The following is a 121896-nucleotide window of genomic DNA, read 5'->3' as shown; positions in this document are numbered from 1 at the left end:
AGGTTAACATTGGGTTCCCCTCGCACCAGCAGCAGGAGTGTCAGGGCACTCCAAGCAGAGCTGGGCATCAGGGATGGGGTGAGGCAGAAACCCATTAATCTGGTTTGTGGCTGTCTGGATGGTGAACTGCTCTTGGCTGGGCTAGACAAGTATCGAAGCCTAAACTCCATGCATTGCCGCAGCTGTTTCCCTTCCGATGCCTTTGGGAATCTGGAGAGGAAATTCCCAGCAATAAAACCCACTGAGGGCTTCCGAGGGGAAAATCGCAATCAAAACCAAATCTGCAGTGCACATTAGCCTCCAGTCCCTCCTCCACTCTCCAGTGTCCATCCCTCCCTGTTCTAGCCCCTCCTGCTGCAACCCTGCTAGAGAAAGGCAGGAAGGAGGAAGTCTTGTTGTTGACTGGTTGGCAGACCGCAAGTGGAAATATTCTGAGTGCAGCAGCCATGGCCTCAGGAAATAACCTGGTGGAGAAGCTCCAAGACGAAGTGTCCTGCTCCATCTGCCTGGAGTATCTGAGGGACCCTGTGACCATTGACTGTGGGCACAACTTCTGCTGTGTGTGCATCACCGACTATTGCGAGAGGTGGGAGGGCTCCACAACTGAGGTGTTCTTCTGCCCTCAGTGCAGAGCAGGGTTCCTGCAGACCACGTTCAGGCCCAACAAGCAGCTGGCGAACATTGTGGAGGGCATCGAGCAGCTGGCACTTCAGCCAGACAAGGAGCCCAAGGAGAAGCTGTGCGAGAAGCATGGCAAGAAGCTGCGCCTCTTCTGTGAGGATGACGGGGAGGCCATTTGCCTTGTGTGCGACAAGTCCCGGGTGCACCGCTCCCACACTGTGATCCCCATCGAGGAGGCTGCCCAGGACTACAAGGTAGGAGCAGTGACAAGCATCCAACTAGCCAGAGCCATGAGAGGGGTTAGGGCTGCCAGGCAAAGCCCGAGGGATGTGCTCCACCCCCATTCCCAGCCTTCAGAGTTCTGGGCTCTTTTGTGAGAATGGGCTGTGGCTCATGCCTGGGGTTTTAGACAGGGAAGGTGCCTGTCGCTGACCCATGCCCTGGGCCCTGGTTGGGTGGTCCCACCTGTAGCCATGGAGAAATTCTCCATCCTCCAGAGCCTATGAACAGAGCTCTCTCAGCTAGAAAGGGCATCCAAGGAGCGGCTGTGCGGGGCTCTCTCCCCAACACAGCTTACCAGGCTGCGACCCCACCTGCTTGAGCAGGTTGGGCACCCAGACCAAGAGCGTGTGAACAAACTGATGGAGGACATGGTTCTACGCTGCTACTGGCCCTGGAGCTCACCACTTCTGCCACAGAGCTGGGCACTGGCTGTCTGCCCCCTTACCACTGCCTTGTGAAGCCAGACTCTGGCCTCCCTATCACTGCTGCCCCCTGGAGGATAGCCCCATCTGGCCGCCCCCCACCACTGATCACCGGAGACAAGCCTCGCTTATCTCCCCCCTCACTGCTGCCCCGCTCCAGTGATGCTGGAACAATTTGTATAGTGAGTCATTGAGCCAAACTGTAAACCCTGCATATGATGGGAGCCACTTTAAGCCGGGGGTGCTGCCGCAACTAGCACCCGCAGTTCCAGCACCCATGACCCCCTCCCTGGAGACGGGCCTCATCTGGCCTCCCCTTCACCACTGCTACCTGGAGGTGAGTCCTGTTTGGCCTCTCCCTCACTGCTGCCCCCTGGCAGGGAGCCCCATCTACCTGACCCTTCACTGCTGCCCCCAGCCTGGAGCCGAGCTCTGGCTGGCCACTCCCTCACTGCTGCCTCCTTAGGTGGAGCTGGGCCCTACCTGGCTGCTCCCTACCCAGAGCTGGGCCCCAGCTGGCTGCCCCCTCACCGCTGCCCCCTCGAGCTGATCCTGAGCCCTTGTATTGGAATGGAGAACTGCCGAGAAGAGGGGGGCGGGACCCCTGCCCAGTCACCTCTGACAGCCCTGAGGTGCTGATCTCTCTGCTTCTTCCCCTGACTAGTTCAATGGTCGCTATAGGAGTGAAGGTTCCTTTCAGGGACCCATGCCCTTGCCCAGTGCTCCACAGCTCAAGGACCCCAGGGTGAGCGGTTCTCTGCAGCCATTGGAGCCCCATTTCAGAAACCATCCTTGAGCCCTCCAGTGGAATGGGTTACCTAGGGAGGTGGTGGAATCTCCAAGGCCTGGCTTGACAAAGCCCTGGCTGGGATGATTTAGTTGGGAATTGGTCCTGCTTAGAGCAGGGGGTTGGACTAGATGATCTCCTGAGGTCTCTTCCAACCCTAATCTTCTATGATTCTATAATTCTAAGTGGGTACTGGGAGGATTCAGCCCTGTTTTCTCCCCACAGATGAAACTGCAGGAAGCTCTGGATCTTTTGAGACAAGTGACGGGGGAGGTTGCAAAGCTCCAGGCCCAAGAGGGGAAGAAAACCGCCCAGTGGAAGGCAGGTGTCGTGAGTGTGATCCCACCACAGCCTCCCTTGTGCCATGGCACTGTGGGCCCCAAGCAATAGCATGGGGGTCTGGCACATTTGCTGAGGGGGGACATTCACACTGAGGACCTGATTGTTTACTCACATTGGTTTTACATCAATTTAACTCCAGTGGCTCTTGATTTTTCCTAGTATAACTGAGATCAGAATCAGGCCCTGAGACTATGATGGAGCATCCTGGTGGGGCACGAATGGAAAATTCCCTACACAGGGGACTAAGACATAAGTATGGCAGAGGGGAGGGCCCCATTGCTGCACTGTTCCCAAGAGAAGAACATACAGCAGAATGGCATCGTAGTCACAGTCCTCAGCCTCTGCTGCCAGCCTGAGGCCAGCTTAGCTCAATCACAACAGTTTATCATAATGCACCCCTGTGGCAAGGTGCTAGGGCTGCTTGGACCATGTGTGTCCCCTCACGCCCTCTGCTCTATTTATAGCTGGAGCCTCCCACATTTCACAAATGAATCTGTTTCCCAAGTATACTGATTGAGTCATTTTCAAACTATCCTGCCAGGGCAGTTGTGCAAGCTCCGCTCATTGCACAATCTGAGGGACCAGGAAGTGCTGTGTTGCCACAGAGTCTGATCAGCTCTTGTACTGGGCTTGCTCCCAGCTCTGCTCTGTCCGAGGGGGGGCTGGGCCCAGCTTCATCGTGCATGGCTCTGCCTGATTCCCTGCCATGGCTTGGTGCTGGGGAGGGCAATGCTCCCCTCCCCCTTCCCGAAGCAGCTACGCCACTGCCATGCCCCGTCTACACTTCAAGAGTCCACATCTCTGTGCTCAGGGGTGGGGGGATGGTGTCAGGGAGGAAATGGGCACCCACAATGCCGACCTGACTCTGCCAGGGCCCATTGAGAGTGACAGACAGGCACAAGATCCTCAAAGGAGCAGCAATCCCAGCTCCTGCATATCAATGGAAGAGGGAGAGGGCTTGTTGGTTGAGGATTTCTTCCCAGCCCTGCCAGGCAGGAGGGGAGAGTGGTGACTGAACCCCCTGGAGTCCACACTGCCTCCTGCCAACAGTAAAAAGCATTTTGGTGACACAGCCCTGCCCCTCACTCCCAGCCTCAGTCCCATGAGGGTTAATGCAGCCCATGGCCCTGACTGCGTGGGGGAGAAAGGGACTGGGCTCCTGGGGAGAGGGGAGCCCCTGAGCCCTGAGGCATTCCTGGCCGTTAGCATGGCATGGAACCAAAGTACTGCTGCACCAGGCCAGCCAGACAGGCTTAGCCAGAGCCACCAGAGCTGGGAGGGGCTTTGTAGAGCACATGGCAGAGTGCAGTGGGGACTGCATGGCTCAGGGCCTGCTGATGGGATGTGGAGTCTTTCACCCCTTTCCAGGTCCAATCCAGCAGTGACTGAAAGCTGTTGCTGGCTGATGATCTATTTAGGGACTCATGGACTGAGTTTGGGGGGTTCTCAGTCCGCTTGCCAACAGACAACTTTCCACAACACAAAAATACCCACCTCTGCAAGGGACATCCATTGGCATCTTGTTGGCAAACACAGAAGGGAGGGTAGATCTCAGCCCTTCAGTCCCACCCACAGGTTGCTTAATATGTGTGTGTGTGTGTGTGTGTGTGTGTGTCGGAGGTGGGGGGACATGCATTGCCCCAGTCCATGCAGAGTGGACCTTGCCTCTGGCTGGTTCGTCAGGCTGCGGAGCTGGTGGCTGTGCAATCAGTGTGCGCCGTTATCCTTCGGCTGCCATTCTCTCCTGCCCTGCTGTGGGGCTGAGGTGGCACGCCAGTGCAGATGAGCCCAGAGGAGTCTGTGTGCCCAGAGCTGGAGCTTCAGGAACTGTGTGCCGAGCAGGAGCCATTCCTGCCCCCTGCCTGTGTAGCCACACCCGCTGGAGCTGACCAAACAGCCATTTTCTGTGGGAAAACCTCTAGCACAAAGAATTTCCACCAGCCCCACTAATAGCTCAAGAATAGGGGGTGGCGCTAAGGGGCATGATGGCAGGGACAAGTGGGGATGACAGAATGAATGGGGGGGCACCCTAGGGGCAAGGGAGGACAATAGCAGGGACAAAGGGGCAGTTTGTTACAATGTGCTAGGAGCATAATATTATAGCATGAACGAGGGGTGACCAAACTTACGGGCCCTCCGAGCCACGTACGACAACCTTCGGAAGTTCAAGTGCTGGGGCCCGGGCTTGGGGCTTCAGCCCCACAGAAGGTGCCTGCTGGGGCTTGGGGCTTTAGCCCCACTCCTGCTGAAGCCCTGAGACCCCCCACTCCATGCTGGGCAGAAACCTCTACCCCACCACCCTGCTACAAGGCAGAGGTCCCAAGCTCCCCCCTGAAGTCTGGTAGGTGGAGAATGGAGGGGGGATATGGGGGTCTCTGTGAGCCACACTTTAACATTAAAAGAGCCGCATGTGGCTCATGAACCACAGTTCGGCCACCTCTGGCATAAAAGATCCCACAGGGCCCAACCCTTCTCCTTTAAATCCCCAGAAAATGGGCCATGGTTCCCAACCCACAACCCTTAGATGCCCAGCAAATGGCCTGTGGGGCCCAGTGCACAGCCATTAGACCCCCAGCAAATGGCCTGTGTCCAACCCACCACCTCTAGATCCCCAGGAAACATTCTGTGAGGCCCAACCCACCTCCTCTAGATCCCGCCAGTAAACAGCCCACCAGCCTACTACCTACTACCCCGTAACTCTCAGCAAACTGCCCTGTGTCATATTTGGCCTTATCCCATTGAGGTTCCTCCTCCCTCTCCCGTGGTTTCTGCCCCTGCAGGACAAGGTGAGGGCGCAGAGAGAGGTCATTGTAGCCCAGTTTGCCAAGCGCCGTCGGGCTCTAGAAGAGGAAGAGCAGCTCCTCGTGTGCAGGCTGGAGGAGGAGGAGGAGGAGACCCTGCAGAAGCTTCAGGAGAACGCGGCGTTCCTGGTAGAGCAGAGCTCCAGCCTGGCCCAGCTGATAACGGAGATTGAGCAGAAATGCCAGCAGCCAGCCGCTGACCTGCTCAAGGTGAGAGCCCCTCTCACGATGTGACAGGTTTTCCCCAGGTGCCACATGGAACTGGGATACCACTGAGCCAGCCTGTCCCACTAACCTGGGTTCCCCTTACTCTATGCTGCTGTGACAGGCTCTCAAGCCCCCTTCCAGCACACACACAGGTAGGGACACCCCAGCTGCAGCTATATTCACCCAGATGCTGAGATCAGCTCTGCATGGGAAGGCTCAGCTAAGGAATTGCCCAGCACTCAAGTGTACACTGCCCCTGGAGTGTAGACTCAAAATTGTGTCATATTGTGCTGCACAGAGAACTGTCCAGCGTCAGCTCACTGAAATCCACTCTTTCCCTCACTGTGGAGGAAGAGATGCACAGCTTTTTCCTCCTCACCCCAGTTATGAATTCCACAGACTGGTTTTAGAGAAAAGTGATTCTAAGGGATAGCAAACAGATCAAAGCAGATTACCTAGCAAATGAAACAAAGACACAAGCTAAGCTTAATATACTAAAGACACTGGTTTTAACTAGCAAATTCTCACCCTGAAGGTTGTTTTGGGCAGATTGCAAAGGTTCTTGAAGGCAAATTGCTCTTGCTTGCAGCTTAAAACTCCGGGTATTTCTTTCACAGGCCAGACACCCTTGAGCCTGGGTTCAGTCCTTTCTTCCCCAGGACAAGTTTAGGTGTTTACAGCAATCATCTTGGGTGGGGAGATGAACCTCGATTATCTCACTCCCCTGCCTTAAATAGGATTTATATATGGTAGAAATCTTTTGTCTTTTAGTGTGATTCCCACCTCCCTCAGTGGAAAAATACTGGTATCCTATCATGGATGACTTGAATACATGATCCTGCAGTATCAAAGCAGCCATGAATCAGAGGCGGTTTGTCGCAGCCCAGGAAAGCTTCTCAGGAAGGTGGGATATTAGCATCTTCAAAGACCAATTGTTCTCCTTAATTGTCCACTGACTTGTTCCAGCTAGCCAGCCAGATTGATTGCATTCTGTCTGGTTGGCGTTCACCAGGTGCAAACTCTTTTGTAGTGTAGATGTATAGTCAATATTCCCAACTTTAGATACAAAAATGATACATGCATACAAATAGGATAATCATATTCAGTAAATCATAACCTTTCCAGTGATACTTTACATGCCCTGTCTTGCATAAAATACATTATGATTATGACACAATCATATCATAATATTACTATGAAAAATATGGGAAGCAGTGTCACACACAGATCCACAGGATCAGTGCTATGGCCCCAGCATTGGAACAGTCTCTAGGAGGAACCCCTTCAGTGGTAGACTCCCTAAGGGTCTTAATCTTCCTCCAGCACAAACCACACAGCTTCACCGCCTCCTTAGAATGGACCTCGGGCCTGCAACACTCCTGCTTCACACCATGAGCTCCGTTCAGCGAGTCCAACTGAGACAGACCCTGATGGAGACTTGTGCGCTCGTTAGGGCCTAATGCATCTCACACCATTAGCAGTGGCACTCGGACAGCATTGTCAAAGTGGGACGGTTTATTCATTAACTGGAACACAGCCCAGGAAGTCTTTAGGGTAGCCTAGAGAAGTGAAGGGTAAACATGGTCCATTCTGGTTAACCCAGAGCCCAGCCACGCTGTAGTGAATCCCTTGGTTCATGTTCTGTCTATCCCACATCTGACCGCCTTCATCCGACTCCAGATGAGAGCACTGACTCCTTCCAGCAACCAGCTCTTATCCCCCATCCCATACCCTTCCAGTCCTTTGGTCTCATGCTGGGGGGTTGTTGTTCAGCTTCCCTACGGGCGACCATGGGGAAGTCCATATCCCTCTGGGTCATTGGCTGCCAAGTGTCAATGTTCTGGTGTCCGGATTTGCCCTTGTCTTCTCAGATGCTCCACTGAATTGGGGATTAAGGCCCAGCCATCCACACCTCTGTCTCCTAGCCTGCCCTGAGAACAAGCCATCCTTTCCCACCCACTAGGTAACAAATTAACACATAGTGGAAACTGAGGCACACAAAGGCTTCATAAAAATAGTAGGGCTGTCGATTAATCACAGTTAACTCATGCAATTAACTCAAAAAAATTAATTATGATTAATTGCAGTTTTAACCATACTGTTAAACAATAGAATACCAATTGAAATTTATTAAATATTAGTGGATGTTTTTCTACATTTTCAAATATATTGATTTCAATTACAATACAGAATACAAAGTGTACAGTGCTCATTGTATATTATCATTTTTACTACAAATATTTGCACTGTAAAAATGATAAATAAAAGAAATAGTTTTCAGTTCAGCTCATACAAGTACTGAAGTGCAATCTCAATCATGAAAGTGCAGTTTACAAATATAGATTTTTTCTGTTACATAACTGCACTCAAAAACAAAACAATGTGATATGTTAGAGACTACAAGTCCGCTGAGTGCTACTTCATGTTCAGCCAATTGCTAAGACAAACAAGTTTGTTTATGTTTACCGGAGATAATAGACTAGAAGAATCTGCTCAGAGAAGCACCTCAGAGACAGTTATTTGATTTGGGACAGAAAGTCCTGATTTCCTTGTCTCTCCTCCTCACATGGAGCTCGGGGGGTGCTCCCACACTCCCTCAGAAACCTTCCCCCTGCCATGGACCTGGGAGCAGCCCTGTTATCACACCCACACAGGCCTGAGGGACAGCCCCATCCCCCCTGCTCCCCCATCCACCCTCAGGCATCTCCCCCTCCCTGCCATGGACCGGGGGGGCTGCTCCCACACCCACTCTCAGGCACGCCCCATGGAGACCCCCCAGGCAAAGCCCCCCACAGCCTGGGGCACTTGGCTGCCCCAGCTGCAGGGCAGGACAGCAGGGGTGCCCAAGGCTGGCCCCTGCCTGAGCCAGGGCAGCCGAGTGCCCCAGGCTGTGGGGGGCCTTGACCCCTGCGAGGCAGCTCCCCGCCGGGCCGGGCATCAGGTGCTCCCGGCTGCCCCTTGCTTCCAGCGCTCGCTGCCCGGGCGGGTCCCCCCAGCCCCGCCACTCCCTCACTCACTCATAATGCTTCCCACTTCTTAATTACATCACCTGACAGTGAGAACGAGCATTTGCATGGCACTTTTGTAGCTGGCATTACAAAGTATTTACATGCCAGATGTACTAAACACTCATATGCGCCTTCATGCTTCAGCCACCATTCCAGAAGATATGATTCTATGCTAATTAAAAACAATCTATGCTCATTAAAAAAATAATGCATTAATTAAATTTGTGACTGAACTCCTCGGGGGAGAAGGGGGAGAATTGTATGTCCCCTGCTCTGTTTTACCTGCATTCTGCCATATACTTCATGTTATAGCAGTCTTGGATGATGACCCAGAATATGTTGTTCGTTTTAAGAACACTTTCACTGCAGATTTGACAAAATGCAAAGAAAGTACCAAATGTGAGATTACTAAATATAGCTATAGCACCTGACCCGAGGTTTAAAAATCTGAAGTGCCTTCCAAAATCTATGAGCAATAAGATAGGAGCATACTTTCAGAAGTCTTAAAAGAGCAACACTCCGATGCAGAAACTACAAAACCCAAGCCATCAAATAAGAAAATCAATCTTCTGCTGGTGGCATCTGACTCAGATGATGAAAATGAACAAGCATCAGTCTGCACTGCTTTGGATCTTTATCAAGCAGAACCTGTCATCAGCATGGATGCATGTCCTCTGGAATGGTGGTTGAAGCGTGAACGGACATATGAATCTTTACGTGCATCTGGCACGTAAATATCTTGCGACACTGGCTACAACAGTGCCATGCGAATGCTGCTTCTCACTTTCAGGTGACATTGTAAACAAGAAGCAGGCAGCATTATCTCCTGCAAATGTAAACAAACTTGTTTCTCTGAGAGATTGACTGAACAAGAAGTAGGACTGAGTGGACTTGTAGGCTCTAAAGTTTTACATTGTTTTATTTTTGAACGCAGTTTTTTTGTACATAGTTCTGTATTTGTAAGTTCATCTTTCATGATAAAAGGGATTACACTACAGTACTTGTATTAAGTGAAAGGAAAATACTATTTCTTTTGTTTTTTACACTGCAAATATTTGTAATAAAAATAAATATAAAGTGAGTGCTGTGCACTTGTATTCTGTGTTGTAACTGAAATCAATATATTTGAAAATGTAGGAAACACCCACAAATATTTAAATAAATGGTATTCTCTTATTGTTTAATAATGTGCTTAATCATGATTAATTTTTTTAATTGCTTGAAGGCCCCAAAAATATTATTAAAAATTCCCACTTTATCATACCCGCCACCTATTCTTGACTGGGTTCTGCAGTGAGCGAGTGAGAGGGGAGAATGAGAGAGTGACTAAAAAGAGACAGAGAAGAGAAAACCATTGCTGATACTGAGGGAGGAGTGGGCAACTTGCCCTCCAGTACCAGTTGCCAAACTCCCCTACCCCTCTGCTAGGGTCCTCCTGCCCCACTTCCCTTCTTCCCAGCCTGGAAACCTCTCACTGGGAGGAGGTTTGTGTGACGAACTGGGAATGTTCTTAATGTTTTCTCTGAATACTGTGTTGGTGCCTCAGTGTCCCCATGGCAGTTCTTAAGTATCTGGCAGAGCAAGGGCCAGTGCACCTAAATGACTGACACTCTGTCTCCTAGTAACTGATGGCCTGGGCCCCTCCTCTGCAAAGGTGCCAACTGAAGGTGTTGGAGACAAAGAGATCAGGTGACCTCCTGGCCCGGGAAAGGGGCTGAGCAGAGAGGAGGGGCTGGAAGGGGTTGTTAGTCTGGAGCTGGCTGAGGGCAGACGTTGGGGTCTGGCTCACTGACCCCCAGAATGGACCCGGCCGAGGGGTCCAGTTCTCTGTACCTACAAGCTCCATTTTAGACCCTGTTCCTGTCATCGAATAAACCTCTGTTTTACTGGCTGGCTGAGAGTCATGTCTGACTGCGAAGTGGGGGTGCAGGACCCGGTGGCTTCCCCAGGACCCCACTGAGGCGGGCTCGCTGTGGGATGCACACGGAGGGGCAGAGGATGCTGAATGCTCCAAGGAGAGACCCAGGAGGTGAAGACATGTGAGCTTCTTGCCCTGAACAAGTCTGCTCCAAGGGAGAGGAGGCTCCCCAAAGTCCTGACTGGCTTGGTGGGGAGCAGTTCCAGAGCATCGCCCGGGGACTCCGTGACAACTAGTGGCAGCGGCGGGATGTACTGCACCCCGTGAATGGCGCTGCTTGCAGTAAGTGACTGGGGAGCAGTAAAACAAAGGAGGGATAATGAGGACCAGGCATGCTGAAGGCTCAGAGAGGGACGGTTTCAGGGGGTGGTTAACCTCTGGGAGTGTGTGACCAGCGAGAAGGACTGTTGGAGTAACGGGGTCCCCTTGAGGACTGCAGCGAGCAGTCTCAGGGGCGGAGGAGCTTGCCGGGTCGAGCGAAGGATTTTTGCAGTAGCAGGGTTCCCCTGGGGATGGCAGGAGCAGTCCCAGGGGCGGAGGAGTCTGCAGCTTGACCCTGGCAAAAAGGTGGTGATCACGAGAAGGGCTGGCACACCAGGGATTCTTCCTGGAAACCATGGGGGAGCCAATAGCACACAGGCCTGTGAGTCCAGAGCCACTTGGGAACGGTGAAGTGATGGCCTATCACCATCTCCTTGAGAAGGACATTATGATCCTGTGCACAAAGAGAGGGTTACGCGTGGGGAAATTCACCAAGGCACAGTTAGTCGTGCAGTTGGAGGAGGAGGACTGCTCTGAGGAGCAGATTCCTGACCCAGATGGGGCTACAAGAGGATCTGGGAGCAGCTGGAGCATCAGCCAGGCATCCCCGGGAGTCTGGTCCCCAATCAGACGAGGGTCTTCACGATCGGGTTCCACATCAGGAGATTGGAGAAGGATGGGATGGGAGCAGAGCCCGAGAGAGCGAGAGGACCGTGAGAGAGAGCAAGAGCCCGAGGAAAAGCTGCAGGAGAAGCAGCAGCAGCGTGGACTGCTGATGGTGGAGCAGAGAGACATAGGGGGCTGCCCAGGGGTCAGTGGGGAAACATGCCTGCAGGGACGAGACCCTGGGACAGAGAGAACTGTGGTGGTGCAGCCCCAGATGCTGAGGGACTGTGGGATCTGAGTGAAGTTCCCTGGGGTGAAGCCCCTCGCCTTGCCTATGGCCCAGATCCCTGTGCAGACCCACGAGGGGTCGGGCTGGCTGGTAGTTGGGGTTCTCCAGGATATCGGCTCGGAGGCCGTGTTGGGGGGTGACTGTCTCCCCTTGGGACAGGATCCAGGCCCCGTTCCTGTAACGGCTGAGGGTTTGAATTCAAATCCAGGGAACCAATTGGCTAGGATGGAAATGGTCAGTGAAAATGCAAATGACCTGGCTGGCAGGGGGGAGGGGCTGCTGGGCTCAGGATACCTGCCTACCTGTAACCAACCCCCTGGGGCTGAGTGGGAGGGAGAGATGCTCCCCGCCCCCCTGCACACCGGAGAGGGGGCTCAAGCTGGCTCTGATGCTGTGACCAGAGCAGAGAGCTCGCTGCCTGACCCCACTGGGACAGCAAGGGCAGCACTGAGCACGGGGGGAGCTGAGACCCCAGCTGAGTGGGGGGACACCCAGGCAGGGCAGGTCAGCTGCCAAACAGGTTTGCCTGGTCCAGACATGCTGCTGGAAAGTGATTACACAGCAGGGAGGGAGCTACCAGGGACAGGGCTCAGGGGGGCTGTGACCCCAGGCCCAGCCAGCGAGAAGGAACAGGTTCCACTCCCTGCCCCAGCTGCTGAATCCCAGACCGAGCTGCAGAAGGATCCCTCCTTGGAGAAGCTGAGGGAACTTGCTGGCCACAGCGCTGCAAATCCCCTTGGGGAAGGCTGCAGGGACAGAGTCCTGCAGGAGGAGGGATTCCTGTACCGGGAATGGGCTCCCCAAGGGGAAGTAGAACTGGGGGGAATTGGAAGGCAGCTGGTGGTGCCCCAGGAATCCACAGGGTTCTTCCCATTTGAGCTGCTGGATGGGAGGAGAGTGAGGGAACCCCTGGACCTGAAGGGGGAGGATTGGATGGAGAAGGGGGAAGACCCCCTGGGGGATCTCTTCCCTGAGGTGGGAGACAATCTCCCCATCAGGTGTTCCCCGTTCAGAGTCCCTGGGAAAGCAGCCCAGAACCTGGAGAGAGAGGTCAGGGACATGCTGGCTTTAGATGGGATCCAGCCGTTTTACAGCCCATGGGCCTCACCCGTGGGGCTGATCCCCAAGGGAGACAGGATGATCTGGTTTTATGGGGGCTATCAGAAGCTTAAAGACATCACAGTGTCCAATGCCGACCCCATGCCTACGCCTGGGGAGATTCTAGACAAGCGGAGGGCGATGGAGAACTTGGCCCTGGCAGACACAGATAACATGTGCATCTTTAGCCAGACCTGGGAGGAACAGGTGTCCCAGGTGAAGAGGGGGCTGGGCTGCCTCAAGGAGGTGGGACTGACGGTAAAAGCTGGAAAGTGTAAGGTGGGGACGGCAGAGGTGTTGTGTCTGGGCCACAAAGTGGGAAGTGGCTGCCCAAGCCCAGAGCTGGCAAAGGCCAAGATGGGGGCTCTTAACCAAGAGAGCCCGAATCACAGACCAGAGGGCTGGGAAAAGACCCAATCCCAGCTTGAACCCCAGGGGTATTGGGGTGGCAAAGGGTGTGGGCTGCATAAACCTTCCCACATGCGGCCTGCAAGTGCCATCAAGCACACCCGACCTAAGGGAGGGCGTGAGACTGGACTGTCCTGGTGTAACTCAGACCAAGGAATGGGAGAGATGCTGGGGCATCCATGGGAAAGTTGGTGGGTTCGAACTTCCCCAGGTCACTGGCTGGAGTGATCTCGCTCAGTTCGGTCTCGAAGGGGGGGAGAGATGTGACGAACTGGGAATGTTGTTAATGTTTTCTCTGAATACTGTGTTGGTGCCTCAGTGTCCCCATGGCAGTTCTTAAGTATCTGGCAGAGCAAGGGCCAGTGCACCTAAATGCCTGGCACTCTGTCTCCTAGCAACTGATGGCCTGGGCCCCTCCTTTGCAAAGGTGCCAGCTGAAGGTGTTGGAGACAAAGAGATCAGGTGACCTCCTGGCCCGGGAAAGGGGCTGAGCAGAGAGGAGGGGCTGGAAGGGGTTGTTAGTCTGGAGCTGGCTGAGGGCAGACGTTGGGGTCTGGCTCACTGACCCCCAGAATGGACCCGGCCGAGGGGTCCAGTTCTCTGTACCTACAAGCTCTGTTTTAGACCCTGTTCCTGTCATCGAATAAACCTCTGTTTTACTGGCTGGCTAAGAGTCACGTCTGACTGCGAAGTGGGGGTGCAGGACCCGGTGGCTCCCCTAGGACCCCACTGAGGCGGGCTCGCTGTGGGAAGCACACGGAGGGGCAGAGGATGCTGAATGCTCCAAGGAGAGACCCAGGAGGTGAAGCCGTGTGAGCTTCTTGCCCTGAACAAGTCTGCTCCAAGGGAGAGGAGGCTCCCCAGAGTCCTGCCTGGCTTTGTGTGGAGCAGTTCCAGAGCATCGCCCGGTGACTCCGTGACAGTTTGCAACAGGGAAGGGGAGCAGCCACTGGAGCAGCCTCCCGAGGCCCTTTGGGGTCACAGTGAGGAGTCTCTGACCTGGGTGATGCTGGAGCTCAGCCTGGATGGTCAGAATGGTCCCTCCTGGCCGTGACCTCTGTGGGTCTTTGAACTTTTTATTTTCAGTAGCACCCTCTGTCTCATGGACCGTTTTCAGCTACTTCAAGGCAGGCACCTGCCAGTCCCAAGGGACCTTCCTGCTTGCTTGGCATCGGAGTGACTCTGTGAGGCCATTGGCTGGGAGGGTCAGGAACACTTTGTGTTCCAGCGATACCATTGCAAATCCTGAGACTCCCGAGAGTCTTTCTGCGCTCGCTGCAGACCCCCCACCACCTCTTGATCAAATCCGGCTTCAGAAAGGCGTGACCTCCTGAAGCCACAGCAAGGCACACTGCTGTGCAAGTATCAGAGGGGTAGCTGTGTTAGTCTGGATCTGTAAAAGCAGCTCCCAGCCCTGTCTTGCAGGGCACTGCAGCAAAGAGTCCTGTGCCACCTTATAGACTAACAGACCTTTTGAAGCATGAGCTTTCGTGGGTGAATATCCACTTCGTCGGATGCAGGTCATGCTCCAAAACCTCTGTTAGTCTATAAGGTCCCCTGTGCAAGACAGGGCTGGGAGCTGGGTTGCTGAAGTCTGTGCGTCATGCTGCAGTTAACAGCCCTGTCTCTCTGTGGCACTTATGTGGCTGCCATGGTGTCAGAGCCTCCCCATCTTTAATGCATTTATCCTCACACACCCTGGGACTAGGCAGTGCTGTTATCCCCATTGTACAGAGACTGAGGGCCAGAGAGACTCAGTGACTCACCCAAGGAGCGCATGGCCTAGCCAGAAACTGAACCTCAATTTCCTGAGCCCAAGGCTGGTACCATAGAATGATAGAATCATAGACTATCAGGGTTGGAAGGGACCTCAGGAGGTCATCTAGTCCAACCCCCTGCTCAAAGCAGGACCAACCCCAACTAAATCACCCCAGCCAGGGCTTTGTCAAGCCTGACCTTAAAAACCTCTAAGGAAGGAGATTCCACCACTCATAAACTCATAGACTCTAGGACTGGAAGGGACCTCGAGAGGTCATTGAGTCCAGTCCCCTGCCCTCATGGCAGGACCAAATACTGTCTAGACCACCCCTGATAGACATTTATCTAACCTACTCTTAAATATCTCCAGAGATGGAGATTCCACAACTTCCCTAGGCAATCTATTCCAGTGTTTAACTACCCTGACAGTTAGGAACTTTTTCCTAATGTCCAACCTGAATCTCCCTTGCTGCAGTTTAAGCCCATTGCTTCTTGTTCTATCATTGGAGGCTAAGGTGAACAAGTTTTCTCCCTCCTCCTGATGACACCCTTTTAGATACCTGAAAACTGCTATCATGTCCCCTCTCAGTCTTCTCTTTTCCAAACTCTTTTCCACCTCCATAGGTAACCCATTCCAGTGCTTCACCACTCTCTGAGTGAAATTTTTTTTCCTGATATCCAACCTAAACCTCCCCCACTGCAACTTGAGACCATTGCTCCCTGTTCTATCATCGGGTACCACTGAGAACAGTCTAGATCCATCTCTTGGGAACCCCCTTTCAGATAGTTGAAAGCAGCTATCAAATCCCCCCTCATTCTTCTCTTCTGCAGACTAAACAATCCCAGTTCCCTCAGTCTCTCCTCATAAGTCATGTGCTCCAGCCCCCTAATCATTTTTGTTGCCCTCTGCAGGACTCTTTCCAATTTTTCCAGATTCCTCTTCTAGTGTGGGCCCAAAACTGGACACAGTACTCCAGATGAGGTCTCACCAATGTGGAATAGAAGGAAATGATCACATCATTCGATCTGCTGCCAATGTCCCTACTTATACAGCCCAAAATGCCATTAGCCTTCTTGGCAACAAGGGCACGCTGCTGACTCATATCCAGCTTCTCCTCCACTGTAACCCCTAGGTCCTTTTCTGCAGAACTGCTGCTTAACCACTCGGTCTCTAGTCTGTAACAGTGAATGGGATTCTTCCGTCCTAAGCACAGAACTCTGCGCTTGTCCTTGTTGAACCTCATCAGATTTATTTTGGCCCAATCCTCTAATTTGTCTAGGTCCCTCTGTATCCTATCCCTACCCTCTAGGGTATCTACCACTCCTCCTAGTTTAGTGTCACCCTGACCACTCACCATCCATCCCCCGGTGGCTGATTTCTACCAGGTACGTTTCCAAGCATCTTTGCAAGAGAAGAAGAAACTGAATGTTTTAAAAAATGAAAGTTGAGCTTTCCAGGCCCAGATCCTCCAAGGTATTTAAGGCATGGAAATCAGTGGGAGTTAGGCACCTAAATACCATGGAGGATCTGGGTCCCAGGCCCTGTACATTAGGGAAGAGCACTTGGGCTTCCTGGGGCTGCAAAGGCTGGAAGAGAGAGAGAGATGAATTTGGAGGAGGCAGGATGCTGGACTGGCTGGGCAAAGATCTGACTTGGCATGAAAAATCCTCACTAAGAGGCAGACCTTTAATTGCTTTTGTGTTTTCTCTCCCCTTTAGGATGTGAAAAGCACCTTGATCAGGTAGGAGGCACATTTCAGTTCCCCATTGTGTTCCCGTTAGAGGTCCCTATGGCTGTCTGCTGTATACTAAACAGATAATGTCTTCTCCTTAGGAGCCACAGTGTGAAGCTTCAGGAGCCAGAGGCTGTTCACACAGAGCTACAGGATTCCTATGAGGTCCCCAGGTTGAGGGAAACACTGCAGAAATACAGAGGTAAAGGAGGGGAGATAAAAAGGGGGCAACCAGGAGCTGGGCATGGCACAGTCTGTGGGAAGGGAATGCAGGGGAGCTCATGGGGCTGTGTGATTTGGGGCTCATGGATCTCTGGGTCAAAGGCATGAGTCCCCAAAACAAAATGCTGAGGTGCAGGTTTATTCAGTGTGTTGATGAAAGGGGCATGGGCCCTGCGGAGGAAATACAGGACCAGAGAAGAACCACAAGTGCCAAGCACACAAATGTGTGTGAGAGAGAGAGCGCATGTGCGCTTGTGGGTGTGACTGCATACGTGAGTGTGTGTGTGTGTGTGTGTGTGTTAGACAAATGTGTAGCTCATCAGCTCTGGTTGCAGGCCCTGTGTGTATCTCCTAGATCTGCCTGCAGTTTTATGCTTGAACAAAGTCCCAAAATCAGAGCAAAATCACCATAGTTTGCCTAGATCCAGGGCCAATCTGGGTTCCCCTACCTACCTCAGCCAGGGATTTTTAGAGAAGAAGCTCCTAAACCCAGGACACATAGAGCTGATTAGCCCCTATCAGAGCCACACTCAGCCACACAGCGATGTTCAGGAGGCGTGACAGTGTCCTCTGTACAGCAGCAGAGGTCCCAGATGCAGACCCCTCACTGCCCAACACAGCCCTCCTGCCCACAAATCAATCCACCTGTGCTGTGTAGATGCCTGGCTGGTGGGTTGTGCTCACATGCTCAGAGTCACAATTTGGCGATTTGGGATTGAGAAGGAATCAGATCAAACTGGCAGGGACCTAATGGGTGGGGCGGGAGGAGTGTTCACCTTCCTCTGCAGCAGGGAGCAGGGATCACCTCCTGGGATCATCTGGGCAGATCCTACCTAATCAATTTCCCAGCAGGGGCCTTGGGCATTGGCAGAACCTCAATCTCTCCTCTTCTCTGCCTGTGGCCCACAACAACGGAGTCTCCTGGGGACTGGAATGCTTTGATCTGATTGAAGTCATTGGGCTCAACAGGGTGTCGGGGTGTCCAGGTGAAAGGGGGGTCAGGGTGGAAGGACTGTCTAGCCTGTGCTATACAGGAGTCAGACTAGATAATCCAATGTCCCGTTAAATTCTATGAAATTATGAAACTACACACCAGCCCTGCTTCTGACTCTGCACTGGCCTCATCCAGCATCTCGCCAAGCCCAGACCAGCTGTATGTTAGCAGACATGTTCCTTCCAAACCAGAAGTGGGAAACATGACAGGCTGTGAGGTCAAGGCAGTCACAGGGAACCACTGAAAGCTCAGCAGGGCTGGACAATCCTCAGGGCTTCGGGAAGAGTGGAAGGAGCAAACCTTCCCTTATTAGGGAAAATGAGGGCCAGTGAAACATGCCCAGGGCTACAGGATATAAACGCCAACTCAGGAAAGGTAAGGACACCGTGAGGCAGGGCCTGAACCTGCGCAGAGAAGAGCCCTGCTCCAAGAACACAGCCTGCCTGCTTTTGAGTCATGGGCACTAATCCACTTTCTGCTTAATAAAGAAATTCCAACTTTTCAGTGGCTGGGGCTGAATCCCAAAGAGTTGGGCTGAAGGACTGTGAGTTGCAGGCCGGTGGAGATGCTGAAGGGCTGCAAGCCCTGGGCCTGGTGCAGACGCTGCAGGGCTGCGAGCCCCAGGCCCAGCCTAGAGGCTGAAGGCCTGCAAGCCCCGAGCCTGTCACACAGGTTGAAGGGCTGTGAGCCCCAGGCCTGGCACAGACACTGCAGGTCTGTGATCCTTGGGCCTGTCACAGCCAGACAGCCTGGGCCCATTCCTGTGTATCATCTGGGGGTAGAGTGAGGAGAGGAGGTGCCACCTCAGTTTGGAAGGGAATTTGTTATTCAGAAGCATCTACTCAAGACGAAGCAGTCATTGGATTAAGGGTTGTTGGCTTGAGCTCCTCAGCCTCAACTCTCTCTTCCTTTCTCCATCATTCCCAGCGCTACTGGCTCCAGCTTTGTCTCAGAATCATATACCAACAGTTAGGTTAAAAAAGTGAGCACAGACCAAATCCCTGGTTTTTAGGACACTGATAATCAACTAGGTCCTTAAAAGAAGAATTTTATTTTTAAAAAATGTAAAAGAATCACACCTGCAAAATCAGGATGGAAGATAACTTTACAGGGTAAATAAAAAGATTTAAAACCAAGAGAATTCCCCTCTGATTCTGCTTCCCAGTACAAAACAGGAATAAAATTACCTCTTAGCATAGGGAAAATTCACAAGCTAAAACAAAAGATAATCTAATACATTTTTTGCTGTTACTTACAATTTTTGTAATCTTAGATGCTTATTTCAGGTAGAGTTTTAGGAGGTGTTTTTTTCCTGACCTGTTCCCTCTCTGTCTGAGAGAGAACAACAAAGAGATCACAAACAAAACCTTCCCCTACAGATTTGAAAGTATCTTTTCCCCTTATTGGTCCTTGCCAACCAGGTTATTTGAGCTTCTTAACCCCTTACAGGTAAAGGAGGGATTTTATGCTACCCTTAGCTGTATGTTTATGACAGGGGCCAAGAACGAATCCTTGCAGAAACCCACTAGAAACATAGCTGCTTGATGAATCCCCATTTACAATTAAATTTTGAGATTTATCAGTTGACCAGTTTTTAATCCTTTAATGTGGGCCATGTTCAGTTTACATTGTTCTAGTTTTTAATCAAAATGTTGTGCGTTACCAAGTCAAATGCTTTACAGGAGTCCAAGTCATTTACCTTTGTCAACCCAATGTATCATTTCATCAAAGATATCAAATCATGGTGATTTCGTTTTAACTTTGTCAGCCACTGAGGATAGCTGAGGCTTTGAGTTAGAACAGAGGACAGCTCTGTTCACTAGGGTGGGAACAGATCGTGTTTCCTGGCCCCAGAAGATTTCAGTTGTACCAAAGGGAGCGGCATGACCCTTTCCGCACATGGCTAGTGGAGAGCTATGTTTATAACCATCCAATGACATTCTTTACCTTCTGCCAAAGGAACAGGCCCAGCTGTTGGGAGGAAAGGGGGTGATTTCTACACACGTTGAACTGAGTGCCTGCCAATCACAGGCAGTGCCTTGTGTGCTTTCTCAGAAGAATATTCAAGATGACAGTGGTTAGGAAACACCTTGGAAATTAGGACTCCTGGGTTCTATGCCCAGCTCTGGGCAGGGAGTGAGGTCTAGTGGGTATGGGGGGGCTGTGACAGGGCCCCCGAGGGGGGCAAGTGGAGCAATTTGCCCCAGGCCCCCACAAGAGTTTTTCAGGGCCCCTGGAGTGGGGTCCTTCACTTGCTCTGGGGACCCTGGAAAGCTCTCGTGGGGCCTGCGCCCCCGGAGCATCTTCCATGGCAATTTGGTGGCAGGGGGTCCTTACGCCCCGGGACCCACCACCAAAGTGCTGGGTCTTTGGCAGCAATTTGGCAGTGGGCCCCCCCACACACCGAACACCCCAGGCCCCCTGAATCCTCTGGGCAGCCCTGGGCTGTGAATCTGCACTCCTGGGTTCTATCCCCAGCTCTGGACAGGGAGTGAGGTTTAGTGGGTATGGGGGGTGGGGGCTGTGAATCTGCACTCCTGGGTTCTATCCCCAGCTCTGGACAGGGAGTGAGGTTTAGTGGGTATGGGGGGTGGGGGCTGTGAATCTGCACTCCTGGGTTCTATCCCTGGCTCTGGGCAGGGAGTGAGTATGAATAGGGGGGCTGGGGGGTGGAAGTCAGCGCTCCTGAGTTCTATTCCTGGATCTGTGAGGGAGGGTTGTCTACGGCTTATATCAGGAGATGGAAAGTCAGGCCTCCTCCTGCCTTAGCTGCCAACTCCCTGTGTGACTGAGGGCAATTCTCCCCCTCTCTGTGCCTCAGTCATACGGGGATAATGACACCAACCCAGCCCCTGGGGGTTGGGCTGGATTCATTCCAGTCTATAAAGCACCTCTGAGGGAGGTGCTAGGAAAGGGCAGGACATAACTAACCAACAGACACGAATGGGATGCACCATGTGATTCTCTTTCTGTCCCTAGTGGACGTGACTCTGGACCCCAACACAGCCAACGCCTACCTGCTCCTGTCCCAGGATCGGCGGAGTGTGAGGGTGGGCGACAAGAGGCAGGACGTCCCCAGTAACCCCGAACGATTTGACATGTGCACCTGCATCCTGGGCCAGCAGCGGTTCACAGCTGGGAGGCACTACTGGGAGGTGGAGGTGGGGGACAAGACGTGCTGGACTCTGGGGGTCTGTGAGGAGTGTGTGAGCAGGCAGGGAATATTCACGCCTTCACCAGCAACTGGCTTCTGGACAGTGTGGCTGCGCAATGGGAATGAGTATGCAGCGCTCACCTCCCACCTGACTGAGCTCACGCTGAGAGTGAAGCCCCGGCAGATCGGCATCCTCCTGGACTATGAGGCTGGAGAGGTGTCCTTCTACAATGTGAATGGTAGCTCTCACATCTACACCTTCAGTGACACCTTCTTGGAGCCCCTGCGGCCATACTTCTACCCGGGGGTGCGGGCAGGCGGCCTGAATGATGCACCGTTGACCCTCCAACCGGGCACACAGCAGCCATGAGCCAGTCACTGTGGCTTCAGTGCCTTGGGCTTTCAGGATTTATCAATGAAAGGCTTTCTTAACAACACATAATTCACTGGTGGAACTTACTGCCACAGGGTATTTAGGGGGACAAATGTCTAGTGGGATTCAAAAATGGATGAGACATATATATGGATAATGCGAACATCACCAGCTAGAGAGGGCAGGAGACACCAGCATAGGCGCTGACTCCGTAGGTGCTCCGGGGCTGGAGCACCCATAGAGAAAATTAGCTTCCTTCCCCAACTGACCGCTGCTCCGCCTCCTCCCCGAGCATGCTGCATCCCCACTTCTCCACCTACCTCCCAGCACTTGCCACTGCAAAACAGCTGTTTCTTTGTGTAACAAGCTCTGGGAGGGACGGGGGGAGGAGCGGGAACATGGCGCACTCAGGGGAGGAGGCAGAGAAGAGATGGGGCCGGGGCAGGGATTTGGGGAAGGAGTCAGAATAGGGGCAGGGAGGGGGCAGAGTGGGGTGGGGACTTTGGGAAAGGGGTTGGAATGGGAGTGGGCAGGGGCAGGAGGGGGTGAGGCAGGGGTGGAGTCAGGGTGGGGCTGGGGGGGGTGGAGGTCGAGCACCCACTGGCACCAGCAGAAGTCGTCACCTATGGACACCAGGACTATAAAACCACCTCCATGGGGCAGGATCCAGCCACTGACTATAGGGGGGCACATTCCCTCAAAGAGTAGGTTTTCCCATAATTACACACTACAGGGTCTCTGGTACCTTTCTCGAAGCCTCTGGTTATGAAGACAGGATACCTGGCTTTTGGGTCCTGTGGTGACCTAGCACGGCAAATCCTGTGCTCTCTGGGTGCTGACAGAACAAGAAATTGGTCACTGAAGCTGACATTTGGCCACAAAGCAGGAGCACTGACCCATGATAAACGCCCCCATGCTGTTAGACCTTCCTGACAGCCCCAGTAGGGGAGTCTCCACCCAGCATTGCCATTCTCCAGCACTGGAATGCAGGGTCAGCAGCATCTGCGGAGAGGCCCAGGGAGCAGGAGGGAACAGGTGAGAGGATCTGAGGGCCTTGCCCAGTTTGCAAAGAATGCAGCTGCACCATATTTTATAGACGGTGTGGCTGGTGGAGACCTTGGGTCTCTGGCATGTCATACTCTTGGCCTAGCTGCTCAATTCAAGGTAGAGCATTGCTGCCTGGGTCCTGGAACCTTCAGCGCCCACGCTTCTTGGGGCAGACATGGGATACATTGCCTTTGGCTACCCTTGTTTTAAAGGGCTCATGGGGTGTGGACACGAGGATGGAGTCGCGTGTCTATAAAGGGTGGGGCCTGCCAATACGAGTGAGCCAGCTCCAATCAGTAATTTGCCTCTGACCTATCCCCGCTTCTAGTGAAATACCGAAACCTTCCTTCCGCTGGATGCTTCTGAGCCCAGCCCAGCCTGAGTGCCAGAGCTGTCCGCAGCCCTGTGCATGTGCTGTCCCTGGTCTCACTGACTGTGCATCAGCACTCAAATTCAGGGGGGGACTTGGAAGCCTGTTGGCCCATAAGGCTCACCTCTCTAGGTAATTTTCTCCCATCAATAAACAATGCAATGCAATAGCCTTGTATAAGCTGGCAAAGCATTCCTTGTGTCCTGAGAGCTGCTCACCCCCACATGCTGGGGGTCGGTGGAGAGCTAGGAGATCTAGTCCAGCTGAGCTGTGGTGCTCTCAGGACACAACACTCTCATGGGCCCTTCATGTTGCATGTGTGATTCAGGGAACACTACGATTGTCTGATGAAGCTGCCCATTCCCTAGCCCTGGGGCTCTCAGCACTCAGTGTGCAACTCTCTGTGATGGGGCTTTACCGCAAGAAGCAAATGTGCTGCATGCAGCTAATATTGCAACACCCCTCCAGCCCCAGTAATGAAGGCACAGCGAGAGGAATTTCATACACAGAGAACCCGCTAGACTCTTCCAAAGCTGGGCAGAGAGAGTGGGGCGAGGGGGCCTCTGAGGCCCTCAGGCTGGGCCTAGCTTACTGTCATACTCCTCTCAAGGAGCAGTTTTGCCTTCTTGACATATATTCACTCTGGCCCAAATGTATCCCATTGACTACAGGGAGTTGCAGGCTGGGCCAAGTTCGCCCTGATGTCTTTCTCCAGCAGGAGGATGGTTGCAGAATCTCCTGGGTCTATCTAACATGAATTGTCTGCCCCATCTCTTTGCATTTGCAGATTCAGGTTATAAATTCTCTCCTGCATTAATGATCCAGGAAGGACCCTTGGGAGCAATGCTGCTGGTCCAACCTCCTTCCCACAATTCAGGTTTTCTCCAGGCTGCTGGTCAAGGGTTCCCTGTGGTTTTGTCCCAGCCTGGCCTTCAAGAGTGTTATATCCCAGCTGGGCATTCAGGGGTGCCCTGCAGCTTTGTCCCAGCCTGGCCTTCAGAGGTGTTGTGCAGCTTGAAGAGGTGATAGTGATTCCTAATGGACAATACAGTGAATGGTGCTACCACTGAGTCAGTTACCAAGTAATGGCACTAGGGGCCACTGTGATTTTGGGGATGCCATTTCTGAAATGAGATGTAAAGCCATGGTCCTGAACTCTTGTGCACTTTTCACAAGAGTGGGCTGTGTTAACCCCAGGAGCATGGCCAAACTCCAACTCAGGCCACTCACCTGGAGACATTTCCTGTCCTAAACTATTGTTAATCACTGTCATGGGGGAGGAATAGCTCAGTGATTTGAGCATTGGCCTGCTAAACCCAAGTTGTGAGTTCAGTCCTTGAGGGGGGCCATTTAGGGAACGAGGGTAAAAATCTGTCTGGGGATTAGCCCTGCTTTGAGCAGGGGGTTAGACTAGATGACCTCCTGAGGTCCCTTCCAAACCTGATATTCTATGTTCCACCTTTCAGTGGGAGATAATGTTTCTGTATCCTTTCTCCCCTTCCCTCAGCCCCCAACTGGCTGGGGACACTAAGAGGACTTCTGGAAGTCTAAAGTAACTGGATGATGGAAACTGAACTCCAGAGTTTTGGCTGGGATGTTCCTGCAGGGACCAATAACTGCATCTTGGGGACACAGAACCCCCTGGGCAAAGAGGGAAGCAGGAGGGCAAGGGGTAGTAAACCAGTCAGGCTAACGGCACGTCTGGGGTGATTTGAGCCAAACAGGATCCTTCTAGAAATGGAAATGCTGCCCAGTGAGGCCAATACACAGGAGTGAAAACTGCTGCAGGGCTAGGAGCAGGGAACTGGAACATGCAGAGCAAAAAACTTAGACAAGCAGGGATTCTGGAGGCTGTCTGGGGCAGGAAGCCTGTGGGAGAATCGAGGGATGGCTGGGTTGCCTGATGAGGAGTACAAGGACACTGCACAGAAGCTAAGGCCTTGTCTTCACTAGGCAAAACCATGAGTTTTTTAGTCAGCCGTTAGCTAGCCCCAGGGAGCACTAGTGAAGATAGGGCAGTGGAAGTATTAACGGGTGTTAGCAGGTTAATTAAAGACTAGGTTGCCCTCTAGTGTTCATCTCGACCTACTAACCTAAGAAATGATAAACTGCTATTTCTTGGCTGGGATTTCCTCCAGTTTTGTAGATTCCAAGGCCGGAAAGGACCATTTAACGTTTTCCAGTTATGTTTATCCTTCACGCATGGTACCTGATGTTTTATGGTCAAATAATCCACGAGTCTTAGTAACATTTCACTGTTAGTAACTCAACAGCAGTCGTTATTAGATCCATAGTTAACATATCTATGATGCTGCCAAACCAGGGGGGTAGTTCTTGCCAAGGCTTTAGGCCTCAGCTGCAGGGGTGCCATTTGGGGGGGGAGGGGCAGGAGAGACTTCTGTTCCCCCCCCCCCCCCCGAGTTTCGGCACAGGTCCTAGCCCCCAGGCAGAGCTCTTAACTGAGTGTGGAATTTGTGTTCTCAGAGGAGACGTGCTGCTCCCAGCTTGAGCCCCTGGGGTAGGGAGTCTTTCTTTTGGTTATAAACAGAGGCAGGGTGATTAAGATATAAAAGGGCTGGTAATTACATTAAGGATCTGGAAGTCCTTAGCTGAACCTGTAAAACAGGAATCTCTTGTGTGGGGGGAGCACAGGCGCCAACTTTTTTTTCCTCTGATGGGTGCCCGCGCCCCCGGCCCTGCCCCTGCCCCTGCCCTGACTCCACCCCTGCCCCAAAGCCCACGCCCTAACTCTGCCCTTCCCTGCCCCTATTGGACCCCTCCCCAAATCCCTCCCCCGGCCCTGCTTCCTCCCCCAAGTGCGCCGTGTTCCTCCCCTTCCTCCCAGGCTTGCAGCATGAAATAGGTGTCGTATGAGCATCAGGTGTGATTATGCCTCAAATTCTTAAGGTTTCAGCTGTATTCAGGCCAATTCCAGAACAAAGAACAGAAACTGATCCACAGAGTCCATAAAGTTGATGATTATTGTCATGATTTGTATTATTCACTGACACACAAACACTATTCAGAATATGCCAGAAAATATAGCCCCTGAGCCAATGTGTATGAAATGTGTAGCTGTGGATAAGATGGCTCAGATATATAAATATGAAGTGTATAGGTATTGCACACATGTTAATATCTATAAGTGGAAGCGCTGATGACAATAGATGTTTTACCAGATTAAGGACTAGAAGATTTGACCCTCCAACTTGTTTTCAAGAGGAAGAGCTGCTCAGAGCGCCTGTGCCTCTTCATTTTCCTTTCCTGCCTGTAGTGGGCCTGATATACCTCAGAAGACTCATTTTTTTTCTCAGTTTTAAAATGTGAAATTTTCTTGCTGTTTGGTTTTAAATATTCTCCTCAAAGAACTGCAACTCAATCACTGTAGTGTTGTGTTTCAGAGCCTTCTGGAAAGTAACTAGCCTTTAAACAGAAGTGAAAGCAGTGTTGGCAACTCTCATGATTTTGTCATGAGTCTCATGTTAATTTTTGTTCTCCTTAAAGCCCCAGTTCCTGGAGCCAAGTAGATACATGATGATGTCAGCCTTCATTGTTAAAGAAAAATGAAGTTTCTAGCTCTGATGGCTGTGGAGAAATCTTCAAAATGTGACCCCAGTGCACCCTAAAGGCTCAAAAAGCATAAGGCAAATAAAAACCCCCAAATCTATTATTTGTTCATAATCTCATGATTTTTAAAACAATCTCATGATTTTTGTGAGCCTGACTCATGATTTTTAAGCATTTGGGGTTGGCAACACTATGCAAGTGACTTGAAAGTGTCAGTTTCACTCTGTTTAAAGTCAGTATCTGGTCTATTATTTGTAGTGGGGTAACTCTTCTACAGCCCCAGATGCAGGCGCAGTATAAACTCACGGGGCTTGCCCTAGTAGGATGTTTCCAAAAGTTAAATCATAGAATTATAGAATATCAGGGTTGGAGGGGCCGTCAGGAGGACATCTAGTCCAACCCCCTGCTCAAAGCAGGACCAAGCTCCAACTAAATCAGGACGAATCCCCAACTAAATCAAAAACTAAATGGACAATCCCCAACCAAATGATCTATTCCAAGCTTTGTGAACTGCAAAAAGTGAGTAGGCTGAATGATAGCACGTAATCTAGATTCTTCTACAACTGTTTCAATTGTTGTGTTCAAGGGTAAGAATATACATTAAAATTTTAAACCTAACCAGTGTCCCTTCAGTTACTTGACACAAGCTGTCAGAACATGTTAGTATTAGAGCTGAGTGGGTCTGATATTTATTTAATTTTATTTCTTTATATAGGAATTAGATACCGTGCTCCTGTCAGCTAATTGCTAAGTTGTTATCTGCAAAAACAAACAAAAATCTAGAGTTTTCAGGTGCCTAAGTAGCCCCTAATATCAGTAACGCCACTAATGTTTGCAGGATCATAGAAAAACAGTCCTTTCTGTTGAGTTATGCCGTGGCAAGGTGGACTGGTGCCCAAATAGAGATATACATGCCTTCGAGCACGTTCGGGAACCCCATTGCTGCAAATCCATCTGGTATGTGCCTGCACATTGCCGAGACTCACAGTCCTGCATGGTGGAAATGATTAATGGCCCTGCACGCTTGCATGACAATGGCCCCCACTGTGGATTTGCCCACTCCAAAATGATTTCCCACTGACCAGTAGCAATCTGGAGTTGAAAGGTTCCATAGTACGATCGCTATTCACTTCTCCACTGTCAATTCCGCTTTCCAGTGCAGGGCTTGGGCAAGCACGGCACACAGGTCTGGAAATGTGAGCTTTTGCACCAAAAGTTCTGCTGCCGCTGCTTGTCATCCCCAACCTGCATTACTATGTGATCACCCTAGTCAGTGCTCATTTCTTGGGCCCAGAAGTGGTGCTCCGTCATTTGCAGCTCCTCTGTGAATGCCACCAAAAACTTTGAATTATTTTCGCCATATCCTTTAGCAAATTGTCCTTGAAGAAATTGTCATGTCCCCTGTGGTTGCGGTACTTCCCACAGGTCTTTAAATACAAGAGGATTGAGCATCCTGTGTTTGCATCCGTCATGAGAATCGTTCAGCACTCTGAGGGCTCTGTGCTTCTCTCAAGGATGGATAGCAGACACCAAACAGTGTTGTGGGATTTTTTTAAAAAGGTGTGCAAATTATGGGATATGGATGGTGTGACAGGTTCCCCCTGGGGTGCTACCTGGAACTGGAGTACCACTGAGCCCTCTGACTCACCAGCCTGGGTTCCCTCTCACACTGTACTGCTGTGACAAGTTGCAAAGACCGCAAAGTTTGCTCTTTCACCGGCATTCACACAGGGAGGGACACACCCAGCTTCCCAGCCTCGGATCCCAGAGCACAACCGTCCTGCCATGGTCAAATGTGGTCAGTATGGGGTTTAACACCCAGTTCACGTCTCCCTCATGCACACTTGTGGTAACCAAGCTGAGATATTCCCCAAACACCTTAGTCAAAGAAAAGCCGATCCACTGGTTTGGATTAAAACACAAAATACGTTTATTAACTACAAAAGGATAGATTTTAAGTGATTGTAAGTAATAGCAAACACATCAGAGCAGATTATCTAGTAAATAAACAAAACCACAAATTGATCTTAACACACTAGATAGGTAGGATATGAATTAACAAATTCTCACCCTAAGTGATACACAGGCTGGCAGATTCCTAAGGCACAAGCAGCCTTGGCTCTGCAGCTTGGGTTTTCCAGGTTTTCATACATAGGCTAGAAATCCCTCTAGCATGGGACCATCACTTCTCTCCATTCCTTTATTCCTCAGGTGTTTCCAGGTGTGTTGTTGCAGGGAGAGGGAGGTCCCCCATTTATATCTTCTTCACACTTGCTGGAAAGCTCCTTTGCTCTGACCTGGGTCAAACAGTTCCCATTGTGTAGTGCTATCTTGGAGAGGTTTCTATTGTACACAATTCCTGGGGCAATCCTTGTGCTTTTGTGCATTTCCTCAATAAGCCATTAACACTGTTTGGCCTTTTCACTGTTGTACCTGAAATGCTGCTTGTGGGTGTTTTCAACCTCACATGTTTCAGTAACACATCCATAGCCAGACTTCATAACTTCACATATGACAATAGCACAGACAATCCAACAAGATATAAATGTCCAGCAGATCAAGACTTTCAGAATGATACTTCACAAGGCATACTTTGTATGAAACATTTCCTAATTACATGACAGTGGTGAATATTGGGGTGCCAGAGTGTCACAGATGACATTATGGGATGGATAACGTTGCATGTTGGAAAATTGACCCCTAGCTCCCAGAGATCCCTGGTACAGTCATTTCTGTCCCACAACACATTGCAAAAAAATTCCAAAAGACATTGTGTGGGACAGCATCACATCACATTGGGATACCTACCTGTGGTGCAGCAGACTTTGCATCAACATAAGCTCTCCTGATGAGTACACAGAATGCCGATGCAAGCAGCCAAGTATGCATGCACATGAGCTATAGGCAAACCACAGCAGTGTAAGGAGATGTGATAAAGTGAGAATTTTCTGTGATATTTTTATGAATCCTATGTGTGCCTCAGTTTCCCCTATACACAGTAGGGTTACCCAGTGGGTGAAAAAGAACTGTTTGCTCACACAGCTGGCTAAGAGACCTAGGTATGAATGTTGCTCAGGTATCTGAGCTGTGATGAGTCATTAAAAAAGACTATTTGAGTGAGATGTACTGCCCCGGGTTGCAACTTGGAACTGTCTACTGCTGAGTCCTCTATCTCACAAGCCTGGGTGCCCTCTCATACTGTGTGGCTGTGTCAAGCTGCAGACTCCTCCAGGTCTTACACCCACACAACCATACACACGCAGGGACACACCCAGCTGCAGTTACATGAATGCTTCTCCTAGTCACTCATGAAATAACAATAGAGAGGCTCCAGCCAATTTCCCCCAGCTCCCTAGCCTAGAACCCCAGAGCTGTACTGTCCTGACTTGGTCAGAAGCCTGACCAGTGTAAGTTATTACCCAGTCCGCCCCTCCCTCAATGTGGAGAGGACAATGCACCAGCTGCTTCTGAGCAGATTTCCCTTTGCACTTCAAACAACACACTATTTTACATAAAAAATATAAAACAGATTTATTAACTACAGAAAGATAGATTTTTAGTGATTATAAGTAATAACGTACAGATCAAAGTTGGTTACCTAAGGAAGAAAACAAAATTACAATCTAAATTTTATACACTAAACAGGATTTGAATCAAGCAGTATCTCACTGTGATGGTATAATCAGTCCACTGATCTTCCATACAAAGGCTCAAAATCCCTTTAGCCTCCGACTACCCTCCCCAGTTAAGTCTTTGCTCCTAAGGTGTTTCCAAGTGTTGAGTTGTAGGGGGAGTGAGGCCAAGTGATGAAGTTGCTTCCCCCTTTTATAGCTTTTTCCAGCTTGCTGGAAAGATTTTTTGCTATGACATGATTAAAACAGTGTCCACTGAGTATGTGTTATCTCTGAGAGGTTTCTATTGTACACAGTTCCCGGGGTAATTCTTGTTACTGTGTGTCTTTCCCTCAATAGGCTATCAACACTGTTTGGCCTTTTTATTGTTGCATCTGAAAGGCTGGTTTTGGGTGCTTTTAACCTCACAGCATATTTCAGTAATACATACATAGCAAAATTCATAACTCCAGATACAATGACAGCACATACAATCCAACAGGATATTAAAACTCAACAGATCAAGACTTTTTAAATGATACCTCACAAGGCAGACTTTGTACCAAATGTATCATAATTATATCACCATGGTGAAAATGGGGGTGTCAGGGTGTTGCTTTGGGGTACAGAATGTCACACTGAGGCCAACTCCATATCCATGGAGAATACATGAAGGCAACAGCAAAGCCAATCACCAGGACATTGACACGAGCAACCAACAACCCAGAGGGAGATGGATTCCCCTACCTCTCAGCAGGGAAGCTGAGAAACTTTCCCCAGCTTGAGAACAAAGGATGGGGAAGGTGTGTGTATGTGAGGTGTGGGTGAGGGGGATAAGAGTTGGTTGCTGGAAGGAGTCAGTGCTGTCACCTGGGATCTGACCAAGGAGGTCAGACATAGAGACAAAATTTGAATGATGGAGTTCACTACAGCTTGACTGGGCTCTGCCTAACCAGAGTGGACTTGGACTATGCTTTAACCTCCATTTCTCTGCTAACCTAAGGACTTCCTATGCTGTATTCCAGGAAACTTATGAACTGTTTTGACATCATTATTTGAGTGTCACTGCAAATGCTTGCTGAGATGCACTAATCCTGGAGGAATGGACAGGTCTCCACCAGGAGTTTGTCCCAGCTGGACTCACTGAGCAGAATTCACAGGATGAGGCAGGAGGGTTGGAGCCCCAGAGGTTGTCTCAGGAGGCAGTGAGGCTGAGTGGCCCAACCTGAAGGAAGAGGGAGACCCCTTGGGGGTCTGGCATATGGAAGGGGTTCCTCCAAGGGACTGCCCCAAAGCTAGGAGTCTAGCACCGATCATATGGATCAGTGACACTTGCATCAGTTTGTAGTGTAGACATGACCTAAGGAAGCTGGGAAGGGCTTGGAACTCTCTCCCTCTGGGGCATGAGGCAACTTGTCACTATCAGGGGGCAGGAACTGAGAACTTTCCCTAGGGCAGGTTATCCCATGACTGCCATTGTGGGACTCCTAGCACCTTCCTCTGAAGCAACTATGCTGGCAGTCTCAGAGCCGGGAGACTGGGCTAGATGGCCCCTGGTTTGAGCCCATCTGGCAGCTCCCATGAGCTGGGTCCTTGTGTGTGTCCTGCCCAGGGCCGGCTCCAGGCCCCCAGCGTGCCAAGCGCGTGCTTGGGGCAGCATGCTGTGGGGGGCACTCTGCCGGTTGCCGGGAGGGCGGCAGGCGGCTCCGGTGGACCTCCCGCAGGCTTCCCTGCGGAGGGTTCGCTGGTCCCGCGACTCCGGTGGAGCATCCGCAGGCACGCCTGCGGGAGGGCCACCGGAGCTGTGGGACCGGTGAGTGGTGGAATGGCTAGAGCCGGCCCTGGTCCTGCCCATCTTACACAACGTGTTCTGGGACTGGAAACCATCAGGAGCAGTCGGGCATCTCCCAGAGGCTCTGTGGTAACATAATTGAAGGCTCCAAAGGGCAGGAGGAACAGGGCAGGGAGCAGGAAACAGCAGAGACTGCTGTTGGGTAACTCTGAGAGCGCCCAGTGCCACCTCAAAGGGAGGGAATGGGGTGGGGCTTTCCTACAGAGGGTCTGGGAGACGGTCGGGGGGGCGGGTAGGCGTTAGCTATCGTGTAGGACTTGCCAGCAGCCAGGCAGGGAGCAGGGTGAGGAGCTGGCAACTAGCCAAAGAGTACTGCATGTTTCCTCTTTACCCTCCTGGCCACTGCAGGGAGCAGCACACTGCAGCCCAGGTCTGGAGAGTCTGGCAGGATGACAGCCCAGGCCAGTGAGTGTCAGCAATACCCTCCCCAGTGAGAGGGCACTCACAGATTCTCACACATTAGTACTCAGATTATTAATTTCTACTACCAGAGCACCAGAGTCCTGGGGCCACATGCATGTTGCGGCAGGCAGAGCACAGCTGTAGACTCAGCCGGAATTTCCAGCCTTCCACCTGTCTTAAGCAAGAAAAAAAATTTAAATAATGGAATTTTGGCAAGGTTGGTGTGCACGCCTCTGCATGCATCACTCAGCTGTCACCGTATCCACTACACTCGCCTCCCACAAGGGATCCAAGCAAACTTCCCCAGTGCCCTCACCCCTGGCATTGGTGTGAGCCTCCCATAGATAGCAGGGACGGGCAGATGGGTGTTTGGGAATTCAGGAGTCTCCTTCTCACTGACATCTTGGAAGCTTCATCCGCTGCATCTCTGGAACAATGAAGACCTGGATCCTTCTCATCACAGCAGGAATTGCCTGCAGCTTGGCCTCTGGCAGTAAGTAGAGATGCTTTGTTTCACTATGACAGAGAGCAGATCTTCCCAACAGAGGCTTGACCATGGAAGGGTCTGAGGCCTCGTCCCATTGGAGTGCTTAGCATCTCTTGGGTGATCGGATAACAAGTGTGGAAAATCGGGACGGGGAGGGTAATAGGGTCCTGGGGGGGGAGTAATAGGGTCCTATGGGGAGTAATAGGGCCTATATACAGGGCCAGTGCAACCCATTAGATGACCTAGGTGGTCGCCTAGGGCACTAGCATTTGGGGGGCGACATTTCGGGTCCTTCGGCGGTAACCGCAGCAGCCAGATCTTCGGCCGCCCCAGTGGTCATCAGCATTGAGGAGGAGGGACCTGGGGCAGGGGGGCACGGGGAGGGCCGCCTGCAGCAAGTAAGGTGGGGGGCATGGCATGCAGGGGAACCGTTCCCCGCCCCAGCTCACCTCTGCTCCACCTCCTCCCCTGAGCACGCTGCCCTGCTCTGCTTCTCTCCCTTCCAGCTGATTGGTACGGCAAAGCTGGGACGTGGGAGAAGTGGAGCGGCGACGGCGTGCTTGGGGAGGAGGCGGAGCAGAGGTGAGCTGGGGCAGGGAGCTGCCGCATGGCTCCCTGGGCTGGGGGGAGCTGCAGCGGAGGGGCGCCTCAGGGCGGAGGGGGGGAGCTGCCACAGGGGGCCGCCTCAGGGCAGTGGTGGGGGGCAGAGAGTTGCCACAGGGCTCAGGGGGGGTGCAAGGTGGAAGTTTCGCCTAGGGTGCGAAATATCCTTTCACCCGCCCTGCCTATATAAAACAAAGCTCCTAATATCAGGACGTCTGGTCACTCTAGGTATTGCTCAGCTCCTTGTGACGTTCAGGCCCCTAGGACTTAGCAGAAGAGGGTTTGATAAGAAGGTAAAAACTGGAGGCTGTTCTAGTATTTAGAGTGTTGTGATGGCACAGCCATAGGTGCTGGAGCTGGGGGTGCTGTCGCACCGCCTGGCTTGAAGTGGTTTCCATTAGACACAGGGTTTACAGTTTGGCTGAATGGCTCTCAGCACCCCCACTAATCAAATTGTTCCAGCGCCCCTGGGTACAGCTGCCGCTGGGGTTATACCCGCCTCAGAAATACTGCCTGGGCTCCTCCAGTTATTTATTGTGAATAATTTACAGCCTATCCCTGCAAATGTCCCCTTTACTTTCTGTCCAAGCTCAGGCTGTGATTTGCTCTGATTTGTTTTTCATTCATGGATAGTTTGTGAGACACTTTCCATGGGCTCCTCGGCAGCCTGGAGTCACCCAGTGCTGGGTGGAGGCCATGACTATTTTTTCCTCCGATACCTTCTTTCACAAGTATCACCATTATTCACCAAGTGACACATTGCATGAGCAGTTTGTGACTAGCTCTGGTGTTAGTCAGGTGATAGTGGCTAATGCAAAGTTCGTGTGTTTTGCTATTTATGCAATGAAGACAACATGAAGAAATCACCAGGGCACAGTAAGGTCCCAGATCACGAGGTTTACTAAACATACACAGCATGCTCACCCTAGCTACAGGCAGGCTGCTGCTCTGGCTGCTTCTTGCAGCTATGGAAACGGAGAACATGGTGAGTACCACTAGAAGGCTCACACACTATTTAAAGGGATATTACCCTATTCTGATACATTACATTTCTGAATAATGAATTCAACAGTTTATATTTGCTGTGAGCATTAACTCTCTGTGATTGGGTGTTTGCTCTGTTTGAATGATTAGTCAAGTCACGTGATAGTGTGTTAGTCAGGTCACTGTTTCCAGATTGAATGACCTAACCTTTCTAAACAGGAGGATTCCTTTTTTATGTCCCATTGAAATTAATCCCTTTGCAGAGGCCTAGCACCACCCCCATGCTCTACTGGCCTGGACCTCTGGCGGGAGGCTGAAGTGCAGGGGCTTTGTGCAAGCTCTCGAGGCCTGGGGAAACTTCAGTCTCTGGGAATGACCAAGGAGCAGGTTTGACTCTTTAGTCAGCAAGGATGAACTTGTTGCTCTGCCAGGGAAAATGGATACTCCAGTCCCAGAAACTCCCAGGAACTGTGCATCTAAATCCTTTAGTCAACTTTGAAAGTCTCAGCCTAAGTCACTAGCCAAAGGCCTGCTTTTCTGCTGTCTTCCACTTTGTGAGCCATCTCCACTCACTCACAGGCGCCGACTTTGGCTTTTCTCCCGGGGTGCTCCACCCCTGCTCCGCCCTGAGGCCCCGCCCCCACTCGGTCCTTTCCTCCTTTGCTCCATATCTTCCTGCCCCCTCTCCGTTCCTTCCCCCAAGGCCCCAACCCTGCTCCACCTCTTTGTGCCCTGACTCTGTGCCTTCCTTGAGGCCCTGCCCACTGCTCGCTGGTCTCCGCTCTCTCCCAAGTCCCTCCTCGAGCCGCTAAACAGGGGTTTGGTGGCGCTGCCTATCAGCTGTTTGGTGGCATCCCTGAACAGCTGTGATTAGTGGGTGCTGAGCACCCACTATTTTTTCCATGGGTGCTCTAGCCACAGAGCAAAGTGGGGGTGAAAAGCTACTGCTGAGATTGGGAACTGCTTGGCCCTCACTTAGCTCAGGAGGAGATATCAGCATAAGGTGCAGAAACGGGGAGAATCAGGTCCTAAATCCGAGGTGGGTGGTGAAATTTTGTCATTGTGAGACAGGTGTTTGGAACCAGGCCTGTGCAGTGACTTAGCCCTGCTATGGCTAACTCACACACACTGACCTCCAGGCACTAGCTTCATCAGGACAGCTTGCTGCAGGAGGCGAAAGGGGTGCAGAATAGGGGTCTTCAGAGGTGACGGAGCAGGTTATAAACAGGAGTAGAATGTGGGGCTGTCTCTCTTCTCATTGAGATGGGTGTGACTCTGGAGTAGCTGTGGGAGGGGAGAGCTGGGCCCAATGTGTGAATAACTGACCTGGGGAGACAATGGAGAACATCCTGTGGTACTGGGGACAATGCCTTTAAAGCAGAGGTCCCCAAGCTGTGCAGTGCACTCACCTAAGCGGGCACGCAAGAATGTTTGGAGTGCGGTGCGGCCTGGGCCAGCCCCAACAGGGGATGGGGAGGGAGCACCACCCAGCCCCACTTCCAGCTCTGCCCCCAGCTCTGTCTGTTCTGGCTGCATCCCCAGCCTCAGGACAGCTCCACACCTGTCTGTGGCTACGGCTGCCGGCCCAGCTATGACTTCACTCCCAGCTCCGTCCCCACCCCCACCCCCACCCCCAGCTGCAGCCCCAGCCCCAGCCCCTCTACCCCCATCTGCATTTCCCTCCCACCTGCCCTGGGAGCTGTGGCCCTGCTCCTGGCCCTGGCTTGGCGGGGAGGGGGGGGAGATTGCACAAGGGTAGGGGAGGGTGCAACCCTGTAAAGTTTGGGGACCCCTGCTTTAAGGGCTGAGCTTCCCAGACAGAGAGGCTGGGTGTGGTGTTGAGAAGCACAGCCAGTTGGAATGGGACACAGAATAAAGTGTCTTCAGCACTGCGTGATGCTTGAACCCCACACCCTTCCCTCCTGCCAGCATCCGGCGTGTCCCAAGTCAGGAATTTCTTTGGTGCCTTGGTGGTGGTTTCCAGCAAGTGGCCTGGATGGTTTCATTGTACACTGAGCTCACAGTACTTCCTGAGGACACAGCGGACTCACAGGAGATGCTCGGTTTGACTCACGATTTGTCAGGAGTTCGCAGCATTAGGTGGCACATGACCAGGACATTTCATCATAACCAAGCTCTTCTTCCCTGATTTGCAAACCCGGATCTATCTGCAAGAGCAGCTGGAAGCAGGCAGCTTGGGCTCCACTTGCACCCGTGCCCTGGCTGGGGTGGGAGGACTGGGACAGGAATGCACTGAGGTTCTGTTGCTTCATCTGTCCTGTTAGATACCATGGCACTACAGCAGAACTGCTGGGACCCAGAGAATAGATTTTCAGGGCACTGCTCATGCTCCAACCCATTAGGCACTGCTAGAGCTCCTCAGAAAATGGGGTTTTTCCTATGGAAAATTTCAACTTTTCATTGAAAACTCAAAAACTGAATATTTTTCTCTTTTTGGGTTTTTGATTTTTTTGGACAAGAAATCAGAATTTTCAGACACTTTCCACAACCATTTTCATTTAGTCAAATCCACGATTCTTCAGCCAAAAAGGTGTGATGGAAAATTCCCAACCAGCTTTAGAAGGTAGCATTCAGCAGATGGGGAAAGCCCAGTGGTCCAGCTAGCCACGGGTCCTGCCTCTGCCAGGGCAGAGACGCTTTAGAAGGCGGCAAACCCACCCCCTCCTGAACTCTCATGAAGAGGGCATTTGTGCAATGCTGCCGCATAGAAGGAACTTTTCTAATTCCGGATGCGATCTAGCAATTAGATTCGCCCTTGAAGCATAAGGATTTACCGGCTGACTTTGTAATTTGTTTCCTGACTAGTGCAAGGGCAGAAGTTACTCTGAAAGTGACTAATCTAACATAACGTGGCCCACTTCTAAAGAAACTGGAATCTAGTAAACGGTAGTGGATTTTTCCTCGATCTGAGTGAATACAAACAATCGAAAATCCAAGCAGCAATCCCTGCTGGAAAGACTCTGTGACGCTGCAGAACTGGCTGCCCAGAACTGTAGAGAGCCTAATTCTCCACTGTGGGCAATCATTAGCCCTGTGCTGGGTGAGTGCTGAGTCAGAGTAATGCTGCCACTAACTCAGGATCCTCTGGCCCGGGTAGAAGGGCCTGAGCCAACTGCCAGTAAAGTCAATGTGAATGTTGCCACTGCCTTATTGGGAATGACGATGTCATGAGGTGACAGAGCAGGGGAGACTCAGGCCCAGGGTGTGCAGAGGGCGTTATGGGGCACCTTCAGGAACTGAAAACCCAGCTGGCTGCTGGCTGGAGATTTATGTAGTAGGAAGAGAGCATGCAACATAGGCCCATGTATTAGAGGCCTGGGATAAAATAGTGGTCAAAGCTTTACTGATAAAAAGCAAAGACAAGCTGTGAGCAAGAGGTCCACAGAATCTGGCAAGAACAGATTGATACTGATATGCCGATATTGCAGCAATACACATTCCTAAGAAGTGCTAAGCACAGAGCACTCACGCAAACACATCCTGATATCAAGAACATCCCAGTATCAAGGTTGGTACAAAAACATTCCCCTGGGATAACAGGAACACAGTGACCCCTCCTAAAACATAAGGTCAGGCTGACAGTAAGTAATAGAGATGTTTTGATCAAACCAATATGTACAAGGTGATGAGTAATAACTAGCCACATCAGGGGGCAGTAAGTCACTTGTTTGTATCGGGATATAAAGATGTATCTCAGAGGGAGTGTCTTTGTCTAGCCTAGGGAGGAATGGAAAGTCCCGCCGTTCACTGAACGGGTCCATTGTTATGGGCATACATGTATTAGTTGTCCGGTAGAGTCTGCAGGATACTAGTACCGTGCTTCATCAACAATAAACTTGCCCTGGTGCCTTCGTACCTTAACAGATCTTGTGGTCACTGGGTGGTTCGTTCGAGGTTTGCTGTGCCGGCTTTCAATGCAGCTAAACCGCAAGATAACTTAAAATCCTTTTGAGCCACATGTTTAACCATTTGAATAACATTATTATCCAAGCCAGTAGTGTGACTACTTAATGATCCTAACAGAGTTTGCACTAGCATTGGCTTCTGTACAATGTTAATTCCCACTGCTTTTAGCAATTGTGTGCATTTGTGTAACCATGGCAAAAACTCATTACAATTTTCAGAAGGCAGGGGAATCAACAGCTCCTATTAGGGCAGTTAATTCATTGATATTTAAGGCATTGAGCCAGGGTCACATGATTTGCAAACAGGACAACAGGCTACACTGCTAATTAATATTCACCATAACAATCACTTGCCTGCCTCTAGCCCAGAAGTTGAGAATTTGTACAGAGGGGCTGTAACGGAGATGAAACGTCAGACCTACTTGTGACTGTGCCAGCATATGAGGGTGGGTCAGGGCGAATCATACTTCGAGGCTTATCACCTAGTGTTGCATCAGTCCAAAAGAAGTTGCATAAAGGAACCCAATCTGTGAGGAATTTGCATACAGCTAAGATATTACACAGGGAAGCTGACAGGTCCAGGGCACAGGAGCAGCTCCTGGAGCTATACCACACTGAAGCACTGATACTGTGAGGCATGGCCATGCTATGGGTTCACTAACAGACCCCACATGGGCAAAGCCAGCAGGAGCCTGGCTCCTTCTATGGGGATTGCTGGATCCCAGGTGCAATATCACAGTATGACAGTGTGCAGAGGTTTCCCACAGTCCTGGCGTGGGGCAGGTGAGTACAGGATTGTGGGATCACTCCAGACCAAATGCTAATTGCCTCCACTTTCAAGTGAATCTGATAAACCCTGGTATAGCAGGTGAGTTTTTAGTTACAGCTGATTTATGGCAGGGAAACTAAAAGCCTCTCTGAGTCGCTATTGTTGGTGACATTTCAAAGGTGCAGTCACCAGGTACAGCTAAAAGACACTGACCTCAGCTGGGGTCCAGGAGCACTCGGTGCAGGCCAGTGAGGGAGGGGCCTGCGTGCGGGCATGGGCAAAGATGCCTTTAAGTCACTCTGCTATTCCTGATCCTGGGGCCATGCTGGAGCCTGGCTGGTTAGTTCAAAGTGTCGCTGGCCTGCGCTGCGACCGGGTCACTCCCCTCCCAGGAATCTCTCTACTGCTTCTCCATCACAGTCATGCTTTTTGCCTGCACCTGGTAGGCCTGTCCTGGCTAGCGATACCAGTCGCCACTGGCGGGCTGTGTCGCCCACCTGCTCTTTCAAGCACTTGCCCAGCCTGCAGCCTCAGCTCCCTCTCACGTCAAACCCAGAGGAGAGGTGGCTGAGAATTTTACCTCAAAGCACTTTTCCAGCTCTTTCATTGGAATATTCCACAATGGCCACATCAGATGAAATTCTTTGAGTTTTCAGTGAAAAGCCAAAGGCCAAAACGTGATTCAGTTTTTAGGAATCAGAAAACAAAATTTTTTTTCATATTTTTGGTGACTGAAAAATGTGAACTAGTTGGGTGGAAATTCTTGGTCTTACCAAAATATTTCACTCACCCAGATAAAATGTTTCAGTTTTCAGTTACAAAAAGAGGGAAGACATTCATTTCTAATGCTTTCTATTGGTCAGCAACCGCCCCCCACCCCCTTCCAAATGTCAGACAATTGTTTTTGGCAAAAAAAAAAAAAAAAAAACTGTTTCCTTTTTCGCTGACACTTTTGGCAGGGAAGAAACGCCAGTTCCCAGGCAGCTCTGCAGCAAACCTAGTCCCACCACGATTCAAGATGCCTAGATTCCCAGGCCAGTAGGGACTGCTGGGATCCTCTAGTCTGACCTCCTGTGTAACACAGGCCACAGGACTTTCCCCAAAAGAATTCCTAGAGGACATATTAGAAAATCATCCAAACTTGACTTACGCATTTTCAGTGATGGCAAATCCACCATGACCCTTATACTGTTCCAATGGTTAATTATTTTCATGGGTTGCTCATCAGGTGCTGCAGCCACGAGTGGACCATGTCAAAATAAGACAGGGTAGCCCCGCTCAGACCTTCCCGTCTCTCAGCCCCTCCACTGCCAGCTACAGACAGTCATGGCTTTTCCTTTCCCTTTATTGCAGCTGCTGAGGATAACGAGGAAACAGAGACAGCACATGCCAGCTCTGCTGGTGAGTCTCCATCAATGCCTAGCGGCTGCAGTCTGGGATTCACAATGCTGGGAATTAACACAACTTTCTATTAACTCCCTTGCTGGCCCTTCTCAGGATGAAATTCAACTCAGCACAGGCCTGCAGTCACCTCAGGACTCTGCCACAAGCCAGCAGGCTGGGGCCAGGGGATTCTCAGGCCTGCATGGGGCTCAGACTGGATGATCACAAGGGTCCCTCCTGGCTTTAAAATTGCAGAAGCTATGAAAGCAGGGCTAAATGGGGCTTACGAGCTGCCTAGGCGTCATTCACAGAGTCATCAAATTCAAGGCCAGAAAGGACCATCATGACCATCCAGCTCAAGCTCCAGCACTGCCCAGGGCATGGAACCACCCAGCGACCGCTGGCTGAGCCAGTCCCACACTCAGTGAGCAGACTCCAGCTCATGGAGACTCCACTGCGTGCTCTGCACAGGATGACTCGCAGACTCTGCCACAAACAGAACCGCCAGGTCTGAGCCAAACACCCCTGAATGTTAGAGAACATCAGGCTGGGACCCAAACACTGCGGGTTCAGACCATTGCTACTCACCTATGCCATGTAGTGGACTTGGCTGGCAGCAAAATTCTGAGTGTGATTGATGCCCCTTCTGGGGCGCCTGGCCCAGAACAGCCTCTCCCAGGGGATCGTACTGGAGCATCTGTGCACATGACCACATGGGTCCAGGTCGCTGGTCACTGAGAAGGAACCTCCATCCCCGCAGGTGATCCCCACTTACCCACGAGGGAGTGTTCTCCACCTTCCTCTGGAGTGGGTGGCATGGGCTGTTGTCACAATGCGGAGTTAGCAGCGTGATTCCTTCATGACTAGTCCTAGGGACGGTGTTGCTGCCTTTTAAACTGAAACCTTGTTTTTCCTATCCCCCAGGCTTGTACACGGATCCCGACTCCTGCAGGGGGCGCTGCCACGAGCGGTACAACAAGCAGGATGAGTGTCACTGTAATACCAAGTGTGAAAAACATCGCAACTGCTGTGAAGATTACCATATGCACTGCAGCAAGGGTGAGCAACCTCTGGGGGAACATGGGACTAGGCTGGGCTCTGGGTTGCTTCCAGGCACTGCTCTCGCTCTCCCATTCCACCGTCATTATTGGTTGTGATTATGCTTATTAGTCTGTCCAGTTCTCACACTTATTGGTCCCAAATAGAACATGGAGAATGACACAGCAGAGCAATGCACTGGCTGTGTGTGCTTGTGTGTCTGTGTGCTTGGATGTGCCCTTGCATGTGCAAACGTGTGTGTGGGTGCCCACGTGTGTGAGGTCCTCTAATGAGTAGAAAACAATGCCAATCAGGCACCAACCGCTACCCTCGGTTTCTCTAGAAAACACATTCAGTGTAAGTCCCTGGGAAGTCCCCACAACCCAGGTGCCCGAGTCTGGGACTGTCTACTGAGTGATCGTTTGCTGTCTTTTTTCCTTTCACTTAATGTAGATGGGAGACAGAAAGACCCCATGGCTGGACCTGCAGACTCCATAGGTGAGTAGCTGCACTTGTTGCTAGCAAAGTGTGTGACCTGCAGCCATTTTCCAGCCAGCTCCTACCTGTTTCCCTGAAGACAAGTCTCTGCACATGCGTTATTGCTCTTCTGCACTTCCTATCAGTACAAAGGCCATGGGTTTCCAAAGTTGTGAATCTCACGATTCAGCATTTTGCCTGTAGTTACGGCAATGAGGTGCAGTTAACAGCCTGTGGTAGAAAAGTTGTAGGGCTGTGTGCCACAGAAGTAAATCCAGGTGTAAACCTGGGGGGCATGATTTGTAATAAGCTGCAGATGAAAGGTGCTAGGAGGTGTCAGACTGTGTCATAGGGCCTCTCGGGCCCTACATGCCTCTATTGCCTCAAAGTGTCATGGACTTTAAGGCCATTGTGATCATCCAGTCGGAGCTCCTGGATAGTACAAGCCAGAGAATCCACCAGGGTCTTTGAATGGGCCCAGCAGTCAGTGATTGTAGGGATAGTCTGTGATTGGGCCAGAGTAGATCTTTTTGAAGGAGATGCCTGGGCTTGATTGAAGGACTCCAAGTGACAGAGAATGCCCCTTGGTGAGCTGCTCCAATCGGAAATTCTCCCATTGCTACAAATTTGCATTTCATTTTCTGTTTCAATTTTTCCTGACTTTGAATCATTCCTGTGGCTTTTCTCAGAACTCCTTCCAATAAATTGTTCAACCTTCTGTCTGAAGTGTGGGCACAATATCCAGTATCAGGCTCGCCGATGCTATATCCAGAGTAATAGCACTTCCCTGCTCTGACCCGATAGTCCTGTTGAAATGGCCAAGCACTGTGTTCACACTCCCAGACGCAGCCACACTGGGACCTCATGTTCAGTTGGTTTCCATCATTAACCCCAGTCCCTTTCAGAGTCCTGCTCTCCAGCACACAGAGCCCATCCTGCCAGCATGTCAGGCATTCTTTGTTCCTACGCCAGAGAGGAGCTGATCTCTCCGGGATCCCTCTCTGGTTATCTGAGTGAGGAGATCAGGCTCTCCCCCTGCCTGCTCAGATGTGGGGCATGACATCGACCCGTGGCATCTGTAGCATCGACTCCCTTCTGTGCACAGTGCAGGTAGATGGTGCTGTGTGGTGCTGGGAGAAGCATTTATATCTATATCTATACCCAGAAACAGAGAATGCAGGCATACTTACAGCATGGGCACTCTATCCTGGGAAGCAGTGATTCTGAGAAAAATTTGGGAGTCATGGTGGATAATCAGCTGAACATGAGCTCCCAGTGTGCTGCTGTGGCCAAAATGGCAAATGCAATCCTGGGATGCATAAACAGGGGAATCTCGAGCAGGAGTAGAGAGGTTGTTAGACCTCTCTGCTTGGCACTGGAGTGGCTGCTGCTGGAATAATGAGTCCAATTCCGGTGCCCACAGTTCAACAGCGGTATTGATAAATTGGAGAGGGTTCAGAGAAGAGCCACGAGAATGATTAAGGGATTGAAAAACATGCCTTATAGTGACAGACTCCAGGATCTCAATCTATTTAGCTTAACAAAGAGAAGGTTAAGGGGTAACTTGGTTACAGTCTACAAGTACCCACATGGTAGCAAATATTTAATAACGGGCTTTTCAGTCTAACGGACAAAGATCTAATATGATCCAATGGCTGGAAGTTGAAGCTAGCTAAATAAGGTGCAAATTTTAACAGTGAAGGTAATTAAACTTTATAATAATTTACCAAGTGTTGTGGTAGAGTCTCCAGCATTGGCCATTTTAAAATCAAGACTGGATACTTTCCTAATGCAGTGGTTTTCAATCCATGGTCCGTGGACCAATGGGGGTCTGCAGACTGTGTTTAAGATATTCAAAGAGATCCGCACCTCCATTCGAAATCTTTTAGGGGGTCCACAAATGAAAAAAGGTTGAAAGCCCCTGTGCTACAAGATCTGCTCTAGTTCAAAAAGGAATTGAATCAGGGAAGGTCTCTGGCCTGTGCTACACAGGTCATACTAGATGATCACACTGGTCCCTTTTAGACTTAGAGGGTCTGTCTACAGTGCAGCCCAGTAGACAGACACATTAGCACTGCTTGAGCTAATGTTCTAAAAATAGCAGTATGGATGTTGCCACATTGGTAGCAGCTTGGGCTGGCCACCTGAGCTCAGACCCAGGCAGTCAGGCAGTCGGACTGTAAACTGTCACTCCCCTATAATCACCTGACTCCAGGAGCTAGGGCTTGATGCAAAAAAATAAATAGTGGGAGCCTCCTGGTGAAATAATTAGAGCTAGCAGCACTGCTCCTGCTGGTGCCAAGATGCAAGGGCGAGGGGCCTGTCTATAAGGAGAACTCCTGCCCTGAACAACCAGGGCCCTTCCCTGCAGACTCACTGGTTCTAAGGGTTGAGAAGCCTTGTCCGCTGGGAACTCCTGGCCCCCTTTGGGAATGCTCAGCCCCAGTAGCTCCTGAATTTCCCCTGCCCTTGTGACCTCCTCCCACTGCCTCCCAGAGCTTCAGTATCATCTTGTGTGCAAGGCGCATTGCAGGAGATGCTCGTGCCCCAATGCACTTGCAGTCTGCAGATAATCCAGAGCAGGGCTGAGACCACCACGAAGCCTGGGCACCCTGTGGGCTGAAGTGGGACTGAAGTGGTGCCTCAGCTTTGGGCTCCCTACGCCCTGGGATGACTTTTGCCTTAGCAGCGAGGTCGTACTGGGGTTTTGGGGCTCCCCTGCTTAGATGCCTCAGTTCTCCCTCTCCCCAGCATTGCTGTGGCTTTCAATAGCCCTGCCCCACCCCCTGCATCTCTGTGTTAGGGGGAAGCCAAAATCAAGACAAGATCCCTGCCGTGGGGCAACTGAGTTGCTGAAATTACTGAAAGTGGGGTGCTAGGCCCTCCCCCGAGGCTAAGCTCCCAGGCCCGGCTCTGCACATCCACTCATCTGCTTGTGCAATGGTCCTGACCCCTGCAGACGGATTCTCCAGCAGTCACGACTCCATCACCAATGAAGAGCTCCTGAGCATCTCCGAGCAGCTTTTCGAGGTGGACCACAACAAAGCCCAGAAGTCAGACATCACCATTAACCCGCAGCATCTCGCCTCGTCTGCCGAGATCAAAGACAAAGAGGATCATTCTCCTGAGCCGTGAGTGCTGTGTGCACTCGCCATTGTCTTGGGCTGGGTGACCTGCTCCCAACCCCCCTACATCTCCAGCATGAGGGTGGAACGTGGCCCGATGCCATGCAGGGCTCTGAGCAGGGAGCCTGCACGGGAGGAGATGGGCTGAAGGGCCGTGTTACAATGTTAGAGAATGCGAGTTCCTGGGGGGTGGGAGAGGGCAGGGAGAGCCCTTCTGATTGCTGAAGCCCCAGCTGGGGAGAGTTGGGGGAGTGGAGGGAGCAGGCAGGGCGAGCAGGGTTGGGGACTGTTTCAAAGATCTGAGGCCTACACTTTCAAAATGCCCAGTGATTTTGGTCACTGGACCTGAGACAGTTTAAAGGGCCTGATTCTCAGGGTGTGCCGAGCACACTGGCTCTGGCAGTTCAGGCCCTTTAAGGAACCTCAGGTTGGGCACCTGGAGTCCCTGGTCACTGGCCCTCGTTCCAGAAAGCTGCTGTATTGGCTGTTCCTGCCCCCCAGCTCCAACGATCTCTCCATTTCAGACTCTACACGTATGTCAATGAGAAGCTCTTCTCCAAACCGACCTATGCCAGCTTCATTAAGCTGCTGGATAATTACCAAAGGATGACGGGCAGTGGGGAAGCCTTCAGTGCCGAGCAGCTGAAGGAGCAGGAGAACTTCCTGCAGGAGGTCATGAAAACAGAGCTCATGATAAAGCTTTACAATTTCCTGCACAAGAAAAGTAAGTGGATCCTATGCTGTGCCTGGAGTATCACTGGACAGCCAGGGCCTGTGGGGGTAGCACTGGGCAGGGCCTGCTGGGGTAGCACCGGACGGGCGGGGCCTGCTGGGAAAGGGATAGGCCTGGTCACCAACCTTCCTGCCGAATGTATTGCTCGGACTGTCTGAGCATGCGAGTTACCCTGAGAACAGGTGTTTGCTGCATCCAAGTTTCCCAGTGGCTGACAGCAGCAGGTATCACCTGTTCTGCAAAATCAGGGGTGCGCGCAAGGGGCGGGCAAGCAGGGGCATGGGCCCCCAATAATCATCGTGGGCACAGAACTTCTCCGGTCCCAGGGCCATGGAGGTAGGGAATATCGACCTCCTTCCAGGGTTGGAAAGGAAGGGGGGAGAGCAAGCTTCTGTGTCCCCCCAAAAGGGGTCAAATTTAAATTCTTGCGCACACCCCTGCTCAAAGTTTCAGGGACCATTATAGGACACTCCTCTATCACAACCTGCTTCTGTGGCTGCTCTCTGAAACCGGATATTATAGGGATAACAGAAACATGGTGGAATAGTAGTCATGACTGGAGTACAGGTATTGAAGGCTACATGCTGTTTAGGAAAGACGGAAATAAAGGCAAAGGTGGTGGAGTAGCATTGTACATCAATGAGGAGGTTAACTGTAAAGAAATAAGAAGTGATGGAATGGACAAGACAGTCTGTCTGGGCAAAAATCACACTGGGAAAGAAAGCTACTAGAGCATCCCCTGAGATAGTTCTTGGGGTGTGCTACAGATTGCCGTGATCTGATCTGGATATAGAGACCTCTTTAATGTTTTTAAGGAAGTAAACACTAATGGGAAATGTGTGATCATGGGAGACTTTAACTTCCCAGATATAGACTGGAGGACAAGTGCTAGTAATAATAATAGGGCTCAGATTTTTCTGGATGTGATAGCAGATGGATTTCTTCACCAAGTAGTTGAAGAACCGACAAGAGGGGTGCCAGTTTATATTTGGTTTTAGTGAGTAGTGAGGACCTCATGGAAGTAATGGTTGTAGGGGACAACCTTGGTTCGAGTGACAATGAGCTAATTCAGTTCAAACTAGATGGAAGGATAAACAAAAATAGATCTGGGACTAGGGTTTTTGACTTCTCGAGGGCTAACTTTAAAGAATTAAGGAAATTAATTAGGGAAGTGGATTGGACTGAAGAACTTGTGGATCTAAATGTGGAGGAGGCCTGGAATTACTTTAAGTCTCAGTTGCAGAAACTATCAGAAGCCTGCATCCCAAGAAAGAGGAAAAAAAACATAGGCAGGAGTTGTAGACCGAGCTGGATGAACAAGCATCTCAGAAAGGCGATTAAGAAGAAGCAGAAAGCGTACAAGGAGTGGAAGAAGGGCGGGATTAGCAAGGAAAGCTACCTTAGTGAGGTCAGAACATATAGGGATAAAGTGAGAAAGGCTAAAAGCCAAGTAGAGTTGGACCTTGCAAAGGGAATTAAAACCAATAGTAAAAGGTTCTATAGCCATATAAATAAGAGGAAAACGAAGAAAGAAGAAGTGGGACCGCTAATCACTGAGGATGGAAAGGAGGTTAAGGATAACCTAGGCATGGCCCAATATCTAAATAAGTACTTTGCCTCAGTCTTTAATGAGGCTAATGAGGAGCTTAGGGATAATGGAAGGATGACAAACGGGAACGAGGATATGGAGGTGAATATTAGCACATCTGAGGTAGAAGCCAAACTTGAACAGCTTAATGGGACAAAATCGGAGGGCCCAGACAATCTTCATCTGAGAATATTAAAGGAACTGGCGCATGAAATTGCAAGCCCCTTAGCGAGAATTTATAATTAATCGGTAAACTCGGGGGTTGTACCGTACGACTGGAGAATTGCTAACGTAGTTCCTATCTTTAAGAAAGGGAAAAAATGTGATCCGAGTAACTATAGGCCTGTTAGTTTGACATCTGTAGTATGTAAGGTCTTGGAAAAAAATTTTGAAGGAGAAAGTAGTTAAGGACATTGAGGTCAATGGTAATTGGGACAAATTACAACATGGTTTTACTAAAGGTAGATCGTGTCAAACCAACCTGATCTCCTTCTTTGAGAAAGTGACAGATTATTTAGACAAAGGAAATGCGGTAGACCTAATTTACCTCCATTTCAGTAAGGCATTTGACACGGTTCTACATGGGGAATTATTAGTTAAATTGGAAAAGATGGGGATCAATATGAAAATTAAAAGGTGGATAAGGAACTGGTTAAAGGGGAGACTACAATGGGTAGTGCTGAAGGGTGAACTGTCAGGCTGGAAGGAGGTTACTAGTGGAGTTCCTCAAGGATCGGTTTTGGGACCAATCTTATTTAACCTTTTTATTACTGACCTTGGCACGAAAAGCAGGAATGTGCTAATAAGGTTTGCGGATGACACAAAGCTGGGGGGTATTGCTAACACAGAGAAGGACCGGGATATCATACAGGAAGATCTGGATGACCTTGTAAACTGGAGTAATAGTAATAGGATGAAATTTAATAGTGAAAAGTGCAAGGTCATGCACTTAGGGATTAATAAGAAGAATTTTAGATATACTTTGGGGACGCATCAGTTGGAAGCAACAGAGGAGGAAAAGGACCTTGGAGTATTGGTTGATCTCAGGATGATTATGAGCTGCCAATGTGATATGGCCGTTAAAAAAGCTAATGCGGTTTTAGGATGCATCAGGCGAGGTATTTCCAGCAAAGATAAGGAGCTGTTAGTACCGTTATATGAGGCGCTGGTGAGACCTCACCTGGAATACTGTGTGCAGTTCTGGTCTCCCATGTTTAAGAAGGATGAATTCAAACTGGAACAGGTTCAGAGACGGGTTACTAGGATGATCCGAGGAATGGAAAACCTGTCATATGGAAGGAGACTCAAAGAGCTTGGCTTGTTTAGTCTAGCCAAAAGAAGGCTGAGGGGGGATATGCTTGCTCTTTATAAATATATCAGAGGGATTAATATTAGGGAGGGAGAGGAATTATTTAAGCTTAGTACCAATGTAGACACAAGAACAAATGGGTATAAACTGGACACTAGGAAGTTTAGACTTGAAATTAGCGAAGGTTTCTAACCATTAGAGGAGTGAAGTTCTGGAACAGCCTTCCAAGGGGAGTAGTGGGGGCAAAAGACATATCTGGCTTTAAGAATAAGCTTGATAGGTTTATGGAAGGGATGGTATGATGGGATAGCTTAATTTTGGCAACTGATCATTGATTAGCAGCAGAAAAGTATGCCATGTGGGCGGTGATGGGATGGGATCTGAGTTACTGCAGAGAATTCTTTCCTGCTGGCTGGTGAGTCTTGCCCACATGCTCAGGGTTTAGCCGATTGCCATATTTGGGGTCAGGAAGGAATTTTCCTCCAGGGCAGATTGGCAGAGGCCCTGGAGGTTTTTCACCTTCCCCTGCAGCGTGGGGCATGGGTCACTTGCTGGTGGATTCTCTGCAGCTTGAGGTCTTCAAACCACAATTTGAGGACTTCAATAACTCGGACATAGGTTAGGGGTTTGTTATAGAAGTGGATGGCCTGCTTTGTGCAGGAGATCAGACTAGATGATCACATCGGTCCCTTCTGACCTTAAAGTCTATGAGTCTATGAGCAGAGAAGCCAGGGTCTGAATGAGCCACAGAACCTGAGCCCCCCCTCCCTCCTGGAGGAGTGAGTCCTGCTGGTGGCACCGGGATGCCCACTCTCTGCTTCCACTTTGCTGGGGGCACACTGCTCCCAGGGCTGTCAATGCAGCATCTCTCTCCAGCACTGAGAATTGTGAACCAAGAAGGTGGAGCCTAGCTGTGCAACGGGATGGGTCCCTGCAGGTGGGAAGATTAACACATATAAAGAGGGGCATGGTGCATGGGCAGCCGCTCAGCACTGGCTAAGCATCTGAAGTCCTGCCTGGCAGGCCCAGAGCTCATCGTAAAACCTGGGATGCCCACTCTGCAGCAGAGGCAGCCTCATGTCTGGTTCTTCCAAAGCCCTGGTCAGGAGTCTGGAGGGGATCTGCCCAGAGCATGTGTAACCCAGGCCTGCTGGATGTGGCTCTCTGTCTCCCTGTAGTGGTACCAAGCCCAGCTAGAGATTGATATGTCTGCTTCAGCCTTGGCTAAGAGCCGTGTGGCTTTTAGTTCATCAGTAGAGGCTCATGCATTTAGCTCCAGAGCCACCAACACAACCGGATCTATCAGTGTTACACATGGCCCAGAACATGCCTCTCTCTGAAATTTGGTTCCCCTCCTCTCATTTACTCGGGGCCCTGTCCATGTTGCTTTCTCTCCAGAGCGCTACAGCACCCAGGAGGAGTTTGTCAGCGACCTGAAGGAAATGTGGTTTGGCCTTTATTCCAGAGGCAAGGAGGAGAGGGATTCCAGCGGCTTTGAGCATGTCTTTTCAGGTACAGTATGGTGCTGGGTACACACAGCCTGGGCAGAGGTTGGCTGGAGAGATGGGCAGCGCCAAGCATGTACTGAGCAGACTTGCTCCCAGACAAAGGCAGAGGAAACCCTCTTCCCCCTAGGGTTCAATGTGTGTGCCCAGCCACGTTGTGCTGGCCCAGTGTTGTCAGGGCTGAGGGGTCACTAGGCCTCCTCCTCAGGGTGCAGCTAACCAGCAACTGTCTCCCTTGCTATTTAGGGGAAGTCAAAAATGGAAAAGTGTCTGGATTCCACAACTGGATTCGTTTCTACCTTCTGGAGAAGAAGGGGCTGGTTGACTACCACAGCCATAACTACGATGGGCCGGTAAGTACTGATGATGGGCAAGTGAAACCCAGCACAGCCCCAGTGGAGTCAATGGGCCTGATCCCTAGCTGGTGTAAATCGGCATCACTCCTCTGGAGTCAATGACATTTTGCCAATTTGTGCTAGCTGGGGCTTTGGCCCCATATGTACAACGCGGAGGGTTTTCAGAGCAGTCTCAGGGACCCAGCCGGTGCAATCCCATTGGAATCCAAGGGCAGTTGAGTGCTTGCTCTCTTCAGTTCCGTTGAGGATCCCAGCCAGTATCAGCAATGGCCCATTTGACCCCAGGCTGAGTGTCACATCGGGGACACTTCCTTCCGTGCATTTTTCCTGCCAGGACCCCGGAGAGCAAGATGGGAAGGGCTGGACATGGGATAGACGAGCTCCAGTGTGGAAGGATAGCCAAGGGGAAGCATTAATTTCCTTGTGTTAATGTCCTCTTGCTCCGATATTTCTACAAATGAAAGTGTCCCTGGATCTCGGGCTGGGTACACAGCTCTGACCCCTCACTCAGAGAGCAACGCTGGATCTCTGGGTGGGTCACAGCTCTCACCCCTCGTTCTCTCTCTCTCTTTAGTGGGCCTCATACCCTGACGTGCTGGGGATGCAGTTCAGCTGGGATGGCTATTTCAAGGAGGTGGGCTCTGCCTTCATTGGCTGCAGCCCTGAGTTTGAATTTGGCCTCTATACTTTGTGCTTCATTGCTCGACCAGGGAAGATGTAAGTACTGTGCCTGTCCCTACCGTCTGTCCCTTCCAAGTCAGAGAGACATGGTGGGTGAGATCATGTCTTGTGTTGGACCAACTCGGGTTCAACAGTACTGCATACCTTGCATGTCACTCCGCCTGCCCCACCCACCGAGGGGAAGGAGATGGAGCCAGAAGCACCCATTCCCACTACCCTGTGGTGGAAGGATATTCACCCAGGCTCCGCTCACCCCTGGAATTCCAGGGCCAAGGTGGGCACATCATGCCTGTTCCAGATGACCTCTCAGTCTGACCTACCTGCTGGGCTCCTAGTCAGAGCCTGGTTCTGGACAGAGTATGGGGTGAGGGGAATTAAGAGGAGGCTTGCCTTGGCCTAGGTGATGTGGGGAAGACATGAATCCAATTGCATTCTGGACTGAACTCTGGGGTCAGCATGGCTACCCTCAGCACTGCCTGGCATGGACTCAGTCCCTGAGCACAGAACTGCTCACTTGTGAGGGGGGTGGCGTCAGGAGCAAGGCAGTGCTGAAATGTGAGCTTTCCTCCTTCAGGTGCCAGCTGAGCTTGGGAGGCCATCAGCTGGGCATTCAGACCTACACCTGGACCAAATCCACCTATGGCAGCAACAGGAAGTATATAGCGACTGCCTACGTGACATCATCCTGATGCTGCCAGCGATCCCAGCTGCAGGGAGGCACAGGGAGGGGAAAGGGTGGTGGTGACATCCTGGGAGCATGCAGCTGCACCAGGAAACTTGGGCTCAGAGGACGCACAGGCTGCAAGGTGCTGATCACTCTCTTCTGCACCTGCCAGGCCTGGGGCCCTGCATTGGTGGGGTTAAATGATCTTGCTGCATATGCATTATGTTTGCATGGTGCTGAAGGAAGCTGGGGCCCTCTGAGAGACCTGCACAATGAAGGAAGGAAGGAAGGAAGGAAATGTGAACTGTCTGTAGCCCTGAAGAAGCTCCTGGTTCCCTTCCCAAGCATGTGTCCCTCGTCCAGCAGAGAAGTGATTGGAAGTGTAGAGTGTCTAATGTGACAGATGGGAATTAATACAGACAAGTTAAATAAAAGATGCTTTGAAGGAGTTGGCCTTGTTTCCCTTTGTAACATAGTGACTGTCTGGCTTCCTTTGTAACATGGTGACTCCTCTCCCTGCCCCTGGAATGTGGGGGTGCTGATTTCTTCAGCTAATTTCTATTGGCTACACAAGCTGAGGGTTGCTTTGGGATAGAAAAAGCTTCTCCTTCTCCACTGGCATCACGGGCTGGATTTGGCCCACGGGGATTGCCAGGAAAATTCAGTACATGGCCTGTGGAGTTGTACGAAAATCTGGCCCATGGCCACAGCTCATCGATGGTGCTTGGCATTGGCCTAACTGCTCTCATTGAAGTCACTGGTAGAACTCCCCTTAACTGCAGTGGCCTAGCTAGGGCAAGGCTGGTTGCCTTTGGACCCTGCCCCGCCAAGTTCCTCTGTAATGCTGGAAGCTCTCCAGAGACCCTGGATTTATACTGGTGTACATGGGAGCAGAATCCTTCCATGGTCTTTATGGCCACTGGACTCCCCAACAAGATCTAAGGACCAGACAGTGGCTGTTAGCCCTTGGTCTGAATAGAGGGTGATGTGGATCCACCTCAGGGAGAGAAATCATGCCCTTTCCTTCCTGCCAGCCCGAGTGAAGACTCTGCCATTAGGACCCATGTGGTGGTGGGTACACCAGATCACTCATGGGGAACCGAGGGGCAGGTGGGATAGCCGCAGTCTTGCTGTAGTTGTTGTCTGGAAGCCGGCATTGCCTGAGTGCAGACTGCTCTGTGGCCATAAGGTGGCGCTCACGGCTCATAAGAGTCTGCCAAAAGCGTGCCCTGAACTAGGGTAGAAGCTGCCTGAGCCACTGCTCCCTGACCATATGCCTCCTGCCCCAGAGAGTGCAAGGAGAGTTCAGCTCCTATGGACATTCACTCCTGGCCTCCTTGTGGGGGTGGCCATCCAGGGGCCTGCAGAGCCCAGTGCAATGGCCGATATAGTGAAGTGCAGCTGGGAGCAGGGCAGAGATTCCTCCAGAACACACGGGCACCTCCCTGGATAAAAGGCAAGGGGCATGGCAGAAGATGCATTTCCCTGCAAAGAGGCCTTGGAGGGAGCTCGATCTGATAACAAAGGGAAATGAGTGTTGTATTAGCATACCCCAGCAGCGGCAGAGACCACAGCCCCTTGTGCCAGGTGCTTTGTGGTAAGAGCTGCATGCCGGGAATCACTTGCCAGGCACACCGCAGCCAGCCCGCAGAACCCAAGCACTGTGGTTGAGTGCCATCTACTGGCTCCATATCCACTAACTGCTGGCCTCCATATCCACTCACTAACTAGTGGCAAACACACCTCTCATGTAGGGAGCTCTCCTGTACCGCTGCATGTACACACAGTGAGGGACAGTCCCTGCCACAGAGAGCTCTCCATCAAAATGCACCAGAGGGGCCAGGATCACCCCATTTTACAGATGAGGAAAGGAGGCCAACACATTCTGGAACACATGACAGCCCCTTCTTGCCAGTCAGGCTGCAGCAAGGGCAACCAATGGACAGAGAATTCCTCTGGAGCTCCCTGCTAGCACAGACATCAGTACTGGCTCTGCTCCCTGCCGCTCTGCCTCCCACGGGAGGCGTGGAGCTCTGCAAACTGGGACAGATTTAGGCTGAGGGAGCTGTAACTAGTTCCCTGCCCCCACCCTCCAAGCAGTGCTCTGACACAAAAAAGAATCTGGACCATGGAGTGACTTGGCCCCTGCCTCCAGGTTAGACAGGGAGCCTGAGCAGAGATAGGAGCAGAACCCTGTACCTCTGCCAGGTGTCTTCCCCATAACCCTGGCCTTCAGCTGAGCTCACATCTGCCCTTGGGTTGCCCTATGTGTGTTACTTTCTCCATCTCTGTCTGCTGAGGCAGAACAGCCCTTAATTTGGGGGGCCTTATACATGGTTCACACTGAACAAATACACAATCATGGCAATGACTCAGTATGTGACTGGCTACTAACCAATAATATCGCCACTCATTAATTACTAGTTTCATAAGCAAACTAGGGAAATGTGGTATAGATGAAATTACTATAAGGTGACTGCAAACCTGGTTGAAAGACCAATACTCAAAGAGTGGTTTGCTGTCAAACTGGGAGGGCGTATCTAGTGGGGTCCTGCGAGGATCAGTCCTGGGTCCAGTACTATTCAATATTTTTATTAATGATTTGGAATGAAGAGCATGCCTATAAGATTTTCAGATGACACCAACCTGGGAGGGATTGCAAGCACTTTAGAGGGCAGGTTTAGAGTTCAAAATGATTGTGACTCTGCACCCCATATTCTTCACAGTGATATTATTATGATATGAATATGGCATAATTACGATGTATTTTATGCAAGATAAGTCACGAGAGGTGTCTATGGAATAGTTATGTTTTGCTGAATATGATTATCCTATTTGTATGCATGTATCTTTTTTGTATCTGAAGTTATGAATATTGGCTATGTATCTGTATTTCAATTGTAGTTACACCTGGGTAACGCCTACTAGACAAGATTATTTCAGTTTAGATAGTTCGTGGGGAAGGGCCTATTCAGGGTAAGGGGGCATTAGGAAAAAACAATAGGCCTTAGGAAAAGCTTGTCTCCCACCTGGGGAGACTTGCTGAAAACACCAGACAGCCTCTAAGTAATGGCTGCTATGACTCTACAAGGCTATGTGATGGACTCAATCTTGGGATGTCAATATTTTTCCACAGGCTGGTCTGGGAACCAAGCTTTGGGAATGAAGGGTTCCCACCATATGCAAAAGCTATATAAAGTGGGGAGTGATATCTGGTGTTCACTCCCCACCCAAGAGGACTCCTGGAAACACCTGAGGAACAAACACTGAACTGGGAGAAATGCTGAACCCAGGCTAGAAATCCCTTTAGCCTGTAAATGAAGTACCTGGGGATTACAGGCTGTAAGCAAGTGCAGCTTGCCCCTTAAGAATGTGCAGCCTGCTTGTATCATCTCTTAGGGTGAGAATCTGCTATTCATATCTAATCTATTTAGTATATTAAGCTTAGTTTGTGCTTTTTGTTTATTTGCTAGGTAATCTGCTTTGATCTGTTTGCTATCACTTCTACTCTTAAAATCTGTTGAGTTAATACACTTGTTTTTGCTTTATCTAAACCAGTGAGTTGGAGTGAAGTGTGTGGGAATCATAACTCAAGGGCAAAGTCTGTTGCATATTCCTCTCCACACTGAGGGAGGAGGTGAATTTTATGCCCTTATGCTGTACAGTTCCGTGTGCAACACAAGATGGTATACTTTTGAGTTTATACTCCAGAGGGGGTGCGTGCCTGGGGAATTGGGATTTGCCTTAACTGTAGCCTTCCTATGAATAGGCTGGTCAGAGAGCCTGCATGTAACTGCATCTGGGTATGTCCCTACCTGTATGTATGCTGGTGAAAGTGCAGGCTGGAGGGCTTTTCAGCTTGTCACAGCAATACAGTGTGAAAGGGAGCCCAGGCTGGCAGGTAAGGGGCTTCAGTGGTGCCCCAGTTCCAGGTGGAACCCTGGGGGAAACATGTCAATGACCTTGACGAATTGGAGAATTATTCTAAAATCAAGAAGATGAAATTCAATAAAACAAGTGCAAAGACTTCAATTAGGAAGGAAAAATCAAATACACAAATCACAAAATGGGGAATAACTGGCTAGGCAGTGGCAGTGCTGAAAAGAATCGGGGGGTTATAGTGTATCACCAGTTGTATATTTGCCAACAACGTGATGCAGTTGAAAAAAGGCTAATATCATTCTGGAGTGTCATAGACTCAGACTCTAGGACTGGAAGGGACCTCGAGAGGTCATCAAGTCCAGTCCCCTGCCCTCATGGCAGGACCAAATACTGTCTAGACCATCCCTAATAGACATTTATCTAACCTACTCTTAAATATCTCCAGAGATGGAGATTCCACAACTTCCCTAGGCAATCTATTCCAGTGTTTAACTACCCTGACAGTTAGGAACTTTTTCCTAATGTCCAACCTAAATCTCCCTTGCTGCAGTTTAAGCCCATTGCTTCTTGTTCTATCATCGGAGGCTAAGGTGAACAAGTTTTCTCCCTCCTCCTGATGACACCCTTTTAGATACCTGAAAACTGCTATCATGTCTCCTCTCAGTCTTCTCTTTTCCAAACTAAACAAACCCAATTCCTTCAGCCTTCCTTCATAGGTCATCTTCTCAAGACCTTTAATCATTCTTGTTGCTCTTCTCTGGACCCTGTCTTAATAGGAGTGTTGTATTTAAGACACAGAAGGTAACTGTCCTGCTCTCCTCAGCACTGGTTAGGCCTCAGCTGGAGTACTATGTCCAGCATTGGCCTGTCAGAAGATTGACCATTGGTCTGACCCACTACGGCCGTTCTTATGTTCTTAAGTATCCTTTAGAAAAGATGTGGACAAATGGAAGAAAGTCCAGAGGAGAGCAACAAAAATGATCAAAGGTTTAGAAAGCTGACCTGTGAGGAAAGGTTAAAAATCTTAGCCTTGTTTAGCCTCGAGAGAAGATGACTGAGGAGGGACCTGATAACAGTCTCAAATATTTTAAGGGCCATTATAAAGAAAACAGTGATGAATTGTTCTCCATGTCCACTGAAGGTAGGACAAGAAGTAATGGGCTTAATCTGCAGCAAAGGAGGTTTAGATTAGATATTAGGAAAAACTTTCTAACTATAATGGTAGCTATGCTCTTGGATAGGCTTCCAAGGGAGGTTGTAGAATCCCCATTACTGAAGGTTTTTAGGAACTGGTTAGACGAACACCTGTCCATGGTGGTCTAGGTTTATTTGGGCCAACCTCAGCACAGGGGACTTGATGATGTCTCAGAGTGAAACCAGATATTATAGGGATAATTGAAACATGGGGAATAGTAGTCATGTCTGGAGCACAGGTATTGAAGGGTATGCGCTGCTCGGGAAAGACAGAAATAAAGGTAAAGGTGTTGGAGTAGCACAGTAGATTAATGACGAGGTAGACCGTAAAGAAATTAGGAGTGATTGAATGAATAAAATAGAATCTGTTTTGGGGTTATCCCTAGAGGACACATAGAGCTTGCTTATCATAGAAGCTTCTATAACTTTTTGAAATTTAGGATGGCAACTCGTGTGTGTATGTTTACCTGCTTTACCTTGTAAGTAACTTTCATTTCCTTTTTGCTAATAATAAATCTTTAGATATTTTATTATACAAGCATTGTCTTTGGTGTGAGATCTAAGGTGTAAGTGACTGGTCCTTTGGGACTGGGAGTAACCTGAATATTGCTGTGATTCTTGGTGTAAGGGACCAGCTATCACAAAGGGATGCTCTCCTGAGTGGTGAGATAGATGGGATTAATCGGGGAACTTTCTTTGACTCCATGTTAAGGCCATTATAGTGCCAGAGGAGTTTACACTTAATGATTGGTTGATGAAATCTAAGTACAGAACTCACAACCAGTTTGGGGTTTGTGCCCTTGTTCTTAATGTTCTGGACAACAGCAGGACAACTTGACACAGATAAAAATAGGGCTGTAACTCAGGGGTTCTCAAAGTGGGAGTTGGGACCCCTCAGGGGGTCGCAAGATTATTACACAGGGAGTCGCGAGCTGTCAGCCTCCACCCCTACCCTGCTTTGCCTCCAGCATTTATAATGGTGTTAAATATATACAAAAAAAATGTTTTTAATTTATAAGGGGGAATCGCACTCAGAGGCTTGCTGTGTGCAAGTGGTCGCCAGTACTAAAGTTTGAGAAGCACTGTGTAACTAGAGTCCTTGATTTCAAAAGGTCAAACTTTGAACAAATTAAGGGAAGTAGTCAGGGAAGCGGACGGATGAACCCGAGGATCTGAATGTGGAGGAGGCCTGGAATTACTTTTAGTCAAAGTTGCAGAAATTATCTGAAGTCTGCATCTCAAGCAAGGGGAAACATGTGTAAGGAAGGGCTGCAGACCAAGTAGGACGAACAAGCATCTCAAACAGGTGATTAAGAGAAAGCAGAAAGCCTACAAGGAATGGAAGGTGGGAGGGATCATCAAGGACAGCGACCTCTTGGGGGTCAGAAAGTGTAGGGGGAAGTGAGAACTGCTGAAAGCCAAGCAGAACTGGACCTTGCAAAAGAAATTAAAGCCACCAGTAAAAGGTTCTTTAGCGATCTAAATAAAATGAAAACAAGGAAAGCAGAAGTGAGACCTCTAGGCACTGCAGATGGAGTGGAGATTAAAGATTATGGCCCGTTGCCTAAACGAATACTTAACCTCAGTTTTGAATAAGGGTAATGAGGAGCTTAGGGGCAGTGGCGCTAATGGGAGCCAGATATGGAAGTAGAAATTACAATGTGCAAGGTGGAAGCCAAACTCAAACAGCTTAATGGACCAAATCAGGGAGCCTAGATAATCTCCATCCAAGAATATTAAAAGAATTGGCACATGAAATCGCAAACCCAATAGCAAAGATTTTTAATGAATCCATAAACTCAGGTTGTACCCTATGACTGGAGAATTGCAATTATAGTATCCTATATTTAAGAAAGAAAAAAGTGATCTAAGAAACTACAGGGTCATCAGTTTGGCTCTCTTGTATGTAAGATCTTAGAACAAATTTTGAAAGAGGAAGTAGTTAAGGACATAGAGGTCAATGGTAATTGGGATAAGATACCACATGGTTTGTGCCAGACCAACCTGATCTCTTTCTTTGAGAAGAGAACTGATTTACTAGACAAAGGAAATGCAATAGATCTAATCTACCTGGAAAATTATTAGTTTAATTGGAGAAGATCAGGATTAATATGAGAGTTGAAAGGTGGGTAAAGAACTGATTCAAGGGGAGACTACAGCCTGAAAGATGAATTGTCAGGCTAGAGAGGTTACTAGGGGAGTTCTTCAGGGATCAGTCTCGAGACCAGTCTTATTTGGCATTTCATTAGTGACCTTGGCACAAAAAGTATGAGTGTGCTAATAAAATAAGTGATGACACAAAGCTGGGAGGTATTGCCAATATGGAGGAGGACCGGAATATCATACAAGAAGATCTGGATGACGTTGTAAACTGGAGTAATAGAAAGGGGATGAAATTTAATAGTGCAAAATGCAAGGTCATACATTTAAGGACTAACAAGAATTTTTGCTATAAGCTGGGGATTTATCAGTTGGAAGTAAGAAAGGAGGAGAAAGGCCTGGGTATATTGGTTGTCACAGGGATGACTAGGAGCCATCAATGTGATGTGACTATGAAAAAGGCTAATGTAATCCTCATATGCATTAGACAAGGTAGTTCCAGATGGGACAGGGAAGTTGCATTACCATTGTACAGGGTACTGGTGAGACCTCATCTGGAATACTGTGAGCAATTCTGGTCTCCCATGTATAAGAAAGATGAATTCAAACTGGAACAGGTACAGAGAAAGGCTACTAGAATGCTCAGAAGAATGGTGAGCCTACTGTGGCAAATTGCCAGTACTGTTATGCTGGGTCTCATGCTTTCTCTTCTTTGGGGAAGGTTCAGGGAACCATTGCTTGCCTCTGAATCAGTATTTTAATTACCCCACTAGTGTCCTTGAGGAGGGGAGTGGAGAGGGAGGGACCTGGGCCCGCCTTCTTCTCCAGGTCCCAATCCAGGGCCCTGAGGTTAGTGGTGAACCACTTGAACTGACAGTTCCTTCCCCTGGGCTACTTCCCGCTCCTGCCCTTCAGCTTGTGGAGGGGCTTCTTGTCCTCCTTCTACACAAGCCAGGTGCCCCTTACCTAGGGTCTTGGACTTCTTAGCCCACCACAGCACTCCTCCAAACTTTCCTTTTGTCTCTCTACAAAACTGTTCCCTTCTCCAACTCCTTCAAACTGCTCTCTGCTCCAACCAAACCTTCCTGCTCTAACTCCCACACTGTCTGGCTGAAGCAGGGGGGTTTTTATCACATGACTGACTGCTGGTGCTCTAATTGGCTTCAGGTGCTCTAATTAATCTATAGCAAACCTTCCTACCCTTGCAGGGAATAAGGCTTCCTGCTAACACTCTCCTGCTGCCCTCTGGCCATGCAGTATCACACTACCTTCTGAGAGGAGACTTAAGGAGCTTGACTCGTTTAGCCTAACAAAACAAAAGCTGAGGGGAGATAGGATTGTGCTCTATAAATACATCAGATGGATAAACACCAGGGAGGGAGAGGAGCTATTTAAGTTAAGTGCTAATGTTGGCACAAGAATAAATGGATATAAACTGGCCATCAGTAAGTTTAGGCTTGAAATTAGATGAAGGTTTCTAACCATCAGAGGAATGAAATTCTGGGACAGTCTTCCAGGGGCACTGGGGGCAAAAAACCCTAACCTGTTTCAAGACTGAGCTTGATAAGTTTACAAAGGGAATGGTATGACGAGGTTACCTACAATGGCATATGGCCCATCTGCGACTGTGATTATCAAATATCTCCTAGAGTAGGAGATGGAACATTAGCTGGGGAGAGTTCTGAGTTCCTACAGAGAATTCTTTTCCAGGTATCTGTCTGGTGGGTCTTGCCCACATGCTCATTATCTAACCGATCACCAGATTTGGGGTTGGGAAGGAATTTTCTCCCAGGTCAGACTGGCAGAGACCCTGGGGGTTTTCACCTTCCTCTGCAGCATGGGGCCTGGGTCATTTGCTGGTTTGAACTAGAGTAAATGGTGGATTCTTTGTAACTAGAAGTCTTTAAATCAATATTTGAGAATGTCAGTAACTCAGCCAGAGGTTCAGGGTCTATTACAGGAGTAGATGGGTGAGATTCTGAGGCCTGCGATGTGCAGCGGATCAGACTAGATAATCATGATGGTCCCTTCTGGCCTTAAAGTCTATGAGCCTGTGAGTCCCTTCCAGCCCTACCAGTCTATGATTCTATGACTGCCCCAAATGTGATGTGCTGATCACCATCAGCTCCAGCCTCCGCTACTCCTGTGACACCCACTGCCCTGAGAAATGCTGCTGAAATCTCCAGAGAAGGTGGCAGCCAGGGATTTCCATGTAACCAGTGACCTTTGAGCCCAATTTATAGAGGTGCTCCCTCACCGGCAGGGCTCTGTGCGGGGGTTACACTGCAGGCCACACAGATGATCCTAGCAGCCCCTCAAGCTCCAGAGATGATTGAGCCTGGATCTGGGAGGCCTTAAAGGGGCCTGATTTCAGATAGTGCTGAACACTATCCCAGAACATATGCCCCTGGCAAGGTGTGTGGAGCCAGGCCCCCAAATCAGCTGTCACATTTGAGCATCTTGACCCATCACTGTCTGGGTGTAATGCCAGGTGTGAACCTGGCATGGTGGAGACAGGATTGAGTCTGACCTAGAGGACCACAGGAAAGGCTCCCCGTGAGTCTGGTTCTAGCCAAAGGTCTGAGAGACTCAGGAGGCAGTGGCCAGGCAGTGTGCCATGGGGCTGAGTCTGGTACCAGCCGGAGGAGCCAGGGAAGGCTCCTCAGCCTAGCAGAGAAGGTGTCTTGTGCTGAGAGGGGGCCATACATGTTGGGGACACTGGAACCAGGTACCACACTGGGGCCGGGGGGGGGGGATGTGAGGGGGTGGGCTTCATCCCTGGAGGTAGGTAGGTGGGGAGTTGAGCTGCACATAGCCTCATCCGCATGTTATCCTGTTCCCATCCCCCACCTCGATCTCCCCCCATTTCCCTACACTAGCTTCTTAAAAGGCCAGTTCCATTTATGAGAGAGAGATCCCAAAAGCCCAGGTTTTTTATTTTTGAAAGGCTTTGGGGTGTTTGAAACTGGGCCTCTCCTGCATCGGTCCCCTTTCCCGAATCAGGGGCTGATACGGTGACCAGACAGCAAGTGTGAAAAATCAGGATGGGGGTGGGGGGTAATAGGCTTCTACATAAGAAAAAGCCTCAAATATCAGGACTGTCCCTATAAAATCGGGACATCTGGTCACCCTAGGGGCTGAGCCCAGATGCAATTCCCTCTTGTCCCCAAGGTGTTGCCACTCTCCTCAGTCAGGGATGGCTGAGGCCTGGCTGATAGGATGCACTGGGACTCCAGTCTCCCTGCAAGGGGCCACGCCTGCGCAGGGCAGCACAGCAGCTGCAGGATTATCCTGTAGTGAAGCCAGCTCCTGACTTGTCCACCAGCAAACACTGGCCAGAGCAGAGGGGGTTTCTGTTGGACTTTGCTCACTCTGGGGCAGGGATGGTCCATATCAGGGGTCGGCAACCTTTCAGAAGTGGTGTGCCAAGTCTTCATTTATTCTCTTTAATTTAAGGTTTCACGTGCCAGTAATACATTTTAACATTTTTAGAAGGTCTCTTTCTATAAGTCTATAATATGTAACTAAACTATTGTTGTATGTAAAGTAAATAAGGTTTTTAAAATGTTTAAGAAGCTTCATTTAAAATTAAATTAGAATGCAGAATCCCCCAGACCGTGGCCAGGACCCAGGTGGCCAGGACCCAACGTGAGTGCCACTGAAAATCAGCTCCCGTGCCGCCTTTGGCATGCGTGCCATAGGTTACCTACTTCTGGTCCATATACATCCTCTTCATGCCTCCATTACCTCTGCATCCCCGGCCCAGAGGGTCTTCCCTCCGGATTTGGAGGCCACTGGGAGCGTCTCCCACCACTCCTCCTCTCTGGGTGCTGTGAGACCCTTCAAGCCTGAGTGGGCCCTGCACCAAACCCTCCCCACAGCTCAGGGCTCTGAGCTGGCTGAACTGCCTGCGGCCTGCCCCTAGAGTCTGGCCCAGAGGCAGCACTTCCCAGAGGCCAGGCTGGGGAGGAGACAGGAGCAGTTCTGCATCACAGCTCAGCTGTTCATCCCAACCACCTGCTCCCTGGAGGGACCCTGTGAGCTCCCCAGTGAGCCCCTGTGCTCCCCATCCACTGCTCGGAGCAGGGCTGCTCCTAGCTCATGCTGTTTTCTTGCAGGGAGGTAGCAGCCTGCTACCCACCCAGGTCCCAGGGAAGTGCCCCCTCCATGTGGAAAAGAGTGGATTGGGGGGGGAGGGGAGGGCAAATTGGTTTGGTTTGAACCAAATTTGAAAATTCTGGAAAGTTAAAAAGTCCATTTGGGGTTTTGTTCAGGGGTGAAAGTAACTTAAAGGACTTACCAGTACGTAAGAGTCCTGATCAGGGGCGGGGCCTCAATGGGAAGAGGCAGGGCCTGTCAAGATTTAAAGGCTGTGGCTGGGAGCCATAGGGCCTTTAAATCACCCCAGAGCTACCAGCTGCAAAGGCAGCTGGGAGACCCGGGGCTAAGGGGCAAATTAAAGGGGCCAGGGCTCCGGCCACTGCAGGGAGCCCCCGGGCCCTTTAAATCTCTGCCGGAGCCAGACTGCCGGGGCTTTAAAGGGCTCTGCAGTTGAAGCTAGTCCACTGTGTATAAATAATTCAATAATCCTTGAGCCAAAGAATGACTCTGTACCCAGGGCTTGGGGTTCTCACCTAGGATGTGGGGGATCCAGTTTAAATCACTGCTTCAATGACTAGCTAATTATTTACAAAGCACAGAACCATTTCACCCCTAGAGGGGTTCCCTTCCCTTCTCACATCCTTTAGCCAGGTGGTTAGGGCCCTCATCTGCACTGTGGGGCACACATTCAAACCCCTTTTCCCCAATCAGACAAGGGGGGAATTGAACCTTGGTCTTCTACATAAGTCACTTAACCACAGGGCTAAAGCTCACAAGAGACACAGAGTTTCCTTCAGCTCCTTTGTGGATGGTGCATCAGTCCCTTCCCCCCAAACTGAGTGAACTATTCACAGAAAAAAATCCCCCAGCTTTATCGCCATGGTGCTTGGCCGCTGTGGCAGACTCACAGCCCTGGGAAGCAAGGGGACTGGTGGGATGCTGTTATTTTCCAAATTTGTTCACAGGTCCTGGGAAGTGAACAGAACTTGCCCCCGTCTTCTGACCCCCTGTGTGCCCACACCCAGATCTGACTGCTCTCCTCTCACTTTCCCGGCAGTGCAGGTCAGGGAGGGGTAAACTCTGGGTGTATCAATGGAGCAGCACAAACTGGCTGAGTGTCCCCTCCCACTGCCTTTGGGAAGGCAAGTTATCCCTACCCTCGTGTGGTAACATGGAGATGCTTTGTCACATCTTAACTCCAGAGGGTACAGCCACTCTTCACTAGAGTGTCTGGCTTGCTGTGTTAAATCACGAACTATAACCACATCCCAAGCGGACGTCATGGAGTCTCTAGTTCAGAGGGTCGTGAGGTTATTACATGGAGGGGTCGTGAGCTGTCAACCTCCACTCCAAACCCCGCTTGCCTCCAGCATTTACAATAGTGTTAAATATGTAAAAAAGTGCGTTTAATTTATTAGAGGGGTCACACTCAGAGGCTTACTACGTGAAAGGGGTCACCAGTAAAAAAGTTTGAGATCTGCTGCTCTAATCCTTCTTGCTTTTCAGCTGAAAGTCCACCTGGTCTGGGCTGATTGGTCAGCTGGTTAATGGTCATTTGATTAGCTGATCAAACACAGTTTCACTCACACCCATTTTCTGGACAATTTCAACCCAATATGTGGCTTTCACTAGACCTGACCTCACTGCTGGGCACAGCCCAGAGCAGGGCTCACCTACATCTTCATGGGGTGGATCTTGAACTGGGGACCCCTCATAGTGCATAGGCATGAAGACGCCTTCCTCTGCTGTGCCAACTGCGCCTCGCTATGCTATGGCCCCCTCGCAGACCATTGACCCCTCCTGTGCCTGCCACTCCATGCTGTGTCCCTGGCACCCACAAAGACTCCAATCCCATCCTGTGTCAGTCCCTCCCTGCTGTGCCTCTGGCACCCACACCGACCCCAATCCCGTCCTGTGCCACTCCCTCCCTGCTGTGCCTGTGGCACACACACAAACCCCAGTCACGTCCTGTGCCCACGCCATGATACATACGTTTACCTTAACCTCTGCTATGCCAGCCCCTCCCCACTGCACCCACAATAATACACTGGCCCTAACCCCTGCTATGCCAGCCACTTCCCACTGTAACCAAAATACCCACACTGACCTTAACCACTGCCATGCCAGCCCCTTCCCATTGTACTCAGGATACCTACACTGACCCTTAACCCTTCCTGTGCCAGCCCCTTGCTGCTGTATCCACAATACCTACAGTGACCTTAACCCCTGCTGTGCCAGCACCTTCCCACTGCACCCACAATACCTACACTGTCCCTTAACCTCTGCTGTGCCAGCCCCTGCCCACTGCACCCCAATACCACAGTGACCCTTAAAAAGGCAGTCAGCTGAGTGGCAAACAGCGGAGAGGCTAACAGAGGGAGTTTGACTGAGATCTGTTCAAGAGGACGTACGCTAAGTGCTGCTTTAGGGGGCTGTGTTGGTGAGTTTCTGAGTGTCTGTTGCAGGGACAGTTTGTCAGTTTGACCTTGTGCGTGATTGTTTGAAAAGTGTGAATTGGGAGTTCCTTGTTCCAGGTGGGCCTTGAGTGGGCCTGACTGTTATAAAAAGACAGTCAGCTGAGCGGCGAACAGGGCGAGTTTGATGGGAAGTTCGCCTGGGGAGAGCCAACTGAGGTTTTCCTCTTGCAGGCTTCTCTGAATAGTTACTGGAGCAGCCGAGGAAGCTCTTAGAAGGATGGTAATATGGATGGTGAGTGTTCAGCTGTTGTGATCTCCACAGGTTGTGCCAAGTTTGTCTTTCTTCCACAGGACAGAAGTGACTTTATCTGTACAAAGTGCAAGCTGGTCTCCATATTGGAAGGGAAGGTTCAAGGTCTGGAGAAACAAGTATCGACCTGTGTTGCATAAAAGAATATTAAGATTTCCTGGACAGACGTCAGGATATGCTTCTACAGGCACAACATTCTGAAGAATCAGAGCAGGCTGCGCCATGGGGACAGAAGGACAGTGAAGAAATTTGGCAGCATGTGACCTCCAGAAAAAGAAAGAGAAGCAATGCAGATACAGATGAGCAACCGTTTTCATGTTCGCTCCACAGGTACTAATGCGGAGAGTGGACTAGATGCTACAGGGAAACAGGGAAGGGAGCAGAAGGAGACTCCACTGATTGGAAGGCATAAGATGGACAGTCCTAGCGATGGGGGTTCCATGACCACCGCTCCCAAGAGAAGGAGGCTGGTGGTGGTGGTTAGGGACTCCCTCCTCGGAGGGACTGACTCATCTATCTCCTGTCCCGACCAGGAAAACCGAGAAATGTGCTGCTTGCCAGGAGCTAGGATTCACGATATGATGGAGAGACTGCCGAGACTCATCAAACCCTCCGATCGCTACCCCTTCCTCCTTCTTCACGTGGGCACCAATGATTCTGCCAAGAATGACCTAGAGCGGATCACTGCAGACTACATGGCTTTGGGAAGAAGGATAAAGGAGTTTGAGGTGCAAGGATTGTTCTCATCCATCCTCCCTGTGCAAGGAAAAGGCCTGGGTAGGGAGTGTCGAACTGTGGAAGTCAACGAATGGCTACGCAGGTGATATTGGAGAGAAGGCTATGGATTCTTCAACCATGGGATGGTGTTCCAAGAAGGAGGAGTGCTAGGCAGAGACAAGCTCCACCTAACGAAGAGAGGGAAGAGCATCTTTGCAAGCAGGCTGGCTAATCTAGTGAGGAGGGCTTTAAACTAGGTTCACCGGGGGAAGGAAAGCAAAGCCCTGAGATAAGTGGGGAAATGGGATACCAGAAGGAAGCAAGAGCAGGAGAGTGCAAGAGGGGAGGACTCCTGTCTCAGACTGAGAAAGCGGGACAATCAGCAAGTTATCTTGAGTACCTATACACAAATGCAAGAAGCATGGGAAACAAGCACGGAGAACTGGAAGTCCTGGCACAGTCAAGGAATTAGGATGTGATTGGAATAACAGAGACTTGGTGGGATAACTCACATGACTGGAGTACTGTCATGGATAGATATAAACTGTTCAGGAAGGACAGGCAGGGCAGAAGAGGTGTGGGAGTTGCATTGTATGTAAGAGAGCAGTATGACTGCTCAGAGCTCCGGTATAAAACTGCAGAAACACCTGAGAGTCTCTGGAGTAAGTTTAGAAGTGTGAGCAACAAGGGTGATGTCGTGGTGGGAGTCTGCTATAGACCACCAGACCAGGGGGATGAGGTGGATGAGGCTTTCTTCCAGCAACTAACAGAAGTTAATGGATCACAGGCCCTGGTTCTCATGGGGGACTTCAATCACCCTGCTATCTGCTGGGGAGAGCAATACAGCGGTGCACAGACAATCCAGGAAGTTTTTGGAAAGTGTAAGGGACAATCTCCTGGTGCAAGTGCTCGAGGAACCAGCTAGGGGCAAAGCTCTTCTTGACCTGCTGCTCACAAATGGAAGAATTAGTAGGGGAAGCAAAAGTGGATGGGAACCTGGAAGGCAGTGACCATGAGATGGTCGAGTTCAGGATCCTGACACAAGGAAGAAAGGAGAGCAGCAGAATATGGATCCTGGACTTTAGAAAAGCAGACTTTGACTCCCTCAGGGAACTGATGGGAAGGATCCCCTGGGAGAATAACATGAGAGGGAAAGAAGTCCAGGGAATTTCACTGTATTTTAAAGAATCTTTATTGAAGATGCAGGAACAAACCATCCCGATGCATAGAAAGAATAGTAAATATGGCAGGCGAACAGCTTGGCTTAATAGTGAAAACCTTGCTGATCTTAAACACAAAAAAGAAGCTTACAAGAAGTGGACGATTGGACAAATGATCAGGGAGAAGTATAAAAATATTGCTCAGGCATGCAGGAGTGAAATCAGGAAATCCAAATCACACTTGGAGTTGCAGATAGCAAGAGATGTTAAGAGTAACAAGAAGGGTTTCTTCAAGTATGTTAGCAACAACAGGAAAGTGAAGGAAATGAGGGAGGCAATCTAGTGACAGAGGATGTGGAAAAAGCTAATGTACTCAATGCTTTTTTTGCCTCCGTCTTCACAAACAAGGTCAGCTCCCAGGCTGCTGCACTGGGTAACACAGTTGGGGAGGAGGTGACCGGCCCTCTGTAGAGAAAGAAGTGATTCGGGACTATTTAGAAAAGCTGAATGAACACAAGTCCATGGGACCGGATGTGCTGCATCTGAGGGTGCTAAAGGAGTTGGAGGATGTGATTGCAGAGCCGTTGGCCATTATCTTTGAAAACTCATGATGATCAGGGGAGGTCCCAGATGACTGGAAAAAGGCTACTGTAGTGTCCATCTTTTAAAATGAGAAGAAGGAGGATCTGGGGAACTACAGGCCAGTCAGCCTCACCTCAGTCCCTGGAAAAATTATGGAGCAGGTCCTCAAGGAATCAATTCTGAAGCACTTAGAGGAGAGGAAAGTGATCAGGAACAGACAGCATGGATTCACCAAGGGCAAGTCATGCCTGACTAATCCAATTGCCTTCTATGACAAAATAACTGGCTCTGTGGATGAGGGGAATGCAGTGGACTTGTTATTGCTTGACTTTAGCAAAGCTTTTGATACAATCTCCCACAGTATTCTTGCCAGCAAGTTAAAGAAGTATGGGCTGGATGAATGGACTGTAAGGTGGCCAGAAAGCTGGCTAGATCATCAGACTCAACGGGTAGTGATCAATGACACCATGTCTAGTTGGCAGTCGGTATCAAGCGGAGTGCCCCAGGGGTCAGTCCTAGGGCTGGTTTTGTTCAATATCTTCATTAATGATCAGGAGGATGGCATGGACTGCACCCTCAGCAAGTTTGCAGATGACACTAAAGTGGGAGGAGTGATAGATACGCTGGAGGGTAGGGATAGGATACAGAGGGACCTAGACAAATTAGAGGATTGGCCAAAAGAAATCTGAGGAAGTTCAACAAGGATAAGTGCAGAGTCCTGCACTTAGGAAGGAAGAATTCCATGTACTGCTACAGACTAGGGACAGAATGGGTAGGCAGCAGTTCTGCAGAAAAGGACCTAGGGGTTACAGTGGATGAGAAGCTGGATATGAGTCGACAGTGTGCCCTTGATGCCAAGAAGGCTAACGGCATTTTGGGCTGTATAAGTAGGGGCACTGCCAGCAGATCGAAGGACATGATCATTCCCTTCTATTCTGCATTGGTGAGGCCTCATCTGGAGTACTGTGTCCAGTTTTGGGCCCTACACTACAAGAAGGATGTGGAAAAATTGTAAAGAGTCCTGTAGAGGGCAACAAAAATGATTAGCGGGCTGGAGCACAGACCTTATGAGGAGAGGCTGAGGGAACTGGGATTGTTTAGTCTGCAGAAGAGAAGAATGAGGGGGGATTTGATAGCTGCTTTCAACTACCTGAAAAGGGGTTCCAAAGAGGATGGATCTTGACTCTTCTCTGTGGTACCAGATGACAGAAAGGGAGTAATTGACTCAAGTTGCAGTGGGGGAGGTTCAGGTTGGATACTAGGAAAAACTTTTTCACTAGGAGGGTGGTGAAGCACTGGAATGGGTTACCTAGGGAGGTGGTGGAATCTCCTTCCTTAGAGGTTTTTAAGGTCAGGCTTGACAAAGCCCAGGCTGGGATGATTTAGATGGGGATTGATCCTGCTTTGAGCAGGGGTTGGACTAGATACCTCCTGATGTCCCTTCCAACCCTGATATTCCCTGATTCTATGATACCCACACTGAACTTAACCCCTGCTGTGCCAGCCCCTTTCCGCTGTACCCGCGATACCCACACTGACCCTTAACCCCTGCTTTGCCAGCCCCTGTCCACTGCACCCACAATCCTTTCACTGACGTTAACCCCTGCTGTGACAGCCTGTTCCTTCTGTTCCCACGATACCCACACTGACCTTAACCTCTGTTGTGCCACCCCCTTCCCACTGCACCCACAATATCTACACTTACCTTAACCCCTTCTGAGCCAGTCCCTTCCCACTGCACCCACAATACTTACAGTGACCCTTAATCTTTGCTGTGCCCGCTGCTCTCCGCTGCGCCTGTGTCGGGTTCGGTCACAGAGACCCCCTTGGGACTGTGAAATAACTTCCTGGAATTACCTCTGAACCCATTTTTTCCTGCCAGCTTGGGACTCCAGAACCTTGTCTTGTTGAGCCAGACACGCTAGCCTGCTGCAACACAGACCTAGGTCTGGTCCACGTGCCCAAAGCTGCAGATTTTAACCAAAAATTGCTCAGCAGGTCTCCTGCCTACAGCACCCAGACACCCAGCTCCCAGTTGGATCCAAACCACAAATAAATTCATTTTATTCTGTATAAAGCTTATAGAGGATAAACTCATAAAATGTCCACCCTCTATAACACTGATAGAGAGATATGCACAGCTCCCCCAGATATTACTCTGGGTTTATTAATAAATAACAGTGATTTTAGTAAGTATAAAAAGTAGGATTTAAGTGGTTCCAAGTAACACCAGACAGAAGAAAGTAAGTCACCACACAAAAACTCGCAAGTCTAAGCCTAATACATTAAGAAACTGAATACAGGTAAATCTTCCCCTTAGAGATGTTCCAACAAGCTCCTTTCACAGACTAGACTCCTTCTTAGTCTGGGCCCAATCCTTTCCCCTGATACAGTCCTTGTTAGTTCCAGCTCAGGTGGCAACTAGGGGTTTTTCATGACTGGCAGCCCCCTGTCTTCTTTGGCTCAAGGGGGGAAGCTTTTGTCTCTCTGGGTCCCCACCCCTCCTTCTAAATGGAAAAGTACCAGGTTTAAGATGGATTTCAGCATCATGTGACATGGTCACATGTCCTGTGAGACCCCTCAGCCTCCATTCTTCCTAGGCTGGCTTACAAAACACAGGAAGGGTTGCAAGTAAACAGAGCCATTTACAACTGTGACATTCTCCTCCGGTGTTGTTTGGACCAGGGATCTGCTAGGTCACTCCAATCCTTGACTCTGGGAGCCAGCCTTACCCTGCTCTGCTGTGAGAACCCCCACTCCTGGGCTATCCGTCTTGCAGTGTCCAGTTATGCTTGCTGGATGCTACAACCTGATATAAGTTCATCAGTTTAACAAAGAAATTGATATGTACTGGGCTTGTTCTCCCAAGGGGATTCTCTGACACACTGCAAACCAAACACATTGCTTCAGGTAGAATAAACAAACAGATTTATTAAGATTTAAGTGATTATAAGTCAAAGGACAACAAGTCAGATTTGGTCAAGTGAAAAAAAAGCAAAATGCATTCTAAGCTGATCTTAACACTTGCAATGTCCTTACAAACTTAGATGCTTCTCACCACAGACTGGCTCTTCAGCCAGGCTGTCCCCTTTGATCAGTGATTCAGTCGCTTGGAGGTGGTGGTGTCTGTAGATGTAGGTAGAGAAGAGAGAGCATGGCAAAATGTCTCTCTCTTTTATCCTGTCCTTTCTTTCCCCTTGCTTTGCCCCCTCCACTTCAGAGTCAGGTGAGCATTACCTCATCGCAGTCCCAACTGACCAAAGGAAGGGGGAGAATCCCTCAAGAGTCTAACAGATTCTTTTGTTGCTGCCTAAGCCAGTGTCCATTGTCCCTGTGAGGCTGGGCTGGGTTTGTCCCATCCATGCCCTGATCAGGGCCAGCTCCAGGGTTTTTGCTGCTCCAAGCAGCAAAAAAAAGCAAAAAAAGAAAAAAAAGCCACAATCGCGATCTGCAGGAGCTCTACCGCCGCCACTTCAATCTTTGGCGGCAGGTCCTTCACTCTGAGAGGGAGAGAGGGACTCGCTGCCGAATTGCTGCCGAAGAGCCAGACGTGCTGCCCCTTCCCCGTGGCCACCCCAAGCACCTGCTTGCTGAGCTGGTGCCTGGAGCCAGACCAGGCCCTGATGACGGGTGAACTGCCTCTCTGTTCTTGCAGAGTTTTGCCTGAGCTTGCTTTAAGCCATGAGGATACATTTTCAGCCTCATAACTACATACATGAAATTGTAACCTATAAGATTACTGCAATAATTACTGTAACAACCATGCTCAGTGCATTATGAGCCTTCTGAAGGCACTCAACATGACAAACTTTGCAGTGGATACCACACAATTATTTTATAAAGATGAACATGGGGGTGTAGGGTGTTCCCCTGAGGTAGAGAGTGTCACAACAGCCAATTGTCCTAGTTAATGAGAGCCATCAAGATTCTAAACCACCATCAATGGGCCACATTTTGCATAACTACAACAGGACCCCAGAGTTATATTTCCTATTTCTAGCTTCAGATACAAGAATGATACATACATACAAATAGGAGGAATATTCAGTAGGTTATAACCCTTGTTATGATACCTTACAAGAGACATTTTGCTTAAAGCATATTCCAGTTACATCATATTCACACTCATAAGCACATTTCCATAAAACATGGAGTGCAAGGTCACAGCGCTCATTATATCCTCACTGATGCCCTAACCTCTGCTTGCCAGGCCCCTTTCTGGGGTATGCACAACAGCTGCATTGACTCTTCACCCCTTTTGTTCCAGCAGCTTCCTTTAATGCCTGTGACACCCACACCTATTCCATGCTGTGCCAGCCCCTCCCTGCTGTTCCCAGGACACTGTCCAGCCCTTTACTCCCATGAGCCGCCGTCCTGTAAGGGACTGGGGTGAATCTCCTGGGGTGGCCCCAATGCTGGGTTGAACCCTTTTGCTTTAGTGATCCCAATGGACCAGTCCCTGCTTTACATCCTGGGGAGCTGCCCCTTGGTTTCCTGCCCCGTTGCTGCAGCCAAGTTTTCAGAGACTCCCAGGGCAGAAGGGTCCACTGTAATCATCTAGGCTGACCTCCCGCACCGCACAGGCCAGAGACCTGCCCCCAGAAGCCCCTAGAACAGAGCTCTCAGAAACACAGCCAGTCTGGATTGAACAATTGTCGGGGAAGGAGACACAGTTTTGTGGTGGGGAGGGGAGATCTAGCAGTGTCGAGGCTCCTGTGGCCGCTGTGCCTGGGCCCCCTCTGTAGCCGGAGCCACGGTGGCAGCCGCGTCCCTGGTCCGAGACGCAGCTTGAGCGGGAAGCTCACTGCACCGAGCTCCCAGCCACGCTGAGAGCCGAGCTGTGACAGATGGCAGGGCTGCAGCAGTTCCTGGGGAGGGCAGGCGGCAGCACCATCTGCCAGGGTCACAGGTGACCCTCCCACGTTCCCCACACACAGCGGTGGGGAGGGAGAGATGCCACAGCCTGATTTACAGAATGGCCTTTGCTCACTGGGGATGGGCACATAGCGATTTGGGGGAACTCCCTTGGGGATGGGGGGTTGGCTGCCCCCAGCCCTGTCAGCCATGCCATTTTCAGGCATGGTCAGATCAAAGCTCCCCCATGCCTCAGTGCCACACAATGGCACAGCGGTGGGGTACCGGGTAGGGAGGGCACTTCACCCAGCGACATCAGCCAGTTTGGCCCCTGCAGTGCTGTGCCAAGTGGGGCATGGGCAGTGCTGATTGTAGGCCATGGGGTCTGGATGGGAACATCCTACAGCCCCAGACCAGGCCCCAATATAGTCTGTTTGTGGGCACCGGAGGGATGGGCATGCCCCGGGAACTGGGCACTTGCATGCCAGCCTCATTGTGCTCAGCTTTAAAACCGAGTCATTTGGATCCAGCTGTGAGGCAGCCAGAGACAGCAAGGTGGTGAAGGCATAACCCCAGAGAGCAGGAGGGGCAGAGCCAGGACAGCAGCCAGCAGGCCCATGCCAGGCCTCAGGCTGCCTCTGAGCTATGGGCAAAGGTGCACTGAAGCCGCCTTCTCCCCACCCCTGCTCCACACTGTGTCCTGGCTGATCATATTCCCAAGTCCCTGGGACCACTTCAGTACTGGGGGTGGGGGTGAGGGCTCAGCCAGATGCCCCCATGGTCCCTTTGGCCAGTGCTCTCTGCTGGGGCTCCTTGCTCTGCACTTCGAGCTCAGTGAGGCCAGCGCAGTGAGCCAAGTGGGTGGAGCAGGTGAGTTTGGCCGCTGTGATGCCCAGTGTAAATTCCTGCTGCCACAGGAGCAGGGCGAGGGGGAGTCTGTCCCCTCAGCGTCTCTCAGAGCTGGCCTGTCTCTCTGCTTGCTTGGTAGGGTTGCCAACTTTCTACTCACACAAAACCAAACACTCTTGCCCCACCCCTGCCCCGTGCTGTCTCCATGGCCCCAGCCCTTCTCTGAGGCCCCGACCCTGCTCACTCCATCCCCCCCATGTTACTCGCTCTTCCCCCCCCCCACTCACTCACTCATTTTCACCAGGCAGGCTCAAGGGGTTGGGGTGCAGGAGGGGTTGAGGCTCTAGCTCGGGGTGCGAGCTCTGAGGTGGGGCTGGGGATGAGGGGTTTGGGGTACAGGAAGGAGCTCCAGGCTGTGACAGAGCGGTTCAGGGGGAAGGAGGGGGATCAGAACTGGGGCAGGGAATTGGGGCATAGGGGGATGAAGGCTCAGGCTGGAGGTGCAGGCTCTGGGGTGGGGCCAGGGATGAGGGATTTGGGGTGCAGGATGGTGCTCCAGGCTGGGACCGAGAGATTCAGGGGGCAGGAGGGGAATCAGAGCTGGGGCAGGGCATTGGGGCACAGGGAGATTGAGGCTCTGGCTGGCGGTGTGGGCTCTGGAGTGGGGCTGGGAATGAAGGGCTTGGTGTGCAGGAGGGTGCTCCAGGCTGAGACTGAGGGGTTCAGAGGGTGGGAGGGGGATCAGGCCTAGGGCAAGAGGTTGGGGCATAGGAAGGGGTCAGGAATGCAGGTTCCTGGTGGCACTTACCTCTAACAGCTCCTGGAAGCAGCAGTATGTCCCCTCTCTGGCTTCTACACGAAGGTGCAGCCAGCCGGCTCTGCATGCTGCTCCGTCTGCAGCTGCCACCTCCGCAGATCCCATTGGCTGCGGTTTTGGGAGTTGCGTGGAGCCACAGCAGCCGCCAATAGGACTTTTAATCACCCAGCCACCAGAGTCCCTTTTTAACTGGGCATTCCTATTGAAAACCACACACATGGCAACCCTACCACTTGGCTATTCACAGGGTGGGGAGGATCTGGGTTTGCCATGGGTATGGCATGCTCTGGCCTGCGAGAAATCAGGGTGTGGTCCCTGCCTGGATTCTGCTGATGCTGGGGGGAGGGGAGGGGCATAAGTAAGCAGTATAAATATACAGCATATGAAAAGATGGGAGTTGTCTTACCAAGTTGGGGGCCAATGCTAACAAGGCCAATTCAATTAAGGTGGAAGTGGCCTATTCTCAATAGCTGACAAGAAGGGGTGAATATCAAGCGAGAGAAAATTTTATAGTGCTAACAAGACCTATGCAATCAAGGTCGACATCACCCATTTCCAACAGTTGACAAGAAGGTGTGAGTATCAGCAGAGGGAAAATTACTTTTTGTAGTGACCCAACCACTGCATGCATCTGATGGGTTTTAGCCCACGATAGCTTAAGCCCAAATAAATGTGTTAGTCTCTAAGCTGCCACAAGGACTCCTTGTTGTTTTTGTGCTATTTGGGGTTTTTCTTAAAGCCTCAGTGCCTGGAGTCAGGGGATCTCCACTTTCAGGTCTTTAAAAAGGTAAATTTCCAGCTCTTCTGGCTGTGGTGATAAACTGAAAAGGGGCCAAGACTGAAGGGTGCAGAACCAGTGAGAAAAGAAAAAGAAACCAACAGTCATGATTTTGAATCCACTTGGTGCTGGTGATATTGTCTCTCTCTCCCAGGTACATTGTAATAATACCAACACCTGGCTCTTTTCACCCCTAGTGCTCAAAGTTCTTCTCAAAGGATATCCGTGTCATGGTCCCTGTTTTACTGAGGGAGAAACTGAGGTACAGGGCTGGGAAGGGACTTACCCAGGAACAGCCAGCAGCAGAGGTGGAGTAGAACTCATATGAATTGAAAGTCTCTGGCACACATGCACGTTCAAGTACACACACACACATGCACCCCACCCACCCCTGCCCACTGTGTGGAGCCAAGGGGGCCTATGAACAGGCTCCAGACACAAGCACTGGAAGCCTGACAATACAACAGAAGGCTGAGGGTCCCCTAACTCTTCGGGCCTTGTCACAATTGTATAAATTTCGATATTTCAAATTTTGATGAACAAAACAGGGAAAAACTTTCAAAATGTTTGGATTCCCCCCGCCCCCAGCTCCCCTGCCTTAAAAGCCATGGGAACCCACTTTGCTCACATTCACAGAGACATTTCTCCTGAGGGCCTTGATGGTCTCTGGGATGGTACAGCCCTAAGCATTTGCTGAAGAAAGCTCTGATGGAGTTGGAGCTGTCTGTAAGCATTGCTGAGTCCGACATGTTCTGTATGTTTGGCTGATTGTTGTAGTGGAGGCCTGACCCAAACCCTTCTGCCAGCTGACTCCCCACATCCCATCAGTAGATCCATCCTATTGAGGCAGGGAAACAAAATGAGACTGAAACCAGTGGCTAATGAGTATCACCACCTCTAGAAATGATGAAGAGTCACAACCAAAGGCATGAGAACAGCTGAAATGTACAAGAAAGAAGGATGCGGTTTAAAATACATGCTAAGGAAACAAGAGACTTTTGTAAAAACGATCTAAATGTTAACTAACCTCTGCCCCAATATTTTTTAATTAGAGGGGGGCCAGACCAAGCCCCTCCCAGCTTCCCAAGATCCCTCTTATTTAGACAGGGACGCCAATACGATTTTGTATATAACCAAAAGTCCAAGCCCAATGACATATATAGATATAGATACAGGTATATAGCTATATAGCACTACCCCTGGATATGATAGAGAACTGCAGAGAAGTATAAAATGAGAGAGAGGGAACTGTTTAAAATATGCACTGAGAAACCTGTCACTGAAAAAGGGGTGTTTTTAAAACTAAATATTCACTACAACACCCCCTAGGAATCATTGGAGAGAAAATTGCAACAGACTTTAGTATGTAAAATGACACCTTTTAATAATCCATGCTGTCAGGTCTGTATTTTCATTATTGTTAAAGCAAATATTAGGTCTTTTATTCAAGATAAATAGAACTGTTTCTAGTATATATTATTTCCCAATGTAAGGATTGAAAGAGAAGGAGCAAATACAAAACGGAAGTGAATATAGCGGAGCTGAGATTTGTTAGGTTATGAGTCCCAATGGGTCCTTCGTGGTGCCTATAATGGAATTAAAGAGGCACTTGGTCCCTCTTGTAAAAAGACCTCAACCCGGAAAGCAAAAGATCACAGAATCATAGAATCAGAAAGGACCTCGAGAAGTCATCTAGTCCAGTCTCTGCACTCAAGGCAGGGCTAAGTATTATCTAGACCATTCCTGATAGGTGTTTGTCCAACCTGCTCTTAAAAATCCCCAGTGATGGAGATTCCACCTCCGTAGGCAACTTATTGCAGTGCTTAACCACTCTGACAGTTTGTAAGTTTTTCCTAATGTCCAACCTAAACCGCCCTTGCTGCAATTTAAGCCCATTGCTTCTTGTCCTATCCTCAGAGGTTAAGACGAACAATTTTATTCTCTCCTCCTTGTAACAACCTTTTATGTACTTGAAGACTGTTATCATGTCCCCTCTCAATCTTCTCTTCTCCAGACTAAACAAGCCCAGATTTTTCAATCTTCCCTCATAGCTCATGTTTTCTAGACCTTTAATCATTTTTGTTGCTCTTCTCTGGACTTTCTCCAATTTGTCCACATCTTTCCTGAAATGTGGTGCCCAGAACTGGACACAGTACTTCAGTTGAGGCCTAATCAGCGTGGCATAAAGTGGAAGAATTATTTCTCGTGTCTTGCTTACAAGATTCCTGCTGATACATCCCAGAATGATGTTTGGTTTTTTTGCACTGTTGACCCATATTTAGCTTGTGATCCCTTTCCAGAGTACTCCTTCCTAGGCAGTCATTTCCCATTTTGTATGTATGCTACTGATTGTTCCTTCCTAAGTGGAGTACTTTGCATTTGTCCATATTGAATTTCATCCTATTTACTTCAGACCATTTCTCCAGTTTGTCCAGACCATTTTGAATTTTAATCCTGTCCTTCAAAGCACTTGCAACCCCTCCCAGCTTGGTATCGTCTGCCAATTTAATAAGTATACTCTCTATACCATTATTTAAATCACTGATGAAGATATTGAACAAAACCAGACTCAGAACCAATCCCTGCAGGACCTCACTTGTTATGCCCTTCCAGAATGACTGTGAGTCACTGATAACTGCTCTCTGGGAATGATTTTCCAACCGGTTATATACCTACCTTATAGTAGCTCCATCTAGGCTGCATTTCCCTAGTTTGTTTATGAGAAGGTCATGTGAGACAGTATCGAAAGCCTTACTAAAGTCAAGATATACCACATCTACTGCTTCCCACCATCCACAAGGCTTGTTACCCTGTCAAAGAAAGCTATCAGGTTGGTATGACACAATTTGTTCTTGACAAATCCATGATGACTGTTACTTATCACCTCATTATCTTCTAGGTGTTTGCAAATTGATTGCTTAATTATTTGCTTCATTATCTTTCCAGGTACAGAAGTTAAGCTGACTGGTCTGTAATTCCCCTTAGTAATTCCCCGGGGTGTCCTTATTTCCCTTTTTATAGATAGGCAGTCTTCTGGAATGTCTCCCATCTTCCATGACTTTTCAAATATAATTGCTAATGGCTCATATATCTCTTCAGTCAGCTCCTTGAGTATTGTAGGATGCAATTCATCAGGCCCTGGTGATTTGAAGACATCTAACTTGTCTAAGTATTTTTTGACTTGTTCTTTCCCCATGGTCAGCAAAGTGCTTGCAAGGGTCCTATTGAAAAGAATCCAAATCCTTGATGAAAGAGTCTACATGCAGAGCCAGTGTGGCTTCAGAGTTGCATGCTCCATGACTGACATGTCCTTCACATTGTGCTTGTTGCAAGAAAAAAGCCGTGAACAGCATGCACCTCTGTCCACAAAACTGGCTGTCCACAAAAGGTGCTCTCCCTAGTCAAGGAGTTCCAGGAGGGAATGAAGGCAACTATCCAGTATGAAAATGAATTGTCACCCCAGTTTAGTACTGATACTGGTATGAAGCAAATCTAAGCACCCACCGGTTTGGGCATCTTCTCCTCTATTCTTCTTAAGTGCACCTTTGGAAATGATCAATCTGGCAAGCTAATTGAATCGGGGATGCCGGCAGCTTGTTTAACTTCAGACAATTCCAGAGCAGAAGGTAGGTCACCCTGCTTACTATTTGGGATCTGCTTTTCTCAGATGCTGCTGCATTCATCTCTAATTCACCTGATGAACTGCAGGTTATGGTGAACAAGTTCTCTGAGGCATGCGCCAAGTTTGGCCTGGGAATCAGTATCAAGGAAACGGTTGTCATGTCACAAGGTAAGAACATTCCACCTAAAATCCATGTCAATAACAAAGCTCTGGAGAACGTGGATCACTTCTGCTGTCTCAGCTCAATTCTCACCAGCTCACTTACCCATGATAGGGAACCTGATGCTAGAATCGCCAAAGCTTCTGTTACCTTTAATAAACTTACCTCACGTGACTGGAACCACAAACTGCTAACCCTGAACACAAAGGTGTCTGTTTATTATCAGGCTTGTGTCCTTAGTAGTCTCCTTTACGGCAGTGAAAGCTGGGTTACTTACTCCGAGCAGGAGCGGAGATTGAATGGTTTCTACCTCTACTGTCTTAGAAAAATCCTTAGAGTTACTTGGTACCAACGGATCCCTAATAATGAGACCCATGAGAACCCCAGCCTACAGTCCATGCAGACTATGCTGGATGCTCTCTGGCTTCTCTGGCTGGGACATGTGGAGCACACACCTCAGAATCAACTGCCAAAGGCTGCACTCTATGGTCAACTGAAGAACTGCCCGCGATGCTGAGGACGGCCAAAGGTCCGATACAGCGACAAGGTGAAACAAGGCCTCAGGGAATTCAGCATTCCCACTGACAACTGGGAAAAGCCTGCCTACGATTGCTCAATTGGGAGAAGCTGGATTAAGACTGGTGCAGTCACTGCAGAGAGCCATCAAGGAGCCCGGGCTGTGGCCCACAGGTGAGCTAGGAAGCAGAATGTGCTCCAAACTCCATCTGGTGAATGAAGCTGTAGCCTCTGTGGGACGGTTTGCCACTTGCGCGTCTGGGTCTTCTCCCATGCCAGTGCTAAGCACCACTTCAGACTAACTCTGTCACATCTCCTGTCATCTGTAAAGATGTTGATATGGAAGCCTCACTAACAGGGCCAGCTCCAAGCACCAGCCGACCAAGCACGTGCTTGGGGCATCACCTTGTAAGGGGTGACCAATCTTGGGGTGACAGGGCGGTGCTGTGGGGTTTTTTTTGTTTGTTTGTTTTGTTTCAGCGGGGCGGTGCTCGGTTTTTGTGTGTGTTTTTTTGGAGGGGGGGGCACGGCGGCACTGGTTTTTTCATTTTGTTGCTTTGTTTTTTTTTTGCCGGAGCAGGGTGGCACTCAGGTTTTTTTTTGTTTCTGCAGGGTGCCACTCGGGGCGGGGTTGTTATGGCGGGACAGCACATTTTTTTTGCTCGAGTTGGCAAAAAAGTTAGAGCCGGCCCTGTCCACTAAGGAGTCAATGTTGTTCTGTCATTGATTTTTTAAAAACTCAGCTAATCAATTTGGCACATCTTTCCACCAAGAGCTCAGCTGTGCATCTAATCTAACTGGTAAGTCCCTCCATTCTTTTAGGACTTGTCTACATGGTGGTATTTAGTTGGGGATTGGTCCTGCTTTGAGCAGGGGGTTGGACTAGATGACCTCCTGAGGTTCCTTCCAATCCTGATATTCTAGGATTCTATGATTGACCAGCAGAGCCATGGTGGAAGAGGAGCAACTATTTTGGAATGAAGTCACTTGTATTCCAGAATAAAGTATCCACACAGGGGACTTATGCCACTCTAGCTCTGTCAATTTCCCCATGTAGACAGGCCCCAGTTCTGGTTTTCTCGATGGTATATGCTTTTGAATCCAGAGTGATGAAATACATTTATTAGTTGCAGTGGTGGGCGGGTCCCAGCACTTGGGCTGCAGCCTTAGCTGGAACGTCTACACCACAGTTAAACAATCCTGCAGCCTGAGCTCCATGTGGCCTAAAGGGTTAATGCATCCCTTGGATGTGTTTATGGGAGCAGTGAGTAGGTGCAGGGAGGTGATTTTCCCTTGGTGGACAGCAGTAGGGAGACAAAGAGTGGATGCTGCATCCAGATCTGGTGTTCACATTTTAAAACTCTGGAAAGAGTGCAGAAAAGAGCCATAAAAGTGATTAAAAACAACACGGAGTCCTTGTAGCACCTTAGAGACTAACACATTTATGTGGGCATAAGCTTTTGTGGGCTAGAACCCACTTCATCAGATGTAGGAAGTAAAAGATACAGAGGCAGGTATAAATACATGAAAGGATGTGGGTTGCTTTACCAAGTGTTAAGTCAGTCTAATGAGATAAATCAATTAACAGCAGGATACCAAGGGAAGAGAAATAACTTTTGAAGTGGTAAGAGAGTGGCCTATTACAGACAGTTGACAAGAAGGTGTGAGTAACAGTAGGGAGAAATTAGTATTGGGGAAATAAAGTTTAGGTTTTGTAATGACCCAACCACGCCCAGCCTTTATTCAGGCCTAATCTGATTGTATCTAGTTTGCAAATTAATTCCAGTTCTGCATCTTTAGGTTGGAGTCTGTTTTTGAAGTTTTTTTGTTGAAGAATTGCCACTTTGAGGTCTGTTATTGAGCAACTAGAGAGACTGAAGTGCTCTCCTACTGGTTTTTGAATGTTATGATTGCTGATGTTAGATTTGTGCCCATTTATTCTTTTGCGTAGAGAAAAAAAGTGAGTGTAGGTCTGGAGAGCATGCCTGAGAGTGACAGAGAGACAGAGCTCAATCTGTTTAGCTCAGGGATCGGCAACCTTTCAGAAGTGCTGTGCCGAGTCTTCAATTATTCTCTCTAAAGTAAGGTTTTGCGTGCCAGTTATACATTTCAATGTTTTTAGAAGGTCTCTTTCTACAAGTCTATAATATATAACTAAACTATTGTTGTATGTAAGGTAAATAAGGCTTTTAAAATGTTTAAGAAGCTTCATTTAAAATTAAATTAAAATACACAGCTCCCCGGACCGGTGGCCAGGACCTGCGCAGTGTGAGTGCCACTGAAAATCAGCTCGCATGCCGCCTTCGGTGCGTGTGCCATAGGTTGCCTACCCTTGGTTTAGCTTATCACACAGATGACTGAGCAGTGACTAAATCACAGGGTATAAGGAGCTTCAGACCAGGTACTAAAGGGCTCTTTAACTTAGTTGAGAAAAGCAGAAAAAGAACCAATGGGAAGGGCTGGAGCCTCCATCTCGCTGTTTTCACCTCCAGGCTGAGGCCTTTCTGAAAGGTGCTTTAGCCAAACACAAGTTATTGGGCTCTATCTAGGGGACTAGGGGACATTCTCTGGCCTGTGCTATCCATTAGGCCACAGCAGATGATCTAAGGGCCCTTCTGGCATGAAGGGCTATGAATTCATTAAAATCCAAGAACTGTATACAAGCTCTCACTCTCAGAGCGCTGTTGAACTTACCCAGAAACCCATAAGGACATCCACACCCTGATCCACTGCCTGGCAGCCGTTTTGTAAAACATTAATTGAACAAAGTATGCCCCAGTACACCTCCTCCCCTGACCACATTCTCTCTCTCTCTCTCAAACACACACACACACACACACACACTCTCCCTCTCTCTCTTTGTCCATAGCAAACCTACATCTCAATTCTCTGGTGTATTATTATATAGACAAGTCACCCCTACACTTTGAAAATACAAAGCCTGGTGTCAGTTGTGACCACCAGGGCCTGTGCAACCGTTTAGGTGACCTAGGCAGTCACCTAGGGAGCTAGGATTGGGGGGGGGCGGCATTTTCTTCGGCAGTGACCGCAGCGGCCGGATCTTTGGCTGCCCTGGTTGCCGCCAGCATTTAGGCGGAGGGAGCTGGGCAGGGGGGCGTGGGGAGGGCCACCTGCAGCAAGTAAGGGTGGGGGGTGGCACACAGGGGAACACCCTGTCCCAGCTCATCCCTGACCCGCCTCCTCCCCGAGCATGCTGTGGAGCAGGAGTGAGCTGGGGCGGGGGGGGGGGTGCCTCAGGGCGGAGAGTGGGGGATGGGGAGCTGCCGCAGGGAGGGTGCCTCAGGGAGGAGAGAGGGAGCTGCCATGGGCGGGGGGAGTGCCTCAGGGCGGATGCTCAGGGATGGGGGAGGGCGCAAGGTGGAAGTTTCGCCCTAGTGCGTGAAACATCCTTGCACCGGCCCTGGTGACCACAGACTCACAAGTGAAGAAGAAAGTGGCAGGTATCAGTTGTTTAAATTGTCCCACATGCCCAAAGAAAAAGTTCCTTGCAGAACCATATGGTTTCTCTCTGAGGGCTTGTCTATTGCCAGGAGCTAGAGTGGAATAATTCCACGGTAGCCAGGGCACTGTACCTCCCCAGGGTGGGCACTCTGTTCTGGAATAACAGTGACTCTGTTCTGGAACAATTATCCATGGAGTAATTATACTCAAATAGAATCAATGTTTCTGTTATAGCTGCATCAGTCATTGCCCCCTCATCCCCCCCGTCCTGCCCTGCCCCACCTCACATGAACAAGCATCGTGATCTTCAGTGTGTGATTATCAGGCTGCAGCTCCCCATTGTAACACAGACCTATTTAAAACTCGTTTGTATCCAACACTGAGGAAAGGTGCCGATTCCATTATGAATCCCTGGTAGCCAGGCTGCGCAGGTCTTCAGGATCACCCTCCTCCACCACTGCCCCTATCCCGGCTCTCTCTATCTCCAAAGCTCTGATAAGGTTAATTCTGCACAGTCATGGGGGACACTGCAGGGCAGGCTCTGCGGGAAAATGATAGGATAGTTCAGCCTTACTTACCAGAAAGGCTTTCTCACATGCTATGGCAGCTATACATTACTCCAGCTTCTGGGGAAATTCTACATCTTGTGTGTGCAGGGGAGGCAGGCTGGATGACCTGAATCCCTCTTCATTCTGTCCCTGCATGGGCCATGGAGAGAACAGGAAGTGCTGCATTGCCCTCAACATGCTCATACCACTTGTTGCTTTGTATTAAGACAATGACTATAATCCAATCTCATGCTTCAGGGTTTAAGTCAGTTGCCAGCAACGGCCAGGAAGGAATTTTTCCTCCAATGCATTCAGGTTTTTGGCAGCTGGGGGGTGGGGGGTGGCTACAGCTGGAAACGAGACACCAGATGAAATGGACCAGTACGCTGAGGTAGTGCAGAGCATCGTCTTTCCTAGATACCTGGCTGGTGTCTTGCTGACATATTCAGGGTCACACTGATCGCCAGATCTGGGGGTCTGGCAGAAATTTCCCCCAAAGTCAGATTGGCAGGGACCTTGAGTTTTTTTCACCTTCTTCTGCAGTGTGAAGTAGGGATCACCAGCTAATCAAAGGGCACTGGTGGCACCTTGGGCTCTCCTGTTCTCTGCCTGGGGCTCACAACAACAGTCTCCTGAGGACTGAAACACTTTAGTCTAACCCAAGGTCCTGGGCTCAACACAGTGACAGATGGCTGAAATTCTCTGGCCTGTGCTATCTGGGTCATTCTAAATGATCTGATGGTTCCTTCTGGCCTTAAACTCTATGAAATTTAGGTAACCAGTTCTGCAATCACCAGTATAATAATATTTCACTATTTTAGAAACCAACGTGCCTGCATGCACACAGAATGCACAAGTGAGCACCGAGTGCAGCAGCATGAGACGCACAAGCTAGAGCTAAGTGAAATGTTTTCTGTGAATTGTAAATTTTGCCCCAAAATGCACTTTTTGGGGCACTGAACTTATTTGCGATTCATGCTGAATGTAGTGAAACATTTCAGCATATGAAAAAATGAAGAAAAAAAATGTGAAAAAATATTTTGGCACTTTTGAAACAAACCATTTCAATGTTTCATTTCGAAATTACATTTTTGAAACAAAAACATTATTTCAAATCGATGTTCAAAATATTTAGTTCAATCTGAACGAAAATGTTTTGGTTTTTCATTTGGTTTCCTCTTCCAAACGAACCAATTGTTTTCTGGGGATAAGGGAGTCGTTTGTTTGTTTGTTTGTTTGTTTTTAGGTGGCTGAACCAAACATTATTCATTCAGCTCTACCACAAATAACAGCACAGAAAGTTAAACATACACATGCCAAGGAACTCAAAAAGCCACTCGTGCTGCCTGCAGACATTCATATGTGGTTTTATAACAGTCACTTCAAAAAAAGCAAAACTGAAACCAGGCTGCCTCAGCACACATATAAATACAAAGCCAACATATGCTATTCTGCATGCATGGAGGGCCTGCACAGACACCCCAACACCCCCCCACAACACACACATACTTGGTTTTTCAGCATTATTATAAAAAAAACTCAGCCACCATCACTGAAAAGTACTCAGACAGTAGGAGACAGAGACATGTTTCACTTATTTGCTGCTAATTTACTGTCAAAGCTATAAATTATTTAGATTTTAAGTAAAGTTGGTTAATTAGGACACAACACGTAGGCCTTGTCTAAATGCTTCTCTATAGAACAGCTGATAATATTTTTGACTCTTCTGACCACAAACTGTTTCCATTTTGCTAAATGAACCTGTAACTCGCTGTGGATTCAAAGTATTGATATACAGGAGTACAAGCACAACTTACCATTTAATTTTTCCACTACTAAGCATACTCTCAGAGTGGGGATGCTATTTTCTAGTGGGACAGGTAGGTGAATAGGAGTCAGGGATCCCATGTTTCAGGACCAGAAGGAGTATGGCCCACTAGTAACAGCAAGGAGAGGTGAGAGGTTTTAGTCCCTGCTATGGGGAGTGGGTTCTAGCACTTAGAGTGGAGAGGACTGGGGGTCAGGACTTCTGGGTTCCAGTCCCAGGTGGGGCACTGCTTCATCTTATATCCTTGAGCAAGTCCCCCCACTTCTCTGAGCTGGATTCTGCTCTTGGTTATGCTGATGTGAATCCAGGGTCCCTGCAGCACAGGTAGGTTGATCTTGTGCCCTACAAAGACGCTGGCTCTACTCCGAGATGAAGTTCCCTGCAGACTGGTTTACTGCAGGGGCTTTGCTATTTGAATCTCAGAAATCTTCCAGGCAGACCTCGTGTGGCTCTGGTTGCCAGCATGTCAGCTAACAAGCACTCTGATGTATTAGCTTCAGACTATCCAGGAAAAGGCTGGGAGCCAGGCTGGAGCGACTGCCCTGGCTGCAGTGAGGTCTCTCCAAATTTACACTGATGTGAAGCCAGCTCTGTGGATTTCCGTGGAGTCACTCCAGACTTGCACTGATGTAACTAAAGCCTTAAACTGCCCTGCCATTATTCTGTTTACACCATTGGGCCTAGGAAAGTGCAAGGCCCCCTTCCCCCTGACTTGCACAGTCATCCCATCCCTCTGCACCTGGCTTTCAGTGGCGGTGGTGGGCTCCAGGCCCTCCCGAGGGGAGCGGTGATTAGAGGGGCACTCGCTTCACAGAAAGTGTTGGGAAATAAAGCCAACCAAGTGAAGAATAAAGGGAAGGGCGTGTGCAAGGGCACTGGGGAGGGGTAAGGGGAGGGGCAGGTGTCAACAAGCTGATTCCCAGCCATCTGTTGCCAGCCAAGGGACCACGCGGGGCCCCTAGATCTGCGTCTGACAGGGGGAGCGTTGTATCTCAGAGGAGCTGCCGAAGCCTCAGACCCCACCTGAGCGCAGCGGAATCAGGGACTTTCGGAGGGAGACGCCAACCCCTCCCTCCAAGCGGCTCCTTGCTTGGGTTGGTTTGTTTTTGTTTGTTAATGAGTTTGCAGCTGAGCCTCTGGGTGACGGTTGGACCACCCTGGTCTGGGCTCCCTGAGCGGGGCCTTTGCAAAAGAAGGGGCTGCGAGGGAGCAGGCGGGCTGGGCTTTGTCTCAGCTTTTGGCTGCCTGTTGTCTGTCACGCCCAGGCTAGCAAGGGGAATCATTCCCTAATTGGACCCCGCTGGGCTGTTAACCTGAATGAGTGAAAAGCAGCATCCCCCTGAAATCAGCCAGGGGTTCTGCTCTAGGCTGGGGCAAGCCCTGCTGATGGCACCCGAGGCTATCACAGCCTTTTAAACATCCGTCTCCTTAAATGGGGGTAAAATCCTAGTGTAGATGCACTGAAACCGGGTTAACCCTCACTGGGAGAGGGTAACTGTGCTAAACTAGCAAAGTCAGGACAAGTCGAGTTAAACTGGTCCCAGCCCAGCGGCATTAGGAGCTTGCTCCAGTTTTACTAGATGATTTTTTGAATGGATTTGGTGAACCCGGTGCGCTTTCCTGATGCAGACAGTGCCCTGGGCCTTGACTCTGCTCCCACCTGCTCTGCTTGGACACTAGTCTAAGGGCTTGTCTACGCAGGGCCACTATGGAAAATTAATGCAAATTCACTATAAGTGGGACTTTTAAGTGGAATAGTCAAACCTCATTAAACCCCTGTGTGGACGTTCTTCTTCTGAATTCAAGTGGATGAAGTTAAAACACTTTGCATAACCCCACAGTCTGGCAATCAGTGCACGTACCGCAGGAAAAAGGGACTTGATTCAGATCCATTGACTTCAGCAGTGTGACTCCTGCTCATCCCAGTTTAACGTGTAGATCTGGATTGAAAGGAGGAAGGCAAAGGTGGGGGGTGGAGGGGAAGGGAAGTTTTCACTAAGGAAGGACACAACACTGCACCCTGCAGGCATCATAGGGCCAGGGATGATCACACAGTGCAGTGCCCCCTCCCTGTGTGCAGTGTCACTGCCCACCCCATAGGGGCATTGCCACCTCCCTGTGCGCGGTGTCACTGCCTTCCCTATAGGGGCATTGCCCCCTCCCTGTGTGCGGTGTCACTGCCCACCCTATAGGGGCATTGCCCCATCCCTGTGTGCGGTGTCACTTCTCTCTCTGTAAGGGCAGTGCCCCCTCCCTGTTTGCGGTGTTACTGCCCTCCCTATAGGGGCAGTGCCCCCTCCCTGTGCGCAGTGTCACTGCCCTCCCTGCAGATCTTCTATAAAAAAAATCCCATCTGGATTGAAAAATTATCAGTGCTGGAGAATCCACCACAACCCTTGGTAAATTGTTCCAGTGGTTAATTACCCTCACTGTTAATTTATGCCTTATTTCCAATCTGAATTTGTCTAGCTTCAACTTCCTGCCATTGGATCATGTTAGACCTTCATTGCTAGACTGAAGAGCCCAGTATTAAATATTTGTTTCCCAGGTAGGTACTTACAGACTGTGATCAGGTCACCCCTTAACCTTCTCTTTCTTAAGGTAATAGACTGAGCTCCCTGAGTCTATCACTGTAAGGAAGGTTTTCTAATCCTTTAACCATTCTCATGGCTCTTCTTTTAAAATAAATTCCCCACGGTTTTTAAAGAGAAAAGTGATACCCTCCCCAGAATTCCATCACATGGAATCATGTTGAGTCTCCCGCCCAGGTGATCGGCAGAGTTGAGACCTTTACCAGGAGACATGGTGGATTCTCCAGCACTTGGAGTTGTTAAATCAAGATTGGATGTCGTTTTCCTAAAGTACACGTCTGCTCAACCACAGGATATGCACCTGATGTAGAAATCACTAGTGGATTCTCTGGCCTGAGCTATACAGAAGCTCAGACTAGATGATTGTAATTGTCCCTTCTGGCCTTAAATGTGTGAATCTCTGAGATCCACAGCAAGAATTTTATCACTTGGACTAATGGAGTAACTGTTAATATCTGCTATGTAGACCAGTCCCTAGAAGGGAATGAGACATGGAAATTTCCTCAGTGAGTTTCAGAGATTTGCTGACAGCAGAGGAATGTTGGGACTTGGGAATCCTTGGTTCAACTCCAGGTTCTGGAAAGAATTCTCCTCTGGTGGTTACCATGCAATCGTCCCCAGCCGTCCATGTCTCTCTCTGTTCCTGTCGCCCCCAGTTTGCCCCATCCCCCTCGGGTTCTGTCATCTTGTGCCTTCAGTCTAGCTGCCTCCTCATTCTCCTCTGCTCTGCTTAGGTGCCAGCAATGGAGGGATGCACTGAGAGCACAGGACAGCCAGGCTCTCTGCTCTCAGGCTCTGTGCCTGATGCCATAGCATCCCTCAGCTTCAGAGGTGAATTGCAGGGAAAGTCATGCTTGTCTCCTGGAGCCTCAGGACCAGGGCCGGCTTTATTAACTGCAGGGCCCAATTCGAATACCTGGCGGAAGTCCGGGGCTTTGGTGGCATTTCGGTGGCAGGGGGTCCGCCCCGGGTCTTCCATGGCACCAAAGGACCCCTCGTTGCTGAAATGCCACTGAAGACCCCCAGAGTGGACTTCCCACTGCCGAAAGGCTGCCCAAGACCCCTGGAGTGGATCCCCACTGCCAAAATGCTACCGAAGAGCCCCGGAGCGGACCGCCGCTGGGTGAGTAAAAATTTTTTTTTCAAAGGCACCTAAGGTGCGGGGCCCTCTTAGGCGCAGGGCCTGATTCCGAGGAATCAGGGAAATCAGCCTAAGCCAGCCCTGCTCAGGACAGTGCATGCTGATTGGCTCTGTGGGATGGAGCATATTCAGTTTGGTTCACTCATGGGAGCTGTGTGGGGATGGAGCATCCTCACTGCAGATAGAATGTCTGGGGAATTTAGCTGCCAGCTGCCAGGAAACGTCTACTGAAAATGTGCAAAAAGCAGTATTTAAAGACTTATAATGCAGCCAAATGTGGGTGCATGCCCATGGGGGAGATAAAAGGCACCGCCCTGATCCCAAACCCAGGGCAATTCAACTTCCAAATGTCCAGTTCCTGCTCCAAAGCATGGAGGCATGAGAGCTTCTCGAGGAAACAGTTGTAAGAATTTTTAGCATGGAGAAAATGACGTAGTTTACCCTAATCTCACTCTTGGAAACCACTGAACTGTTTTGCTGAAAGCTTCTGAAAAAGCTTGGCCTAAATCAATCGCCATCATGGAAAATTTCAGCCCAAACAGTTAAAATTTGGCAACATTTTCAACAAGTAAAACCAGGGTCTTATAATGGAGAGTGGTTTGCAAGCTTCTCTCTAGGTGCCACTCCCAGCTCTCTGAAAGGAGTTCCAACTGTATAGCTTTTGCAAAGCAAGGCTGAGCAGGGTTAGATCCTCATCTGAGCCTGATTTCAGCAAAGCCTGCTGCATTAAATACTAATCCTGGAGGCCTTGGGGGACTGCAGCACTAATGTAGGCTCGATAATCCCCTCCCGTAAGTGATACAGCTCTAACTACCCCGATGGGACTCTGCCACATCTGGTAGTGGAAGCACATGGGAAAGCCCAGCTACACATTTTGCTAAGAGGATGAGAATGCGGAGGGAAAAGATGCTAAACCAGTTTCTGCTGTGGGCACTGTTTTCATCAAAGTGATGGGAAGTCTGAGTGTCCCCAGTGGGTTTTGAGTCTTCAGGTGCATGGAAATAGAGGCTAGGTCTGAAGGCTGCACACACACCTCAGCTGGACTCTGCTCTCACTTATGCTGCTGCTAATCAGGAGCAACTCTACTAAAGTCATTGCACTTACACCTGTGTAAACTGGTGCAGCTGAAACTGGAGTCAGGCTCTCTGGGCCCAATTCTCCCTGCTGTGCTGTCATTTTCACCGGTATGGCTATAGCAAAATAACAGGATTGGTACTGCCTGGTGTAAAGGCCAACATAAAGTGCTTGATTTGCTGTTATGCTAAGCCCCCTTAGGCCACCAAAGGGGCCTTCGAGTGAACAGAAATGGCCCCCTGAGAATAACCCAGAAGGGCTCAGCAGAAGCCCTGCGCCCAGCCCCCTGCTTATGGGCTGGAATGTCATGCACTAGGGCTCTTCTCTACTCCTTAGGGCCCACAGGGGACCACATGCAGCATTAAGGAAGAGTAGCCTTGAGGCTGCTCTAAAACGCACAAAGGTGGCCTATAGGTCCCTCCCCTGCCCCAAGTACAGATGTGGAGTAACTGAGAAAGAGGCTGCGGGATGTCCTGCGGGTCCTTCCCCTTAACAAGTAGAGGAGCAGGATGCACAGCGTGAGCAGCTTATTGCCACTGAGTGCTTAAGGGGAGAGGAGGAGGCTGCACCACACAGCAGAGCCCCTCCCATACGCATACGGTGGAGGGGGAGCCCCTCAGTGCTGGCCAACTGCCGTGGCGAAGCAGGACTATCCAGGCCCATGGAGCATGCTCTTCCTCAGCCGTGCGCAGAGCAAGGGAGGCAGTGGGTCTCGGGAACATGGCGGGCAGCTCCCTGACAGCTGGGCAGGAAAGAAGCTCAGAGCAAAGGTTAATGAGGAAATGGTGTTTTTTGTAACAGAAGAGTGAATGGCAGTTATCCCATATGGACACAATGGGCTGTGCTGCTGGGCGCTAGCGTTAGCACCAGGGGAAGGGGGACTTGGAAGCGCAGGGGCTGTTCCATGGAAACAGGGATCTATTGACCTGAGGTGATTTAAAGCTTTTTTAACCCTAGCCCTAAAATCTGCATCAGACCAGACCAGGCAGTGTTCCTGCCCCTAAGCGGAATGGCCTGGTTCTTTAGGCCAGGGCTCCTGTGATCTCTGGGGAAAGGTTTGGATGGGTCCCCCTCTCCTTCCCTCTCCCTAACGGCAGCTCCGAGTCTGCTCTCATACTGGGGTAAATCAGGGGATCCCCATTGTGGTGACACTCAGTATGGGGGGGTGATAAGCAGTGCCTAGCGGGAGTGGGGACCAGGGGGGACCTGCCCAGACCCCACAGTCTCCTGGTGCTATCTCCTGGTGAAACTAGAGGGTGTGCAGCAGCTCTCCAGTCACCCCTGCCCCAGAGGCTGGGCGGGCTGTGACATGGGCTCCATGTCACCCGGGAATGCCCCTGCACTCACTACACAGCCCATAAGGGAGCGATGCCAAGGGGGCCAGGGCATTACAGACACTCAGGGCCATGGAGCAGCCATACTGTCAGCGAGAGGAGACCCAGCCCCGTAGTCATGCATGGGGAAGTGCCACGTCTCTGGGTTCTGTGTACAGCACCTTTACATGGAAGGGGGCAGGTTCATTGCCACCACTAAGGGGTCTTGCTCCCTGGCACACCCCTTAGCATTTGGCAGAGATGGCTCCTCGGGGGCAGGCTGGGCTGGGCTGTGGGAGGCTGGAGAAGGGAAGGGGTGGGTAGACCAGCGCTCCAGTGATTCTACCTCACAGCCACTCCCCTGCCCCAAAGGGGTTATTGAAGCAGGGGGACAAATGAGGGCAGCCTTAGGTTCAGCTGTAGCCAGAGGCGCTGGAATGGTTTGTATAAAGTGGGTGCCGAAAGCCACTGAACCAAACTGTAAAACTGTAGAAGAGGGGAGCCCTGCATTCAGTAGCTAGAATTATTTCCAGACAAGGTGGGGCGGCTGTACCTCTAGTTCCAGTGCCCTGGCTGTGCCCTTTGCGAGGGCCTGGGTCTGCTCACGGTTGCCCTGGCTGTGAGCAGGCACCAGAAGCTGTAATCATACCCCATGGGCTCACGAGAACACATTGGCCTCAGGCCTCTTCTCTGATCCAGCACTGGTAGCCCTGGGGCACCACAGCTCAGAGGAGCTGCCAGGAGCTGCAGACTGAAGCCGCTGCCTCCCGGGGCCTAGAGACATCCAGCTACACTGACCTGCCCCCTGCACAGAACCTCCCCACTCCAGTATGGGGCAGAGATGGGCAGCCCGCTGCTGGCCAATCCCTGCTCCACGGACCCTCCCTGCTTGGCTATGCAAGAGGGCTCATGGCAGTCCAGCTGACTGGAGGAGGGACGCACTCTTTCTTGCTCTCATCAAGCTCTGTTACAGCCAAAATGCACCAGACGGGGTGGAGCTGGGGAGGAAGAGGGGGCTAAAGTGCCTCACTTTGCTGCTCAGGTCCTCGTTCTGGTCCCAGGACCATTCCCTCCACACAAAGTTAGAGCAGCCTAAGAACTGCTCCAACTGACACCAGCCTTTAATGGTCACATGGGGCTGAAACAGCAGCCCAAGAACAGTCTGGCGCAATGGTGTGCCAGCCACACCCCTGTATCTGTAGTCACACCCCTTCCCCTGCCTTGGCCACACCCCTTTCCCCCTGTTCCAACCACCCCACCTTTTCTCTGTAACCACATCCCCTTCCCTTGGTCAGCTGGCAGCAGGTGGCCATGTGACTTGTGGGCCTCTTGTTTAGCTCTGCACCCCCCAGCGTGTCACCCTTGCCCTGAGCAGGCTAAACTGCGTCTGCAGTGGGATGACGCCAGTGAGCGGTGCTCGGAGATCAGGCCTTTGTTCTTTCCCTGTTGGTTAGTCTCCTCCTTGGTCTATAATAAGTGTCCCATGGAATGGAAGCCCCTGGGGGCACTCTCCTGCCCGGTCCTTGTGTCCACTGTGCGCAAGGGGTGCCAGCTGGCCCCAGGCCCCATTGCCCTGCCATGCACCACAATGCAGTGTGGGAAGTGCTGGTTCTGGTACAGAGCTGCCATGAAACGGGCCCACAGAGCAGGGCAGGATCAGGCTTCATGGGTACCATAAAATGGTGCTGCTGGAAGTGCTGCCCTACCACAGCTGTACCCTGGGGCCAGCCCACACCGTGTGTGTTCTGCCAAAGGCAGGGCTCTTGCTCCCCTCTCAGGCATTGCATGAGGATCCTGGAGCATGAGAGTGAGTAGAAATTCCTCTGCAAGCCGTGCACAGATGGGGCCGGTCACTTTGAAAGCAGCACGACCCCTGACAAAAGCCCGGGCTACATCCATTGTACATGAACTTCAAATAGGAGTCAGGGGGAAGACAATGGAAGCCCCGTCTGCAGGCTGCAGGGGGGAGGGCACCTCCAGCCTCTTGGCTTTGCCCACTTGGCTCCATTTTCTCTGGATTGGCTCCTTCCTCTGTCCCCCTGGTGCATGGCCTCCCTGTGGTGCCTGAAATCAGCCAACTGTTTCCCACAGAGGCTGGCTGGCTGCAGCCCCCACCTAATCCAATCTATCAGGGAGGTAATGAAGTATAGAAGTGTGGATTCAATTAAAGGGGATTGTGATGCCGGCCAGAGCCATGGGCAGGCGGGAAAGGAGCCGGCTCTAGTTCGAAAGGGTCCATCTGTGCCACCATGGGCTGCCTTTGTGCACTCTGAAAGGCGCCTGCACAGCATAACAGCAGCCGTGGTGCCCTGCATCTCTCAGTACCAGCCCTTTAGCGTTCACCTTGCAGAGTGGGGAAGGCTCATCATTAGCCTGCCCCAGAGAGCACAGCCCGGGTGCTGCCTGCTTCCCCACATGCCCTCCTGTTAAAGGCCCAGAGTCTGCTCCAAACGTGAATCATAACAAACACTTTGGTCCCCCGCTTCACCCCTGTTTGGGGATCCCAGAGTGATGAATGATGCCTGTCCTGCCTGACCACCACTAAGAGTGGCCTCAGATCCCCAGCGTCTGATTTCCCCCAGAGATGTGTCATGATGAATAGCAATCACCAGTCCATCCCTTTCTGGGCTATCTTCCTAGACTCTCATATGGCCCCCATCCAAGCAGGCATAGGCCCCTCCCAACATACCAAGAGGTAGGGAAGCATCACTACCTCCAGTTTATAAATGGGAACCCAAGGCAGAGAGTGATTGCATGACTTGCCCAAGGTGCCTCAGGGAGTCTGTGGCAGATGTGGCAACCTGGATCTCCTGAGTCCAGCCCCGTGTCCTGGCCACAAGACCCTCCTTCCTTCGCAGCCTGATTTTCTTTGCATATGTTTGTGCATCATGGTTACTGCAGTTTGAATGGCTCGTTTTCACACTCTGCTTGGCTCTGCTGTGATTGGCCCCTTGTGACAGTCTGTACCCCTATGTTCACCCTTTTTAGAGGATTTTAGTAAAACTTGTACAAAACATGCCTTGTGAGGTAGCACATGAAAACTCATGATTTGCTGCTCATTGTTGTCTTGGTAAAATACATGTGGCATGTAAAGCTATAATAGATGTTGTGACAGATCCAAACCACTGGGGTACAGGAGTTTGGTAGAGGGCAAATATACTGGTCACTGGGTGAGTAGTTTTCTGTTCCCTGAGTGACCAGAGCAGGGGCTGCACTAGAGTCATCAGGAACCTGCTAGGACCAATTAAGGCAGACAGGCTGATTAGAACACCTGCAGCCAATCAAGGCAGGCTAATCAGGGCACCTGGGTTTAAAAAGGAGCTCACTCTAGTCAGGTGGGGGAGGAGCTAGAGGAGAGGAAGTGCGTGTGAGGAGCTGGGAGCAAGAAGCACAAGGAGCTGAGAGGGAGAGGCTGTGCTGCTGGAGGACTAAGGAGTACAAGCGTTATCAGACATCAAGAGGAAGGTCCTGTGGTGAGGATAAAGAAGGTGTTTGGAGGAGGCCTTGGGGAAGTAGCCCAGGGAGGTGTAGCTGTCACACAGCTGTTACAAGAGGCACTACAGACAGCTGCAAATCCACAGGGCCCTGGGCTGGAACCCGGAGTAGAGGGTGGGCCCGGGTTCCCCCCAAACCTCCCAACTCCTGATCAGACACAGGAGGAGCTGATCCAGACTGTGGGGAAGATCACTGAGGTGAGCAAACCTGCCAATAAGCGCAGGACCCATCAAGGTAAAGGAGGAACTTTGTCACAATGTAAAGTTATAAGATTCCGCTGAGTGGTATTACTGGGACATGTTCCAACATGTTCTGGACTGCAGTCAGGAGCCAGTTCCCCAGAGACTAGAGGCTAGTCAACACCTCAGCCAGGGGTCAACAGGATTAAAGGAACCATCACCTGATTAAGTGGCCACTCTTCTGCAGGAGACAGGGTGCTGGCAAAACCTCTACATTTTGACACAACAGCAGTTTGAGGTTCCTGTCCACAGATAAGAGGAGAAAGCAGATGCCCTAAATCATCTCTTCCTTTCTCTCTGTCAACGGCATCAACACCACCTATAGGACAAAGGAGCAGCATTGGACTGGGAGGGATCCTGACTGCAAGATTCAGCCAGTAAACCTGCTGGACCTCATAGTGAGAGAGACCTTTGCTTTGACCGTACTTAGCTTGTTAAATTAGGTATTAGTTGCATTTTACCTTTTATTTCTTTGTGACCATTTTTGACTTTTATGCCTCATTACTTGTAATCACTTAAATCTGTCTTTCTGTAGTTAGTACACTGGTTTTATTGTTTTATTTACACCAATGAGTTTGGCCTGAAGTGTTTGGGGAACTTCATTTGGAATAACAGAATTTGTGCATGTCATTTTCTTTTAATGAAATGACAGACTTTATATGAGCTTGTATTGCCCAGGAGGGGCCAGGCAGTACAAGACACACATTTCTGGGGAAAATTCTGGGACTGGGAGTTTGCTGGTGTAATTCATGGGTGGCTGGCCATAGTACTCACACAGTAGAGCTGGGAGTGATTTACATGCTGGAGGTTATGTGTGAGCAGACCAGGAGTGGTTGCTCTCCCGGCAAAGCAGCATAAAAGGCACTCCAGGCTGAAGAATTGCGGGTCACAGCTGTCCATCAGTCCAGATTGTACCATGGGTACACACCCCCTATGGCATTTTGTTAATTTCTGCTCCCTGACTGGGAACCTGAAACACATTAAAGAGGAGGATAATGGCCAGTGACTGGCCTGCTCCCTAATCTATTGTCGCTCAGACTGAAAGACGCCCAAATTATGGGTGATACGAACATTTCACCAACGCCTGGGGCACGTCCAGATCCTTGTAACAAAGAACATGCCCCCCCAGGCAGACTTTAGGCAAGCTGCTGTTATCCCTGAGAACATTCATGAATCAGACGTCTGTCTGTCTGTCCATCTACCTGCTACTGTTTATAAGTAAGTAGGGGCTGAATGAACTTTTTCCTACATCTAGTGATGAGCTGGAGGAAAAGGACTCCAGGAACAGATCACATCTGCAAAACGCACCTACTCTGTCTAGGTATTCAGCAGAGGGATCTGCTTGGCCCAAGTGATCACTGTTGGCTGGTGATGGGTTACAATTCACTTTAGTGTTGAAGGAAGGGGAATGAAATGTTGTTATCCTGATTGTGTGAGTAAAGGGCAGCAGGACTGTACTTTGCCTGTCCCGGCTGAGGGATTCCCCCTAATCTGAACCTCACTTGCTAAGTAGGGCGTAGGGATGCCAGGGCCCGGTGGGGGAGGTGTTTGTTTGCTGTGAGTGTTGTCTAAAGAGTCTTAGATGCTGTTTGATTCACCACTCTTTAAAAGCAGAGCTGATTAGAGTCAGTTAAGAGTCCTTGTTCTGTTCAGTGTTCACAAGAGCTGAAATCACTGTAACCAGGTGCTGAATCTCAGACCTGGTGTGGGACAGTGGTGCAATGTAAGAGACTGCCCAGCCTGCACTAGCTGGGAGGTCCTCACCTTACCCTTGGTGATCACTGAGAGCTGGGTTCAAGGGGAAAATCTCGGAATGTGACGTGGCAGAGTGTCGCAGCGGCAGGGCATTGGCCGCAGTGGCAGAGTGAACAGGGGCAGCTGATTTTTGTGGGCTCTGCTGTAGGGATCCTTTCACAGATTAGGGGGATGGAAGAGGTTAGCTAATGCATCAGTGACAAAGCTGATCACCTGGGCTTCAGCCCATTGGCTGTATTTCTAGCTCACTTTGGGCAAGGAAAGACTTGCTAGTCAGATGCGCAACATGACAACGTTCAGCAGTGAATTTCATGCTGGCTGGAAATAACCACGATGAGCTTTGCGCAGGGACAAGGGTGGGGTGGCCTGGCCCCACTGTGCTGTCTGCAGAGAGCCCCATGTTGCCCCAGCAAACCAGCTCCTGGGCTGGGCCTCTACTGTTCATGATCTGTGTGTGTGTGCCTGGGTGTGTGTGCATGTATCTGTATTTGCACATCTATGAGTGTGTGTCTGCATGTCTGTGTGGGTGTGCATCTCTCTGTGTGTCTGTCCTCTGCGCCTTAGTGAGGAACTGGGACGGCGCCCTCTGTCCTTGGGTTGGCCCAGGGTGCCCACTAGGGTGGGAGGCTAATGTGGACTCAGGTACACCACTGAGCTGAATGGTGTGTAAGCATCCTGGGCAAAGACCCTACCCATTACAGATTGGGTAATGGCCAAACACACCTGAATGTCGCTGTCTGTCCAGCCATGCTGTGCTTCAGTTTCCATAGCTGCATAAAGTGGCCAATGGTGCTGATGCATCTGTGGGTCCCCAGCATTGGTGGCCCCGGCAGGTCCCCTCCAGGAGGTGTTCACACTCTGACCTCCCTGCGTGAGGCTGTCTGAAGTCATGGGTTGACTCCTGTGACCCTCATGCCATGCCCTGTGCGACCAACTGGGCGATCCTATAGAAACAGCCCCCTCACCCTCTGAGAACAGACACTGGGTGCTGGATGGGGCCGATGGACCTTGTCACTGATCCAGCCAGGCAAGTCCAGTTCCAGCCAAAGCGCACTTCAATGAGGGCCAGTTTCTGACTTTTCCTCATGTCCAGCTGGGATCAGACCCAGCTCAGCACGCACCTGGGCCCTGTGTGTGGACAAGACACACCACATTGGCACCCTTGCAGCTCACCACAGAGCTAGGCAGGAGGAAGCACAACTGATGCAACCCCCTGTGCGACTTGTGCTACTGTCTCACACTGGCTGTGGGCCCCCATACAGCCAGTCCCATATACAGACCAAGCCTCCCTTTGGCAGTACCCTGGGGTAACCGAGAGCGTTGTCCAGGGGCGGTTCTAGACATTTTGCAGCCCTAAGCATGGCAGCATGCTGCGGGGGGCGCTCTGCCGGTCGCCGGTCCGGTGGCTTCGGTGGACTTCCCTCAGGCGTGCCTGCGGATGGTCCGCTGGTCCCGTGGCTCCACTGAAGCTGCGGGACCAGCGGAGCTCCGGAGGCATGCCGCCAAAGGCTGCCTGCCTGCCGCCCTCCCGGTGACCGGCAGAGCACCCCCCTTGGCATGCAGCCCCAAGCATGCCTGGAGCCGTCCCTGGCGGCGTCTGGTCCTGAGAGCTCCATTGAAGAATCGGATGCAGAGAGAAGTAGCACATCCTGCTCTGGGATTCCATCTGAGGATAATACATGGCAGTGTTTAGGCTGGAAATACCCTCTCCCACCGCCGCCCCCCGGGTGCCACTTCATCTGGGAGCCTCTTGCCTGATTACAACTTGCGGAGGGATTGGGCCACAGGAAGAGTTTAAAGACGGGATTATTTCTGTACAAATTCTGATTAAACCAACCCAAACCCTCGTGCTACAAGATTAAACAGAGCCCTAATCTCATCGGAGCAGCAAGACTTCGTAAATAATTCCAAATCTCTCTGCTGTTAGTTTATCTGGTGAGGATTAAGCTGGGAGGTTCCTGAACTTGTATTATAATAAAACCCTTGCATGTAGGCTGGCCAGTACATGACAGCTGTCATGTCAGGAGCCTCAGACGGGGCTGGGCTGCTGGGAGGGTAACTGCTTGAACAGCGGGTGGCAAATGCCTGCCCTGCTGCCCCCCAAATGGCAGTTTCAGACTTTGTGAACGACAGCTCCAATTAAATGGGACCCGGAATTGCCCGAGGGTGGGTTCCCCCAGTCTGCGTTTGCCTGGCCACGCCCCCCACGGCATCCATGTCCCTTCATGGCCAGCTAGATCTCCCTCAAAGCATCACCACACCATGGAATGCATGTCCTCTGGGTGGAGGAGTGCCTGGGGGGTGCCATGCTGTGAGTGTGTGTGCCCCTGGGGGTGGGGCGGAGCATGGGGTGACCTACTGTGTGTATGGGCTCCTTGCAGCTGGGGTGGATGTGGCAGGAGTGGTGACAATCTGGCCCCCGTGCCAGGCTCTGCAGCTTCCCAAGGGCCCTGGCTCCATTAAGCAACCAGCTCCTGAAAGCCACTGTGCCTGCTGTGAACAGTGCCCATGTGCTGCTAGTGCTGAGGTGCCCCAAACCGACCTGGGCCCAGGTGTGTGTGTGTTGGGGGGTGGGGTGCAGTGCATCCTGGGTAACAGTAGGAGCCCTTGCTTGCTCAGGAAACCTACGCAGCCTGCGACAAGCCTGTGGGATCATGCTGGCTGGTGAAACCTCCCATCACGCCTGTGCCTGGCTCTAGGAGCAGCAACTCAGCGCAGGACTGGACTCCAGATGAGCGGCAAAGCCAGCAGTGAAGCCACCCCATGCAGTAGCACAGCCCCTGGCTCCCCCTGGCAGCAGAACTGTCCCAGTACTCCAGTCAGCTGCAGAGGCCATGAGCCCCTTCCTGCAGGACTCCGCAAGTGCAGGGAAACAGCCTCCCCTGCGCCTCTGTGTCTGCAGCAGGGCAGCCTCTGGGGTGGGTGCAGTAGGGCAGCGAGATCGGCCCCACCAACTCCCTGGGGTTCAGGCTACAGCTCTTCTCACCCCCTGCCACGAACCTTCACCTGAACTGGAGGGAAACTTAGTTCAAGTAAGTCCTTTGGCTCCATTTTGTCCTGAGGGTTTCTGGCTGGGGCTGGGGGTGGGGGGTAGGGTGACTAAATTAGCAGGAGGTTCTGTCCTCTCCCCAGGTACCTCAGTGCAGCTTGGCCTGGCTCTCTGTCCTGGCCAGCAGCTTTGTTAGCCCTGTGCTTGCGATGCCTCTGTTCTCTGGGTGGGTAGTGCATCAGGTCAGGCTGCCGGGTGCGCTGTGTGCAGGGCAGTCACCCAGTGCACATGCTACAGGCTCGCTCTCATGCCAGAGATTTCCAGATCCACTGAGGATGCCATGACCCTCCTCTCTGCACTTCCCCTGCTGGCAGAAGCCACGTGCCCACAGTAGCTTGGCAACATCCCAGGGCTGGGCTGGATTTCCAGACAAAACAGCCTGGGGGAGTCCTGCAGTCCTGCTCCAGTCCCTGTGTGGCCACTGGGCTCCTCTTTGATTCAGTCAGTGGCTGCTGTTCCTGCTGATTCACAGCTGGCTCATGGGCTTTAGCCCCCAGAGGGGGGTGCAGAGGGCCTCCCCTCCACCCCAGCCAGCAGAGTGGGCAGGGTCTAGAGGAGCATGGTGTCTACACCCACTGGGGGGGGGGCTGCTCTGGATCTCCTTGGATGGATGCTGAGTGAGCTCAAATTCCTCTGCAAGCCCCACAGAAAGTCTGAAGGGGCCTAAGGTTCCTGACAGGAGCCAGCTGAACATGGCTCCCAGTGTCATGCTGTGGAAAAAAGGGCAATGTGACCTTGGCAGCGTAGATAGGGGAATATAGCAGGAAGAGGCTTTCACCTCTGGATACAGCATTAGTGGGACCTTGCTGTGGCCAGTTCTGGGGTTGGCACTTCAAGAAGGATGTTGACTAATTGGAAAGGGTTCATAGAAGAGCTGCAAGGCTGATGCAAGGACAGGAAAACCTGCCTCACAGCAAGTGACGGAAAAGCTCTACTTAGCACAGAGAAGGAAAGCTAAGAGGTGACTTGGTCATTCTCTGTAAATATCTAGACAAGGTGGAGATTTCTGGTAGCAGAGGGCTCTCTGATCTGTCAGGCAATAGCAGAACGAAATCCAATGGCTGGAGCTGGACAGATTTAGCTTGGAAATGAGGGGCACGTGTTTGACAGCGAGAGGAGTTAACCTTTGCAACAAGTTACCTAGGGGTGTGGTGAATTCTGCATCGCTGGAAATCCTCAAATTGGAACTGGGCAGCTCTTTCTAAAAGATATGCTCTAGCTCAACCACAAGTTATTGGGTTTGGTGTAGGCATCACCAGCTGGATTATGCAGCCTGTGTGATGCAGTAGGGAAAAACAAATGATCATGCTCATAGATTCAACAATTCCAAGCCCAGAAGGGACCACTGTGGTTATCTCATATGACCTCCTGTATAACACAGCCCAGAGAACTTCCCCAAAAGAATTTCTAGAGCAGAGCTTTTAGAAAAACATCCAATCTGGATTTAAAATGGTCAGTGATGGAGAATCCACCATGACCCTTGGTAAATTGTTCCAATGGTTATTTACTCTCACCATTAAAAATGTCTTCCTTATTTCCAGTCTGGACATGTTTAGCTTCAAATTCCAGCTATCGGATCGTCTTACACATTTCTGTGCTAGACTGAAGAGCCCATTATTAAATATTTGTTCCCCATATAGATACTTTCAGTCTATAATCAAGTCACCCTTAACATTCTCTTTCTTAAGCTAAATAAACTGAGCTCTTTGAGTCTTTCACTATAAGGCAGATTTTCTGACCCTTTAACCATTCCTGTGGCTCTTCTCTGAATCCTCTCCAATTGATCAACATCCTTCTTGAATTGGGGGCACCAGAATTGGACACAGGATTCCAACAGTGGTCACACCAGTACAAAATACAGAAGTGAAATAACCTCTCACTCCTACTTGAGATGCCCCCATTTAATCATCCCATAATTGCATTAGCTGTTTTGACAACACCATTGCACTAGGAGTTCATGTTCAGCTGATTATCAACCATGACCCCCAAATCTTTTTCAGAGTCTCTGCTTCCCAGGATTGAGTCCTCATTGGGTAAGCAGGGCCTACATTCTTTGTTCATAGATGTATATATTTACTTTTAGCCATATTAAGATGCCTATTGTTTGTTTGTGCCCAGTTTCCCAAGCAATCCAGAAAGCTGTGTATCCGTGACCTGTCCTCTTCATTAGTTAGCACTCCCCCAATTTGTGTGTCACCTGCAAACTTTATCAGTGATGATTGTGTTTTCTTCCAGGTCATTAACAAAAATTCTTAACAGCGTAGCACCAAGAACTAATCCCTGCAGGACTCTACTGGAAACACACCCTTTCGAAGATGATTTCCCATATACAGTTACATTGTGAGACCTATCAATTAACCAGTTTAATCCATTTAGTGTGTGCCTTGTTAATTTTATATTGTTCTAGTTCTTTAATCAAAATGGCACGTGTTACCAAGTCAAATGCCTTGCTGGTCCCTTCTATGTGTCCCACTTCTTTGACCCTTGCTACCCCAGCCCTGGGCACCTCACGCACAGATCTGTCAGTCCCATTCAATCCCAACTGGCTGGTAGCTTCATGTATTTCATCTCTGAGACCCACATGCAGCTCTGCTGATTCTTCTCCCGCCCCCTGCTATGCCAGTGCTGAGATTCCCATGCCCAGTGATGCTCCCATAGCAACACTACCAGAAAAGTGAACTACTTGCAATCTCAAAGCTGATCAGAGGACCCCAAAAGCCTTTTCACTGCTCACCCATCCCCATCTAGTTCCACTCAGAAAATCAAGCATGACATTTAGCCAGGTTTTCCCATGGAGGGGGCCAAGTTTCATTAACCCCCCTCCATTAACCCCAGGCACACACTTTACCCGCTGGAGCACACTGCGCCATACCGCTCTGTGCTACATGCAGAAATCTGTACTGTTCAGTGACACCCCAGGTGTGCTCTTCTTGGACACACTTGGAAAGTGGCTGCATATATGGCATATTCATAGCCAGCACAGGCATCTTCCGTGAGAGTAGGTGTATGGAACACGTCTCCTAGCAGATTCACCTGGAATGTGCATCCTAGCAGGTGTATTTGGACATACAGAATGACGGGGTCTAAATTAGCTGTTACCATTCAAGAAAGAGATCTTGGAGTCATCATGGATAATTCTCTAAAAACATCTGTTCAACATGCAATGGAAATCAGAAAAACTAAGTGAATGTTAAAAACCATTAGGAAAGAGAGAGATAATAAGACAGAAAATATCATAATGCCTCTGTATAATTCCATGGTACATCCGTACCTTGAATACTGTGTGCAGTTCTGGTTGTCCCATCTCAAAAATAGATATATTATAACTGGAAAAAGTGCAGAGAAAGACAACAAACGTGATTAGGGGATAGAACAGCTTCCATAGGAGGAGACATTAAAAAGACTGGGACAGTTCAGCTTAGAAAAGAGATGTGTAATGGGAGATATGATAGAGATCTATAAAATCCTACTGGCGTGGAGAAAGAGACTAGGGAAGTGTTATTTACCCCTTCACATAACACAAGAACCAGGGGTCACCCAATTAAATTAATAGGCATCAGGTTTTAAACAAACACTGTTAACCTGTGGAACTCATTGCTAGAGGATGCTGTGAAGGCAAAAAATTTAACTGGATTCAAAAATGAATGCGGTAAATTCATGATAGATTCATTAATGGCTATTAGTCAAAATGGGCAGGGACACAACCCCATGCTCTGGGTGTCCCTAAACCTCTGACTGCCCAAATGTGGGACTGGACTATGGGGGATCAATTGATAAAATGCCGTGCTCTGTTCATTCCCTCTGAAGCATCTGGCACTGGCCACTGCTGGAAGACAGGGACACAGGGCTATGGACCATTGGTCTGACCTAGTGTGGCTGTTATTATGTTCTTATGAAACCTGCCTCTTTGCAGTTGTACTTGGAACGTATCTCCTGGCAGGCTGGGATGAATATGAGAATTTTCTGTAGTATTTTTATGACCTCTCTGCATTACTCTATCAGCTTGGGATTGCAGCCCAGTGGGTGCCAAAGGGTTAAAGTGCTGTTCCTGGGCAGAGTGGAAGACCCAAAACATCGCTGTCTGGGTGTGACATTCTGTACCTTGGGAGAATACCGTGCACCCCCATGTTCATCCTTATAATACGATTGTGTGGTATCCAGTGCAAAGTTTGTCATGTCGGGTGTCTTTGGAAAGCTCACGATGCACTGAACATTGTTGTTATAGTAAGGTTATAGGTTGTAATTTCATGTATATAGTTATGAGGCTGAAAATGTCTCCTCATGGCTTAAAACAAACCAAGGCAAAAACTCTCCAAGAGAAGAGGGGAAGATCACACCTCATCAGGGCATCCATGGGACAAACCCAGCCCAGCCTCACAGGCAAGAGGACATTGGCCTAAGCAGCAACAAAGGATCTGTTAGACTCTCGAGTGAGTCACCACCTTCCTTTGGTCAGTTTTGGACTATGATGAGGTAATGCTCACCTGACTCTGAAGTTGGGGGGTGGGGCAGGCAAAGCCAAGAGGGAAGAAAGAACATGATAAAAGGGAGAGACGTTTGCCATGCCCTTCCTCTCTGTTCCACCTCCATCTACAGATACTGCCACCAAGTGACTGAAGCACTGCTCAAAGGGGAGAGCCTGGCTGAAGGGCAACCAGCCAGCCTGTGGTGAGACGCATCTAAGTTTGTAAGGGCACTGAAAGTGTTAAGATCAGCTTAAAATGTGTTTTGTTTTTATTTCATTTGCTAAATCTGACTTCTTGTGCTTTGACTTATAATCACTTAAAATCTATCTTTGTAGTTAATAAATCTGTTTGTTTATTCTACCTGAAGCAATGTGTTTGGTTTGGAGCATGTCAGAGACTCCCCAGGGGATAACAAGCCTGGTACATATCAATTTCTTTGTTAAATTGACAAATTCATATAAGCTTCCAGTGTCCAGCAGGCATAACTGGACACTGCAAGACAGAGCTTCCTAGGGTTGTGTCTGGGACCGGAGATATTGGCTAGTGTCATTTGGTTGCAAGTAGCTGGAAGCAGCTTACATGCCAGAGGCTGTGCGTGAACATCCCCGGAGTGGAGGTTCTCACAGCAGAGCAGGATGAGGCTGGCTCCCACAGTCAAGGATTGGAGTGACCTAGCAGATCACCAGTCCAGATAACACCAGGAGAACGTCACACTGGGATGATAAACATGGGTCATTCAGGACTGGCTAGAACCAGCCATATCAGTGGAGCATTTGGAAAGACAATGGGAACTCAGTGACTGACACCCCATTGTAGGAGGCTCTGGGAGGCGGAACATGTGAACTCAACATGGCACTGCAGAAAGAAGACACTGGCTTAAGAGGGGTCAGGTGTTGGCATGAATAACTGAACTTAGAGACACAAGAGCTCTGACTTGGGACTGTCAGACAAAAGGACACAGGAGGGATACCCAAAACGGGTCCTACAGCAGCATGGCTCTAGATGCCTTGCTGTTGGCCAGTCTGAAATATGTCTTAACCTTTGCTTCTCTATGCTAACCTAACAACTCCCAATGTCATAGAATCATAGAATATCAGGGTTGGAAGAGACCTCAGGAGGTCTTCTAGTCCAACCCCCTGCTCAAAGCAGGACCAATCCCCCACCTGCCTTCACTAGCAGGACCAAGTACTGATTTTTGCACCAGATCCCTAAGTGACCCCCTCAAGGATTGAACTCACAACCCTGGGTTTAGCAGGCCAATGCTCAAACCACTGAGTGACCCCACCCACCCTCTCTGATGTCTCTTCCCACCACCCCGATCCCAAGATCAGGAGCCTTTGAGATTTGGCACACTGAAAAGGTATCTCCAAAAAACTGTTTAAAAGCCAGGGCATAGCACAGAACCTGTGGATCTATGACATGGGTACACCTGAAATGTGCCTCCAAAATGTTTGTCTGGAATGTATCTCCTCGGGGTGCACCTGGAATGTGTCTCCTAGCAGGTTTTCCTTGAAGGTGCCTCCTGCGGGCTTTGTCTGGAATGCAGTTCCTAGTTCCTGCACCTGGTGCCTTCTGGAGCAGTTAGATGCCCCGGACAGAATGACTGGCCATACAACCTGTGCTCCCCTAGGTTAGGGGACTCATGCAGGGAGCTACAAGATTCAAGCCCAGACGGTCACATATGTAGCTCTGATGAGCAGATGTTGAGGGGGCACCCTCCTAATCCCCTAGCCCTGGCCACCGCTGAGTAAACATTCCGTACAGCTTTGCAAACAGATTGAAACACTCGCTGACCTGGTGAGAGGCAGAGAGCTTAGTGTGGGATTGTTGAGCAAAGGCTGATTGATGCAAATTATCAACTATGCTCTGGAAGCCGTTTTAGAACTCGTGGGCCGAGAACACCACTGCGGCACTGACCATTTGCAGGGGTGCAGGGAGTAGGGGCATTGAGTGGGGAGGAGCCAGGGCAAGGAGAAGCATGGGGGAGGGGCACGGGTTGAGGAGAGGCACAGGATGGGGAAAGGCATGAGGGATGGACTTGAGGGGAAGAAGTATGGAGAGGGGCATGGGGTGGGGACAAGCACAGGCTGAGGAGAGGCATGGGGGAGGGGAATGGGAATGGGATGGGGAAAGCAGATGGTGGGGAGAGGCAGAGAGTGAGGAGAGGCATGGGGGAGGCCGATGGGGTGGGAAGAGGCAGAGGGTGAGGAGAGGCATGGGGGAGGCCCATGGGGTGGGAAGAGGCAGAGGGTGGGGAGAAGTATGGGAGAGGGGCATAGATTCAGGAGAGGCACAGGGCGAGGGGAGGCATGGGGGAGGAGCATGGTGTGGGGATAAGCCCAAGGTGGGGAGAATCATGCAGGAGGGGCATGGGATGGGAAGAGAATAGAAGGTTGGGGAGAGGCATGGGAGAGGGGGAGGGGGAGGGGGAGGGGGAGGGGTATGGGGTGGGGTCAGACACAAGGTGAGGACCGGTGGGCCATGGGGGTGAGGGGCGCAGAGTAGGAAGACACATAAGGAGGGGAACAGGTTGGGAAAGATATTAATAAATTTCAAACCCAGAAAGGACCACTGTGATCATCTAGTCTGACTTCTTGTGTATCACAGGCCATAGAACTTCCCCAAAAGAATTCCTAGATTCGAGCATGTAGAAGAACATCCAATCTGGATTTTAAAATGGTCACTGATTTGAGAATCTTCCAAGATCCGTAGTGAACTGTTCCAGTGGTTAGTTACTCTCACCATTAAAAAATTATGCCTTATTTCCACTCTGACTTTGTCTAGCTTCATCTTCCAGCCATTGGATCATGTTAGACCTTTCATTGCTAGACTGAAGAGCCCATTATTACATATTTGATCCCCTTGTAGATACTTACAGACTTTTATCAAGTCACCCCTTAACCATCTCTTTCTTAAACTAAGTAGATTGAGCTCCTGCAGTCTATCACTGTAAGGCAGGCTTTCTAATCCTTTAATTGTTCTCATGGCTCTTCTCCAAACCATACAATTTATTCGCATCCTTCTTGAGTTGTGGGCACTAGAATTAGACGCAGCGTTCCAGCGGCAGAATCTCCTACTTGAGATTCCCTTGTTTATGCATCCAAGGATCACATTTGCCCCTTTTGGCTACAGTGTTACACTGTTCAGCTGATCATCCACCATGATCTCCACATCTTTTTTAGAGTCACTGCTTCCCAGGATAGAGTCCCCCATCCTGTGAGTATGGCTGACATTCCTTGTTCCTAGATATATATGTTTACATTTAGCCATATTAGCTTGTCTTTTTTAGCCTGTGTTCTTCATTATTTAATATTTACCTCCCCACTCCCCACTTTTTGTGTCATCTGCAAACTTTATTAGTGATGATTTTATGTTTTTTCCCAGGTCATTAATAAAAATGTTAAATAGCTTAGGGCCAAGACTAGATCCCTGCAGGGTCCCACTAGAAGCACACCTTCTTGATGATGATTCCCTATTTACAATTAAATTTTGAGGCCTATCAATTAGCCAGCTTTTAAGCCGTTTAATGTGTGCCATGTTAATTTTATATTTTTCTAGATTTTTAATCAAAATGTCGTGAGGTACCAACGGCCTCGCTGAAGTGTAAGTGTATTACATCAGCATTGTTACCTGTATTAACCAAACTTGTAATCTCATCAAAAAAAGCTATCAAGTTAGTTTGCCAGGATCTATTTTCCATTACCAATGTTGGTTGGCATTAATTACATTACCCTCCTTTAATTCTTTTTTAATCCAGTCCCCTATCAGTGGCTTCATTATGTTGCATGGTGGGTAGGGACATGGGGGAGGGACAAGGAAGGAAGAGGCATGGGGGATGATAGTGGGGTGAGACAGAGGGACAGAGGATGAGGAGAGGCATTGGGTGAGGGACAAGGGGTAGGAATAGGCATGGGGGAGAGGCATGTGGTGAGGGGTATGGGGGACGGGCAAGGGGTAGGAAGAGGCATGGGACAGGTTACATATCTCACATCACTAGCTCAGGACAAGGAATGTCCCACAACATGGGAAGGGGGACCCCAAAGGTGCCCCTGGAACCAGCCTGTGGCCTATGGCCACCAGAACCAGCCTGTCGGGTTTGGGTGTCGGTGCTGGCACTGCAGGGCCTTGGCTAAGCCTGTGTCTGTGGGCTGAGCAGTTTCTCGAGACAAACGGCTCAGGCGTGAGCTCTTCCCAGGGAGCCAGGGAACCACCTGGAGAAGCCCCATCTGTCCCAGCCGAGTGATCCTTGCATTAAGCTCCCAGGCACTGCGATCTGTCCCTCAGACCAGAGAGCTGCCTGCTTCTGCTGCTGCCCCCGCAACCTCCCCCTGCTCCCCAATGCAGGGGCCTTGTCAATCCCTTCTTGACCTCTGCTTCCGCCCTTTCACTAGGCATTAACATATCCAGCCCAGACATTGAGCCCTGTCAATTCCACCCACTCCCATACCCCATCCCCAGCTTCCAGTCCATCCAACCATTCCCTGCCAGCCAGGATGATGCTCAAGTTCCCTGCCCCACGTAACTCCCAGCTGCCCCAGCCAATCTCTCTACTCTCACACCATTGCTGCCCCCTGTCTGCCCCACCTCCTTCACTATCTACACCTTGTGCCCACCCCTACCCTGTCCAGCACCCGGATTTCATCATCTGATGAGGTGTTAGGTTTCCATGATGGGTGCAGTGGTGGGGAGAGGCAGATAGGACAGGAGGGGGAAAGGAAAGAAAAGGGGTGTGAGTCCTGTGGGGATTGTTCCTGCTATTGCTCCTTCTGTGTATGTGTGATGGGGGGGAGCATTGTGCTCTCCAGAGAGGATGAACCAGCACCTTTCATCAGCACAAAATTCATTACAAACCACAGGGCCCCAATGGGACCCTACCTCTTATAACACCTTCCTGGTGAGCCCCTGCTTCCTATACACACTGCTCCAATGAGCTCCTACCTCCCCATAACTTTCCCCATGGCATCCTACCCTCACATAACAACCTCTGGGAGGGGTCCCTACCCCTCTATAACATCCTCCCCCAATGCACCTCCTACCTCCTATAACACACTCACCCAATAAGCTTCTATCTCCCTATAACACCCTCTCAGATTGATCCTTACCCCCTCACATAACTACATACCTCCAATGGGACTCTAACCTGCTTTACACACTCCCCCAATGGGCTTCTACTCCCCTATAATATCCTCCCCCAATGATACCCCACCCCCTTAACACCCTCCCCAGTTGACCCTAACCCGCATGCCATGCTCCCGGATGGGGACTTACCTCCTATAACACCCTTCATTATCCCTTTCCAACCCTGTGATTACCCCATCCATCATGGTGCCTGGCCCTGCAGAGCAGCTCTCTTCATTCACTGTTCAGACAAGCACAGGAATTAGAGATGAGAATGACTTGGTCCAGCTCACCACTGCCTTGGGAATGACTGTGGCCTGCTCTGGGGGCACTGGACACTGGTTGTGTGCGCATACAGGGTGGCAAAGCAGGCATATCTCACTGTCAGGGAATCCTCTGGCACAAGGGGGATTCGTGGGTTGCAGAGGGGCTGTGGGATGACCTTGCCCTCCTCGCTGAGGGACATGGTGGAGCCCAATCTGAGCAGTGGGGACCCCTGCTATCCTGGGCTGCTGTGAGTGTCTGTTGGGAGCCACCTCCACCCAGGGAGATGTCCCTGGGCCCAGCTGCCTCAATCACAAAGGGACAACGTGGACACGCAGTCCCTGGTGCGCAGGGCTGAGGTGGGCTGCAGCCCAAGGAAGGACCTGGTAACAGCATCTCCAGGAGCTGAGCAGAGCCCTTCACCAGTGTCCTGACCTGGCTGCATTCTCCATCACTGCACTCGCCTTGTGCTGGGGCTGGGACACACTGGGCTTGAGCCTTGCTCAGAGCTGCTGTCAGGGGAAGGGGGTGAGGCACCCTCCCCCCAGCCCCACCTCAACCCCAGCTCAGCACTGCCCCAAGGCTTGGCTGACTGACACTGGCTGCTCTGGTCACTGAGGGCCCTGCTGCAGGCAGATAGAGTTGGGTACAACACTCCAAGCCCCCCTGCTCAGAGGTCTGTCTGGCACTGTGCCAGCCCCTCCTGGGTCACTCACAAGCACCTTTGCACTGAGCCGTGGCATGTGGGGCGCTCTGCCGGAGAATGCTCAGTGGCTCTGCTTGGAACACCCCACAGCTCCACTGTCACCCCTAGCTACAGCATCCACTGCAGACAGGTCCCAACCCCACTACCCGACTGGGGGAGGTGGGGAGCCAGCCTGGGCTGGGTGCTCACCAAGTGCCTGGGGGACCAGGGGCCAGCATCCTTCCCACACACCTGGAGTCCCCCAATGAAGCCCTGGGATGGGGGGGTTCTATGCAGTTGCCTATCTGCCCCCTCCACTGCCCCACGCTGAATGGTAGCAGGCTGGGAGCTGGGCTCTGGAATGGCAAAGGGTGACACACTAAGCAGCCCCCTAGCCTTGTGCCCTCTCTTTTGGGCAGGGGGACCTGTCCCAGGGCCCTTGCACCCAGAGCCGGGGCTGGATTGAGAGGTTTGTACTGGGCCATGCAGGACTTCCTGCAGTGTGTGTGCGGGGCAATGCCTGTCTTGTGAACGGTGCTCAGGGATACCAGCCTGCATGAGCTCCTCTCGCTCTGCAGCCCCAGCCACTCCCGAGACGAATCCCTGAGCAGGGCAGGGCTCTGCCTTGACTGGGAAATCGCAGTCCGGAAGATTACAAGCAATTTTCCAGGGCTTAGCCCTGACAATCCGTCCGCTCCCTGCAGCTGGACAGCAGGCCACATGCTGCAGAGGTGGAGATGTTGAGGGGAAGCGGGCCGAGCTGGGCTGATACAGATGAGCTCCTTGGACAGAGTGGGTCACCCCTACACACCAGTACTTCAGTCTTGATTCTGATTAACCCTTGGAACCCCCACACCCCAGTTCCCCAACCCAGCTGAGGATCTCTTTGCATGACTATAGGGATGGCAGAGGCAAAGCCGTGCCCCTCCCCTCACACCCGTTCCTGGGTCCAGCCCTTGGTGCATGTTAGAGTCACCTGGAGGCCTCTTTATTTATGGCTGCGGCTGGGGATGAGGAGGGAGACATGGCCAGGCCCCTTTTCCCCCAGGACCCCATGAGCAACTGACGCAGTGCTGGGAGGCCTCTCTGGTGGCTGGACCTGCTGGGATTGGCACAGCTTTGTGCCCCCGGGCACTGAAGAATTGAGGCAGTTTGCTGGGACAAAGCCCTGGAGCAGAAAGAGCTGTGCATTAACTGGGGTTGTTATTTCCTCTGGCCATCGCTTCTCACAGCACCAGCCTGGTCCGAGGGGTTCAGCCTGAGGGTCCTACTCAGCACAGGGGGCATGTGACCTCTGCACCAGGGTGACCAATTATGGAGTGCGGGTCACAGCCCTGCTCACTGGGGCTGGCCCAGGGATCTGCCAAAGCCAGAGCAGGTTGGGATTAAGGCCCCAGACAGGAACTCAGGCAGCTGGGCAATGTCCTGCTTAGGGCCTGACTTTGCTGAGGTGCTCAGCAGCTGCGGCTCCCACAAACTCGCATAGAAGCTGCGGGTGCCTGGCACCTCGAGGAAGGGGCAGAGGTTGAGGAGCTCACCACCCAGCATGGAGACCCCAGAGACCCCCCGGCGCTCAGGCTGCCAGTGATCACAGAATCATAGTATCAGAGGGATATCCGTGTTAGTCTGGACCTGTAAAAAGCGACAAAGAGTCCTGTGGCATCTTATAGATTAACAGACGTATTGGAGCATAAGCTTTTGTGAGTGAATGCATCTGACGAAGCAAGTATTCACCCATGAAAGCTTATGCTCCAATACGTCTGTTAGTCTATAAGGTGCCACAGGACTCTTTGTCACTTTTCATAGAATCATAGAAGATCAGGGTTGGAAGAGACCTCAGGAGGTCATCTAGTCCAACCCCCTGCTCAAAGCAGTACCAACCCCAGCTAAATCAGCCCAACCATGGCTTTGTCAAGCCGGGCCTTAAAAATATTTAAGAAAGGAGATTCCATCACCTCCCAATGTAACCCATTCCAGTGCTTCACCACCCTCCTAGTGAAAAACTTTTTCCTAATATCTGACCTAAACCTCCCCTACTGCAACTTGAGACCCTTACTCCTTGTTCTATCATCGGGTACCACTGAGAACAGTCTAGATCCATCCTCTTTGGAACCCCCTTTCAGGTAGTTGAAAGCAGCTATCAAATCCCCCCTCATTCTTCTCTTCTGCAGACTAAACAATCCCAGTTCCCTCAGACTCTCCTTCAGTGAAGTGAAGTGGAGATGAAGTGATTGCCTCTTCATAGTCCAGGTATTCACAAATTGAATGGTTTATACATTGTTCTAGTACCTTTCCAGGTATCGAGGTGAAGCTGACTCATCTAAAGTTCTCCAGGTCTTCCTTTCCCCCCTTTTAAAGATGGGCACTACAGTAATCCTTCTCCAGTCTTCCGGGACCTCTCCTGTCCTCCATGAGTTTGCTAATATTATTGCCAGTGGCTCTGAGATTTCTTCAACTAATTCCTTCAGCACCCTCAGGTGAATAGCATCTGGCTCCACTGATTTGAATTCATTCAGATTAGTCAGATCTCTGACCTGTTCTTCACTTATCTTGGTCCGCATCCATTCCCCTTTATTGTCTATTATAACTTTGTTAGTCGTCTGATCATATTATTTTTTGGTGAGATGACTGAAGCAAAGCATCTTCTGGTACCAGCCGCCATGGACTCACAGCTCGTGCCCACTCGTGGCCTTGTGCAGGGTACCCCATTCAGTGAGATAGCCCTTCTCGGGGGTCCACTCTCTCTCGGGGTCAGGCCCCTCCACCTCCTGGAGCCACACCTCTCTGAGCCTTAGCATGTCTGTCTCTCACCGTGGGCCCCCTCAGGGAGTCCACGTGATCTGGACCCCCCCGGGCCTCCTCACCCCCTAAGGGGCTGATGCAACCCTGTTCTCTAAACTGGAGTGACTCTCAGCCAGCATAATACAGGAGGGTTTATTGAGAGTTGAACACAGCACAGGAAACTCTCAGGGCCTCAAGCCTGGCCTCCCTCAGCACAGCATGTCCCAGTCTCCCTGCAGCCAGGTGGGCCCTGCCTGCTCCCCCTCTCCAGCCCAGAGCCCCCCTGCTTCCCAGCTGGGCCTCCGATATCCCCGGCCCCAAGTTCCGCCTCTGTCCATTGTCTTCTCTCCAGGTAAATAGGGCCATAAACAGGATGGCCTGGGTCTCCTCTCCTCTCAGCCCTCCTCTGGCCCCCTCTGGCTGGAACCGGCTGGTCAGGTCATGGGGTCCTCTCTTCACAGCCCATTGTCCTTCCACTGGCTAGAACCGGCTGTGACTCCTGAGCCGGGAATCCAGGTCACCAGGTCACCATTTGCTGGGGTCTCCATCCTCCAGGCCATTGGCTGGGGTCCCAAGTTCCTTCTCCAGTCCTCTGTAACAACAAACTTCCTCTCCCCTCACCTCGTTAAACCAGTAACACCCGGGGACACTGAGTCCCCCTCCCTCTGCATGCAATCCACTGGAAAACAGAAAAACCAAGAACCCCTCCCCCCCACTTCATCACACCAGCTCACGTCCATTGAGCAGCCAGCCCACACCCATCCCTGATCTTTTCTTTTTTGTCTTGGCACATTTGTAGAATCCTTTCCTTATTGTCGTTAACATTTCTTGCCAACTGTAACTCATTCTTTACCTTGGCTTTTCTGATTTTGTCCCTGCATGCTCACACTATTACCATGCATATTTCCTTGGAGACATTCCCCTCCTTCCATTTCCTGTGTGTATCCCCTTTGGGTTTTAGATAGCTAAAAAGCTCCTTGTGCAGCCACATTGGCCTCCTGTGGCTCTTCCTCATTTTCCTCTGTGCTGGAATAGCTTGATGCTGAGCCTCAAGTATTACATCTTTTAGGAACTGCCAGCCCCTTTTGACTCCTTGGCTTCCTGATTGATTTCTCCACAAGACCTTGCCTACTATTCCCCTGGGTTGGTTGACAGCATATCCCAGTCTCCCTGCAGCCAGGTGGGCCCTGCCTGCTCCCCCTCTCCAGCCCAGAGCCCCCCTGCTTCCCAGCTGGGCCTCCGATATCCGGCTCCAAGTCCCGCCTCTGTCCATTGTCTTCTCTCCAGGTAACTTACAAGGTAACTTTCTGAAGTCATGTCCTTGTTTTGCTGTTCTCATGTCCTCCTTTCCTTAGGATCTTGAATTCTATCAGATCATGGTCACTTCCTCTCAAGTTCCCAACCACCTTCACTTTCACAACTAATTCATCCCTCATGGTCAACACCAGATCCAAAATAGATGACCCCCTATGTGACGTTATTGACATAAACTATGGCCATATAGATCACTGTTGCAACCACTGTTATATATTTGCACCTAATCTTGTATAAAGGAGGTCCGGTAAGGTGTCTATGACAAGGTTATGATTTACTGGTTATGATGTTGTCTGTATGTGTGTATCATTTTTGTATGAAGTTATGAATATGGGCTATGTACTTGTATCTCAAATGTATTTGATCCCAGGTAGCCTCAATGAAGCATTTGGTCAGCTTCTATTCAGGGACTATTCTTAGTAACTGCCCAATCAAGAAACACTTAACTGACAATGAACTTTGGGAGACGTCAGTCTGCCTCTGAGCTTCCCTGGTAACATTCAAACTATCATGTAAACAATGGTGTCACCCTGCAAACTGAGTCATGCATGGACATGTGACTTGCCTATGTGATTCCAGACTCCATCTTGCTGCTGTGATTTTCCACAGTAAGAACAAAAGGGGTCCTTCCACAGGCAGAGAATATAAAAGGCCCTGGAACTCTCTCCATTTTGTCTTCAATCCTGCTTCTGATCTCTGGAGGAACCTTGCTGCAAACTGAAGCTCTGAACAAAGGACTGAATGACCCATCCCAGCTGTGGATGTACTCCAGAGGTTTGATTTGTGTTTGCAGTTTATTCCATCATTGCTACAAGCCTGAACCAAGAACTTTGCCATTACTGTATGTAACTGATTCCATTTAACCAATTCTAACTCTATCTATATTTCTTTCTTTTATGAATATACTTTTAGTTTTTAGATTCTAAAGGACTGGCAACAGTGTGATTTGTGGGTAACACCTGATTTGTATGTTGACCTGGGTCTGGGGCATGGTCCTTTGGGATCAGGAGAGCCTTTTTTCTTTTACTAGAGTGTTGCTTTTCATAACCATTTGTTCCCATAACGAGTGGCACTGGTGGTGATACTGGGAAACTGGAGTGCCTAAGGGAATTGCTTGTGTGACTTATGGTTAGCCAGTGGGGTAAAACCAAAGTCTTCTCTGTTTGGTTGTTTTGGTGCCTTAGAAGTGGAGAACCACCAGCCTTGGGCTGTACCAGCTCTAAGCAACTTGTCCTGAATTGATGCTCTCAGAAGTGTCCCACCAAAGGCAATATCGTTACACCCTGGTTGTTTCCTTGTCCCTTACAAATGCTAGGAACTTGCAGGACATATTACACTTTGCTGTAATAGTCCTCCAACAGATATCAGGGAAGTTGAAATCCCCCATTAATACTAGCTTACATGCATTATCTGCTTGTAGAATGCCTCATCTTGGTCCTCTTCTTGATTTGGTGTCTATAATAGACCCGCACCATAACATTGCTACTTATTCTTTTCCCTTTTTTTCCTCACCCAGAGACTCGCAGTAGGTCTGCCACTCACTTCCTCTTGGACCTTGGAGCAAGTGTATGCACACTGGACATACAGCACAATGCCTCCTCCTTTTTTCCCACACCTATTCTTCCAGAACAAGCTATATCCCTCAATGCTGGTACTCCAGTCATGGGAGTTGTCCTACCACGTCTCTGTAATGCCAATTCAATTTTCTTCACATACCATGGCTTCCAGTTCATCCTACTTGTTCCCCATAGGTATACAGGAATCAAACATATGTTGCCGAATGCCTTGTTGATTTTCTTCTTGCCTCTTAAATACAGTTGTGGTTTCTAGTCCCTTCTCCAGAATTTATGCCCCTTGCCTTCACTTACTCGCATCTGGGCAAATTCCTCTGGGCCGCATCAACCAACTTGCTGGACATGTTCTCAATGCCACAGGCTCTGTCTGGGGTTTCCAGCTTGAGTCCCATACTGGTTCCCTTCATCATCCCAGCCCAATCCCTGGTCCTGCTGCTTGGATTTGACCAGCTAATCTGTTGATCCTGGTTTCTTTCTGTCTCCTCCCGTTTCTGGGGGTCAGGGAATGTGGTCTCAGTGGCTAGGGCCATCCATGTCCATCTCTGTGCCAATGGGAGGTTGGAGCAGCCACTGCCTCTTACAAGCATAAACCCCCATGGCTCTGCAAAGCTGCAGTTGAAATTTATCTTTGAATTATTTACAAATATGTTAATTGTCTCATTAAATAATTTGCATAACACATCTCCCCCAAAGTGGCACAGAACTTGGCTGTGCAGGAGCAGAAGTTTCTCTGAAGAACAAACTCACAAGCCTGTTTCCTTCCACTAACCTCAGGTCACTGCCTTGGGACATTCATGTCAGGTTATTACGGGATTCCCTGCTGGAGCCAGGACACTGCATGGGGCATGAGGTCACTGTGTGGTTAGAAATGCACGTCCCCAGCTATGTGTTACCAGGGCGTGTAGAGAGGCCAGGTGTTTGGGCTGCTTCCCCCCCAGTTCCAAGCACAAACAGGGACAGCAGAGCCCTGAGAGCCAGCAGCCCCTGGCACCAAGACACATGGAACTAAAATCATCAGAACCTTGCAGTGTCCGGGGGACTGAGTCTGGGGAGAAGACAGGTGAGAATTAACCCTTTGGCCTTTGAAAGCAACCATCAGCCAAGGTCTCCAAGGGCTTCATCTGCACCAGAAGGTGCCATGCAGGGTTCTATTGGTTTAAGTACTACACACTCTCCAAGACCCCAGTCCTGAATAGAATTGGGCAGGGCCTGCAGTGTGAACAGTCCACTGGTTTCTGTGGGTTCCTCACAGGGTGTCACTGAGTCCCCGGGTGATGCTTTGTAACTGCTCCCCACCAAGCCAAGCAGGACTTTGGAGGGCCTCCTCTCCCTTGGAGCAGACTGTCTCCAGGGCAAGAAGCTCACACGTCTTCACCTCCTGGGTCTCTCCTTGGAGCATTCAGCATCCTCTGCCCCTCCGTGTGCTTCCCACAGCGAGTCCACCCAGGTGGGGTCCTGGGGAAGCCACAGGGTCCTGCACCCCCACTTCGCAGTCAGATGTGACTCTCAACCAGCCAGTAAAACAGGTTTATTTGATGACAGGAACACGGTCTAAAACAGGGCTTGTATGTACAGAGAACCGGACCCCTTAGCCGGGTCCATTTTGGAGGGCAGTGAGCCAGACCCCCACGTCTGCACTTCACTCCTCGTCCCCAGCCAGCTCCAGCCTAACAACCCCCTTCAGCCCCTCCTCGCTGCTCAGTTCCTTTCCCAGGCCAGGAGGTCACCTGATCTCTTTGTCTCCAACACCTTCAGTTGGCACCTTTGCAGAGGAAGGACCCAGGCCATCAGTTGCTAGGAGACAGAGTGTCGGGCATTTATATGCACTGGCCTTTTGCTCTGCAACAACCATACACCCTTATCCCACCACCTAAATACTTAAGAACTGCATAAGGGACACTGAGGCATTGAAATCACATTCAGAGAAAACATTAAGAACATTCCCAGTTCATCACACAGGGCATAATGCCCCATTTTTGGATTGAAAGGTCAGGTCCCAGATTCTCAGCCCAGGTTCAATCACTCTGCTGTTTGGCGCCAGTTATATTTATGTGACTTCACTCAGTTACGCAGCAGCCATTACCTGTCCCTCACTAACCTAGATCAGTTTCAGCAGAGATGTTTCACCCCAGTGACTCTTTCAACATAACACCGACCCGGTGAGCTGGAATGGGCAGCAGTAATATTAACTGATGTCACCATCTCGCCATTCTTGCTCTGTGTACTGTGACAGGGTCAGGCCAGATGGCTACAGGAGAGTGATCGAAGGCAGATATATTAACCCCAGGTTAGTAGGTCCCCTTTCCCTGGGTAAGGTAACAGGGAAGGTCCCTGAACAATCAGGAACTTTCTGGAAACAATTAAAGCAGACAGACTGATTAGAACACCTGCAGCCGATCAAGAAGCTGCTAGAATCAATGACGGCAGGCTAATTAGGGCACCTGGGTTTAAAAAGGAGCTCACTTCAGTTTGTGGTGCACATGTGAGGAGCTGGGAGCAAGAGGCACAAGGAGTTGAGAGTGAGTGCTGCTGGAGGACTGAGGAGTACAAATGTTAACAGATATCAGGAGGACGGTCCTGCGGTGAGAATACAGAAGGCTTTTGGAGGAGGCCATGGGGAAGTAGCCCAGGGAATTGTAGCTGTCATGTAGCTGTTCCAGAAGGCACACTAGGCAGCTGCAGTCCACAGGGCCCTTGGCTGGAACCCGGGGTAGAAGGCGGGCCTGGGTTCCCCCCAAAATCTCCCAACTCCTGATCCAACATAGGAAGATCTCTGAGGCTAGCAAAATCCACCAATAAGCGTAGGACCCACCAAGGTAGAGGAGGAACTTTGTCATAGTCATAGAGCCCCATGGAACTTCCCCAGGAGAGTCCCAAGGAGCTGACAGCCAGCACTGGGCATGAGGGACAATGACTCTCGAGTGTCTTGTGAAATATCCTCTTGATAGAAAATGCCCATTAATATTTTTTTTGCAAAATTTCCCCCCTTTGTTTTTTTCTCCCCACAAAGAATTTCCCAGCCACATTCATCCTGAGATGTTACCCAGAGACGTTCGTCCCCAGACATAACCTAGTCACATTCACCCAAGACATTACCTAGCCACGATCACCTCCAGATGTTACCCAGCCACGTTAACCCCCGACGTTACCCAGCCACATTCATCCGCCAGATGTTTCCCAGCAATATTCCCCAGTGAAGTTCATCCCCCAAACATGCCCTACCATGTTCATTCCCAGATATTTCCCAAATGTTCACCTGATCCCCAACAGGAATTGTACACTCTGGGATCCTTGGGACAGGAGATTCCATTCCCAAATCTGTGACCCCTGATCGAGCCAGGTTTGAGGCCTGATTGTGGAGCCAGCTCATATTACCAGGCACTCACTGCTGTCAGTACACACAGTGATGTTCCTTTGGTGGGTTCAGCAAGTTCGTGCTCAGACCATGGGCTGCTCACTCTGGCTTAGTGCAATGTCAGCTGGTGAGGTGCCACTCTATTTAGCTCAATGGAGTATGTGTATGTGGGGGGATGGTTCTAGGTGGAACCCAGCCCAGTGCGTTAGTACTGTCAGTTTGGGTCCAGGTTAATTTCACATACACATTGCAGCTGTTCCCACAGCAGGTACCGGCTGTGCAGCACATTTGTTGGAGGTGCGACTTCTGCTCATGCCAGCGTGAGAAAGCCCTGCACTGCCCCTCTCCCTGCCAGTGCCAGCCCACACTAATCAGCAGCAAAGTTAGTTGCCAAAATCTGATGTTCCCAATGGGAAAAGATGATTAACTCAAGAATCAACAGTCTGATATATCAGCTTAGTGGAGAAATCCTTATGGCTTCCCGCACTGGGCACATCAGGAGCTCAGTGGCTCATGGAGTTATCAGATTACATACATCAGAATTACAGCCGTTAAGTCTGGGTTTAAAAAGGCTTAGCAATTATACTGCTCTGTGCACTCCCACTCCACCAAGGAAACAAGGGCGCTAGGGAGCTGCTGTTGGGGAGGGGCAGGAACACGATCAATAAATTATCATTGCCAGCAAAGCCACCCTTCTGGCTTCTCCAGGAAAAAGTTCTTCTCTCGATAAGCCCTCTATAGGCTCATTAGCGTTATCACTTTTGTACTGTGGTAACGCCTAGAGACCCAGCCATGGTCAAGGCCCCGTTGCGCACAATGAGAAGTCAGTCCCTGCCTCAAAAAGGAAACATGCTAATCACAGAAATGTTGGAGTGGAAGAGACCTCGAGAGGTCACCTAGTCCAGTCTCCTGCACTAAGTCAGGGCTAAGTATGATCTAGACCATCCCTGAGAGGTGTTTGTTTAACCTGTTCTTAAAAACTGCCCATGACAGAAATTCCACAACCTCCCTAGGTAATTTGTGCCTGTGCTTAACCACCCTGACAGTTAGGAAGTTTTTCCTAAGGTCTAACCTAAATCTCCCTTGTTGCAATTTAAGCCCATTGCTTCTTGTCCTGTCTTCAATGGATAAGGAGGACAATTTATCACCCTCCTCTTTATTACAAATTCTGACATATTTGAATACTGTCATCATGTCCCCCCCCACCCTCAGTCTTCTCTTCTCTAGATTAAAGTAACCCAACTTTTTCATTCCTTCCTCATAGTTCATGTTTTCTAGACCTTTAATAGTTTTTGTTGCTCTCCTCCGGACTGTCTCCAGTTCGTTCACATCTTTCCCAAAGTGGAACTGGACACAGTATTCCAGCTGAGGCTGTGCCAGTGCTGAATATTATTTCTCTTGTCTTGCTTATAATATTCCTGCTAACACATCCCAGAATGATGTTTACTTTTTTTTTTTTTGCAATAGTATTACATTGTTTACTCACATTTAGTTTGTGGTCCTTCGCTTCTTCCTAGGCAGTCATTTCCCAGTTTGTGTTTGTGCAGTATATTATTCCCTCCTACGTGTAGGACTTTGCATTTGTCCTTGTTAAATTTCATCTGAGTTATTTCAGACTGTTTCTCCAGTTTCCCAAGATCATTTTGAATTCTAATCCTGTTCTCAAAAAAGGCTTGCAACCCCTCCTGGCTTGGTATTGCCCACAAACTTTATAAATGTGCTCTGTATGCCATTCTCTAAATCATTGATGAAGATGGAAAACCTGTCTTATGAAAGGAGGCTCAAAGAGCTTGGCTTGTTTAGCCTAACCAAAAGAAGGCAGAGGGGAGATCTGATTGCTCCCTATAAATATATCAGAGGGATAAATACCTGGGAGGGAGAGGAATTATTTAAGCTTAGTACTTTTGTGGACACAAGAACAAATGGATATAAACTGGCCATCAGAAAGTTTAGACTTGAAATTAGACTAAGGTTTCTAACCATCAGAGGAGTGAAGTTCTGGAACAGCCTTCCAAGGGGAGCAG

General features: G+C 50.2%; 2 protein-coding genes across 3 annotated transcripts; both read left to right on the top strand.

Moving 5' to 3' along the window:
- The first annotated feature begins 395 nt into the window (after positions 1–395).
- Positions 396–21638, top strand: LOC127035686 (E3 ubiquitin-protein ligase TRIM39-like). Its single transcript, XM_050925921.1, has 6 exons — positions 396–875; positions 2338–2433; positions 5235–5465; positions 16528–16550; positions 16643–16743; positions 20737–21638. Exons 1-6 carry the CDS (start codon positions 447–449, stop codon positions 21279–21281), a joined length of 1425 nt encoding a protein of 474 aa, XP_050781878.1. The 5' UTR covers positions 396–446; the 3' UTR covers positions 21282–21638.
- A 10765-nt stretch (positions 21639–32403) lies between these two features.
- ENDOU (endonuclease, poly(U) specific) lies at positions 32404–52200 on the top strand. Of its 2 annotated transcripts, XM_050926032.1 has the most exons (10): positions 32404–32626; positions 40256–40303; positions 41210–41344; positions 41777–41821; positions 44760–44931; positions 45450–45649; positions 49954–50067; positions 50307–50413; positions 50991–51133; positions 51672–52200. In XM_050926032.1, exons 1-10 carry the CDS (start codon positions 32569–32571, stop codon positions 51784–51786), a joined length of 1137 nt encoding a protein of 378 aa, XP_050781989.1. In that variant the 5' UTR covers positions 32404–32568; the 3' UTR covers positions 51787–52200. The 2 variants fall into 2 exon arrangements, with proteins under 2 accessions (XP_050781989.1, XP_050781990.1); XM_050926033.1 differs by lacking the exon at positions 40256–40303.
- The last annotated feature ends 69696 nt before the right edge of the window (positions 52201–121896 follow it).

Source organism: Gopherus flavomarginatus, chromosome 16 (assembly GCF_025201925.1).
Source record: "Gopherus flavomarginatus isolate rGopFla2 chromosome 16, rGopFla2.mat.asm, whole genome shotgun sequence".
In the NCBI taxonomy this organism is placed as follows: Eukaryota; Metazoa; Chordata; order Testudines; family Testudinidae; genus Gopherus; species Gopherus flavomarginatus.
This window is presented reverse-complemented; position numbering and strand designations above follow the sequence as displayed.

Excerpts from the sequence above, each read along its gene's own strand:
- LOC127035686 (XM_050925921.1), top strand. The coding sequence starts at position 447 with ATGGCCTCAGGAAATAACCTGGTGGAGAAGCTCCAAGACGAAGTGTCC. Across the intron at positions 876-2,337 it reads AGGCTGCCCAGGACTACAAG|ATGAAACTGCAGGAAGCTCT; the intron begins GTAGGAGCAGTG and ends TTCTCCCCACAG. Across the intron at positions 16,744-20,736 it reads AACACTGCAGAAATACAGAG|TGGACGTGACTCTGGACCCC; the intron begins GTAAAGGAGGGG and ends TTCTGTCCCTAG.
- ENDOU (XM_050926032.1), top strand. The coding sequence starts at position 32,569 with ATGAAGACCTGGATCCTTCTCATCACAGCAGGAATTGCCTGCAGCTTG. Across the intron at positions 40,304-41,209 it reads AGCACATGCCAGCTCTGCTG|GCTTGTACACGGATCCCGAC; the intron begins GTGAGTCTCCAT and ends CCTATCCCCCAG. Across the intron at positions 41,822-44,759 it reads TGGACCTGCAGACTCCATAG|ACGGATTCTCCAGCAGTCAC; the intron begins GTGAGTAGCTGC and ends TGACCCCTGCAG.